The 124,393-nt window shown below is 38.7% G+C and overlaps 9 protein-coding genes, 4 long non-coding RNA genes and 4 pseudogenes across 35 annotated transcripts; 11 read left to right on the top strand and 6 right to left on the bottom strand.

Moving 5' to 3' along the window:
• Positions 1-13,579: 13,579 nt before the first annotated feature.
• On the bottom strand, positions 13,580-17,070 carry LOC125209090 (uncharacterized). 2 transcript variants are annotated; one of them, XM_089066283.1, is made up of 6 exons: positions 16,765-17,070; positions 16,330-16,385; positions 16,108-16,162; positions 15,555-15,644; positions 15,242-15,484; positions 13,580-14,000 (listed from the first exon to the last, which is right to left on the bottom strand). In XM_089066283.1, exons 1-5 carry the CDS (start codon positions 16,967-16,969, stop codon positions 15,249-15,251), a joined length of 642 nt encoding a protein of 213 aa, XP_088922409.1. In that variant the 5' UTR covers positions 16,970-17,070; the 3' UTR covers positions 13,580-14,000; positions 15,242-15,248. The 2 variants fall into 2 exon arrangements, with proteins under 2 accessions (XP_088922409.1, XP_047964648.2); XM_048108691.2 differs by having other exon boundaries at positions 15,555-15,635.
• Positions 17,071-21,466: 4,396 nt separating this feature from the next.
• On the top strand, positions 21,467-28,040 carry PGR3 (proton gradient regulation 3). 13 transcript variants are annotated; one of them, XM_089067866.1, is made up of 5 exons: positions 21,467-21,591; positions 21,691-25,081; positions 25,166-26,364; positions 26,442-26,796; positions 27,528-28,040. In XM_089067866.1, exons 1-2 carry the CDS (start codon positions 21,576-21,578, stop codon positions 25,023-25,025), a joined length of 3,351 nt encoding a protein of 1,116 aa, XP_088923992.1. In that variant the 5' UTR covers positions 21,467-21,575; the 3' UTR covers positions 25,026-25,081; positions 25,166-26,364; positions 26,442-26,796; positions 27,528-28,040. The 13 variants fall into 13 exon arrangements, with proteins under 13 accessions (XP_088923992.1, XP_088923993.1, XP_088923994.1 ...); XM_089067867.1 differs by having other exon boundaries at positions 27,060-28,040; XM_089067868.1 differs by having other exon boundaries at positions 27,050-28,040.
• A 98-nt stretch (positions 28,041-28,138) lies between these two features.
• Positions 28,139-30,871, top strand: LOC148930925 (uncharacterized; annotated as a pseudogene).
• Positions 30,872-34,637: 3,766 nt separating this feature from the next.
• LOC148930924 (uncharacterized) lies at positions 34,638-35,319 on the top strand. Its single transcript, XR_016136577.1, has 3 exons — positions 34,638-34,727; positions 34,832-34,898; positions 35,085-35,319. It is a non-coding gene; the product is annotated as an uncharacterized LOC148930924 (long non-coding RNA).
• A 3,511-nt stretch (positions 35,320-38,830) lies between these two features.
• LOC125210989 (plant-specific TFIIB-related protein PTF2-like) lies at positions 38,831-41,116 on the top strand. The gene is made up of 2 exons (XM_048110657.2): positions 38,831-38,968; positions 39,341-41,116. The coding sequence occupies exon 2, from the start codon at positions 39,349-39,351 to the stop codon at positions 40,900-40,902; it is 1,554 nt and encodes a 517-aa protein (XP_047966614.2). The 5' UTR covers positions 38,831-38,968; positions 39,341-39,348; the 3' UTR covers positions 40,903-41,116.
• A 4,810-nt stretch (positions 41,117-45,926) lies between these two features.
• On the top strand, positions 45,927-47,124 carry LOC125199564 (uncharacterized). Its single transcript, XR_016137449.1, has 3 exons — positions 45,927-46,076; positions 46,609-46,799; positions 46,893-47,124. It is a non-coding gene; the product is annotated as an uncharacterized LOC125199564 (long non-coding RNA).
• Positions 47,125-48,958: 1,834 nt separating this feature from the next.
• Positions 48,959-49,466, bottom strand: LOC125217956 (uncharacterized). The gene is given in 3 exon segments (XM_048119536.2): positions 48,959-49,316; positions 49,318-49,352; positions 49,355-49,466. Coding segments are annotated over 3 exon segments (369 nt in total). The 5' UTR covers positions 49,386-49,466; the 3' UTR covers positions 48,959-49,013.
• A 7,764-nt stretch (positions 49,467-57,230) lies between these two features.
• On the bottom strand, positions 57,231-58,079 carry LOC125210171 (putative CCR4-associated factor 1 homolog 11 pseudogene; annotated as a pseudogene).
• Positions 58,080-59,710: 1,631 nt separating this feature from the next.
• LOC125213313 (protein RRC1-like) lies at positions 59,711-68,557 on the top strand. Of its 5 annotated transcripts, none has more exons than XM_089069262.1 (18): positions 59,711-59,833; positions 60,384-60,450; positions 60,567-60,702; positions 60,853-60,898; positions 62,703-62,763; positions 62,847-62,996; positions 63,306-63,422; positions 63,554-63,719; positions 63,794-63,906; positions 64,019-64,090; positions 64,365-64,586; positions 64,967-65,025; positions 65,162-65,246; positions 65,336-65,473; positions 65,998-66,222; positions 66,306-67,093; positions 67,588-67,754; positions 67,997-68,557. In XM_089069262.1, the coding sequence occupies exons 2-18, from the start codon at positions 60,388-60,390 to the stop codon at positions 68,302-68,304; spliced, it is 2,916 nt and encodes a 971-aa protein (XP_088925388.1). In that variant the 5' UTR covers positions 59,711-59,833; positions 60,384-60,387; the 3' UTR covers positions 68,305-68,557. The 5 variants fall into 5 exon arrangements, with proteins under 5 accessions (XP_088925388.1, XP_088925387.1, XP_047969744.2 ...); XM_089069261.1 differs by having other exon boundaries at positions 62,838-62,996; XM_048113787.2 differs by having other exon boundaries at positions 59,728-59,833; positions 60,355-60,450; positions 62,838-62,996.
• A 63-nt stretch (positions 68,558-68,620) lies between these two features.
• Positions 68,621-71,874, bottom strand: LOC125213315 (putative folate-biopterin transporter 2). 2 transcript variants are annotated; one of them, XM_048113789.2, is made up of 5 exons: positions 71,122-71,874; positions 69,967-70,226; positions 69,781-69,876; positions 69,532-69,702; positions 68,621-69,405 (listed from the first exon to the last, which is right to left on the bottom strand). In XM_048113789.2, exons 1-5 carry the CDS (start codon positions 71,492-71,494, stop codon positions 68,800-68,802), a joined length of 1,506 nt encoding a protein of 501 aa, XP_047969746.2. In that variant the 5' UTR covers positions 71,495-71,874; the 3' UTR covers positions 68,621-68,799. The 2 variants fall into 2 exon arrangements, with proteins under 2 accessions (XP_047969746.2, XP_047969747.2); XM_048113790.2 differs by having other exon boundaries at positions 71,154-71,409.
• Positions 71,875-72,832: 958 nt separating this feature from the next.
• LOC125213317 (uncharacterized) lies at positions 72,833-76,169 on the top strand. 3 transcript variants are annotated; one of them, XR_016137111.1, is made up of 3 exons: positions 72,833-72,925; positions 73,835-73,988; positions 75,190-76,169. It is a non-coding gene; the product is annotated as an uncharacterized LOC125213317 (long non-coding RNA). The 3 variants fall into 3 exon arrangements; XR_016137112.1 differs by having other exon boundaries at positions 74,384-76,169; XR_016137113.1 differs by having other exon boundaries at positions 73,835-74,545.
• Positions 73,249-75,877, bottom strand: LOC125213314 (miltiradiene synthase KSL1, chloroplastic-like). 2 transcript variants are annotated; one of them, XM_048113788.2, is made up of 10 exons: positions 75,731-75,877; positions 75,477-75,649; positions 75,307-75,404; positions 75,025-75,227; positions 74,842-74,951; positions 74,654-74,752; positions 74,357-74,572; positions 74,143-74,278; positions 73,808-74,053; positions 73,249-73,688 (listed from the first exon to the last, which is right to left on the bottom strand). In XM_048113788.2, the coding sequence occupies exons 1-10, from the start codon at positions 75,875-75,877 to the stop codon at positions 73,353-73,355; spliced, it is 1,764 nt and encodes a 587-aa protein (XP_047969745.2). In that variant the 3' UTR covers positions 73,249-73,352. The 2 variants fall into 2 exon arrangements, with proteins under 2 accessions (XP_047969745.2, XP_088924559.1); XM_089068433.1 differs by having other exon boundaries at positions 75,307-75,649.
• Positions 76,170-87,939: 11,770 nt separating the features above from the next.
• On the bottom strand, positions 87,940-93,049 carry LOC125210170 (uncharacterized). Its single transcript, XR_016136741.1, has 2 exons — positions 92,822-93,049; positions 87,940-88,365 (listed from the first exon to the last, which is right to left on the bottom strand). It is a non-coding gene; the product is annotated as an uncharacterized LOC125210170 (long non-coding RNA).
• Positions 93,050-96,326: 3,277 nt separating this feature from the next.
• LOC125211802 (ferruginol synthase 1-like) lies at positions 96,327-99,528 on the top strand. Its single transcript, XM_048111737.2, has 3 exons — positions 96,327-97,233; positions 98,230-98,511; positions 99,112-99,528. The coding sequence occupies exons 1-3, from the start codon at positions 96,355-96,357 to the stop codon at positions 99,436-99,438; spliced, it is 1,488 nt and encodes a 495-aa protein (XP_047967694.1). The 5' UTR covers positions 96,327-96,354; the 3' UTR covers positions 99,439-99,528.
• Positions 99,529-101,067: 1,539 nt separating this feature from the next.
• Positions 101,068-103,420, top strand: LOC125210752 (ferruginol synthase-like; annotated as a pseudogene). The gene is made up of 3 exons (XR_016137395.1): positions 101,068-101,945; positions 102,630-102,911; positions 102,999-103,420. The product of XR_016137395.1 is annotated as a ferruginol synthase-like (transcript).
• Positions 103,421-109,931: 6,511 nt separating this feature from the next.
• Positions 109,932-111,329, top strand: LOC125210169 (sugiol synthase pseudogene; annotated as a pseudogene).
• A 2,741-nt stretch (positions 111,330-114,070) lies between these two features.
• Positions 114,071-115,864, top strand: LOC125212654 (sugiol synthase-like). Its single transcript, XM_048112878.2, has 3 exons — positions 114,071-114,959; positions 115,046-115,324; positions 115,405-115,864. Exons 1-3 carry the CDS (start codon positions 114,093-114,095, stop codon positions 115,726-115,728), a joined length of 1,470 nt encoding a protein of 489 aa, XP_047968835.2. The 5' UTR covers positions 114,071-114,092; the 3' UTR covers positions 115,729-115,864.
• The last annotated feature ends 8,529 nt before the right edge of the window (positions 115,865-124,393 follow it).

The following is a 124,393-nucleotide window of genomic DNA, read 5'->3' as shown; positions in this document are numbered from 1 at the left end:
GGTGGCTATCGTCCTTACCTGGACGACCTAAACGCCTCCGGGTTCGGGTGCGGTTCGGGTGGGCACCCGAACCCGGATCGGGAGGGAGCAGCAGCTCTGTTCCTACTCCTACTCCTCCTGTTCGTGGCACCCGCACCCCATACACTCCGGGTGAGATGATAGCGATGTTCAAAGCCTATTTGGCAGTCATCGAAGATACGAACGTCGGCACAAATCAAACCGGGGATACGTATTGGTGGCGCATCACTCGCCTCTACAATGAAACACGCCCAGATGGAACCATCTATCGCAATGATAGTATGGTGCGCAATTGCATCTTCAGATGCAACTTAGAGATTGGTAAGTTCCAGGGGTACTTCCAACAGGAAGAACGGGCGGCGGGGAGCGGCAAGAGCGAGCTCGACATCATCAGTGCCGCCTTGGCGACCTACCAAAGCTTGGAGTTTAAACCGTTCAAGTACCTCGCTTGTTGGCAGGAGGGGCGCCAACATCCGAAGTATAGGGGTGACGTAGTTGCATCCTCCTCCAGCTCCTCCAGCAAACGGTCCAGGTCGGTAGTGTTAACGTGGTGATCAAAACACCACCATGTAACAATCATACAACTGATGAAGTTAAGGAGAAAAGAATGAGCTGCAATGTGATGGAGCCACGTGTATCAGTTCCTACATGGAAAGATGTATTGTTGAGTGGCATGCCATCATTGGTCAAGAGCTGAAGAATCTCCAGCACGTGAGAATGTAGAGGACCACACAACAATTCTGTTGGAGAGCATTGTCGTCTAGTTTGACAGTGGTCAAACTCGGTTAGGCTATTAGGATTTATAGCTAAGTTCTAGGACCTTCTTAGCATCATATATAAATAGTGACAAAGTGTAATTGCAGCGATCACTTTTGAATTCAAGCAGAAACACTTGCATATGTTATTTCTATCCAAAAGCAGTTATGTTCTCCCTTAGCTTTTCAATGCTCAGTGTCTTTACTGCCATTTCCATTATGGTATCAGAGCCTAGGCTCTGATCCTAGGCATCTCTTCATTGATTTCTTTTCTTCATTTTTTTTGATTCAATGGCTGACTCTGATAGTGATCAAGAGCACCATGATTTTTCACAAAGCCACAACTTTCCACAAAATACTCCAGTATCAATCAAACTCACTGAGGATAATTTCCTCATTTGGAAACAACATGTTCTTTCAGCTGTGAGAGGATACGGTCTTGAAGGATTTCTTACCGGAGAGAAGATACCTCCTCCTCAAACCATTGTCTCCAGATCTACTTCTCAAGAAAGAGCAAATCCAGATTTCTCGGTCTGGTACATGCAGGACCAGCGAATAGCTGGTACATGCAGGACCAGCGAATAGCTCACTAGATCCAATCTTCTCTTTCAGAGAATATTGTGATTCTGGTTGTAGGCTTGAGCACTAGCCATGAAATATGGAGTGCATTGGAAACCAGCTTTGCACACCAATCTAAAGCGAAGGTGATGCAGTACAAGCTGCAGCTCCAAACTGCCAGAAAAGAGTCTCTGTCCATGAGAGCCTATTTAAACAAAGTTAAAGGCTGTTGTGATTTGTTGGGAGCCGCGGGATGCAGAGTGAGTGAAGAGGATCACATCATGCATATCCTTGCAGGTCTCGGAAAAGACTACAACTCAGCTGTGGTTACTATCACTTCAAGAACAGAAGGATGGACTGTTAAGGATGTTTCAGCTCTTCTAACAAGCTATGAGCAAAGGTTGGAGGATGTTGAGAAATCTAGTTCCATTAATTCAGATGGCTCTCTTCCTACAGCTAATTTGATGCAGACAGCAAATCAGAGAACTTTTCCAAGTAACAACAACACTTTTAGAGCTGATGGCAACACTAATTACAGAAGTGATGGATGAAGAAACAACAATTTCAGAGGTCGAGGTGGTAGATCAGGAGGAAGAGAAGGCAGATCTGGAAACAAAATCATCTGCCAGTTATGTCAGAAACCAGGCCACAGTGCTGATAAATGTTGGCATCTACCAAGCTTTGTGCCAAATGGTCCTCAAATGAGAAATCAGATTCAAATGGGGCAAGGAGGAGGACACCAGCTTAACCCCACTGCTAATGTTGTTCAAACCAGAAATCAGAATGATATCATTCTGTTCCATCCCAGCATGTTCCCTCAGAATATGGTGCTGATGCTTCTTCATCCACATCTTGGTACCCAGATTCAGGTGCTACAAATCATATCTCAAATGATTTTGGCAATTTCAATTCAGCCTCTGAATACAATGGAGGTAAACTTCTTCATCTTGGTGATAGTAATGGCATTGGGATAAAGCATGTTGGTAATTCTGTTTTTAAATCCACCTCTGATCCTTCCTCTAGATCTCTATTTTTGCATAATCTGCTTCATGTCCCTCAAATATCCAAAAATATTCTTAGTGTCTCCCAATTTGCTAAGGATAATGATGTCTACTTTGAATTTCATCCCACTTTTTGTTTTGTGAGGGATCAGGTAACCAAGGACATCATCCTCAAAGGCACCCTTGATCATGGTTTGTACCACTTCTTCTTGCACAAGTCAGCTCCTAACACCAAGACATCAAGATCTTTTGCTTCTGCCTCTTCTCATAAGGATAAGAGCAGTGTCCATGTCTCAAATCCAGAGTTATCAGTTCCAGCAACTCCTTCTGCATTTTCTTCTTCTAGTGCAGTTGTAGTTAGCCTAGACTTATGGCACAAACGCTTAGGCCATTGTGCTTTTGACACTGTCAAAAAGGCTTTGCTTCACTGTAATGTTCCTTTCAATTCAATAAAATCTGACGTTTTGTGCAAGTCCTGTTGTGTTGCTAAAGCCCACAGATTACCCTATGATCACTCATCTAGTGTGTATTCTGATCCCCTTGAACTTGTGCATAGTGATTTATGGGGTCCTTCACCTATCATCTCCAGAAATGGATTTAGATATTACATAACCTTCATTGATCACTATAGTCGTTTTACTTGGCTCTTTCTTCTGAAATCTAAAAGTAATGTTGAATCTGCATTCAAGAAGTTTAAATCTCTTGCTGAAAATCAACTCAATCATAAAATTAAGACATTGCAGAGTGATTGGGGTGGAGAGTTTCAAGGTCTTTCTTCGTTCTTACGGGAATCTGGTATAGCTCATAGAGTCTCTTGTCCCTATACTCCACAACAAAATGGTTTAGCTGAACGAAAGCATAGACATATCATTGAGATGGCTTTAGCTATGCTTTCTCAAGCTAGTTTAGCTACTAAATTCTGGGATGATGCAGTTGTTACTGCTTCTTTCCTTATCAATCGAATTCCGACACCTGTCTTGAATAACATCTCTCCTTTTGAAAGGTTGTTGAAAGCTAAACCCAATTATCATGAACTCAAGCCATTTGGATGTCTGTGCTATCCTTTTACCAGGCCTTATAGCAAACACAAACTCGAACCCAGATCTTCTCCTTCTACCTTTCTTGGATACAGTTCAACTCACAAAGGCTACAAAGCTTTATTACCCTCTGGAAAACTAATCATTACCCGTGACATTGTGTTTGATGAATCTGTATTCCCTCATCTTCCGGCATCAGTGGTTACTTCATCCAATACCACGGCTCAGCCAGCTTACACCTCTCCTGCTCCTTCAGTTTTATCTAGTCCTGTTCAGCTTGACCATTTTCAGCATACTCCCTCTCAGACTCCTAGCTCTTCTCCTATCCCTCAATCACCTCCTGCAATTTTCTCTTCTCCAATTAACTCCACTCCAGCTTTAGCTACTTCTCTTCAAAACCAATCTCATTCCCCTATATCATCTCCAACAGCTGATGCACCTACTGCTGACACTCCTGATACTGGTAATTTACCAACTGATGATGACATATCTGCAAAACCTACTCATCATATGGTCACTAGAAGTAAGGCAGGCATATGTAAGCCAAAGGTGTTTACAATCTCCCTTGATTGTCTTCCTAGATCCGCTCTTGAGGCTTTACTTATTCCTATTTGGAAGGCTGCAATGCTAGAAGAATTTTTGGCCTTGTTGAGAAACAGAACATGGATTCTCACTTCATTGCCTCCAGGAAAAAATCTGATTGGCAATACATGGATTTTCAGATTAAAAAGACATGCTGATGGTAGCATTGCTAGGCATAAAGCTAGATTAGTAGCTCAAGGGTTTTCTCAAGAGCCGGGTTTTGATTTTACAGAAACCTTTAGCCCTGTTGTCAAGCCAACTACTATTAGACTGATTCTATCCATTGCTGTCACTTGTGGTTGGGAAATTTCACATCTTGATGTTAACAATGCATTTCTTCATGGTGATCTTAACGAAGAAATATACATGAGACAACCTGTTGGCTTTGAGCAAGGAGATCCTTCTTTGGTTTGCAAGCTTAATAAGGCTCTGTATGGGCTGAAACAAGCTTCAAGGTCTTGGTTCTTGACTATACAATCTGTCCTTTTATCTCTTGGTTTTCATCAGTCCAGGGCAGACACGTCTTTATTTTTCAGAATTCGTGGGAAAGAAGTTATCTACTTACTTATTTACGTTGATGATATGCTAGTTACAGGTTCATCTTCCACTGCCATCAAGGAAATTATTTCTAAACTCAGTGATCACTTTTCGCTGAAGGATCTCGGGGAAGTGAAGCATTTTCTTGGAGTTGAGGTTACACATACAACACAAGGCCTTCACCTGTGCCAAGCAGCTTATATCAAAGAACTTCTCAACAAAGTGCAAATGCAAGACTGTAAGCCTTATCCCACTCCTATGCTTACTAACCTCAAATTATCTAAGAATGATGGAGATCCTTTTATGGATGGGAAGCTCTATAGGAGCACAGTAGGAGCTCTTCAATATGCTACTATAACTAGACCAGAGATAAGTTTCTGTGTGAACAAGGTGAGCCAATTTATGGCATCACCACTTGATACACACTGGAAAGCAGTGAAGAGGATTTTGAGATATTTGGCAGGTTCAATAGATTATGGTCTTCATGTTCAGAGGTCAGAATCTGTTCTCACAGCATTTTCAGACTCGGATTGGGCTGCCGATCTTGATGATCGAAGATCAGTGACAGGATATTGTGTTTACTTTGGGAAAAATTTGGTTTCCTGGTCTTCAAAGAAGCAAACAGTTGTCTCAAGGTCTAGTACGGAAGCTGAGTATAGAAGTCTTGCTCAAACTGTGTGTGAAGTAAGTTGGATAGCTTCTCTGCTTGATGAGCTGAAGGTCAATTATGCAAGAACTCCAGTTGTGTGGGTGGATAACATGAGTACCATTGCTCTAGCAAGTAATCCAGTCTTACATGCACGCACTAAACACATAGAGATCGATGTTCACTTTGTAAGAGACAAGGTGAGAGATAAAATGGTTGAACTAAGGTATGTGCCCACTACTGATCAGATTGCAGATCTTATGACAAAAGCTTTGGGATATCAATTCTTCTCTCGACTGCGAAACAAGTTGGGAATTTGCTCCTTGTCGGGGATCGAATTGCGGGGAAGTGTTAACGTGGTGATCAAAACACCACCATGTAACAATCATAAAACTGATGGAGTTAAGGAGAAAAGAATGAGCTGCAATGTGATGGAGCCACGTGTATCAGTTCCTACATGGAAAGATGTATTGTTGAGTGGCATGCCATCATTGGTCAAGAGCTGAAGAATCTCCAGCACGTGAGAATGTAGAGGACCACACAGCAATTCTGTTGGAGAGCATTGTCGTCTAGTTTGACAGTGGTCAAACTTGGTTAGGCTATTAGGGTTTATAGCTAAGTTCTAGGACCTTCTTAGCATCATATATAAATAGTGACAAAGTGTAATGGCAGCGATCACTTTTGAATTCAAGCAGAAACACTTGCATATGTTATTTCTATCCAAAAGCAGCTATGTTCTCCCTTAGCTTTTCAATGCTCAGTGTCTTTACTGCCATTTTCATTAGGTAGCCCTATCCGACGGCGCCTCCGATGATGTGACTACCCAGCTTGCCGGAACTAACTTGGGTAGCCCCGACGCTGGCCCGAGCAGTTCCCGCCCGCAAGGAAGGAAGAAGGCCGCCAACCGCCCCCGCCGTCGCGCCCCGACTCCATCCGCTCCCGCTCCCGTTCCCTTTGTGCCTCCTCCACCCCTCGAACAACTCGTTGTGGACCCTCTTGGGCCAACTCTATCTGAACGATACGTCTAAGATGACTCCAGAGCAACTTGCAACACATGAGCAAATGATCTGGGGTCTCAAGAGGCAATTGGGGTTAGAGGAGTAGTCTTCCACGTGTGTAATTTTTAATTTGTAGGATTTTAATTATGTATTTTTTTATTTTCTGGGATTTTAATTATGTATTTTTATTTTTAGTATTTTAATTATGTAATTTTTATTTTTTAGGATTTTAATTATGTAATTTTTATTTTTTAATATATTTTTATGATGTAGAAATGTTTTTAATAATTGGAGTATTTAAATTGAATAATAGAATGGTGGGACCCTTGAGCTTGTCCTTAGCTAAGAGCACGGATGTGGGTGGTGTGCTCTTAGCTAAGGACAAGGAGTAAAAGTAGGTCCGGACCCACCTCCATGCTCATGGGGATGCTCTAACTCATCATAAAACAACAAACAGTGTACATTTTTTATATTCCAGGACGCTTAAAATAAAAGAGTAATGGTTAATTATGATTCTAAACATATCGCGTTTTATGATTTTGGTCCTAGACATTACGTTTTGAATTATTACATCCTACACATTTAAACTGGGGTCAGAATCAATCCAAAATGGACGGGGCCGTTAAAAACAAACGGTCAAAGTCTTTTAAACCAATTTTGACCCAATTAATTATTATGTGCAATTATTAGCACCCTAATTATCTCATTAACTTTAATTAGCAAAATAGTGAAATTAAAATACATAAAAATAAGAGTAAAGACCAATTATGGTCCCCAAATATATGACCGTTTTACGAATTTGGTCTTGGACACTGTCTTTTTGATAAAATGTAAAATGCAAAACAAAAAAACCTTCGTCATCATCTTCTTTAGAGAAATAGAAAACTTCACAAAACAGGAATACAATATTTACAAACGAAAATTCTTGTTCTTCATCATAATGGTCCAAAAAAAACTTGTTGAAGATTGTTAGAGGAAGAAGTATTTTGAGCAACTTCTTGCTCCAATCTATGGAAACACACGAATGGTAGAGCACAAGGATAAAGGAAATTTAACTGAAGGAATGCATTAATTTTCTGATATCAACTACAATGAGCAAACCACTATTTATAGTGGAGAAATAACAACTTCAAAAGCAAATCCTATCCTATGAAACAAACCACGATAACATGAATAACAACTTGAGAAAAACTAGGAAATCCTAACAGAACAATAATTCAGACGTAATCCTTGAGATGCAGCGGTTTCTTGATGGAGCGAGTGGGGCGAGCTTTCAGGGTAGTTGGGAAAGTGGTGGCATCAGTAATGGCTGCTGAAACTGGAGTTGTGGAGCGAGTGGGAGATGTGCGCCGCTGCAGTGGAGAAGAGCTAGGAGCAGAGTTTGTAACATTCCCCCCCGGATCAGAATGCGCCTCGACCGCGAGGTGGAGATCAGGAAAGTTCTGCTTGAGTAATTGGGCAGGTTCCAGTAGGCATCGTCTAAGGAGCCGTCGGACCATTGGACGAGCCACTGAAGCTCGGGCACACCGTGCTGTAGTATAGTGCGTTGTTTAAGAGCAGCTACTGGTACCGAGCGTGGTCGGTCAGCAACAAAATCGGATGGTAGAGGAGACAGAGAAGCTGGTGGCAGTGACCCAACATATGGACGAAGTAGAGAGACATGGAAAACGAGATGAATCTTGGCATTGTCAGGCAGCTTCAAGCGGTATGCTACATTACCAATTTTGTCGAGGACTTGGAAGGGACCATAGTAACGCTGTCCTAGTTTCTTGGAGAGTCGCCGGGCAACGGAATGTTGCCGATATGGTTGCAACTTCAATAAGACCATATCTCCAACATTGAAGGAGGTGTCGCGGCGATGTCGGTCAGCAATAGATTTCATTCGCTGTTGGGCAACAAGCAAATTATTGCGTAACTGGAGTAGGAGTTCGCTGCGCTCTTGAAGAATGCTATCGACGGCTGAGAGCTTGCTTGCACGTGGTTGGTAAGGGATCAAGGAAGGAGGTAGGCGACCATACAAAGCTTGAAAAGGAGTCATCTTGATGCCAGAGTGGAAACTGGTATTCAGTGAGTATTCAGCCCACGGAAGTAAAACAGTCCAGCGAGTTGGGCGTTGATGGGTGAAGGCACGGAGGTATTGTTCAAGCCCACGATTCATCACCTCAGATTGACCATCAGTTTGGGGGTGATAGGCGGAGCTGCGCTTGAGAGTAGTGCCACTAAGTCGGAAAAGTTCGTCCCAGAATGTACTGACAAAAATAGGATCTCGGTCTGAAACGATGATGGAAGGAAATCCATGAAGCTTGACGACAATATCCACAAAAAGGGCAGCGACACGATGGGCGTCAAATGATGTTGGAAGAGCACCAAAATGGGCATACTTTGATAAACGATCGACCACCACCATGATTACCGAAGAGCCACGAGATGGAGGAAGTCCCGTGATGAAATCCATAGTGACTTCATCCCACACACAAGCAGGTACAGAAAGCGGCTGTAAGAGTCCCGCCGGAGGCTGGTGAGAAGCTTTAGTAATCTGACATGTGTAACAAGCCTTGACAAAACGACGGATGTCGGCGCGCATTCGCGGCCAGTAGAAGGAGGTTGCCACCCGATGAAAAGTTCTATCGATACCGGGATGGCCAGCTGTAAGTGTGGAATGACATTCCTGAATGATATTGGGAATAAGTGTGGAGGTCGCACCGATGCAGATCCTATGATTGAAGAAGAGCAGGCCATCGTGGATGGAGAAAGGAGCTGGCAAAGAACCGTCAGCGGCTAGCTTGTGATAATGTTGTAGATCTTGAAGGGACTGATTTTCTTGACGCATGAAAGCCACCATAGAAGGAGGAGGTTGGCAAAACGTTGCCAAGAAGTGTGCTGAAGCTGGATCGTCCTCTCGGCGAGACAATGCATCTGCCACACGATTGTTGGCTCCTTGCTTGTACTCAATCGTAAAACGAAATCCCATGAGTTTGCGCACATAAAAATGCTGGTCCGGTGTCTGAATAACTTGGTGAAGGAGCTCCCGGAGGCTGCGTTGATCTGTCCGGATGATGAAGTGGCGCCCAAGGAGGTATTGTCGCCATTTTTGCACCGATTCGACTATAGCATAGAGTTCTTTGTGATAGGTGGATGCAGCCCGACGGCGGGGGCCCAACTTTTTGCTAAAATAAGCAACAGGATGGTCATCTTGAAGGAGGACAGCACCTACACCTGTATCCGATGCATCAGTTTCCACAATGAAGGTTTTGGAGAAGTCGGGTAGCTTTAACACTGGGGCAGAAGACATGGCTTGCTTGAGTGCATTGAAAGCTATGGTTGACTCGTCTGACCAAAGAAAAGAGTCAGCACGGAGGAGATCCATGAGGGGGGCGGCCATGGTAGAGTAATCTTTGACAAAACGCCGGTAATATCCGGTAAGGCCAAGAAAACCGCGCAGCTGCGTGATGGTGGTGGGCACGGGCCAAGACACCATTGAGTGGATTTTGGTGGGATCAGCGACAAGGGAGCCGTTGGAGATCACATGACCAAGGTACTCGATGCTTGACCTGCAAAAAGAGCATTTTGAAGATTTAACAAAAAATTTGTTAGTCAGCAACAACTCCAGGGTGGTAGACAAGTGCTCCAAGTGTGTTTCCAAAGAGGGGCTATAGATAAGGATATCGTCAAAAAAAACGATAATGAATTTGCGGAGGTATGGGCGGAAAAGGTGGTTCATGCAGGCTTGAAAGGATGAAGGGGCATTGGTGAGGCCGAATGGCATGACTAGAAATTCAAAATGTCCTTCGTGGGTGCGGAAGGCTGTTTTATAAATATCACGATCGTGCATTCGGATTTGATGATAGCCGGAGCGGAGGTCAAGCTTGGTAAAAACACGAGCGGCACCTAATTCATCGAATAACTCATCTGCCGTGGGGATAGGAAAATGATCCGGAATTGTGGCAGCGTTGAGTGCCCGGTAATCAACGCAAAATCGGAAGGTGCCGTCTTTTTTCTTTACCAAAAGGACGGGAGAGGAGAATGGGCTGGTGCTGAGACGAATGATGCCTTGTGTCAACATCTCTTGGACCATTTTTTCAATTTCTGCCTTTTGAAAATGAGGATACCGATAAGGTCGCACGTTAATGGGTTTCGTGCCTGGCTGGAGAAAAATCCGATGGTCAAAAAGCCGATGCGGGGGAAGGCCATGTGGTGTTGAGAACACGGCATTGTGTCGCTGGAGAACAGAGCATACTGATAAGGGTAAGTCCGGTGGCAATTCCAGAGATTGAGGACCCTGTGATGGCATCTCATCGAGCATATATAATTCATAGTACTCTGATATTGCGGCGGCAGCTTGCAATGAGTGAAGAGTATGAAGAGAAATGGCCTTGGCTGCCACGGGATCTCCATGGAGGCACAGAGCATTGCCGTTGAAAGAAAACTCCATGGTGAGGTTGGCATAATCATGTGTCACTTTACCGAGAGTTTGGAGCCATTGAACTCCGAGAACCACATCCGGGCCATGGATGGAGAGCACATAGAGGTCGACAGGGAAGTGGTGTTCATGAAAAGTCAGGGGCACAGCTTTAGCTTGATGGCAGCAGGGTATGGAGTGGCCGGAGCCAACATAGACACGGAATGGAGAGATAGGGCTGAGGGGCAGTTGGAGCTGCTCAACGATTCGTGGATGCACGAAATTGTGTGTGCTTCCCCCATCGATGAGAACAGAGACAGAGTGGCTATTGATGGAGCCTTTGAGTCGTAAAGCTCGAGGGTGGGGCGAACCAGAGAGACTATGGAGAGAGGCAACATCTACTTCCGCCGTGTCACTCTCAAAGTCAGCGGATGGAGGATCAGAGTCTTCAATGATATCTTCTTCATCACCAATGAGTAACAATAAGCGTGACTGGCACTGGTGAGAACGAGACCATTTCTGATCGCAGTTGTAGCAAAGTCCCTCGGCGTCTTTGGCGAGTTTTTCGGCATAAGAAAGACGCCGAATAGGAATTTCTGGGCGAGCAGCTGGGGTTGATGGACGAAGAGTACCACCAGAGGATTGTGGAGCATTAGTGGTTGTTGGGGCTGGAGTGAGGGTGGTTGAGTTGGAGGAAGTTGGGGTAGACCACGAACGGCGCTGCTGGGTCGAATTAGTGGAACCAGCATCAACATGAAGAGCTGAAAGTTCGCGTGCCAAGGCGAACGTGACAGTAAGAGTAGATGGGCGACGGAGGTTAAGCTCACGTCGGAGCTGTGGCTTCAGCCCTGAAATGAACACTGAAATGAGAGTAGATTCGGAGACGCCGGTAACCTTGTTGAGAAGGCGCTCGAAATCTGATTGATAAGCCGAAACAGTAGTGGTGTGGCGAAGCTTCGAAAGTGCGCCAACATAATCTTCGAAATGGTCCGGGTCGAAGCGCACTTGAACTTGGCTAACGAAATCCTCCCAAGAATGGAGAAGACCGTTGTTCCGTGTCCATCTGAACCAGTCTGAAGCCTGACCTTCCATGCAAAGTCCCACCAAACGTAATCGGTCATTGTGAGGGGTGGCGTAGAAGTCAAAATATTCACTGATACGATAGAGCCACCCAGCGGGGTCCGTTCCATCAAATTTAGGAGTATCAAGACGGATTTGGGGGCCTCGGAAAGCACCAAATTCGGGATGAGGGATGGAGGTGTGGAAGAAAGGAGGGGGAGGAGGAGGAGGAGGAGGTGGGGGGATTGTAGTGTTGGGGATAGGAATTGTTGTAAGAGGTCGAGTGTGATGAGATGAAGAGGCATATGAAGTCGGAGGGGGGTGTGGTGAGGCATGATATAGAGAGATTAATTGATCGATGCGTTGTGCAAAAGACGACGCAAGCGATTCCATTTGCATGGCAGTTGAGAGTTGTAGGCGATCAAATTGCTGCTGTATTGGGAGGGGAAGAGCCGGGAAGTGATCGGGATGTGGAGGAGTAGGGGTATGGCTGGGAGGTGTGATAGGAGTGTGGCTGGATGGCGTGGTTGTGTGGCTGGGAGGAGTGGGATTGTGATTACGAGGTGGTGATGGATGTGGTATGGGAGGAGAGGAAGAAGAATTATGTTTAGGAGGAGTGGTAGTCATGGTGTAGTAGCAATGAAAGCACCAATGTTAGAGGAAGAAGTATTTTGAGCAACTTCTTGCTCCAATCTATGGAAACACACGAATGATAGAGCACAAGGATAAAGGAAATTTAACTGAAGGAATGCATTAATTTTCTGATATCAACTACAATGAGCAAACCACTATTTATAGTGGAGAAATAACAACTTCAAAAGCAAATCCTATCCTATGAAACAAACCACGATAACATGAATAACAACTTGAGAAAAACTAGGAAATCCTAACAGAACAATAATTCAGACGTAATCCTTGAGATGCAGCGGTTTCTTGATGGAGCGAGTGGGGCGAGCTTTCAGGGTAGTTGGGAAAGTGGTGGCATCAGTAATGGCTGCTGAAACTGGAGTTGTGGAGCGAGTGGGAGATGTGCGCCGCTGCAGTGGAGAAGAGCTAGGAGCAGAGTTTGTAACAAAGATCATCTGATTGAATCTCAGTAAGAGCTTGGAAGGTCACCGTACGTCGCAGACTCCACCTCTAGCTCTCACAGCTTCGCGAATCTCCCCTTGATTCTCGGCCTCGTCTCTGCGTACGCCTTCCTCTACTCACACCAAATCGTCTTCTCGAACCTCTGGTTCATCCTCTACTCCTGTACTTCATCACCCTCGCTTCTCTGTCCGTCCCACCGCTGCTGCCACCGCCACGCTCTAGCTCCCATCCGCCTCTGGCACCATCCCCACCTCCATCGACGACGGCGACACCGATCAATTAAAGTTCCAATTCGCATTAATTAATTTCCGCATTTCAACTGAATTTGGGTTTAAATTAGGGTTTGTCTTGTGCTAAATCCCCAATTACTCCACTGAATTAGGATTTGAAAGGAGCATACACTTGCCTGAATAGCACCGGAATGAAGAGGAGCAGAAAGGAAATGAAAAAACAATGTGAAAAAGCTTATTTATCTTTTTTTGTGCGTTCATGTTCTTGATTCTGAGCTTGGGACTTAGATCTGTGGTGGATTGATCCGTGTGGTGGTTGTAGGTGAGAGAGAGGAGTGAAGATTATATTTCTGTTCCGTAAGGATAAGCGGTGCCGGCCGGCGGCAGTTGAGTAGCCACTGCCACTGGGCTATGAATTTGGGGCGGGATGGCATGTGACAGGGGAAAAGGTTTTGAATTTGTAGTTTTAAATTTTTAGAATAATAATTTTTATTTTTTAAAATAATTAAAAAATCTATAAAAATGCTTAATCCGGTCAAAAATTGGCGAAATAGTTGTTGACCGTTACTTCTAACGGAGCCGTCCAAAATGGAGTAATGGACTGATTCTGGCCCGAGTGCAAATGTATGGGATGCAATATTTCAAAACATAATACTATTTAGGACCAAAATCATAAAAACGCCATATGTTTAGGACCACATTTTAGCTTTTACTCAACATAAAAATACAATCTTTCACAGCTCAATAGTCACACCTTTCTCAAATCAGAGTTTGATTGGGTTTGAAAAGGTGAAAAGAGATTCCAACACGTTCCAATAAAACAATGAACATTGAACTGGTGGAGGACTGACTGCAACTAAATACTGTACTTGCAAGCACAAATCGCAAGCAAACAGCTATAAAACAAAATGGACCTTGAACTGGAGGAGAGCGGCAACCTCATCAGACAGGCTGGTACGATGGATATTCATTCCAAACGGGGGCAGTAGCCATTTGCTGGAGTCACCTGACATCTGCATTCGGGTGAATATGTCCGACCTTCCTTGAATTTGGATTGAATTGAAAATGCTGGCCAACATGATCAATGGAACCTGCACAGCACAGGAAGAGAAAAGGAGAGAATGTCAAAGTTCGAGAAACACTGATACTACTTCATAGCTATGGATGAAGAATTGCACTAATTTTCTTATGGAATAATAAGAGCATTGGCATCATAGTTTAGCAAATCATGTCTCACAGTCACAGGTAGCCTTCATTAAGACTATACCCCGCAATTATGGTGAATGATTCTGACTGCAATATACAATAGTTTACTGGTAACATTATAATATTCGAACATATTCCAAGCACAATAATAAATATCACAGAAGTTGAAATATCATGCCACCTTCCCTCTATTTCCAATAGATTTAAATAATACACTACTATCAGTCAAGTATTTTCTAAATAATCTTCAACCTCATTTCACAAAGCATCATGCATATTCATGACAAAAGAACCACTGCATATATTACAATTAACGTCGTAAAAACAGTTTCCTCTTAGCAGAGTGTAACATAGAGCCTAGGATCTAATGAAGGCTTAAACAGACGCTAAGGAGGAAAAAAATACGGGCCGTCCAAAGGCCCATAGAGCTGGAGGCTTGGCGATAAAAAATTAACAATGACTAAAACCATATTATTATAGGAATAAAGACAAAAAAGCGCCAATTGTATTTACTAAGATTCTCATTGCACTAGAGCCTACCGCCTAATCAGGACCTACGCTGAGGCTAAGCTGGAAAAAAGTGGGCCAGCCAAGACTCATCAGCTAGGAGCTAGGCGGTAAGCAATGACTACAACCATATTGTAAATATAAACAAAACAGAATGTGCCAATGCATCTAAGATTCTCACAGAACCGTGTTAATTATTTCCTATACTGAAGTAAGCTTAAAATAAAATTTTCCACTACAGAAGATAATACTATAACTATGGACAGAAACTTTCCATAGCAATGGCCAGATTATCCCTGATGGTATAATTTGTTTCTTTTACTATTTGATTCTACTTCCATTTCCTGTCGTGGTGCATCATCTCTAAATGATATAATATTGCCCAACTAGCTCTGTCCAGATGTCATGTGGTCCTATTTTTAACTTGGCTACATTTATAAATGGATAAAACAAAAAAGACCTTACTATCTTGACTACTGTGATAGTTTGAGATTTTGTCTCTGTCCGACCATGTTTTTTTGGACCGAGTATTTGAATCAGTCAAACAACAACAGAAAAAGGTCAAGCAGACATTTAAGTGCAACAAAGAATAAAAATTGAATGTTGAAACAAAATCTACCATAGGATCAGTCCAGAAGTACGATATCAACATCTGAATCCACAGGTTGTAATGGTCCCTTAACACCATTTTTATTATCACCAAGTAGCTCATGTGCTGCTTTCTCAAGAAATCCCTGAGAAACAGAAGGAATAGATTGCTTCTCGGATGACTGATATTTTCTCTTCTTCTGCAGATTTCTGTTCACATACTTGAATCCATTACCCTCCCCACGACTAATTCCCCGCATGCTTTGCCTCTGTTCTGCAAACTAGGTAGTTAACAACCAAATGAAAGGTTAAGGTTTGCGACACAATAAATTAGAAAAACATACCAGAGGAAAGATCAGGAAGAGAATGCTCAATAAATCGTGCTGCTGCGGGGGTGTTAATGGTCGTCGAGGGTCGCAACGGAGCTACAAACACTAGTAACATTTTAGGAACTGATGGTAACGAAACCACTGGTCATAGTTGGTACCAGATATTATCATACTAATAAATATTTTGTGTGCCGATGTTTAGTGTTAAAGGTCCTCAATACCAAGAGCCTCGCAAATTGATTACTGTGAAGCAGACCACATTCACACTGTCTTATTCATCCCATCAAGATTAGCACGGATTATGGGTTTCAACTTTCAATTCAAAACCGATGACAGAAAAAATAGCGATGATGGAGTAGAGGTGCTAAAATGCAAGCAACTGAAAGTTGCTCCAAGGTATTGTTAGGACCCCTACAAAATCTCAACAAAAAGTCCATTCAACAGCAAAAGATATGTTTTGGCAAAAGGTTTTCTTACTTTGGATTTGACAAACAATCATGAAATGAACTCTAAATTCAACTGTATCTTATGCTTGTTCTTTGGGGGGTGAAAGGTGTGCTAATCATACCTTTGCTCAAGTCAATGCATCGCTGCAGTTTCTCTTGGTACAAGCTCAGTCTCTCCTGAAACCATAAAACAAAACCACATAAATTAAAATGGGTAAATACCACATTCAAGGTTTCAAATACTAAACACTTTCATTGGGGATAAAAACCAGCTGGATCATTAAGTAAGAAAACATAACGGAAGGTTGAGAAACACAGATAAAGTTAGTATTACAAACACTCACAAACTCTTTTTTAACAGGGTGATCATCTGGATCAACACCTCTGCATCTTAGCCTCACTGCAAAACCACAATGAACAGAGAAATTACACACAAACTGAAATTCAAGCAACTCCAACAAATTCACCATGACAAACATACCAAATAAAAGGTTAAGCATATTAGCTAATTGACGCAACACAAATTATCATCACAGAAAAGCATAAACCTTCACGTCTTCTCTACAACACTCGCACAACCAACAAAGGAATCTCATCAAAACAGAGCTCTCGCTTTGACAAATTTACGAGAGGGCTTAAGCAATTTCAAGGTTAACAGATATAATTAAGTATTAAAACTGGGCAATAATAAAATACTAACTGATGCATGCAACAAAAACTCAAAAAAATTAAACGAAACACACTCACAAACATGAAAGAGCAGAGAGAAATTGGCATACAAGCAAAGAGAGTAGTTGTTGTTTTGGCAATCAATAAGAGGGATCGGGCCCTATCGAGAGGCTCCATGGTTGAAAGGGTTTCTGTATCACAGTAAGATAACAGCTCCTCCAAATTGGCCTGCACTTCATCGATGTTGCTACGAGTTCTATTCACCGCCTCCATTACTGATTCCGGTACCACTTTACTGCCGCTGCCGTTTTCCATTTTTCTATAATGTAGCTGAATTTAGCTTTCTCACCTTCGTCTGTGTAGAACGGAAGGAGGGTTCAAATTATGCAGAATGAGATTTTGGGGTTTCTATGAATCTAAAATATGCCAGAGTTTTGGGCTTTTGGTTTTACCCCGAAAGTTTAGGTAATTGCTAATTGAGCCCCAAGTCCTCACTTCAATTCCATAATACTTCCCCGTTCCATAGAAATAGGTCATTTGGGTTTGACACGGATTTAATGTGTAATTGGTAAAGTAAGAGAGAATGCGAAAATGTAATTGAAATTGTGTAGTGAATAGTGAGCCCATATGGGACAGAAGGAGTAATTTTTTTTGTTGGATATTGAAATTTTATAAAAAGATTAAATAAAATACTCCTTTCGTTCCCCACTAATTGTCCACTTTGGTTCCGGCACAGGTTTTAAGAAATGTAAAGAAAGTGGATTGAAAAAATTTGTGAAATATGAACCTCACTTTTTTTGTATATTAGTTTATGATAAAAATGTGAGTGTAATGAATTAGTGTAATATAAGATCTACTTACTATTTATGGTAAAAAGTGAAAATGAACAATTAATGGGGACGAATGAAAATTATAAAAGTGGACAATTAATAGGGTACGGATAACTATTTTTCTTTGCTCTTTCATTCATCCCTCTTCTTGAGTTGCTCTAAGGTATAATGATGAAAAGTGAAAACATATACTTTCTCCGTCCACAAAAAATAGGACACATTAAAGACACAGGTTTTAATATGGAATTGATAAAGTAAGAGAGAAGAGAAAAAAAGTAAGAGAGAAGTAGGTGGAATATGAGGTCCATATAATTAATAAGAGAGAAAAGAATAAAGTAAGAGAGAAGTTGTTAAAAACTTTTCTTTTTAAGATGTGCTCTATTTTCATGGATAATAAAAAATGACAACTGTACTCTATTTTTCGTGGACGAAAAGAGTAAAATGCAAATGGATATGATTAAAATAAAAAATGAAAATACAAAAATAGTGCAAATAGTTTCCACTATGAGGGTTTATAATAGAATGATCTTGGAGGTTTGAAACCGAATCCAAAGACTTACTCCGCTTAAATGGTAAGGAGAGATGCTGAAATAGTGACGACTTGGTAGAATAGATAGGAAGTTGGGATTGAGGCCTAATGTTTACACCTTCACCATTTTCATTACAACCATTAATAACATTCCTCTTTGACCACTAACTAAAACGTCATAAATATGTGATTATTTATTTTTCATGCTCAAAACTATTATAAATAAATGAATAAATGTTTTTAAGCCAAGCATGGCTTTTAAATAAATTTAAAGATAATATTTAGTAGTAGTACTGTATATATATTTATATATTTATGTAATCGGATAAATTAAATGAAATTAAATATAAATGATGGATAATTGAATTAAAGTATATGCTTTTAAGCCAAGCATGGCTTTTAAATAAATTTTACAGATATATGGAGTACTAACAAATACGTATCTCAAGTCCTTAGAGCATCCGCAATGGTCGGCTAGCGACCGGCTAGCCGATTCGTCGCGCTAGCCGATCGGCTAGCCGAACCATTGCAACCGGCCAGTGCGAAATCGGCGAGCGCATCGGCGCGGGCTGGCCGATTGCTCGTCGCTAGCCGATCCGCTGGCCGATCGGCTAGCCGCCATTGCAGAGGCCCGATCGGCTAGCGATCGGCCAGCGGTATTTTCCGATTTTTTTTTTTTTTAAATCATATATAAACGCGATTTTCGTTTCATTTTCATTTGCACCACTTGTTTTAACGAGTTTTCTCTCTCTCTTACTTTCTGTTCAAGAGCATCATCGAGCGATGGATCACAACAACGAGTCCAGTCCGGCGACGAGCGGCTCTCAGACTCCCACAGTACCCGTGAGATCTGGATGGGGGCAGATGGGCCCGGGATTTAACATCCCTTGGAATCAGATGATGGGGATGATGGCTGGTGCGCCAGGGGGGGCGATGGGGGGGAACCAGGGGGGTATGCCGTGGGGGATGCCGGGCGGCGGGCAGGGGAGCGGCGGGCAGTCAGCGCCCGGGTGGGGGGGTATGCCCTAGATGCAGCAGCAGATGATGTTGCAGCAGATGATGGGGATGATGTGGCAGGGGGGGATGCCGGGGGGGGATGCTGCACGGCATGTATCCCGGGATGCCGGGGGGGGGTGCAGGGGTCACCGGGAGGGGACGCGGTATATCGGCCCTCGCTTGATTTTTTGACGGCTTCGTCTCACACGTCGACCCCGGTGGAGACGCAGTTCTCTGGCGATGACCTTCTGTCATTGCATGATATGGGGATCGATCTCGGGGACGATGATACTCCCGTTCGAGCGACGCCGGCCGCGCCGAGGAAGAAGACGAGGGGGAAGGGGAAGGGCAAGGCGGTCGGCGAGTCATCGCAGCCCACTGCCACCGGCCGGAGGAAGTGGACGGAGGATGAGTACGCCGCGGTGGCCAAGGGGTGGTTGGAGGTGTGCGACGATCCACTGGTTGCGAACAACCAGCGGGTCGTCAACATGTGGGCGAAGATCAGGGCTGCCTATAAGAACCACTGCCCGCACGGGAAGGACTTCAGCAACGAGGAGGTCCGGAAGGGGTGGGAGCGCATCAGGGCCGCAGTGGGCCGTTTTGCGAATTTGTACGCCAACGCCCTCCGTCAGCTCAAAAGTGGGCAGACTGAGGACGACGCCCGGAGGATAGCCGCGAGTCAGTTCCCCTTGGAGGGGAAGTATAAGGAGTTCACCTTCTGGGAGTGCTTCTTGTTGCTGAAGGGCTCGGAGAAGTTCCGGGCGGGGTGCGACGCTGGGTGGCCGAAGAAGCAGCGACTTAACTATAGCGGCGACTACAGCGGCAGCAGCGGCGGATCCCACGACCTCCCCCCGGATGCTGAGGAGTTTCCATCCCCTCCTTCATTTACTGGTCGCCCCCGCCCGGTTGGACAGAAGCGGGCGCAACGGGCTGCGAGGGGCGGATCCCCCTATCGCCCCGCGAGGTCCAGTCCTCCGCCCTCCCAGCCGCCCCACTCGAGTACACTCTCCATTCGCGTAACCAAACGCGGGCTCAGATGTTACAGGTCTTCCGAGAGTGGAAGAACGCCACTGACCCCACGGAGAAGAGGATTCTTTTCGAGATGCTCGAGAGCATGCGTGCTGATTTAGAGATCGCGACGAGAAGGCTGGGGGGTTCCGACGTGGGCTCAGATACCACGGGTGGCGGCAGCGGCGGCGGCGAGGCGGCGGCCACGAGGAGGGCGACGGCGACGGCGATGAGGAGTAGAGAGTGGCGGGGCTCGGGTGTTGAAGCCCTTTTTTTTAAAAAAAAAATCATGTACTTTTTTTTAAAAATCTTTGTACTTTTTTTTAATGGAATGGATTATTTTTCCCGTATATGTGTCGTAAATTTAATTCCGTATATCGCAATTTTAATTCCGTAAATGTAGTATATTTTGAATTGTTTTTATTGCGGCTGGCCTATGGCTGGCTTAAATCTGACGTGGCAGGTGGTTTTTTTAGTGTTGCTGACGTGGCAGAGGAGAGAATGGCTGGCCTATTAACCATTGCGGATGCTCTTAGTACTCCCTCCGTTTCAAGTAATAAAGTCATTTTACCATTTTGATACATTCCATAATAATAGAGTCATTTCCTTTTTTAAAAGTTAACACATTTTTTCACACCTACTTTACCCTCTCTTACTTTTTTCTCTCTTCATTTCTCTACCTTTTTCATTTTCCGCTTTATTCTCCTTTTACTTAACTAACCTAACACAATTTTTCTTAATCTCTGTGCCGAAAAGAAACGTTTTCATTACTATAAAATAGTGGCGAATCCAGGATTGATAAACGGAGGGGGCGAAATATATATTAGCAAGTTGGTTTAGGGCGAAAATAATAATTTTTTTCGATTTTTGAGGCGACGTCGGGACAAACAGAGGGGGCGGACATGGTAATTTTATGTTCGGAAAAGAAGAAATTAGTCGCACGGAAGGGACGACCGCCTCATCCTGCCCCCCTAGATCCGCCACTGCTATGGAACATAGGGAGTAGTACAAAATATTGCCTATTAAGTAATGGTTTAGGAAATGTAGGAATTAGTGTGTTAAAAAATATTTTGAATTGCGTAGATTTTATTAAGATAAAAAACAAAGTTGGTTTTGCGGTTTATATAATTAGAAGCATTAAAAAGAGAGACACAAAAATGGGAAAAGATATAAATAAAATAATAAAACGAAAAAAAGGAAAATGGATAAATGAGATTATAATCATCCATGAACCATACACTGGAACAAACGCTGTAACTACCAGCGGCTGTCCGGTCGATTTTGCCACCGCCGTTGCCAGGTTCCGGCATCTCTAGGAGTATGAAGTAACCTTCCCACACCTCTTATTTGTTCAATTTTATGGTCAATTTTAGATCAATTTTTCCTCCAAATTTGAATTTAAACAAATTAACAAAAGCAAAATAAAATATCGCTAATGTCGCGTTCCTTTCTGACATTGCGACTTCAGCTAAAACTGGCATAAAGTGGAGAGAGATATTTAAGGAGTGCAGCGCGACGCCATAGCCACAATTTTCATTAACTTCTACCGCAAATTTCGATGTCTTATCTCTTGGGTAATTTCACAAACATCTCACAGACAACCACCTCATCCCGTTATTTCATCATAATTGAGTTTATTGCATAGAATTTTACTCCCAATTCCTACATTTCAGCAACTTCATGCATGGCTGCCGTGATGCTGAGCTCTTCTACTTTGTGTAGCTGTAACTGTAGCCATGTATCTTTACCCAACGATATCAGCAGACCATGTCTATCCAGCTATACTGGTGCGACGGCGAATAGAAGAAAGATTAAATCTTTTGGGGTTTTGAGGTATGGATCAGTGATTTATTGGAAAAAATTTAAGAAAAAGAATGCTATTCTTTGTGGGTATGTGATGAGAGGTGAAGATGAAGTCTCGATGAAGGGCATCTCCTCGGAGGAAATCATGGCGCGTTTGAAGTCGATTCCTGACTTGGACCGTGCATTTTCTTTCTTCAACTCTATCACAGGTATGCCACATGTAATGCATACCACAGAGACTTGCAACTATATGCTCGAGCAGTTGAGGGTGCATGAGAGGATTAAGTGTATGGTTTTGGTGTTTGATATGATGCAAAGACAGATAATCTATAGAAGTTTAGATACTTACCTCATTATATTTAGGAGTGTAGGTGTAAGGGGAGGCATTCGACAGGCGCCATCTGCGCTTGAACGAATGAGGGAGTTTGGGTTTAAGTTGAATGCATATTCGTATAATGGATTCATCTACTTGCTTCTTCAGGCAGGGTTCTCTAGGGAGGCTCTGATGGTTTATAATAGAATGATCTCGGAAGGGTTGAAGCCGAGTTTGAAGACTTACTCTGCTTTAATGGTAGCTAGTGGGAAGCAAAGAGATACTGGGACAGTGATGGGCTTGCTAGAAGAGATGGAAAAGTTGGGATTGAGGCCGAATGTTTACACATTCACCATCTGCATTAGAGCGCTTGGGCGAGCAGGAAAGATCAATGAGGCGTATGATATATTGAAGAGGATGGAGGTGGAGGGATGTGCACCTGATGTAGTTACTTACACCGTTCTAATTGATGCTCTTTGTAATGCAGGAAAACTTGATTGTGCCAAAGACGTGTTTAAGAAGATGAAAGGTAGCAGCCAGAAACCTGATCGTGTGACTTACATTACTATGTTAGACAAGTTTGGGGACTCTGGAGATTTGGACTCGGTAAGAGAGCTTTGGACTCTAATGGAGGTTGATGGTCATAAAGCAGATGTGGTTACTTTCACAATACTTATTAATGCTTTATGCAAAGTAGGAAACATCGATAAAGCATTTTCAGTATTAGATGAAATGAAGGAAAAAGGGATATCGCCGAATCTGCATACTTACAATACTCTGATTTGTGGGCTTTTGAGGCTACAAAGATTAGATGAAGCATTGGAACTATGTAACAACATGGAATCTCGTGGCATTCACCCAGATGCATATACATACATCTTGTTCATTGACTGCTATGGAAAATTAGGAGAAACCGACAAAGCTATTGAAGCTTTTGAGAAGATGAAAGCTCGTGGTATTGCCCCAAATGTTGTTGCCTGCAATGCATCTTTGTATAGTCTTGCTGAATCTGGTCGGCTTAGTGAAGCAAAAAAGATCTTTGATGGAGTAAAGCTGAGTGGGCTCATCCCTGACTCTATTACTTATAATATGATGATGAAGTGCTATAGTGCTTCAGGGAAAATTGATGAAGCTATGCAACTACTCACTGAGATGATTGACAATGGTTGTGTTTTGGATGTGATTGTTATGAACTCTTTGATCGACACTCTTTACAAGGCTGGTCGGTCAAATGAGGCTTGGGACATGTTTTGCAAAATGAAAGAATTGAAACTTGTCCCTACTGTCGTGACTTATAACACACTATTGGCTGGACTTAGAAAAGAGGGAAAAGTTCAAGAGAGCTACAAATTAGTTGAAAGCATGAAAGCTTATGGTTGCCCTCCAAATACGATAACTTTCAATACTCTTCTGGATTGCCTCTGTAAAAATGACGAGGTTGATTTGGCCTTGAAGATGCTCTATGAAATGACAGAAGCAGATTGTCGCCCTGACCTTTTTACTTATAACACAGTTATCTACGGATTGGTGAAGGATGGTAGGATTACGGAAGCTTTTTGGCTCTTTCATCAGATGAGAAAAATGCTATATCCTGACTGCATAACAATGTATACTCTTCTTCCTGGAGTTGTGAAATCTGGTTCAATTGAGAATGCTATCAATCTTGTCAAGGAGTTTGTCTACCGGGCTAGAGTTTCACTTGATAGATCTTTCTGGAATGATCTCATGGCTGGAACGCTCAAGGAAGCAGAGCTGAATCATGCTATTTCCTTTGCAGAGGAATTAGTATCTGCCGGTCTTTGCAAAAATGGCTTAATAATGGAGCCTATTGTTAAGCTTCTGACAAAGCAAAAGAAATCCCTTGATGCGCACAAACTATTTCTGAAGTTCACCAAATCTTATGGGGTTCGGCCTACTGTTGAAACATATTATTATTTGATTGAAGGACTTCTTGATATTCATCTTAAGGAACTTGCATGGGATACTTACAGAGATATGAAGAGTGCTGGTTGTGCTGCAGATGTCCCCACCTACAATTTGTTACTCGATGATCTTGGGAAATCGGGGAAGGTAAATGAACTTTTTGAGCTTTACAATGAGATGCTTCATCGTGGTTGTAAGCCTGACACAATTACTCGCAATGTGCTCATTTCTGGTCTTGTTAAGTCGAACAAAGTAGAGGAAGCTTTAGATCTATTCTACGATCTTTTAAGTGGTGGCTTTTCTCCTACTCCATGTACATATGGTCCTCTTATAGATGGTCTTATGAAGCTCAAAAGACTAGTCGAGGCAAAGAATTTGTTTGAGGAAATGGTTGAGTATGAATGCAAACCTAACTGTGCCATCTATAATATTCTTATAAATGGATTTGGAAAAGCTGGTGAGGTTGATGTTGCTCGAGATTTTTTTAATAGAATGGTGGAAGAGGGGATCAGACCAGATTTGAAGTCGTATAGCATACTTGTAGATTGCTTTTGCTTGCTGGGTCGGGTGGATGATGCAATGTACTACTTTGAGGAGATAAAGGCTGCTGGACTTGATCCTGATTTGATTTGTTACAATATCATCATCAATGGCCTCGGGAAAGGAAGAAAATTCGAGGAAGCTCTTAATCTTCTTGATGAGATGAGAAGTAGAGGGATGAAGCCTAACCTTTATACTTTCAATTCTCTAATCTTTAATCTAGGAATTGCTGGAATGGCAGAGGAAGCAGGAAACATGTTCAAGGAACTCCAGCTTCTGGGTCTCAAACCAGATGTTTTTACATATAATGCTCTAATTCGAGCATATAGTATGTCTGGTAACCTGGATGATGCATATGCAGTATATGAAGAGATGATGGTTGGAGGTTGTGCTCCTAATTCTGGCACTTTTGCTCAACTTCCAAATTAACATTTTGTCTGCTCTTTGGGCCAAACCAGATTTTGTCATATACAAAAGAAATACAGGTAGAATCTCGTTTGTTACCATTTTGCGGAATGTGTTCATTATCATTTAAATTGTGTATGTCTCATGTCGGTGTGCATACACAGATTGATTGTTCAGTGCAACCTGAGTAGAGTATTGAAGAGTCTTGTTCTCCCTTTGTAGAGAGAGCTGGCATTTGCTTTGACTCTTGAACTACTGTACGAACTTGATGCTGCTTCGGAGCATTGCAGAAGTGATCTCTTTGTAAATATGTGATCAGGTAATATCATGTGGAGGTGCAATAGTCATACAAAACTATCGTCTGTGTCACATCTGTATAGATTTTTTACTGTAAGTCTGTAAAGTATAGAAGTTGTACTGTTTCCTGATCATGCAATTCTTGAGATAATATTTCTCTTCTCAATATAAAGATTATGAAAGAGCTGTTGTTCATCCAACTTTGTTTTTTCATGTTCCTGTTTTAAGGTTTGTTTCCCTGCATTTCCATGTCCATTTCATAACTCGATGAGTGTTGATATATATGTAAAAAGCAATGGGGCATTTGGGAACTGACATACATGTTATGCAGTTTTATAACGATGAATTGTCTAATGTCGGGCTAGTAGTATAGTGTGTTTTCTCTTGATTCTTCATCATCTCCCTTGATATCATTTGCAAGTAAATATGCAGTTTGTACTTTGTTTCTCTGCTGAACTTATGAGAGAATTTTAATTTTTTCATATGATCTTATCTTGTTTTACTTAATTAAATGGTTGTCTTGGATCAACGATAACTGTGGAATGAGAAGTATGTTTTTCCTATATGTGTGTTTTTGCTATCATTTATATTGATTTGCAGAGTACTTTGACCTCATGTGGTTAACTGGGAGAATATGGCCAAGTTTGGCATATTGATAATTTTTTAAAAAAATTATGCTATACTAAATTATACTGTATTTTTTTAGAATGATAAACTCATTCCGGTTTCATGCCAATCCGGTGAATTATACTACTGAGTGGGAATCATATTAGTTGCTCGCAAACCAAATTCTCCACTGCTTGCTGAGACCACTGGCTTGGTAGGAACTAGGAAGTTAATTGAATATGTTAAAACCAATGGACAGCTTCTGCCACATGTTTAGACAGCCATGTCCTTATCGAAATAAAGCTGCAAGGTCTAGAGCAGGCTACTGATAGCTTATCAACTAGTTGAAGGACTATGCCTAGTGCCCTTCAAGACATATCCCTTTTGCACCTAGCAACTATGGATATCTAAACATCTGTCTTGAATGATCAACCACTATTGCAATGAGCAGAAAGCAGAGGTAGATCACTTCTTCATTGTACTTTATATATGCTGTTTTCTGTTTTATGTATTTCATTTCTAACGTAATTTATACAGTGTTATGTGGTTTTATTGCAGGACATAATTGGATGGGAGTTGAAATCGGACACCTTATCAAGGCCACAATGAAGTGCAATGGAGCGGGTGATAAGCTTCAGATCGTAAACCTGAATCCCCAAATAGTGACGCAGTAGCACCATGAACACCTTCTGATGGTTGGGCAGCGCCTCCCTTGTCAAAATCCAGATCAAGAGCCCAAAGTCGTTGAGCCCGTGGAACGTAAACCAGGCCCTGCCAATTCCAAGCCCGGAATGTTGGAAGTAGGCAGCGAAGAATCGGGAGTTGATACCCCTACGCTTGTGCTTGGAGAAGTTGATGCCCTGAGCGCAGGAAGGGGATGGAGTCTGGAACGGTCTGTACATTGTTTCTCTGCTGAATTTATGTGAGAATTTTAATTTTTTTCATATGATCCTTGACTTGTTTTACTTAATTAAATGGTCATTCTGGATCAACGATAACTGTGGAATGAGAAGTATGTTTTACTTATCAGTGTGTTTTTGCTATCATTCATATTGGTTCATTCTAGTACACACTATTTCACCTACAACACTATCTGGATAAATATGCATGTAGCAGGAGTAAGGTTGGATAAATATGTGCTTCAGTATCTGTTAGGTACACAGCTGGAGTTGGAAAAAGAACTGGTTCCAAATGGGATGGGGAAGCATCTACAAGAGACGCGTGAAAGTTTCACGCTTGCTGTTATAATCTACTGGGATTATAACGTCCTGGTGCTTCTGGGTTGCTGTCATTGTATGAGTGACTTGTGTGTCACAGTGATCAGAACATAATGTTTTCTAGATGTTAGAGTGCTGAATGACCTCAATGGAAGGGCAATGTGACTTGGATATTGGTTTAGGGACGGTTATACTGTAGGGCCTTAGTTGAGGATTTCTTCTCTTATTTTTTAAATTTTTTCTGTTTAATTTATTTCTTTTATTCGTTTGTTTCTCTATCCTCTCGCCTTTTTACTCTATCAATTGGTGTGCTGATCGAGGGTGAATACCCGGAGCTATGGCACTCGTTTGGAGAATTTAGAGAAGGCGCTCAAGGAATTATCCAGCTGACTTTTGCACTTTCCAGGTGTCCGTGGGCGGAGTTTGACATGATCCAAGCCATGGCGGCACAGCTCGCCACTATCATGCAGCACCTTGTTCGCGTGGCCAGCAGCATGGGTTCAACTGAACTAGCAACTCTGAAACACGATGTGCCCCCTCCATCGACCGAGGAATCTATAAACATTCCTTCAACTAGTTTGTGGGCTACTCCATTGACAGTTCATGATACGCCATGGAGGGTTTTCACACGTGGAAGTAGGAAGGTGGTTTGGCCCAGCAAATCTAAGGAGTGAGAAGAGGAGATCGGTTGTTACATGAATATCTCGACTATAGTTAATCATTATTTCTAGATTAGTTTGTTGCACTTATTTCTCAATTCAGTTATTGTAAAGTCTATATATTGGGAAGTACCTAGACGGTGGAAATCATCTTGGGAAATCTGATATTGGACGATTTAGTTCGTAGGCCTCTGCGGGGGATTTCTATCATTGTTATTCTGCCCAGTTTCAGTAATAAAGTCGAGCTTTCCCTTCCTCTATATCTCTGTTTATTTACACTTAATAGTCGAGCACCTCTCGTGCTCTTCTTGTTGGCAGCCTTCACTCTATCAATTGGTGCGGTGAACGTGGGATAATCATGGTGAATACGCGGAACACGGATTCTCGTTTGGACGGGTTAGAGAAGGCAGCCGGGGAATTTGACAAGGGTATTGAGGCCTTGAAGGCAACGGTGGGCGATCTGAAGGCACAATTTCGAACGACGGACGAGCGCATCTCGACGATCGCTACTCAGTTGGAGTTATTTATGAAGGAGGTACGGACTGCTTGGTCGACCGGCACGACAGCCGGTGAAACGGGATCCAACAGTACCGGGTCCTCATCAAATGGAGAGACACCTGCGCCAAAATCAGGGGAGAACTCTTCCCTTACCATGCCCACATTTGACGGTACGGAGGCAGTCGCGTGGTTGGCTCGGGCCGAGCAATATTTCTTGGTGTCTACTACGCCTCCCGAGAAGCGAGTGGGGGTGGCTATGGTGGCGTTGGCAGGCCCAGCCCTGCCATGGTACCAGTTGTTGATCAAACGCTCCCCAACTCCGGGGTGGGAACAGTTTGTGCAGGAGTTGATGAAGCGGTTTGGAAATAATGGAGCGGTGGACGAATACGAGGCGTTTGCGGCGGTACGCCACACCGGCACCCTCGATGAGTTTGTGGCGGCTTTTGAAGCCTGCCTCGCCCTGGTTCCTGATTTGGCTTACCACCAGTATTTGGGATTCTTTATGGCGGGCCTTCGGCCAGAGGTTCGGATGCAGATGAAGGCGGCAAAAATTACCAACTACACTGATGCGGTTCAATTTGCGTTAGATGTCGATCAGGTGGCTGGGAACCCGCCCCCGACCCCCCAATATCTGATGGGCACGGGGTCAGCAACCCCACAGGCATCGAACCACAGCAGATCGTTTAAGAAGGGCCCTTTCCCTTCTTTCTCTGCCCAATCGGTGACTGGCCCTCAACGTAGCCAGCAGCGGAACTTTCGGCAGATATCCTCGGAGGAGTATAGGAGACACTTGGCGGTTGGGACTTGTTTCAAATGCGGTCTCAAGTTTGGACCAAGACATCGGTGCCCTCCTAAAACACTGAATGTGATGGTTGTTGGTGATGAGAAGGAGGACGGACTGACGGAGGCATCGCCGGAGGGGTCGGAAGTGGTGGATTCGGAAGTGGAGTTACGACTGTCGGAGTTGTCTTTCAATGGGCTGGATACTTCGCAGATGATGAAGATGTTCGGATTGCTCAAGGATAACAAACTTTTGGTGATGGTAGATAGCCGGGCCAGCCACTGTTTCATATCAGATCGGGTGGCTCAGGAGTTGCGGCTGCAAGTAACACCAACTAAACCTTATGCGGTGAGGTTAGGCGATGGCTCACAGGTGATGGCGGAAGGCATTTGCCGTAATATATCCCTGACTCTGGCTAGGGAGTTATTTCTCGTATCTTGTTATGTATTTCCTCTGCGAAATGTTGACATTATCCTTGGCATATCTTGGTTGCGATCTCTGGGAGATGTCATGGCAAATTGGGATAAGTTGTATATGAAATTCCCTATCCAAGGGCGTCCGGTCACGCTACAAGGAGACCCCACACTGACACGGCGGGCGTGTTCCGTCAGGGACATTCACGCTTTGGAGACGGGCGACGAAGGATGGATCCTATGCTCCATGTCAGGCTCTCCTAGTTCAGAATTCGAATTTGCAGAATCTCTGCCCGCCCAGGCCAGGTAGCAACTCCGGGACCTCACGGCAGCTTTCCCGACAGTTCTCTGCCCAACAGGCAGTCTTCCTCCCAGCCGGCGGACAGACCACAGGATTCCACTCCAACCGGGGTCAGCCCCGGTCTCCGTTCGGCCCTATAGGTACAATCACCTCCAGAAAGACGAGATGGAGCGCTTGGTTGCATAAATGCTTGCTTCAGGAGTGATTCAACCGAGCACAAGTCCATACTCCAGCCCGGTTCTTCTTGTTAGGAAGAAAGATGGGTCGTGGCGCTTCTGTGTTGATTACCGGGAACTTAACAAACGTACGGTTCCTGATAAATACCCAATCCCGGTGATCCAGGAGCTCCTCGACGAGCTGCACGGTGCGCAATGGTTTAGCAAGTTGGATTTGAAGGCCGGATATCACCAAATCCGTGTGGCTCCCTCTGATATTCACAAAACGGCTTTCCGAACTCATTCAGGCCACTATGAGTTCCTCGTCATGCCTTTCGGGTTGACCAACGCACCTGCCACATTTCAAAGTTTAATGAACGACATCTTTCGACCCTTTTTGAGGAAGCACGTCTTGGTATTTTTTGACGATATCCTGGTCTACAGCCGATCATGGGAAGCACATCTCCTCCATCTTCGACATGTACTCCACACTCTGCAGACCCATTCGCTGGTACTCAACACGAAGAAGTGTCTGTTGGGACGGCGGGATGTGGACTACCTCGGCCACATTGTCTCAGCCGAGGGAGTGAGGATGGATCCGTCAAAGGTCTCGGCGGTGATACGCTGGCCAACACCAACGACTTTGAAGGCAGTGCGCGGGTTTTTAGGCTTGACGGGCTACTACCGGCGGTTCATCCGCGATTACGGGAAGATCGCCGCCCCGTTGACTGCCCTCCTTAAGAAACCCGATATCCCTGCTCCGAAACGACAATGGGAGTGGCCCGCTGAAGCGAACAAGGCTTTTCATGAGCTCAAGGCAGCCCTTACACCTGCCCCACTTCTCCGGGTGCCCGATTTCTCCAAGGAGTTCGTTATTGAGTGTGATGCGTCGGGCCGGGGTCTAGGAGCTGTCTTAATGCAGGAGCAGCAACCGATAGCCTAATTCAGCAAGCCACTAGCCCCCCGTTGGCTGTCCAAATCAGCCTACGGGAAAGAGTTGATGGGCCTCGTGCTAGCCATCCACCATTGGCGGCCATATTTGCTGGGTCGCCGATTTGTGGTTCGCACGGATCAGCGAAGTTTGAAGCATCTACTCGCCCAACCTCTGTCCACCCCGGCTCAGCAGAATTGGGCAGCCAAACTCTTGGGCTATGAGTTTTCAGTGGTATATAAGGAGGGGAAGCTGAACCGAGCAGCGGATGCCTTGTCACGCCGCGATGACGACGTGGTTGAACTCACCGCCCTATCACGACCCTGGTGGATCGACTGGTCAGAGGCGCAGTTACAGTGGCGTCAGATGCCTCGTTGGCCAAAATCAAGGCTGCGTTGGAGGCGGGTCAGCCGGCGGCGCCGCATTATGAGCTCAACCATGGGGTCCTGTTCTATAAAGGTCGTTTTGTGATACCGGCGAAGTCCCCTTGGACGACAAAGTTGATAGCTGAGTTCCATGTTACCCCGAGTGGAGGACACGCCGGCGCGTTCCGCACCTACCGTCGTCTTGCGTCAAATGTTTACTGGCCTGGGATGGTCAAACACGTCACCAATTTTGTGGCAGCCTGCGCTACGTGTCAGAAAAATAAAGCAGCGACGCAGGCACCGGCAGGCCTTTTGGCTCCTCTCCCAATTCCGGAGCGCGTTTGGGAAGATGTGAGTATGGATTTTCTGTCCGGACTTCCAAAGGCCGGAGGTGTAGATTGTGTTTTTGTGGTGGTCGACAGGTTATCGAAATATGCCCACTTCATCGCGCTTCGCCACCCGTTTTCAGCAAGGCAAGTAGCAGATGTTTTCATTAAGGAGGTGGTCCGACTCCATGGGATACCGCGAACAATTGTGTCAGACCGCGATCCCATATTTATTAGCTCTTTTTGGCGTGAGCTCTTTCGGGCAACTGGGACTAAGCTGAACATGAGTTCCGCCTACCACCCCGAGACCGATGGACAGACGGAGGTACTAAATCGCTGCCTGCAAACATATCTGAGATGCTTCTCATCGGATCGCCCTCGGCAATGGAACAGGTGGCTGCCTTGGGCGGAATACTGTTACAATACCAGCACACACTCTGCCTCGGGAATGTCTCATTTTGAAGTAGTTTACGGCCGTCCACCCCCAACACTCCATGACTTCTTGCCTGGAGAGGTTCGGGCTCAGGCAGTACTGGACCATTTGCGTTCAAGGGATGAGGTCTTGTTACAGCTGCGCCGGCACTTGGAGCAGGCCCAACAACGGATGACCGCCGCAGCAAACAAGCACCGGCGTGACGTCGAGTTCGCGGCGGGGGATTTGGTGTACTTGAAATTTCGACCATATCGCCAGTCTTCTTTGTTTTCTGCCTAGAATAGGAAGCTTGCTCCTCGTTTCTTTGGGCCTTTCCGCATCGAGGCAAGGATCGAACGGACGGCCTACCGCCTAGAGCTTCCAGCAGGGTCGCGGATCCACCCGGTGTTCCATGTTTCACTATTGAAACGAGCTGTTGGAACGGAGGAGTCGGCCCCTACGCTGCCCGACTCAGTTGAGGAGGCCGAACCCCCCTTTCTTCCGGAGGAGGTGCTAGATACGCGGACGATGAACCGTGAGGGGGGGTCTGTAGACCAAGTTTTGGTCAAGTGGTAGGACCGGGGGTCTGACGAGGCAACATGGATGGACGTTGCCGACATGCACGGGCAGTTTCCTTACTTTAGCCTTGTGGGCAAGGCTGTTTCGACCGGCGGGGCAGTTGATACGCCATGGAGGGTTTTCACACGTGGAAGTAGGAGGGTGGTTTGGCCCAACAAATCTAAGGAGTGAGAAGAGGAGATCGGTTGTTACATGAATATCTCGACTATAGTTAATCATTATTTATAGATTAGTTTGTTGCACTTATTTCTCAATTCAGTCATTGTAAAGTCTATATATTTGGGAAGTACCTAGACGGTGGAAATCATCTTGGGAAATCTGATATTGGACGATTTAGTTCGTAGGCCTCTGCGGGGGATTTCTGTCATTGTTATTCTTCCCAGTTTCAGTAATAAAGTCGAGCTTTCCCTTCCTCTATATCTTGTTTATTTACACTTAATAGTCGAGCACCTCTCGTGCTCTTCTTGTTGGCAGCCTTCACTCTATCAGTTCAGCAGAAGATGGATCTTCCAAATTTGGCTTCACCTGCAACCTTCGTAGTATAGCGTGTCCTCTCTTGATTCTTCTTTCATCTCCATTGATATCATTTGCAAGAACATATGCAGTCTGTAGTCTGTACTTGGTTTCTCTGCTGAATTTATGTGAGATTTTTTTTTTTTCATACGATCCTTGTCTTGTTTTACTTAATTTAATTTAATGGTAGCTAGTATCTCACACAAACTTAAAAATTGTTCACTATGGAATTTACAGTTTGGCACGATTTAGATCTCCCCTAGGCCTGCTTATTCGGCCGGTTCCGGTTCTACCCGGTCCGGTTGACCGGATACCCGGTTGCAAAATCTCATGAATCTTGGAACCGGATCCGGAACCGTCCGGTTCCGGTTTGGAACCGACCGGGTAAGAACCGGCCGGTACCGGTTTCGAACCGTAACCGATTTGTAGTTTTAATTTTAATTTAAGTATACTAATTAACGAAAAGTTGTTTATTATTTATCTAATTTTAATCTGACACCAAACTAGATTTAACTTATATATAACAAAAATTACATTATCTCCACTTAGTATCAAGAAATATGATTCTCACGTTAGCCCACGAGTTGTCTATGATGTCAAACCAGAATTACGGTATATTCTTTCGCATGTTTCCTCAATTAGTAACCTCCACTTTGACTCCTCTAAGAGCTTTCATGATCTGTTAAAATTATTTTTGTTTAAAGCACTCAAAGTATAATGGTAAATAATGATCCAAACACATAAATTGAAAAATTATATTGTCAAACCAAGAGTAGCATTTATTTTAAGCAATATCAAAGTAGCAAAGGAATAAATTCAGTAATACTAAAGAATCAAAATCAACCTTGATAATAATAAATGAATTACCGTTAATTACTATACTTCAATTTTAGTAAAAAAAAATTAAATTTAATATATATTAGTCGGTTCCGGGTAAGAACCGGTCGGTTCCGGGTAGAACCGGAACCGGAATTTATGAAAACATTAGAACCGGTTCCGGAACCGGAACTGGATTCTTTGGTTCCGGTTCTTCGATTACCCGATTGGTTCCGGTTCCGATTCCGGGTACCCGAGAACCGAAGAACCGGTTAAGCAGGCCTAATCTCCCTAAATCAACAAAACTAACAATATTAAATCAAAATAAATAATAACTTTTTTTTACAGTAATATTACAATTGGAGAAAGACAAAAGGTAATTGTTCGAAGGAAATAAATTTGCGTATGATATACACTTATATAGTTTTCGTAAATTCCAACTATTAATCTATACAATATATAAAAGGGGAGTTTTGGGGGTATTTAAGGAAATAAAATGAGTTTTGGAGGTATTTAGGGAAATGCCCTTTTAAAATTGATATTATTATTAAATATAAATATGAATGTTGAAGACAACGTGTTTTGGTTTAGAGTCAATTATTTAGTTTCATAATTAGTGGATAAGAGTTGATTATTTAGTTTCCATAGTTAGTGGACATAATTAGTGGCATAATGTAGCACGTTTCTCATCAATTAGTTATTGCATATTGTTCTCTATAAATATTTGTAATCCTTTGGCATTAATGATTGCATTTACAAATCATAAGGTTTGTGAGATATGATCTGAACTCTGATGGTATGCCACCTTACGTTGGATGAGTCATTCTTGCTGGAAATCGGTTGACTTTAAGAGCCATGTATGTGTGTGTAGTTTTAAGTTCTTAGCTTTATAAATCCAGATTTGGAATGAGTTGGATTTAGTTTCTTTTGTTTATTCTCATGCTTTGGGTATCTTATGCAGGTTAGAGTTTGGTGCCATATTCTACTATTACATATGTGACCGAACAGATCTCCTTGGAGAATCAAAGGTGTGATTGGATTTTTCCTTACCTCACAATTGATGTATGCATTTCTTACATTTCTTACAGTACAATTTTAGTGTGGGAAGTGAGAACCAATAATAATCCACTATACTATTTTTATTATTGTCTAGATTTATTAATGTTTATACACTGACTCCTGATTATCATAATTCATAATATAATTAATTGCAGATTATTACAATAAGTGTCTCCGCGAACAAGCTGTCGAATATTCAGAAGCAAGCAGATGAATATACAAGATTGATTATGGAAGAATCAGACCCTAAGTATGTGGATTGAGTGGGAGGTTTAAGTTTTAGTTTATAATGATGAGATTGATTTTAATTTTAAAGTTAATGTAGTGTATAGAGAAGTTTTAAAAATGATGAATAATTATTCATTGTGTTTAATTCTTTATTGTAATAGATTTTTATCTTCCTACTCCATGATTTAATGTTTAAACATTATATTATGTGATTTGTTTCAAATTTATTATGCTTCAATTTGTATAGATTTTTTTTTTATTATAACTAAAATTGTACGTTCATTGTTAATATTGATTCTAATTTTGTTTAATTAATTTAAAATTAAAAATTAATATTTTAAAAATATATTAATTTGTGCATAGCATAGGCATGATACTAGTTTGAAGTATTAAAAAATACCTCAGATTGCCAAAATTGAAAAATCTATAAATATATAAAAGGGGAGTTTTGAGAATAATTACATGAATGACATTAATAATAATAAAAAGTTTTTTCTAATATATTTACTATAATAAAGATTAACTACCCACTACTGACATTCATTGCCACTTCCCCACTAACCTATTAACTTTGGAATTTATAAAGAGATTTTTCTTTTAATTTAATGGTTGATCATCAAAGAGTAGTACACCTCGTGAACTCAACTTCGTAAGCTGTTGTTTACTTTCAGTCTTTGTCACCTTTTCTGGTTTAATTTTTCTGTTACACATTTCTTCAATGTAACAATATAGTCTTGTGATAAATATGTTGTAAGGTAGTAGCATCTATTTGGTGAATGTCCTGTAAGAAATGTTGAACGATGATACTTCCATCTGGTGCGTTTAGTTTTTTATTTTTCTAATCAAATGTCTGAGAAAAAAAGTTTGTTCTAATATTGTGAAGTGTCAAATGTATAATTTTTTCATGTAGTGCTTTGTATGAATATTAGGTTGGTGGCACTCTTATTCTTTTGTCTTTCCTGAACGTAGTATGGGTGGTAAGTCTAGGGCTGGGGAAAAATGCCGAAATACCGAAATACCGGTCTTATCGTATCGAAAAAATACCGAAAATACCGAATTTTTGGTATACCGTGACTTTCGGCACGGTATGATACCTTACCGAAAGATTCCGGCAAGGTAACGGTATGAATTTTCAAATACTGCGGTATACCGGTATACCGCTGCATACCGAAATTCGGTATATACCGTAAATTAAGGTATATACTGTAAACTAATGTATATACCACAAAAATATAAACACAATCATATACTCCCTCTGTCCCACAAAAGATGTTATACTTTTCTTTTTAGTTTGTCCCATAAAAGATGTCACATTTCTCTTTTTGGAAAAAGTTCTCTCTCACATGAATATAAAAATTATATTTTCTCTCTCCATTTAACACACAAAACAAAACCTCTTAAAATCTTGTGCCGTCCCACAAGTGTGACATCTTTTGTGGGACGGAGGGAGTATAAAATATACTCCCTCCATCCGCCATTAGGAGTCTCATTTATAGGCGACACGAGTTTTAAGAAATGTTAAGAAAAGTGAGTATTTTATATATTTTTAAATTATAAAATCTATTGTGAAATATAAATATAATTATGAATAAATTATATTTAATTTATTTTTAAAATTATAAAATATAAATAATATTCTAAAAACTCTCATTTTTTATTTTAATTGATGTTGAAAGTCAGGTATACCGCAAAAGTAAGGTATACCGAACTTCGGTATAGTATACCGAAAATGAGGTACGGTATCGATATGGAAATTCGTCATACCAAAAATAAGGTATACCGAAGTTCAGTATACCGAAAACTTTGGTAAGGTAAATGTATGACTTTTTCGCATACCGTATTTACGGTAAGGTATACGGTATGATGGTTTCGGTAAGGTATACCGTACCTACTCACCCCTAGTGGTAACAACTACACGGGAAGTAGGCGATGCGGGATATACTATTAGGGTATGCAACCAGTTTTTTTCGGCTAAATGCGCATATTGATATCGATTGTATATTCCATGCTATTTTGCTATATTCTTGTTGATGATTTTGATCAATTTGACTATCTTCTAATATATATTTATACATTATTTTTATTGACATGTGTTTGTGATTGATCTTTTGTAGTATAGATCTAAAAGTGATTTAAATGATATGTGATTTGTGTGCAATTTTTGGTTTATAAACTTATTTGGTTATATAAGTTTTTATTGGTACAATAAATTGCTATTGTATGAATTTGTGATTTTAGAATATGAAATAATAATATTGTTTCTTATTCGATATATGTGTTTTTTTTTCTTTGTTTGATTTTATATTTTTTAATAATTATTTTATATATTTATGATTTCAGATTTCATAAAATGATATTTTTATGAATTTATAAAATTATTTTATAGTATAAAATAAATTTAAATAAAAGAAAATGGATCGTGCATCGCATATGGGTGATACTAGTATTTAATAACAAATGACTTAAATATAATTTTGACCACTCAATATAATATAATCAATTACTAAAACCTAATTAAAATATGAGTGAACTACATAAATGGTACCTGATCTTTTACTTTCGCACATAAATGGTACCTGATCTTTACTCCCTCCGTCCCAGAAAGATTGTCCCAATTCATTTTTTGCACTCGTTTTGCAAAAATAATAATAAATAGGTAAAATTGAAAGAGAGTAAAATAAGAGAAAGAATAATATAGGTAAGATTATTCTCTACATTATTCTCTTTTTTACTTTACTCTCTCTCTACTTTAACTATTTATTATTATTTTTGCAAAACTGGCGTGAAAACATAAATGGGACAATCTTTCTGGGACGGAGGGAGTATTTTATATCGTTTTTGGTACCCCATGACAAAAATAACCTTAGGTACCAAACATGTGATTTTTTTGTTATGGGGGATATTTTTGGAATTTCAATTAAATAGAACCAAATATGTGATTTTTTTTCTTCCTTTCTTATTTCTGTTTTTCTTGTTTAGTTTATTCTTCTCTTTTTTTTCATTTTCTTCTTTCCTTTTAGTATTTTATCTTCTTTTCTTCTTTTTTTTCCCTTAGTTTATGTTTCCTCTTTTTTCCTTTCTCTTTTTTTTTTTCTTCTTTTTTTTAGTGTTTTATACATTCATCTAATTGCATTGATAATATAAATCAATAAAAAACACCTAATTAAATTAATTATTTAAAATAATTAAATCAATTGAATATTTTTAATTATTATTTATACTCATTTTAAGGTTGAAACACCTAACTAAAAATGCTCAACTCTATCATTAGGAATACAATTCACAATTTTAAATTTTGATTAAAACTATATTGATTAGTTATTAATTTAATATAAAATAATAATAGTATAAAGAGTGGGGAGAATGAGAGAAGGTATTATAATATCATTGTTGGTACTAGTTTTGTCAATGCCCAAAATACCCTTTATGACACAAATGGAAAAATGAATTTGTTTAGAGGGTATTTTGGGGTGAAAATTGCATCAGATACCAAAAATGTGATTAATAGGTACCAAAAACGATATAAAATAAAGATTAGGTATCGTTTATGTGGGAAAGTGAAAGATCAAGTATCGTTTATGTAGTTCATTCTTAAAATATTTACTTACTGTATAAGAATAAACGAGAATACTTATTTAAACCTGAATTTAAAATCTAGAAACTAAACCCCAAAATCCTAAAATCTCTTCCGTTTCGCCCGCCTCGGAAAATCCTAATCTGCTTTCACACATCGAAGACAGTGGCGGCCAAATAGTCTGTGAGGTCAAAATCCACTCTTTCTTCCTCTACCGTCTTGCTCTGCCTCTCACTGGTAAGGCCACCGCCTGCTGATTTCCGTCGGCAGTCGTTTCTCTTAGCCTGTGATTGTTTTAATTGAAGTATGAATTTTATGTTTCATGATACTATTATCCTTTTTTGATCTGCATCCTTGGTGGAAAGTTTGCAATTTGGATGTGTATGTGATTAGTAGTACATGGTAATCATATAAGCAGTCTAGAATCAATTTGGATGTGTATGTGATTAGTTAATCGATGTCATTGATAAATCAATCGGTAATTTATCTGCGAAATATTCCAAATTATCAATACATTTTCTCCCTTAAGCTCCAGTAAATGCTTTCCAGCATAAAAAAAAGTCAGTAAGTGCTTGTACCTCACTGATTTTGATTGTTTCCTTGTTTCAGCAAAAAAGATGGAAAGTTCTCGCGCCTGCAAGCGCTGCAGGAAGAGGACGCTAGTCCCTGAAGCTGAAACAGGTAATATGGAATGCGCATCGTGCGGAACCATCCAACAATTCGATACTTTGCAAGCGCCTACTGGCGGCATTACTGGCACCAACGTCCACCTCGGAACCTCCGGCACCGGCACTGTCCATGTTTACAAGGAAACTAAAATCTATCATGCTCAAAACTTGATTGACGATTTTATGTACAAGTTGGACTTTTCACCCAAGAAATCGGAAGAGGTTAGGAATTTGATTGAGAAGGTCACTGATGGAGAATACGGCCAAGGGGATTGGTTTTCTGTTCTGATTGGGGCATGTTCTTATATTGTGATGAGAATGGATCAGAAGATGATGCCCATTGTTGAAGTTGCTGATACATTTTGTTGCGATGTGCATGAATTAGGGCGGATGATTGGCCGGGTGGTTGAATTTGTCGATTTGAAGTTGCCTGAGTTTGATATTGTGAATGCTTTTGAGCGAGCAATGACGAGCATCCCTAGTTTTACTCATGTGGCGGCGGATTTGGTTAAGAGGATGCGGCAGCAAGGGGTGTTTTTGGTGCAGTGTTTGATCAAGTGGTTTGTTACGACGGGAAGGAGACCAATGCCAGTGGTGGCTGCGGTCTTGGTTTTTGTTGCACAATTGAATCAAGTAGATAGTGTGAAGATCGAAGATGTGGCAATGGAGTTGCATGTGACAATAAGTACCTGCAGGCTAAGGTATAAGGAGCTTCTAGAGAGGCTTGTGGAGGTTGCGCAGGTGCTTCCTTGGGGGAAGGATGTGACGGTGAAGAATATTTTGAGGAACGCCCCATCTGTGATGCAATACATGGAGATGAAATCGTTCAGTCGAGGGGGAAAACAACGTTTCAGCTGTGATGTGGAAGAGATTGTGGGAGACTGCTTGAGTAAAGACATTGGATATGGATATGATACCTTCAATATGGAAGAAGATTGCAGCAGCAGCTCTAAATATTTTGAACCGAACTGTTTGCCTAGAGATTGCCCTGATAAATTTCAAATTTCTCATGAGTGTTTGACACTGATTTATTCAAATTACATAGAGGGGATTTCTGCCATTGATGTAGTGAATCCAAGGAAGAGGCAAAAAGGAACGTTTGATCTTCACGGATATACAGAGTGGTGGAGTGGGAAATCGGAGATGAGCAAGAAGATGATTCTGAAGGATATATTGCAGAAGGATGTGGGATTGGATGCTCGGCCGCCATCTTTCAATAGAGCGTGCTTGGCTAGGGCTGAGAGGCAAGAAAAGATCAAGGCTGCAAAGATGCGCATATTGAGGATTATGCGTCCTAAAAGTGGTGGGGGCAATGATCTTACTGTATTCGAGCCAGAGAAAGCGAGGAAAAAGACAAGGAAAAGGAAATGTGGTGTGGAGATTGAGTGGGAAGATCTCATAATTGAAACTCTGCTCCTTCATAGCGTGAAGGAAGAGGAGATAGAAAAAGGACATTACAATGCTCTGTTAGACTTGCACGTGTTTGCTCATGTTAATGAATGATGAAGGCTCCGTTAAGATTTATGGTTTTCGTCACCTAAACCAAAATAGTCCTTTCTGCATAACAAATGCATAAAGTTTTGTGGAACACCAAATTTTTGCATATGAGTGATTCAAGTAAGTAGTTTCAGCCATTAGAATTTTTATTCTGTTTTACTTAATTAAATGTTTATTTTGGATAAACGATAACTGAGCAATGAGAAGTATGTTTTGCTTATATGTGTGTTTTTGCTATTATTTTTATTGATTTGCAGAGTACTTCGTGCTCCTGTGGTTTAACTTAGAGAATATGGCCAAGTCTAGCATATTGATGATTTTAAGAGCATATTTTATGTTATTCAAAATATACTAGTACTTAGTACTCCAATCTGGCTTCACTTTGTACATTTAGACTGATAAAATCAATCTGGTTTCATGTAAATCCATGAATTATACTACTGATTGGGAATCATATTAGTCGCTCGCAAAACAAATTCTCCACTGCTTGCTGAGACCAACTAGCTTGGTAGGAACTAGGAAGTTAAATTGAATATGTTTAAACCAATGGACAGCTTCTGCCACATGTTTAGACAGCCATGTCCTTGTCGAATATGAAGCTCCAAGGTCTAGAGCAGGCTGCTGAGAACTTATCATTAGTTCAAAGTCCATGTCTAGTGTCCTACCAAGACATCCCTTTTGCACCTAGCAACTATGATATTCAAACATCTGTCCTGCAGATTATCTTTAATTAGCTTTATTAATAGTAGTTTATTGCTGTCTGGACTCTGGAGTCTAGTTATTACTTATAAGTAGAGTGTTAGAGAGTGAGGGTTGGATTATATATAGCTCCTCGATGGAAGGGCAATGTGTCTTGGATTCAACTTTATTTTATTATTTAACAAATTAAGGCAGAAATTTATAAATATTATAGATATAGCTTTAATTTTTATTTTTTATGACTCAAATTCAAATTCATATTCATATCTTTTTCATTTTCCAAAATCTTCAATTCCAATTTAATTTTATTAAAAATGAGCTAATATAAACATGTGATTCTCCCAATCAAAAGTTAATGGTTAATTAGTAAAAGTAACTGAAATTAATATTACTATATGATTATACCACTAACTTTATTTATATTTATTCAAATTAACCATAAAAATAATGTAAACTGTAAAATACATTATGATTTATAGTACTAGTAGCTAAAAACTTAAAATGATACAATGGAATGTTTGTCTTACTAGTGTCACATGGTGATAGGAGACACGTTAAAATTTTGTGAAAAAAAAGAACGTTAAAATTTTGTGAAAATGAAGATCGAAAATAGTTAAAAAAATCAAAAAAAATCATGTCAGTATCAACTATCAATAGGTCTTTAGATTATATAGAGAGATAATTAAATCAGTCTTTTGAAAGAAAATAGAATAATATATAAAACACCCATACTCGTAAGCAGTGTATATGGTATATAAGCAGTCTAATGTTTGGCTAGTAGTAGTGTAGTGAGTTCTCTCTTGATTCTTCATCTTCCTTGATATCATATGCAAATTAAATACATATGCGTACTTTGTTTGCCAACTGAATTTATGTGAGAATTTTAATTTTTCTCATATGATCTTGTTTACTTAATTAAATGGTTATTTTGGATCAACGATAACTATGGAATGATAAGTATTTTTTGCTTGCGTGCGTGTTTTTGGTTGCTTTGTAGAATTAACAAAACTTTGGTAAAACATATGAGTACTGAGAGAATATAACAAATTTAAGGGCATTTTTATGCTATTTATTAGGCCTGTCAAAATGGATATCGGGTATTGGATACCCGATATCCGAACCCGAAAATATCGGGTAATTGGATATCCGAAATCCGAAAAATCAGGTTTCGGATCGGGTTCGGATATTGAGAATTTTGGATTTTCGGGTATCGGGTACCCGATCGGGTATACCCGAATTATCCGATTTTTTATAAAAGAAATCACAAATTATAAATTTATTCGGAGGTTATATATCCTTTGATCTATTTAGTGCTTGCTTTTGCTAAATATGATAATTAGATAAACGTGTATGCCATTTAAATATTTTTAAAACTAAATGGCTTTTATGTATGCATATGCGCTTCAAGTTCAATTGTGAAAAATTAAGCCATATCAAATTAAGTTTAAGAGTTTTGATGTTTTGAGATGCCATATAGTTCTATAACACTAATCGTGGTATGATTCAATATACTTTTGCTTATATATGGTATGGTTATGGTTTTCAAGTTTTTTTATATTTGAATTAATTTTAATTTATAGTAAATTCAAGATCTATTTTTTAAAACAAAATATGATTTATTCGGTAATTACTATAGTTCAATAATAGTACTCCATTTGCATATATTAATAATCACATTCGAATAGCATCGCAACACAAAATTTGCAACCATCAAATTAAATACGTAAAATCTTACCAGTCCAGCCATATCATTATTGGGGAGTAATAAATTGTTACATATTCAATATAGTCTTACGGGAAATTATTGGCTGGAATAGTTATTTAATCAATAAGCATGTTCAGTGATTATAGTTAATTTAAAAAAAAAATTCAAAAACTAAAATCACAATCGGGACTGGATACCCGATTTTTCGGGACTGGATACCCGAATTGGGTATCCGGGTACCCGAAATCAAATTCGGGTCGGGTATTAGGTATTGGATTTTAGGAATCTCGGGATCGGATACCCGAAAATTTCGGATCGGGTATCCACGGATACCCGATTTGACAGGCCTACTATTTATATTAAGGAGTATATATATTATTAGCAACTAAAGTCACCATATTTTACCAAAAGAGTACGTGCCAAAATTGATCCTAAACATATGACCATTTTACCTTTTTGGCCCTAAACTTTATCTTTTCGATTTTTTTGTCCTGCACATATGGAAATTTGATCATTTTGGTCTTCCGTCAATAGTTCCATTAAAAACTAACGGTCAACCCGATTTTGATCAAATTAAACTCTTAATTTTAATTTTTAATTCACTAATTAATCTCCTAATTATTTTGACAAATATTCATTTAAAATTAAATATAGTACTCCATTTTCACTGGAGCAGCCATTGAACTGAGCTTCAACTCAGTGCTACCTTCAAAGAAAGCAACTATAATCCATTCACGATTCAAAAGAAGCTTAGCACCAAACAGAACGTGCGATTGATGAGTGTATCGACTGTAATATCCCAAAATTGGTCCTAGACGGAATTTGCAATTCTGATTAGGAAATTGGAGAATTAGGGTTTTTTGTGAATAATTTGATATCGAAAAATAGCAATAATTACTAAATATAGTTGATACTCCCTCCATTTCTTCATTGAGTCATTTTTCCATTTTGGAAAGTTTCTTCATAGTTGAGTCATTTCCATATGGTAATTTTTTTCTCTTTCTTACTTTACTCTATCTTACTTTATTCTCTCTACTTTATTCACTTTATATTTTATTCTCTTTACCTTTTCCCATCTCTTACTTTTTTATCTATTTATTTAACACACCCAATATTCATTTCTAAAAACTCCGTGCCGAAAAGTTCCGCCTCAACTATGAAGAAACGGAGGGAGTAGTTTTTATAAGTCTAAAAATATGATGAGATGTTAGAATTTCTAAGACATTGATAAGACGTTTTCTGCGATTAATTCGATATTGCAGAGGAATTAAATCAAATAGTATTAATCTTTGTGAATAATGAATATACAATGCTAGGAGAATTAAGTGTGTGAATTTAATGTAAGATTTAAACTGAAGAAATTAGAAGAATTTTTGTCAAGGTGTATAAAGTTTTAAGTTTAATTAAAGAGGATTGAAGTCTCAATATAATTAAGTATTACAAGCATGATGTGGGTAGAAGTAAAAAGAAATTTAGGATATTGTTAATATAAAAATTTAATGTTGAAGGGAAATTGGTAAAATCACATAAAATAAACCAATTTATGTACCTAAATTGTGAAGGGCCGAGACATTCAGCTTTGAGAGAGAGGGTCATTTAGCTTCTTTTTAAGTCTAGACAATAGTAGAGGATTCTAGATTATTTTTAAATGATTAATTTATTGCCAAATGGCACAATATTGTGGGAACAAATAAAATAATCATAAGACACCATATTAAAATAACTAAGAACACATTTTTTTTTCCCACCTCCGAGGAGACAAAGATCGACAGCCACCCCTTGAACTCCTTTTAGGCATTTTCTCCATTTTTCTTACTAGTTTTGCATCGTTCGGTCGAAGAAATCGTTCTATTGGAGGGTTAATCGAGGCAATTCTATAGTTCTTATATTTTAGGATTTTTGAAAATATTAAGAATGATTAAGCATGTGATTTGTCTCTTGATATGAATTATATGTGATTTTAGGATACTAAAAGTATGTTTTGTGGTTGTTTTAGGAACTGAAAATGTTTTAATTATATTACATGTTGACCGAAAATTAATCTTTATAAAGAACTATATGTTGTGAATTTCATTTGATGAATTTGAATACATATACGTGATTTAGGGGAGATATATAATGCTAAATGAAATTTTATTTTAATTATTGGTAATGATTTGGTATATTTTGGAAAACTAATAAAGAATTATACCGTATATTTATATAGCGGACGGGTTGAATTGTGAGAACTAACTATTGAAACGAATTCTAGACTTGCAATAATGTTTGTCATGATTTTTGTAAGAATTGATTAAATGAGAATAAGTTAAATTAGAAATTTAATTAGAATATTATTGGAAAGCACAAGTTAAATTAAGAAAATAAAAAACATGATTTAGAATGAATATGGATGTCAAGGTAGATTATTGAGAATTTAATTTACAAATGAATTGGAAATGAGATGGAATGACGAGTGAGCATTAGAACTTACATGATGCCTCGTGTTTGGTTGATTACATTCGGTATAATTGGCATGCCATAGGACATCAGTTCTTCATTATCTGTAATCACTCGTCTTCTGGATAATTGAAGTGAGGATCGTCTGATATCAGATATGTCTGATTCTCTGTCGCACCCTCAGGAGTGATCTAATTCTCTATATCCTCAGGGTGATCTGATTCTCTGTCTACACCCTCAGGGGTGATCTGATTCTCTGTCCGCACCCTAAGTGGGTTGTCTGTGCGGAGTCCTCTCGAGGATAAAATCTGCATCTCCATCTGATTCTATATCTGATCTGGTACGCATACTCTAGTCTTTTACTACGCTCTTAATGGGATTTTCTATGTGTTTGGATATGTGAAAATATGGTTGGTATGTATATGTGCTATGTGTGCTGACATATTCTGCGATTGATATTGTCTATCGTTGGATTCTGGGCATGTGTTGGTTATAGGGGAATGTATTTGGTTATAGGGGAGATGCTACCCAATTTATGTTAGAAATTAATAAGACGATAATAATATGATAGATATGATAATAATTGGTAAATAAAATGATAATAAGAATTTTAAGTTGCGTGACCACTGCTTGGAGAGAATTTTTGGTTGAAGTGTTGGGTATGCTGCATGTTAGTCGACATTGGAGTGTACGGGTTTTCCTTTCTTCATGTCTGACTTAGCGCTACATCCTTGGCGGGTCACTAAGCTCTGTCAGTGATAGATGTTTCGAATTTTTAGTCGTGACATGTTAGCACTAAATACTATACTAAGTTGCTTCCGCTCTAATTATAAATATTGACTAATGATTTAAATATTTGGTTTTGAATTCAGAAAATGAAAAATTTAAATTGTCATACTTTGGTATTGGAATTGTGACATCACCTATTCGGCGGGCGGATGATCGGTGGAGGGTGTTACATCGACGATTGTTTGCAATAGCAAAAGAGCATGTATCTGAAACAATTTGGGGGAATTAATTTTGGGTTCACAGCCTTCAAAATTCCGCCTCCGTCGCCATGTCTGTAAGTTTGATGCTCACCAAAGCTCTGCGAGATTGCATTTCCCTCTTTCCCTTTTTATTAATTTTTTTTGATTTTGTGTTTTCTGATTTTCAGAGTTGATTATCAATGGCGAACGCTAAGCCATGGCGAATTATCCCAAGGCCGCTGCTGAAAACAGTGCTCAACAATCACGTGCAGCACCACCACGTCCCTCAGCCTCTCATCCTCCATGCCCACCGGGGCGTCGGAAAAACCACCCTTATACTTGAACGTAAGCAAATAGAATCCCCTTTTGTGTTTGTGTGTAAGCTCAATTCTAATTTTATATGGATATTTGTTAAAATAATTAGGAGATTAATTAGTGAATTAAAAATCAGAATTAAGAGTTTAATTTGGTCAAAATCATGTTGACTGTTAGTTTTTAACGGAACTATTGACGGAGGACCAAAATGATCAAATTTCTATATGTGCATGACTAAAAAATCCAAAAGATAAAGTCTAGGACGAAAAAGGTAAAATGGTCATATGTTCAGGACCAATTGTGACTTTTACTATGATAGTATTATTTTGTACGAACTTACAGTTGGTCACAAACTCATGAAGTTTGACAATTTAACACGATTCCAAACTAAAACTGACATGACTAAGTTATAATTTGCGTTACAAATCAATGTCCTGTATCAAACCAAGTTTTTTAAAAGTTCAAGAAAAGCCACATGCATCACTGCCACGGCACCACTTCTCAATTCATTAGTCTTTTGTTCTAAGACCAAGATAGATAAATAAAATCTTCTCAATTCATTAGTCTTTTGCTCTAAGACCAAGACAAATAAATAAAAATCACTAAATAGAAATAAAATTATTAGCACAATGAAACTTGCAAGTAAACTACTACGGCGGAGTACTACATACTAATTATGATATTCGTAAGTGACCTTGCATGGTGTTTAAAAGATGATGCCTAAAGGTTAATTCTAACTATGGCGTTTCAAATGTCGAGTTTAGAATTTAGCTCTAGTTTTAAAACTTGATGATTGCTCAAAAAAATTTGTAATCTTGCTCAAAATGAAGTTATCATCGATCGAACCTTTTTGATTAATTTGTACTAAAAAGTAAAAATAATTTATAATCACAAGTTACATTGAAATGAATACTATCTTAACATGTGAGTCCTTGAAATGAATACTATCTTAACATGTAAGTCCATATAAGCGAGAGTAGTAAAGTTGTTTTATACTCATTCTTCCTATATTTTACTATTCCCTCCGTTCCATAGTAATAGAGACATTTCATTTTGCGCACTCGTTTTGAAAAAATAATTATAAATAGTTAAAGTGGAGAAAAAGTAAAATAAGAAAAAGAATAATGTAGAGAAAGTTTTATCTATAATATTCTTTCTTTTACTTTACTTTTTCTCTACTTTAACTATTTATAATTATTTTTTCAAAACGAGTGCGCAATATGAAATGCCTCTATTACTATGGAACGGAAGGAGTATTATAGAGTGTTCATGACGTATCAAGATGCATGAAGAAATACATGATGAACAAATGAGACCATGAAAGACTTCATAAACTTGAATCCCAAATATATATGTATAGGAATTCTTCCTATTTTCTACTCTATATGTCTAGATTTTTCTAGACTTATTACTACACATCTATATCTAAAGAATTAGATATAGTTATATATCCAGATAATTTTACTATAAATTTTCTAATATTCTACCACATAAATGTAGAAAATTTAACTATAAACTATCTTCACAAAAGTCAAGTTTATTTTATTATTTAACAAATTTTAAGGAAGAAATTTATAAATATTATAGATATAAACTTTAAATTTATTTTTATTTTCATTATTCAAATTCATATTTATATCTTTTTCATTTTTTCAAAATCTTCAATTCCAATTTAACTTTATTAAAATTAGAGGAAATACTAAAATTAGTCCTGAACATATGATCATTTTATGTTTTTGGTCCTAAATATTATATTTTGAATTTTTGGTCCTGAACATATAGAAATTTGATCATTTTAGTCCTGTAATAACTATTATGTTAAAAACTAACGGTCAACGAGTTTAGTCTCAATTTTGACCAAATTAAACTTTTAATTCTGACTTTTTACTCCTTAATTAATTTCCTAATTATTTTTATAAATATTCTTTTAAAATTAGAATTTAAAAAAAGAAAGAAAAAAAGGTAAACATTTGCACAGAAATCAGCCAACACGCTCAAGTCTGAGAAGCAACGGCCAAACTTTTATCCTTAAATCGATACCTAGGGTTTCTCGGAATAGCCTGGCTCGGCCCGAATCCGAACTACCTGGTGCCGTTCATCAACGGCGGGCCGGCGTCGTAGACGTAGCTGACGAGCTTCCCGCAGCTATTGCACTTGATCTTCACGCGCTTCCTCTGGATCCCCCAGTAATTGACCATCTCGAAAAAGGGGCGGATCTTGTCCTCCTTCTCGAATCGGAATTTGGACAGATCCACGGCGGCGAAGGACATGGTCTTCTTGTTGCCGGCCTCGAACAAAGTAGAAATCCGGCGCGAAGAGATCGGCCGGCTGGCGCCGCACTCTCTGCAGCTGTAGATCGTTGCCATTGAATCGGATTTTTTGCTTTTTGGTAGGTTTTTTGGTTGAATTTGGAGGTTGGGGTTTTTGTATTTGAGGAAGAAAAGAAGATTCAAGAGCGCGTCAGGTTGAAATTATAATTTTAAAAGAATGTTCATAAAAATAATTAAGGAATTAACTAGGGAGTAAAAAATTAGAATTAAAAGTTTAATTTGGTCAAATCAGAATTAAAGTCGTTGACCGTTAATTTTTAACGGAACAGTTAGTCCAGGACCAAAATGATCAAATTTTCATATGTTCAGGACCAAAAAATCCAAAAGATAATGTTTATGACAAAAACGTAAAATGATCATATGCATTCTTTCATTTTTAGTCTGTCCCACAATAATATACACTTTCCAATTTTGAAAACTCTTTCTCTCTCTAATGAGTGAGATTTATTTCCCACTAATAATACTTTAACTTACTTTTTTTCTCTCTACATCTCTCTTACTTTACTAATTTTGCATTAAAACTCGTGCCGAACCCAGAGTGCATATTTTTTGGAGATGGAAGGAGTATATGATTGTGTCACTAACTTTAATTATATTTAGTCAAATTAACCATAAAAATAATGTAAACTGTAAATACATTGTGATTTATAGTAGTAGTAGTAGTTAAAAAGTTAAAATGATTGTACAATAGATTGTTTGTCTTTCTATTCACACATATGGTGACAAGAGACACATTCAAATTTTGTGAAAAAAACATATTAAAATTTTGTGAAAATGAAATCGAAAATATATTTTTTTTAAAATAATCATGTCACTATCAATAGGTCTTTAGAGATGGTCTTTGAAAGGAAATAAAATAACATTTTCATATGATCTTGTTTTACTTAAATAAATGGTTATTTTGGATCAATGATACTATTTTTCGCGTATGTGCGTATTGTTGTTGATTTGCAAGATTAACAAAATTTTTGCAAAACATATGAATATATGAATAATGACAATAAAAGACAAATTTAAGAGCAATTTTATGCTATTTAATTATATTAAAGAGTACATATATTATTAGCAACTAAAGTAACCATATTTTACCAAAATATGATACTACTATTTCGTACGAACTTACAGTTGGTCGCAAAGTCATGAAGTTTGATAAAATTAATACGATTTAAGATTTTTCCGAATTGACGTGACTAAGTTATACTTGCATTACAAATCAATGTACTGTATCAGACTAAGTTTTTTAAAAATTTTAGAAAAAACCACATGCATCACCGCCTTGCCACCACTTCTCAGTTTATCCGTCTTATGCTCTAATACCACGACAAATAAATACTCCAAAATTCACTAATACCACAATGAATTCTTAATCAAAATAATATTATTAGCATAATGAGACTTGCAATTAAACTAGTACTCCATTAATTATGATCTTTCAAATTCTCGATGAAATAATGTTTATAAAGTTAGAAATGATATTCACAAGTGACCTTGGCATGGTTTTTACAAGATGATGCCCACATGTCAATTTTGGCATTTCAAATGTTGTGATTAGAAATTAGCTCTAGTTTTTAAAACTTAAGACAAGATGATAGCTCAAAAATATTATAATCTTGCTCAAAATAAAGATATCATTGATCGAAGAAATTCAAACAAATACTAGCAATTAAATAATCCGTTTTGAATTTATTCATATATAAAAGGGAAGTTTTGGTGATAGACCTGCTTATTCGGCTGGTTCCGATTCTATCCAGTCCGGTTGACAGGGTACATGGTTACAAATTTTCATGAATTCCAAAACCGGAACCGGAACCGAAACCGAAATCAAAACCGTTCGTAAACGGTCGGTTCCGATTTCGAACCGGAACCGGACTTTTGAATAATTCAACATCTAAAAATATAGCAATTAATACCTAAAAATTCAAAAAAAAAAAAATACAAATCAACAAGATAATAATATTCATCATCCAATATTGATAATAAATAACTTACCGTAAAATATTACTAGTATATGATTAATTTTCTTATTTCAGTTTCAATTTCAATTTCGGGGACATGATGCACTACTAACATTAAATCCATTATAATTTATATCCTTCCACAAATTATTGATAACACAACGTATTATGGAGTATCTTCCTCCACAGGAAATGTAAGGCAATAAACTTAGATCACCATCCAACGCGAAATGGTAGTTAACAATCTCTAACAATTAATTCATCATTAACTGGATTTTATAGGCAGACTGCGTTGGAGTGTAAATCGAACTTTATCCCTAAAAAAGTAATTTTGAATACAAAGTTGTACATTTATCTCTAATATTATTAGCATCCTGTAAACTATTTATATCAACAAGAAATTATTTGAATATAAAGTTATGTACTACTAGTATATTTAATGTCTCTTCGATCTGCATGATTGTATCTCGAAATTAAATATGTTTGGTGTTTGAATTATGAGATTGAATCTCACAGCTAAATTATAGATGGATAATCATCAGATAGTTAACCATAGCCAACCCCCTCCCACTAAAATAATCTAACAACTTAATTCTAGATTATATCTTGGAACCAAATACCAACTTAATAAATCGGAATATTAATAGCACTCCTAAATTAGTTAGTATATATACTTATAAGATAATTGGATACTACTTAATAGAGAAGTGATCAATGTATAACTATTTTTAAATTCATAACTAGAGAACAAATCTTACCCACACATTGTAATAATGTAAAGATTAAAATAAAGGTAAAAATATCTTACATATTTAATTAACAAATAAGTGTCAAAGGGCATTTATGGAAAGCAGATTTGTTTCCAAATTCCCGCTCCCCATCTCCACCATCCAGACATTAATCACTTCTGCAATTGAAGACTTGCGAATAAATTTCCCGTCTGTGATTGATACGATCTTCATCTAGAATCGAGCGCATTTTTTATCGAATCAACGAACAATCTTCTCTAGCTCTCTAAAACAGCACCTGCAAGTTGTTAGTTTCACGATCTGGATTAATCTGCTTAAGCTAGTTAGTTTCACGGTCTGGAATTCATCAATAATTTCCATATTCAAGATCGAGAATCTCATCTCTTACAATCTTCATTGTTATTTCTAGATTTCTCACCAGAAGTCGTCAATTAAACATTAGATTTCATATCATCTTACATCGGATTTTACTAGTTTAGATTTCACGCTAGAAATCGAGAATCACTCGTCATCACCCAAACACAAAATCTCAATTTATCGTCTGAAACCGAGATCAGGCCATCTTCATGCAATCTCCACATATTAATCATGGAATATGATATATAGAGTGAAGTAATATGATGTTTGATATTTTAATGAAGTATATTAAGCAAATAGTGAAGTATATTCAGGAAGCTTTAGAGTGTACTGTTTTTTCATTTCAATGAAGTATATTGAGCATATAGTGATGTATATTATACATATAGTGAAGTATATTCTGCATGCCTTGGAGTGTACGGTTTTTTTTAGTGAAGTATATTGGGCTTATAGTTATGTATATTGTACACATAGTGAAGTATGTTCTGCATGCCTTATAGTGTACTGTTTTTCCATTTTAGTGAAGTATATTGAGCATATAGTGATGTATATTGTGCATATAGTGAAGTATATTCTGCATGCCTCTTTTAGTGTACTGTTTTTTTTCAGTGAAGTATATTGATCATATAATGATGTATATTGTGCACAAAGTGAAGTACATTCTGCATGCCTCTTTCAAGATCATATATGATGTTTAGAGTGAAGTAAATGTTGTTTATAGTGAAGTAAATAATAATATGATGTTTGATATTTCAGTGAAGTGTATTAAGCAAATAGTGAAGTATATTCTGGATGCCTTATAGTGTACTGTTTTTTCATTTCAGTGAAGTATATTGAGCATATAGTGATGTATATCTTGCATATAGTTAAGTGTGTTCCGCATGCCTTATATTGTATTGTTTTTCCATTCTAGTGAAGTATATTGAGCATATAGTGAAGTATATTCCGGATGCCTTATACTGTACTGTTTTTTTCCGATTCTCCAACTATTGCTCAAAGAAAAAAAAATCAGAAACTTATAAGAGATTTTAATTTTACAATCTGGATTAGAAGAAAAGGCAATCGCAGCATCGTGAGGCAGTGAAGTTAAATGAATACAAACAACTAAGAAACACGATTGAGAAAATTAGCTAAAGATTAATCAATGAAAATGAGTAAATTTGCAGATAATATTCACTTCAGCGATTGGAGATTGAAGAAACGGTAGCTGGAGGCGGAGGAAACGACGAATGGAGGTGAAGGAAACGAGGTTGGAAACGACAAATGCAGGTGAAGGAAACAACGTTGGGTGAATTTCCAGAGAGTAGAGAAGAATAGAAGAAGGACAGACGAAGTTGAATTTTGAAAATGAATATAATAGAGTAATTGATTTTAACCTTAACTTAATTGTTACACGTCTATTATAGTGAGGTTATGAAATTATTGAATGTAAATGAACCGAATAGGTATTACAGTGAACTGAATCATGTTATGAACTATATCAGTTTCTACAATTGTTTCATTCTCCATACATGCATCAGCTTCCCCTACTCTTTATTTTTCTTTTCGTCTTTCGTCTTTCTTTACGTATATCAGCATTTTTCGAAAGATTCCCTGGTTATCCTATCATATAAAGAAAGTAAAAAATGATTAATAACAATATTCAAACCCAATATACTTGAACATAACAACATTCAAACACAAAAAGATCGCTAATAATATGCATCACAAACACTTCACTCTAACCATGAAATACTTCACTCTAAGCACATTTTACTTCATCGAGATGAAAAACAGATCATTAATAACATGCATCACAAACACTTCACTCTAACCAATGAATACTTCACTCTAAGCACATTTTACTTCACTAAGATGAAAAAACAGTGCACTATAAGCATGGATCACAAACACTACACTGTACCATGAAATACTTTACTTTAAGCACATTTTACTTTAGATGAAAAACAGATCACTAATAACATGCATCACAAACACTTCACTCTTACAATGGAATACTTCACTCTAAACACATTTTACTTCACTAAGATGAAAAAACAGTGCACTATAAGTATGGATCACAAGCACTTCACTCTAACCATGAAATACTTCACTTTAAGCACGTTTTACTTAACTGAGATGAAAAAATAGATCACTAATAACATGGATCACAAACACTTCACTCTGCCCATGGAATACTTCACTCTAAGCACGTTTTTACTTCACTGAGATGAAAACAAATCACTAATAACATACATCACAAACACTTCACTCTAACCATTGAATACTTCACTCTAAACACATTTTACTACACTGAGATGAAAAAACAGTGCACTATAAGCATGGATTACCAACACTTCACTTTAAGCACATTTTATTTCACTGAGTTGAAAAAACAGATCTTTTTTCCACCGAAATATCAAACATAATACAAAAAAATTTACTTCAATGTAGTGCATCACAAACACTTCACTCTAAAACTGGAATACTTCACTCTAACCATGTTTTACTTCACTTAAATGGAAAAACAAAGCACTACAAGAATAGATGACAAACACTTCACTCTAACACTGGAATACTTCACTCTAACCATGTTTTACTTCACTGAAATGGAAAAACAAAGCACTACAAGCATAGATGACAGACACTTCACTCTAACACTGGAATACTTCACTACATGAAAAACAGAGCAGGTAGTTGTTACTCACGATCGAAGTCTACGGTTGTTGTTTTTCTTTTCTGTCGATCAAAACCTACACAAAAAAATAGAAGTAATTAACTGTAGTAATTAACTGTAAGTAGATGTTCTTATGTTCAATTTGGATTCCATAATAAACTATTGCAGATCTCACTTATTAAAAACTGTCGATGTTTGAATTTGCAGAATTCTCAAAACTAACTTTTATTCTAAAACTAAATCTAAATCAGAATGAGAAATCTAAATAAAAAACTAGTAGAACAACTTACATTTTGAAAAATATTTCTGATTTGAATTCATTGTTCGACGATGGATGGAGGCGACGGCGATTGCAGCGACGGGAAGACGACGACGATGGATGGATGGAGGCGACGACAATTGCAGCGACGGGATGACGACGACGAAATTTCGAGAATAGGTGAAGAAGGAGAAGACGGGAAGCGGAGTGATGGCGGTGATAGATTGAATTCCGTAATGAGAAATTATTTCAATTGTTAACCCTAATTTTATTTGTGAAATGTCCATTATACCCCGCCTTGTATAGTGAAGTAAATCTGTGATAGAGTGAACCGATTTCTCCTTCAAATTTGAAAATCACATGTGTTAAAACTAGCCCTTGATTTTCTTGATCTTGTGACTGTAATTTGTTCTCTAGTTATGTACTTAATGGGCACTTGCCCCATATCACTACTCCTAATTAATATCCACATATTCTGTCAAGTTATTCAACTATCTTGAAATTGTATTAAATTATGAGTATTATGTATTTCTGGCGCATATTACTATATTATTATTTTAGTAAAAAGTTTAAATTCTATAAAATCTAAAATTGATATATTACTCTGTTTCTGGTAAGAACCAGTCGGTTCCGGGTAGAATCGAAACCGAAATTTTTGAGAACATTAGAATCGGTATGGGTTCCGGTTCTCTGGCCGGTTCCGGTTCCGGTTCCGATTCTGGGGCCTAGTGATATTTACAAAATTGCTATTTTAAATTAAAAATTACAATGTAAATTAAACTGATTTTTGTTGATTAATTTGTAATACTAGGGAGTACATTTTAACCGGCAATTTCTGTAGACTACTCCGTATTAAATAAAAAGGAATGCGGCCAGTAACAAATCCATCGCCTACACTTCTGAATAATTTTTAATGCGAATTCAAATACATTTATTAGTTAAAACATTTTTTTTATTATAACAACCATTAGGAATAAGAAAGGTCTAAAATTGAAGATCTGAATATAGAAAGGAAATTCATATGAATTGAGAGTCACTAAACAAAATTGAACCTCCAATTCCTACGGCAGCCTTCATGGATTGGTGAGCATGATGTTGTTGTTTATGGAGGTTTTTTGCAAATACAACGCAGGGATTGTCTGATAGATGAGAAGATAGATAAGGAGATGTCGAAGATGTTTGGTTTGATACGAAGGTCGTTGGATATGATTTTAAAACGATTGATGTCAACAATATTTTTAGTATAATAACAAATAAATTATTAGTGATCATGTAAAAATTCAATATGATAACTATATACATTTGTTTAGGAGTGTCTATAATCTATAAAAAAATCTATAACTATTCAAAGACAAAGGTATAAAACATAATCAACGTATGAAATGAAAACAACTAAATATATAATGACGAACATATACGAAGTGGAAACAAAGACAAAAAAAATAGAGTTATGGAACTTATGAATTTAAGATTTATATTTATGCAAACTAGCTTAGGGTGCATTAGATTTACATTTATTTACTTTTATGGCTTAGAACTAACTCAACTGTATTTAGTTTTAGATTTTCTCCATAGGTCACGTCAAGATTTAATCAACTTATCGAATACACAGTTTGATACTGTGAAGTTAGTATGAGAAAAATAAATGAGACCCATATTTCTTAATACTGTTATTTCACTATTGAATTATACGTGTTCTTGATTATACATGTTTGTGTTTGTACGTAGTTTTTGCATTAGATAATAAAAAGATTTTGATCAATATTTAGGCTAAACTTAATAAATGATTTTTTTTTATATTATGACTTTTATGCATAATAATTTGATAAGACAATTTAGAAGGAAATGCAGTTTATAAAGAAAAGGTGATTTATAATCACAAAGTTGTATAGAAATGAATGCTATTTAACAGGTGAGTCCGTACAATAGATAGTTGAATTGGCGAAGCATAGCAGAAGCGGGAGCGTAGTTGGAGTTGAGAACAAGTCGAGCGAAGACTTGCATAGTGAGCAGACTATCGGAGCCGGCATGATGGGTCTTCCCAGCAGCCCGCTGGACACTCAAACTCCGAGACACCGCGTCGAGCCCACCGTGAAGCGCAAAGGAGCGGGTGATGGGCTTCAAATCGTAGACCTGAATCCCCAAATAGCGACGCAGCAGCAGCATGAACTCTGGGAGATGGCCGGGCAGCGGCGCCCTCGTCAGAATCTTGATCAAGAAGCCCAAGTCGTAGAGCCCGTGGAAGGTGACCCAGGCCCGGCCCATTCCAAGGCCCGATCTGAGGAAGTAGGCAGCGAAGAAGCGGGAGTTGATGCCCCTGCGCTTGTGCTCCGCGAAGTTGATGCCCTGTTCGCGGAGGAACGCGATGGACTCCGGATTGTAGCGGTCGTAGTCGCAGTCGAAGTCGCGGAAGTTGAACTCCCACACGTAGAATGTGGCCGGTGTGCCGAGAGTCGGGAGGTTTCCGCGGTCGTCCGAGAGGGTGAGGCCGAGTTGGATGATGTTCAAAGCGTCCACGTTTTTCTTCATCAACGCATAAACATGGGCGGCTGAGAGAGTCGACACGCTCCCCTCCGGCTTGTAGATGGTGCCCGGGAATTCGGTGTCCATCGATGCGAACCGGAATTGCTTCAAACAGCCTGCGATCACACGAAATTCCGCATCCAGATTGCTCTGCCAAACCTTTCTCACCACCACCGCCATGATCGATTCTCTAATAATTTCTCTCTTAATTTTGCTTTCGATAATTCTGATTTCTCTCTTAAAGAGTATGATTTTGCTTTGTGATCGATTAATGGAACTGCACATCTATATATAAGAGATCATATCTAAACCCTTCTCCGCTGTCTAATAATCTGCAAAAACTTACCTTATTCAAACTAATGTATATAAGGAAATTTTAAGATCGTTTCTTTACTTACCTTATTCAAACTAACGGTATTAAATTTTGTGTTAGAAGATTATATCTTTCCTTTTAATCTGCTCCTTAATTTGTAATATAAGCAGTTTTGTTTATTAATTAACTCCTTTACTAACCGAACTGAAGCCTTTGACTTCAAAATATAAAGAAAGACCATTCCTTATTTATAGAGCAAAATTATTTCTGGGTATAATATCCCCAAAAAATGCATTCCGAATTTGAAAATAAATTATTAATTTTATTCATTACTAAACAACGATTTTTACGGATATACTCATATACATGACATTATGGATAACGGTTTATAAAACCACAATTTTTTGGTGAAATTTGATATTTTTATGAACTTAAAACTTGGTTGCTAATATCACAAAGTTATACTCCTACTTTGTAGCAAATTTTCCGTAGCTATGATTATAGTAAATTAAATTTGACATGGCACGTCAGATTATGTAGTTGAATGAAACGGGTCAACATAAGTAAACAACATAATTGGAGGAGTTTTAAAATCTCTCCCAAATTTCACAAAATTACAAATCGTGGGAAATAATTAAGGATTTGAAAAGTATAGAAAATAACAAGAAGTAATTAGCGATTTGTAAAACATTGTGAAAATATGTACTCCTACATCTTTTCAAATTGTGATTAACTAGAGATAATTAGAATTAGTCCTTATTTAATGAATTAACAATGATTTAGTTAAATTACTTGGCTGGGATTTCTGCCATTGATGAAGTGAATCCAAGGAAAAGGCAAAAATGAACGTTGATCTTCACGGATATACAGAGTGGTGGAATGGGAAATCGGAGATGAGCAAGAATACACCTTGCTCGTGTAAATTGGCTGGTCCACTTCAGTAAGAAACTTAATATTTCCCAAAAAGTAAGAATGATACTAATCTGATTACATTTTGTCACTTTCTTTAACAGAATCACACCAATTTACCTTCATGCCCATCATAGACACCAAAGGATGACGTGGAAGCATCCAAATCTGTAAAATTTGATGTTTACTCATTTGCTAATCCAGCTTTATTTCAAATATCATATTATACCATGGTTTATTTTATTAGTTGTGCATTCTACTCAAAGAATTGGATGATTTGGTCGATGAGCACGAAGTCTTCAATATGAAAGCATCCCCCATCTTCGATGAAACGAGAAGTCCAAAGTTGTGGCAATACTAGAAGCTGAAACCAACATGGGCCTATGGCCGAAACTACAACCATTTGCAGATAATGTCACATTGTCAACAATTTGCAAAAAAAGTTATGGTAAGCAATCAATCATGTATAGTTGGGATGAATTTCAATTATGTATTTTCTTGATTTTGCCAATGTAAACAAATAATAATAAAATTATGGTGAAAAGAAAAAGTTGAGCCTATTAAAAAATTAAATACACAATTCTATAAAATAATTGTACTAGATAAACCAAATAAAAAACAGAGAGACTATATAAATTCAGAAAAACCAAAGTGTAGAGGTAAATAGGAAAACAAGAGTGCGTCTCTCCCTTCAACTTCAGCATACTCTTTGAACTTTCTGAATCAGAAATTATTTCTAATCAGACAGATCCATTAACCTCCAGTAAGCTATCTCTCTCTCTCGCTCTATTTTTTTTTTGGATTTTGCAGAAGTTTTGTGTTTACTCTAATGCTAAACGAAAATTCTATGATATGAGGGTTTTTCAATAAGGTGAACCAAGTACCAAGCTTGTAGCTTCTGTGACATGTAAAAATCCCTATTTTTTTAATTCATCGATCGTGTCTGATTGCTGCTGCAATATCACTCTACGCAGCGCCAATATCGAATGGTCACGATAAATTGGCAATTGTGGATATGGCTCAATCACTCCACGCTGTATTTATTTTCTGCGTTTATATGAATTTATTAACGATTATTTGGATCGATGGTTATTATTTGTAAGGGCTTATTGTTGTATGCTTGCTGGAGCCTGTTTGCATTATTGAACTTATGGGACTGTTTAATGTGTTTCTCGACTCTTTATGGCTCAATATGTGTACCTTCCTTCGTGACAGTTTTTATGGTTACTGGATGATTTTGTGGTTCAGTATTTGTTCCTTTTATATTTTTACAACACGTGTAAGGTAATTATACTGCACTACTGCTCATTAAGGATAATGAGTGCTCGGAAGAAGACGCCATTTCAAAAGCACAGAGAAGAGGAAGAGGCGAAGAAAAAGGTATCTTCTTTGCTCACTGACTCCTTTCAATTGAACTGAAGATAAGTAAATTTATTTCTTCTTATCGAGCTTCCGTGAATCTTCTTATATTCTTTCTTGTATGTTGATATTTGCAGAGAGCGGAGGATGAAACTGCACGGTTGTATCAGGAATTTGTAGAATCATTTCAAGCAGATAATACGCCTGGGTCAAAGGCTTTCGTGAGAGGTGGAACTATCAACCCTAACGAGAAGCTGAAGAATGATTCAGTAGGTTAGTTGCAAGTATAGAACATATCTATATTGTCCATACAATGTAAAGTTTAGTTTGTTATTTTGCAATGTGGATAAAAAATGATTTCTTCTTTCTTCCATGGACACATTAATAAAAATATGGACCTTTTCTATCATTCGCGGATGGCAGGTGGAAATTCCAAAGATGAGGGTTCTGGTATAAAGAAAGGGAGTAGGTAAACAAATGCTTTTGATCAACTATGTTGCTGAGTGCTATTACAGTTAGGAACTTGAGTACAACTATTTGTGACATGAAGACTATGATATTTTCGTGTTTCCAACTTGTAGAAAACTGACTGACTAACTCTATGCCATTCTCTGAGCTAGTATTTTTGCTCTAAGCTTTGGTTACAATTTTGATTTGTCCAATGCAACTAGAAAAAATCTCAGTATTGTGGAGGATTTCTTGTCCATTTATCATATTAGCAGAAGATGCTTCTCGTGTTCAAACTTCAAAAATGCTGGAAATTTCCAGGGTAGTGGGTACTAATGTATAGACTATATAGTAATTTTAAGTTGGACTTTTATCTCTTTTGAATGCACATTCAGCACATTGATAGTATTTGTTAAATGGTTTGAGAATGTAGAATCCGGTCATTGAAATTCTCAGCTGCATTTATAAAGAGCATGCATTTCAAATCTTACCTATGCTGAATTGCATATAAACAAATCACTTAATTGCGTCAGATGCCTCAAATATTTGACAAGTACAAAAAACAGCAAATATAGTCTATGATATGGTATGAAACTGTGAATTATGAAATACTCCCACTACATGTGTGTTCATACTGAGCTGACCTCATATGTCTATAATATCATTATCCTTCAAAATTTTCACCTATTAGGATTGCCAATGGGGGAAGACCGCCTTCAGGTTGTCCGACCTCACTAGCATAGCATATGGTTTGAACTCTTAATTCTTGCTTTATAAAAACATGTGTCCTTGCCTTTAGGGATACCTCTCAAGTCTCACCTGGAGAACTAGTTATTTGGTTTATCTAACACTTAGTTGATTATTTGGCAGCAGATAATGTAGTTTGTGGGTTTTATATGTAAATAATCATATATTCTGGATTCTGAATTCTGGAATAAGTCTAGGACTCAGCATAATTTGTATAATTGAATTTATAATATCAAATTTTTTGTTTTCCTAGCTTCTTGAAAAAATTTACTCTTGGGGTTAGATGTAATAAACTGCAGCTATTGGATGTAATGGTTTCTATCTACAAGATAGAATATCCTAATTCTTACATTCAGCTATCCTTACAGTTGCATCATAAAGATTTTGATTTAAACTGTATGGCTAAAAAGGATAATGTATTGTTAAATTGGAGGAAAATACTCCCTCCATTCCATAGTAATGGAGGCGTTTCTTTTCGGCACGGAGATTAAGAAAAATTGTGTTTGGTGAGTTAAGTAAAGGGAGAATAAAGTGGAAAATGAAAAAGATAGAGAGATGAAGAGAGAAAAAAGTAAGAGAGAGTAAAGTAGGTGTGGAAAAATGTGTTGACTTTTACTAAAAAGGGAAATGACTCTATTACTATGGAACGTACCAAAATGACAAAATGACTCTATTACTATGGAACGGAGGGAGTAGTAAACAATGTGAAAGAAAATATTTTAATGAGGGTATTTGACAATTTACATGGAATGTAATGTTGTCAAAGTACCCACCCAATCTGAGAACAATGTTCACATGATATAGAGTCATCTTTTTGTTCCTTGGATGGGTGTCGATGTTGTATACTATAAAGCTCAGTTTAGTTTGGGATTTATGCGCCATAAGAGCTGAGATCTGTGAAAAACTAAGGGCGGGCCTCTTCTTTCCTGGGGAAAATGGTCCAGAGTTGTTTTTGGTTGCCTTTTTTCTCACTTGTGTTGTGCATGGTTTATTTATACCTGTACTGTTTTTACTTTTTTGTGCCTTCAAGCTGTCTTATCATCGGAGTAGGTATTAGATTATAGTCAAACTTTATGCAGGTATGTTCCATCTTTCATCCCACCACCCATGGCAACAAAGGGTAAAGATTATGAAAAGAAAGTAAGCATCATTTTTCCTTTTTTTCACTCCTTATAATTTCTTGTATTTGAATCATTTTTACTATGCTCTGTTAGAGCATCCAGAAAGAGGACAAGCCAAAGGAGAGAGATAAAGGGAAGTCGAGGAATATTGATCATTTTATGGAGGAACTGAAGCATGAACAGGAATTGAGGGAGAGAAGGAATCAAGATCGTGAATATGGCCGTGATACACGTCTTGGGGACAATTCTGTGGTTAGTCTTATGAATCTCAAATATGTTGGCTAAAGCATGGCAATCTACTGCTAGTCTTGTGCAGCCTTATTTGTTGCTTTCTTGACATTGTTTATTTCTCTTTACGAAAGGTAGTTATATTACCCTGTAAATTAGTAGTCACCAGGTGCAATCTTCCAAGTTGGCTTCCTCTTCTTTATGGTGATAGGGTGTTTTTTGTTTATTAACTCATGTCTTGGGAGTCTTCCACAAATTATCTGAGTTAATATCATCATCTTAGTCTAGGCCAGCTTAAAATACTTCTAAGTTACATGGATTTCTTTGTGCCAGCTATCTAGCAGGTTCGATGAACTGCCAGATGATTTTGATCCAATGGGTAGACCTGGATCATTTGATGATGGAGATCCACAGACTACAAATCTTTATGTGGGAAACTTGTCACCCCAGGTTGATATGTGTTGTTTCCCACACCTATTTTTGAACGTTCACTTTCCTTGTTTCTCTGCACTTCAAGAACTGCCTTCTAAATAGCAACATCTGACCTAATATTTTTTACTGTTTACTTTCTTCCCATTTAGGTTGATGAGAATTTCCTTTTGCGTACTTTTGGAAGATTTGGTCCAATTGCTAGTGTAAAAATCATGTGGCCAAGGACAGAAGAGGAACGGAGACGGCAAAGGAATTGTGGATTTGTGGCTTTCATGAATAGAACTGAGGCGCAAGCTGCGAAGGATGAGATGCAAGGTTTGAACTGAATGCTCTCGGGCTAAATTATGTAATGCATGGAGTACTGATCGTCTCCTTTTCTTTTAATCCAGGGGTGGTGGTATATGAATATGAATTGAAAATTGGGTGGGGTAAATCTGTATCTCTTCCATCACAGGCACTTCCTGCACCACCTCCTGGACATATGGCCATCAGGAGCAAGGAGGTGAGTTTGGAATGACTGCTGTATAGGCTCTTCCGCTCATATGGGAGCTAATGCTACTTTTTTTTAATCTATCTTCTAATCTTATGATAATCCATTATTGTTTTGTTTCCAGGGGGCAACTGTCATTTTGTCTGGTCCTTCAGGTCCTCCAGTAACTGCTGTTCCAAGTCAGAACTCAGAATTGGTAGGTAATTTCATGTTTAAAGTGTGCATTCTGGTTTATATTGCAAACACATGTTGGTGGCAGTTTATAGGGGCCAAAGCCCCCCTCCCAATGGGAATTGCGAAGCAATTGAGTTAGGCTCTTCTATTGAACATAAATGTGAGAGGAGAGGATAGGCATTTCAGCTACGAAAAGCGAGGCTCTCTGCATCTCAAGATGGGAGTTTTGATTTTCTTTATTCACTCTATATCATGTAGGCTAATACTTGAGAACAATTTCTTTCTTGGATGTGTAGGTACTTACACCAAATGTACCTGACATAAATGTTGTTCCTCCTGATGATGATCATCTCCAACATGTTATTGATACAATGGCCCTCTATGTTCTGGATGGGGGCTGTGCTTTTGAACAAGCAATAATGGAGCGAGGCCGTGGAAATCCTCTATTCAGTTTTTTGTTTGAGCTTGGTTCAAAGGAACATACTTACTATGTGTGGAGGCTCTATTCATTTGCTCAGGTGAGCTTTCTATTAATGTGAAGTTGATGCATTATCATATAGCACCTTTTATCTGGACATAAGAGGCTGCTTAGGGCCTGCCTAACTATGGAAAAGTTCAATATTTTGTCAGTTAGCATGTGTGGGAGTCATATGGTTACCTAAGTAACCCATTCATATAAATTTGAAGTAATAAAAGAGATGTGGTATAGTTTCTATTTTCTTTGTCCTGCAATTTAAATATTTATGAAGAACAGTTATTCCCATATCCCTTCTGTGGTATAGTTTCTATTTTCTTTGTTCTGCAATTTAAATATTTATGAAGAACAGTTATTCCCATATCCCTTCATATCAAGAAAGGAATGTCAGCATTGATATCAAATTGCATCTGTTTAATGCAGGGTGATACACTTCAGCGATGGCGAACGGAACCTTTTATCATGATAACTGGTAGTGGAAGGTAAATAGAAATTCTTTATTGCTTTCATGCATGAAAAGTGGTTGGTGACTGAAATTTTGTATAATGCCCTTTTTTGTTGAACTTTTGAGTTTAGACAATGTAATTTTCTTCACAACCCTGCTATTTTCATGTAAAGATGGATACCGCCTTCATTACCAACAGCAAAAGGCCTGGAGCATGAAAAGGAAGCTGGGAGCACTTATGCTGCTGGGAAAAGCAAAGTACTTACTACCCCAGTCTTTCATGCTGTTTTCTGATGGTCATATTTATATTGAATTATGTATATGGTCCATATTGTGATTTTGTACAGCGTGTGGAGATGGAACGGACACTGACAGATACCCAAAGAGATGAATTTGAGGACATGCTACGTGCATTGACATTGGAGAGAAGCCAGATAAAAGAAGCCATGGGATTTTCTCTAGATAATGCTGATGCTGCAGGAGAGGTGATTGTTGAAGCTTATGTTGATAGAATAAGTTTACTTGGCTTGAAAAATTGTCACATTAGGAAGTGGAACTCATGCATGCCATGATCACAGTACAAAGATAGGTTGCCTAGTGTATTAAATTGTGATAAAATAGTTTCTGCATGAGTTTTTTTAGTTAAAGATGATCAATAATGGTTCCCCATTTGCCCCCATTACCTATTGGATGGAGGGGAAGCGTCTTACCAACTAAGCCGCACTTCATTGTCTAGTTTATGCCTGAGTTGACTGTCACAGTTATTACCTTTCCGCTACATTTTAAATCTATTATATTTGAGAAAGCAACCAGTATCAACTTTGGTCTATTGTCATGATCCATTGGAGCAATATATCTGAAGTGAAGCAGTATAATTGAACTTCAGCTATACGGTTCTACTTTTGTCAGCTGGGTTCAGTTTGATGTGTATGTGGGGGTGGGAGTGTTGGACTCTCCCTGCCAACTTGACTAATGTCTTTATATAAATATGTGCATTATTGCTTTTCAGGTGGTTGAAGTATTAACTGAGTCTTTGACTCTCAAAGAAACTCCAATTCCCACAAAAGTTGCTAGACTCATGCTAGTCTCAGACATCCTGCACAATAGCAGCGCTCCCATGAAAAATGCATCTGCTTATCGCACCAAATTTGAAGGAACTCTACCAGACATTGTGGAAAGCTTTAATGACTTGTATCGTAGTGTAACTGGACGAATTACAGCTGAAGCCCTTAAGGTAATGCTTAACTTGTTCAATATCTTAAAATTTTGTGTGATTTACCTTGTCAGAAATTGATGTTTCTCTTCTGACATTTTCAGGAGCGTGTCATGAAAGTTCTTCAAGTATGGGCTGATTGGTTTCTGTTCTCGGATGCATATGTCAATGGATTGCGAGCTACCTTTCTTCGATCTAGTAACTCAGGTGTAATCCCTTTCCATTCTATATGTGGTGATGCCCCTGAGCTAGAGAGGAAGGCTGGTTCTGCAGAAGCAGGTGATGGGGAAAAGTTCAACCAAGATGCTGCTTTAGCAATTGGTAAAGGAGCTGCCATGAGAGAGTTGTTGAGTTTGCCCCTTACCGAATTGGAAAGACGTTGCAGACACAATGGGTTATCTCTGGTTGGTGGAAGAGAAATGATAGTTGCTCGACTGCTTTATCTGGAAGAGGCGGAAAAGCAAAGGGGCTATGAATTAGATGATGAGTTAAAGTCTGCTCATAGCCAGTCAAGCTCTGGAAGATACCCAAGCGGACAGAAGGAACTAAACTCGGAAATGGATCTGGGGAAATTATCAGGAAGGGGTGGTAAAATGGATGATAATATGCAGCCAATGGGGAGAGGACAAATTCTTTCCTCCCCAAATTCACAACCTGACATTAACAATAGTGAAGGAAAAAATGAATCAATTCTCCCATCCTCTAAGTGGGCTAGAGAGGACGAGGAAAGTGATGAGGAGCGTGATAGAAGCACTAGAGACCTGGGGTTGACTTATTCATCTTCTGGTAGTGAGAATACTGGTGATGCTGTCTACAAAACAGAGGAGCCTGAGCTTATTACTGATGCCACTAATTCAACACAACTAGATAGTGGGATGAATGAAGGGCAGAGGTACCATGCACTTCTCTCTGTAATTAACTTTACAAAATATGTAACTCCTTTTGGTTTGTGCTGAATTAGTTATGCATTCAATCAATTTTTTTTTTCTGAAGTTAGCACGATGTCTTAATCTCTTAAATTGTCATTAGAGAAATGGAGTTCAGGGGTCTTTAGTCTTCCCATTTCCCCCAATTTCTGTGATCTATCCTCACCAATATTTGCCCTTTGCTAGAGTGATTTTTATTTTAATTTGGAATGTGCTTTTGGGTTGACATGATGATGCTTGTACTTGAAGAATACTAAAATGTAGATGATAGGTGTGAGTTATGATTCAAGTTCAACTCATGTTCGATTGTTTCAAACTAATAAATTATAGTAGGGAGTAGTAGTTTTATTTTTTGGAACATCATGTGTTCTGTGTAGAAGTTCAGATTTACTTGATTTGATTTTGTTCAATTTCTGAGTCTAATGTGAATAATGTTTTATGATACATGATTCTGTTGCAGACAAAAAATGAGGCGTCTTGAGGTTGCTTTGATGGAATACCGTGAATCCCTTGAAGAGCAGGGGATAAAGAATCCTGAGGAAATCGAGAGAAAAGTTGCTGTGCACAGGAGTCGGCTGCAGGCTGAATATGGTCTAGTCAACTCAAATGCTCATGCGTCAGGCAAAAGTAAGTACTAATGTTTAGAAGAGATTTTGTAATGCTAAACAATCCAACCTCAAATTTCCTGCCACTATCATTTAATCATGTAAAATGTATTGTGTATGTGATCTAGAGTGAGGAAGCCATTGTCTTGACAGTTCTATAATATTTTGCTTCCTCAAAAGCTTTCAATGTATCTATTGCTGAAATCCCAAACTTCGTAGTAGCATTCATGTGAAATCTGACCACTTAACACTGTCAAACTGCAGAGATATTGTCTGAGAGGAGGGAGCCACGAGATGACTCACGTGAGCCATCAAAAAAGCGTCGCCGTAGCCAAAGCAGAAGCCAAAGCCCTCAATGGAAATCATCCATCCGAGACAGAGATAGGGAGAATGATGTGAACAGAGACCGGGACAGACGGCGTGAACGGGACAGACCACACGAGATGGATAGTGAGAGAGGAAGGGAGCGGGATAGGGACCATGACAAGAGTGGCAGCAAGGAGAGGGATGATCACGATAGAGAAAGGACCCGCGAGAGAGAGAGAGATAGGGAAAGGAGGAGGGTAAAATGAAGTCGCTGACAAATGAGAGATCATGCGAAGATTACTTGGAAGAATACTCGAATACGGTGAAGTTTGAACTAATTTTTAGATTGTCAAATGAAAGTTAAAGGACTTTTGCTTGATCAGCTTTGAAACCTTCCTTGTAAATATGTAGCAAAGTGCTTTTCATTTCAAGCACAACATTTATTGTTTTTATTGATCGCATTACCAGGTTAGTAGTTTTGCTGTTGGATCTACGGATTATTTGAATTTTTTTGGGGCATTTTGCGTTGTTAAATGGTACAGTACTTTTTTGGTCAAATGCAAATTTATTAAACTAACCATGTAGTAAAAATTCAGCAGTACATATATTACACTGATCTCAACAAAATTCAGTGATAAGTCCCAAAAAATATATAAGAAGATGAAAGCATACAATGACCTAACAAAAGGGTAATTTTGCTTAGTAGACTCAGGTGAGATGTTAGGCCTTGTGGTATTTGAACACCTGCATCTTCTTCGGTCCTATCTACCACCATCCGTGCGGTCTACAAGTGCTACGAGCTCGATGTTTTCAGACTCTTCTCGGGCTTCATTAGCCTCTTTCATGTTGACAACATCATCAGGAAGGATAGAGGAGTTTGGATCTGCTCTAGGAACCAAGAACAGCAGGAAGAGCGGGGTGATCCTCAGCACGTTCCTAATCAGAATGGCAAGCCACATGTTGTCGAACTCTGTACGTGTAATGTTCAAGATGTGGAGCAGGATACCCCCCAACCACGAGGAAGTGAGGAGCCCGGCATTGTCTATCGACATGAGCAGGGCAAAGAAGGTGCCCTCAATTCCAGGTGGGCACAACTTGGAGCTCAGAACAAGAAGTGGCATCCATTTCAAGCGTCCGATCATTTGGCTCACACTTGCATCAACCACTACGAAGACGAAGTCTGGCACACCGAGCTTTAAGTTCCAGCGCAACACTAGCGCCAGATCCAGCATCCCAGAGAGGCAGTATAGGATTTGGACCCAGAAGAGCAGATCCCGGAAGGGATAGTCTTTTAGGCCGTATTGATATAGTATAGCTCCGAGGAGCGAGCCCACGGAGCCTATTGCCATGATGTAACCAATTATTTCCTGCATAAACATCAAAGTTTAGTATCACATTGTATCATCTGCAGACCTAATATGAGTATTCTCATAAGAAAATAAGCATGTCTTTTATATGTGGATATGCTGTTAATGAGATCAGTTCAAATGTACCTTAGAAAACGAAGGACCGGCTGGTGAATCTGTCGCCCAATAGAACATCCCCTCGGAGACGCTTAGGCCCAATGAAAAGGATAAGTACATGTACAAACATGGCCTCCACACGTCTGGACATTTAAATGTGTTCCACATAGCTTTGCCAGCATTGGCTAAGTTCTGGCTTATCTGATTTCAGAAATTGAAGATTAAGATTAAGCAGTGTTCAAGTTTGAATCTTGATCCACCCCAGTTATGCATTAGTACCTGTTCATAAGCAAAGCTGGATATGCGTTGTTCCTTCAGCAGTACACCAACTACGAAGACGAGCCCAGCTGGTATAGTTAACAGACCATATACCCCCTTAAATTAAAAAAGAACATGAAAGGTTTAGTTTAGTAATCAGATTTTCAGTAGCTTGAAATCTCTTCAATAAAACCGGAGAAAGCTCACCTGGGGACCGATTAGGTGAACAAATAAACCACTCAGAGAAAATCCCACGAGAGCCCCAATTGAGGAGCTCAAGGAGCATAAGCTTTGCATGTCAGCTGCCAGGGAATGATGAAGGCCACTTTTCTGTGCCACACATGCATCGACAGTAACATCCGCAATCGCAACACTGGCGCTTGCTGCTGTCAATGAAAGCAATGCTAATACTATGTGTAGTCCTGGGTGCAGTGACAAGAACAGCATGGAAACAATTCCCAGAGCGCCTGGAAAAGGAAAGTTTGACAGCATAATGAAATACACGCGCATTACTTACAAACTATATTTGAGAAATTAAAGTTCGAGTAGAGAGAGAGGATGCCTCTAAAGTTTTTATGCAACTAAAGAATGCAACAAAGGTCAAAGAACAAGAAAAACATAATTTCTTTAAGTTCTTATAATCCATAAAAAGTATAGTATTTTCTGGTTGGCTCAATAAACATGCTCCATTTCTGGCTAAAAATGCACACTAATTCAGAATCACATTTAAGCTTTGTAAACAATGAAATATCTTTTGAACACCAGAAGGTTCATCTTTTGTTTCAGAGCCATATCAATATAGACGCGAAATATATGAAGAGCACTACAACAGAGATCTGAGACAGTGTTAGCCTTAACTAGCTTCCTTTATTCTCTCATTTCACATAGCTGAAATTTCACGGATCATTGCAACCTAACTCTTGGTGTTCCAAATTATCAGACGAGCATTACTGAATCAATCTCCGCAGAAAACCTTTACCCCACGAGTTCACTCTTTATCCGGTAGCAACTACATGGTGCTGGTAAAATGTGAAATCAATAGCTCTAGTACCAAAAATTCACCACTCCTCACAATCATTCGTCCAACTTAAGGGCATCGACAATGACACGATCACACGAACATACAACTAGGCTAGCATCAACACAAACCTACTTTAAGAAACTAAACCAAAAGGCTTATCACACTAACATCTAACATCTAACAAACACAGACACAGCATGAACAACGGAAACCAGCCTTGCACATTAAACAGAACTCAATTTCCAACAACCTAGGCATCTTAAAGAGGAAATAGCAAGAACACCACAATCACCAAAATCACAACCACAAACGATGCAACTAAACAAGAACTCAACAGTTACCAGCCAAAACGAAATAAGGTCTCCGTTGATACCCCGAAATCGGAAAGACGTCGGTGAGGATACCCCAGAGCGGCTTGACAATCCAAGGAAGAGAAGTGATGCCGGCGTAAACCTGCGCCTCAGATGGCTGCACCTTCTGCACATCCTTCATGTAAAACTGCGTCCCAACTCTCGCAAGAGCTCCGCCTAAGCCTTGGCTCACGCCATACACAATCACCACTCCAAACACAAAGCTCCAGTGCAATTCTCTTGCAAGCATCTTCAACCAATCAACAGGGCTGTACAAAATTCTCCTTATCTCTATCCCCTGCGGCGGCGGCGGAAGCTCCCGCGCTTCATCGCCGTGAACTGGGAGCCTCTCTTCCTCCCCCATTACTCGAAATCTAGAACAAAAATGTTTCTGGGGCTGGAAAAATCTAATCTTTTTTACAAGATTTTGTTGAGGGAGCTTGGAAAAGTTAACTTGGATCTTGATTTGACATAGAAACGATGCAGGAAATGGAAAGGATCGGAATCCCAAATGGGGTTTAGGTTTCTGGTTGGAAAATCTTGGAATCAAGTATCGTGAATCTTGTCGGAAACCGTAGATTTCTTCATTGACTACGCATTTGAGCAGAGCATAACTGCTGCTTTTACTTGACAAATAACAACGGTGCAGATCTTAACAGAGGCGTGCTAGTTTGCCCGAGTTTTTTCGTTTTCTTTTGTGTGAAAGATAATGTCAATTTTCAAAATAAGATTGCAAGAAAGATCCAAGTTCCAAGTCACAGGTAGGTATCTGATTGGCAGCGGTTTAAAAGTAGTTTTCCACAATAATTACATTTCATAAAGTAATACTCCTATTATACATAATCCACTATGACTAAGTGACATAAATTGACTTGCTCGAATTTTAAAATTAACAACGTGTAAAAATAATTAAGGAAGTGTGAATTCTATTTTTTGAGTAAAGCAAAATTCACTTATATTGGCTGATGAGTGTTTTGATTTCACTTCATCATTAAAACATACATACCACATGGAATATTTTTTTTCCCTTAAGAAGGAAATAGGAAACGAAAAGTTTTGGACTCTGGAGGTTGTTGACCAAATTAGTGAAATTATTGGACAAATCAAGGAACTTAAGCAATGAATACCAGTATGGTTTTGTAATATACTTATAAACTTAGGTGAAAAAAATGCCAGTATTAGATTAAGCTCTAATTTAATAAAGTAAGTAGGAATATACTACAACTACATTTACAACATTAAATACAGTAGTAGTACTTAATTTTACAACAATAGTAGACGATCCATAAAAAATTTCTGTAAATTAATTTGTGAATGAATTAAAAAAATATTTATACTACATCCTACGATGAAGTGATACGGGTTTGAAAAAGAATAGTACTCTCTAACATCTGTGAATAGAAGTCTTGTTTTTTCTCATTTTAGTCTTTTTCCACTAACTTTTTTGTATTCATTTTTTTTAATATTTTTTAAAACTCGTATAGAAAAATTAATGGACCTTTATTCACGAATGAATGGAGCACTAGTTAAGAGACGTAGAGAATAAGAAAATAAAGTAATAGAGTAAAAAAGAAAAAAAATATAAGAAAAAAGAGAAACCATAAGAAAAAATGAAAATAAAATAGAAAAAAGGTTTTATTTTTAAATGAGAATATTTTTTTTGAATAAAAATAAAATTATTTTAAAAATTGAGACTTTTTTTTTTTTATCCTTAACTACTGTAAATTAATTTGTGAGTTTTCGGTGTCAGCAGCTCCGGCATCGGCGGTGTTGGTGCTCTGCCTTTATCGCACAGGTATATTTCGCCAGTAATTTTAGGTCGTAAAATCGTAAAATTTTCAGTGTTTTGTGCGAATTGTCGTGAAGCACCCATACATCAGACTGAATTAAGGAAAACTAGTTTATTGAAATCTCAAATTATTAGTCCTGTTTTTTAGGTTGCTTGAAACCAGTATGCTAATTTTGTTCTGGAGTAGATTTATGGCACTCTAATTTTGTTTGAACAGTTCTGTTTGAGTATGAAACTGATGACAGTAACATAGCAAGGGCATTTGTTAGCTCATGATTGTTTCCTAATCACAGTGTTGGATGCTAGTAAGTGAAAATGCTTGAATAATGTTGAAATCAAAGTAACATCTTATTGTGACATTCAATGAATTTGAGTCAGTATAGTTTTACAAGAATGTGTAATCTGGCTTAAATAGTTGCTGACAGAATTCATTTCATTTGCCACTCACATTATTAGCTTCAAGAGGATGAATTGGTAGGGGTTCGTAAACCAAGGATTTCACGTCTTCCATCATTTGTTGTGGAGATGTAAACTCATCGCCGCTTGCATACAAATAACACCCAATCCTGCATACCTTCAAAAACATATCTTTGCATTTTCTTGGGAAGATGGTTCCTGTTTTGTAGACAATCTGCATCAATTTTCTCCGGTTAACTTCTGCCATTTCTTTTATCTTCGTAATAGCTTCCTCTTCAGTGAAGGCGCTGTTGTCTTTATTAGCTGCCAGTAGAAGAGTCACACTGTTTCCCGTATTTTCCTTGCGTTCCTTCTGTCAAAATACATTCAATTTTATGTTTCAGCCATAAACATCTACTCCTGTATTTGTTGATGCGAGATGCTGATATTTCATATTGAGTACTATTTTAATTTATTGTTTTCTAATCTTACCTCAAACGTCTGTACATCGTTGAGCAGCCGGTCAACCATGGAGACATGCCTACAGAGATCAACGCACTCTTCGCTCTGAAGCATTTCATCGGATAGTTTAATTCCAATGAATTGCATTGACATGAGAATGCAGATTCTGCAGCCAATTGACACCCATGACGAAGACAAGTAACCATCCAAGGTTAGTTCAGTGTCATCGCTCCATGTGTCTAATTCTACCTTAAAACATGATAGTATTTGAACCCACTGCACTTGTAGAAAACATAAAACTAGTTGAGGAAAACACATATAAGATGCTATGCAGTCGTTTGAAGCATCTTGTTAACACGACGTACCAGCCCAATTAGAAATTCTTTACGTTCTTGTGTGACATGAGCCATCTCTGCCAACTCATTAACTGTGTTGTATACTGCTGTGAAAAGAATTTCAACTTCCTCGCAACCATAATCTTCAGTTGGCTTCTCTTTCCATCTGTTTTTTTCATAAAGTTACTAACCCCTTTCACATGAATAAAAAGGAAAAGAGAATAAACAGATGAATGAAGCTTACTCTTTTACTAATTCAAGGATCTTGTAGGAGTCTTCTCTCGACCCACCATGATCGAAAAAATCATCAATACGTGTCACAAGAATAATGTGTTTGGCAAAGACTAAACGAACATCATCCAATTCAGGATCAACGAGAATTGCAGAAGTTAGAAAATTAGCAACGCGCACTACATCTCTTCCATACTTCAAGGTGTCCAGCCTACAATCTGCATACCACCTGCATTTACATAGGATCAATGCATATTTTTTCCTTATTTAGATGAAGCCTTACGCTTAAGATATCACATTGTCATCATACCTTTGTAATTGCTGAAGTTCTTTTTGGTGTTGGGCTTGGCAAATGTTAAAATCTTTCCTCGCAAATGCTAGAAAATCTTCATTGCGTAGATTAGAGAATCTGAATCAGAGGATAAAACATGTTTCTGCTTAGTATAGATCGGCACAAACAGTTTATCAGATATGATGCAGATATGCTAAGCTCTTTACCTATCTGAAGCTTTTAGAGTTTGATAATGACTTATGTCATATAGGTCGAGGTTTTGTCTAACTCCCATTCTGTCCAATATCCCGTGATAGTTCTTCAAGTAGATTTCCACCTTGATGAAAGAAAAAATCGATTAATGTAAAATTTAATCTTGAAAATGTGACCAATTAGTAAGTACTAAGTACCAGTTTCTGCAACTTCTTGTCGGGAATGGAATTCGTGAGCAGCTGCTGCTTGAGAAAGGTTGTGGTCCAAGCATGTAGTTTCTTAAGACTGCTTTCTTCTTCGTCTAATCTCTCCTCTGTAGCTCTGTAAAGCTCGATTACTGTAGCCACATCAATTTTTTGCAGGTCAATGCGCTCTTGGTCAGCATATGGGGCCAGCTCCTCTAAACAACGACAAAAAGGTTCGTTCACATTTGAGCATATCTTGTATTCTTGCATAATTCAAACGGTTTTTCCAAGTACCTGATGAAACTTCGTATCCTTTGACTCGCAAGAGTCTAAATGCCATTGCATGAATAAAAATATCCGAAAATATCTCTCTCTCTTTCTGTTGCCATAACCTGTTGATGATCAAAGCAGATGTTAAAGCTTCAACTTCTGATTCTATTCGTAAAAGCAATGTGGATACATACCTGTATGTGTCCTTTAGGATAGTGTCGATTTCAGATTGGAAGTATTGGTCGACTCCCAACCTTTGGAGGGTGTCGATTATACACAGATAAGAGGGTATATCCGCCCCATGTTCAAAAGCCGGAAAATTGCTGTCTTCTCCCATGAACTTCTCTGCTATCTTCCCCATCAAATCCTGTAAGAAGGGCATTCATTCAAATTGAGTATATTTCATCCGATGTAGCACCGAAATCAAGATTTGGAGGTTTGAACTTACTGCTGTAGCAAGATTGCATTTCGAGGCGAAAGATGACTTATTGGTGATCACCGGAGATCCTTGCACTGTAGCATGCTTCACCGGAAAAACCTCTCTGACTCTGCGGCCGGAGAAAGCCATAACTGCCGGGTTGAAGGTGACCGACATGTTTAGGTTCAGGTCCGGAGCTGTGGCAGTTGATGACGGACGGAGCAGCAGCAGCGGCGATGGAAGTGAGGAGGGAGTTTTTTTGACAACAGAAGGCTGACTGAAATATGCTATTGCAATGACTTATTCAAATTCATGATCTTATAATAATGCAAATGATATATATTTTGCGTTATTATATGATTATTAACGTCTGTTGTTCTGTCATGTAGTTGTATATAGAGAAGCGACAATATTGCAGACAAGTTTGAAAAAAATAGTCTTCCACAAGAAAAATATTTAAGATTGGTTATTGTATGCAGCCACAAATGACCGCTACTAATATTATATTCAGATCGGTTGGTGGTTTCAGTCAACAAATGAATGCTGTAATTTATATTGTGGATTCCTTGAAAACGCCCTCTCTCTCACCCCTCTTTCAATAATTGTGAGGGATACGTTTATACTCCATATCTGAAACGATAACTCTGTTTCAAACTAAAATCACGTTTAATGTTATCACTACATTTGAGTCATTTGACCAATCTAATAATTTTAGGAATAATTAGCGCAGGCTATTTGGTCGAGATAACCGAGCCGAATACCCGGTTAACCAAAATCAAAAGGAACCGAAATTGAAGTACCAAACTGAAACCGAATTGGCCTCGGTTCGGTTCGGTTCCTAACCGAACAAAGTCGGTTCGGTCCCGGTTAACCGAATCGGAACCGAATTTTTTTTAAAAAAAGTTGCAGTTCATAAACATGATCGGTTCTCTCGGGTTTTAATAAAAATAATTATATAAACATGAAATTAATCGGTTCTCTCGGTTCTAACCGATCGGAACCAAACCGAACCGATAACCGATTGACGCCTTGCTACCGGAATCGAACTGAACTGATAACTGAAAATTTTCGGTTATCAGTTAACCGAGATTCAACATTTTCGGTTCGGTCATCGGTTAACCGACTAACTGATGACCGAATACTCTGCGCTAGACCAAATAATCAAATACATCATAATTTTAATATTTTTGTAATTATTGATGTGGAGTGTGCCGTGTAAATTAAAGATATGAATGACTAAGTGTATATATGTTACTCCCGCCGTCCCATATAATTTGAGACACTTTGACTCGGCACGAATTTTAAGAAATCTAATGAAAGATGAGTTGAAAAAGTTGGTGGGATGTGAGTCCTACTTTTAAAGTATTAGTTTTTTAATAAAATGTGAGTAGGAATGAGTTAGTGAAATATGAGGTCCACTACAAAAAATGGTAAAAGTGAAGTGGGACAAATTATGTGGGATGGCTCGAAATGAAATAATGGGTCGAATTATCTGGGACGGAGGGGGTAAATCATAAGTAATAATTGAAAAATGCCAACATGAGACTATGGAATAACATGAGACTATGGAATAATTTATAATTTTTTCAACAATTTATTCTTATTTAAAACCTTTTTCTCGAATTGTTTCTTCAATCCATATTCACAACGGTTTTTTAGTCTTTTAACTCTTTATTTTTGCGGAAAACATTCATCGAAGACGATGTATAAACTCTGATATATACTACTTCTATAGAAGTAGTTATTAGAAATACTACTAGTCAACTATGGTTGCCGCTACAATAGTCAAAAATTCAAAATAGAAAAATTATTATTAGTCAGAAAGGAATAGTGTATTAAGTATTAACCATTTTCGTTTCCTATTTACTACTATTATGGCCTTCCTTTAAAAATATAAACTATATTTCATTTTTGTCCGTACTTTAATAATAAAAATTTTCTAATTTTAAAATCTTTTTTTCTTTTAATGAAAGTGAAATTCATTCTCTTTTCACTTATAATATAGTACTTATCAATCACTTTTTCTTTTCTTTTTATCTCTTTTTTAGTTTACTAATTATATAGTATTAAAATATGCATTATTTTAAAAGTTTCTATTTTTAATAGATGGAGAAAACACTTAATATATTAAAAAGGTTGGCAATTCATAAACGTGGTGCCTACTTTCTGTGCTGTATTTTATACTACCCGTCCTTGGTAATTTGAGTTGGACTTTATATAGTGCTGTCACACGTTAGTTAAGTAATTTTCTTTTATGATTAACACATTTAATCTATTTTATCCTCTTCCTCTTATACTTTATTTTCACTAACTTAATTAATACTAATAGATATTCCCTCCGTCTCGCTTAAGATGATACGTTTTCCTTTTTAGATTGTCCCAATTAAGATGACATATTTCATTTTTTGGTAACTTTCTCTCTCCAATTAATAAACTCAACCACTTTTTCTCTCTCCTATTAAAATATCAATCTTTCTTTATCTCTCTACTTTAATACATACATCCACCTTCTTTCTCTCCAATTAAACACTTTAACCAATAACTCCTAAAATCCCGTGCCGGTTAAGCAATGTGTCATCTTAGCCGGGACGGAAGGAGTAGTATTGTATTCAAAAGGAACAAACTCAAAGTAACATGTGGATAGTATTTGATAACAATTTTAATTAATTATTATCAAATTAAGCGATAAATATTCTAGATTTTTAGTCCATATGATTGAATTTTCAATATTTATATATAAAAAAAGTCGAAAAATAATTCAAACAACTATGTTCTCCATAATACAACAAAAATAAAAATAGGGAAATAAAATGCACGTAATTCCGCCCCAATTTACAAGTTCAAGTCCATTGAACAAATTACAAGTGAGCCATTTTAATACTACACATCTGATTTGACTTAAAAAAAAAATGTATTGAGCCTCATATTAAACATTAGTGGAGTAATAATTATAGAAAGGATATTTATTTTAATTGAGTAGAGCAGAATAAATATCATGTGAATGTGTAATAAGTGTTAGGGTTTATAAACCAATGGTTTCATATCTTCCATCATTTGTTGTGGAGATGTGAATTCATCAGTCATCATCGCCGCTTGCATACAAATAACACCCAATTCTGCATACCTTCAAAAAACATTTCTTTGCATTTTCTTGGGAAAATGGTTCCATTTTTATACACAATCTGCATCAGTTGTCTTCTGTTACTTCTGCCATTTGTTTTGCTTTTTTAATGTCTTCTTCATCAGTAAAGCTGCTATCATCTTTGTTATCCGCAGGCAGAAGACTCAACAGTGTTTCCAGTATTTTCCTTGCGTTCCTCCTGAAAAAATATAAATATTATAATTGTTGGAATCTATGCCCGGTCAATGGACTTTGACCAATTATAATTTCAACGAGACATTTAATTTAGTAAAATTAAATGATATAGCGTCGATCTACGTTCGGAGTAGATGACCGTGGTATATTTATTTTCTCAAATCCGATTCCCGGTGAGTGAGAAATAATTATTTAAAGTTGTGCAAAAATTGCAAACTTAATGAGCTATGAGAGGAGATTAGGGAATAATTAAGAGAGTTAATTATCCCACATTGAAAGTTTCAACCTTATTAAACTAGTATTTAATAAGAAGGATTATTACATGTAATAATTATAGTGGACTAAGATGGGCTGTAAGAGCCCACACGCGCGCACACGCGCGCGCCGCCCGCCCCGCCGCGAGCCGCGTGCCGCGAGCCTCGTGCCCTTGTCCTTGTCCTTGTCCTTGTCCTTGTCCTTGTCAATTGGTCTTTGGGTGTTCTTTGGGCCTGGTGCTTGGGCCTAGTTGCGGGCTTGGCCCAAGTCTAGTGGGTCCCTGCAGTGGACCGAGCCTATAAATAGGCTAGCCATTCCATGCATTCTACACACTAAAAACACTAGATAGCATTCTACATCATAAGCTCTCTCTCTCTGCATTGTTCTTCTGTCGAAGCTCTGCCCTCTCCTCCATCCAGTTCGCCGGAGCGGTGCTGCTTCACCAGAGACGTAGCCGTTTTATCTTTGGGGACGAAACGCCAATCCGAAGAGCACTACCGGGGCGTATCTCGTCTTGCGGAAAGAGGACTCCTCGACTCGGCTCTGCCCTCTCCTCCATCCAGTTCGCCGGAGCGGTGCTGCTTCACCAGAGACGTAGCCGTTTTATCTTTGGGGACGAAACGCCAATCCGAAGAGCACTACCGGGGCGTATCTCGTCTTGCGGAAAGAGGACTCCTCGACTCGGCTTTTCCAGTTTATTTGTTTCGAACTTTGTAATTTCGATTCAGTTACTTAGCTCTTGTATTCCTTCTTGTAATCCCTAAATCTCCAACAATCGCAAGACGAGATATAACTTGCTTTTGAAGGAATTTGGACATAACTGAACCTAAAACTTTCGAAACCTTTAATCACCTTTGCTGGAGATGTCGACCGAATCAAACTCTGCCGCTTCCACCACTCCGGCCACCACCGCCGCCATCATTTCCTCCACCCTGGCATCCATCACTATGATGCCAACTCCCGGGCTCTATCCATCTTCATCAACAACCCCTTGGGTGCATACTACTACCCAGGGGCTCACTGGTGGATCCACCTCGAGTGGGTCGGTTGGTTCCACATTTAGTGGTTCCTTCGGATCCTTTAATGGATCGAGTGTTGGGGCCTTCGGGTCTCACACGAATGCGGGGACCTTCGAGTCTCACGCGACTGCTGGGGCCTTCGGGTCTCATGCGAGTGTTGGAACCTTCGGGTTCAACACGGGCTTTGGTTCCTTAGGGACCAATGCGACCATGGCGGGCTCTACGCCCAACATGAATGGTGGGGGCTCTATGCCCAACCATGTTGTTGGCTCCTTCGGGGGCAACGGAATTGGTTCCTTCCAAGGACCAAGTGCGGCACCTTTGGCACCAAGAATGATGCCACCCGCCGAAAAACCACCTAAGTTTGGAGGAGCTGACTTCAAGAGGTGGTACCAAAAGATGTTGTTCTACTTGACAACATTGGGCATCGCCAACTTCCTCACGGAGAACGAGCCGCCCGCGCCAAGTGATCAAGAGACAAGTGTTGAGGTCATGGCGGACTATGAAGCATGGCGCAAAGGAGATTATCTTTGTAAAATTTTTATTCTAAGTGCATTAGATGATAGTTTGTACAATGTATACTCCCTTGTAACCACATCAAAAGAGATGTGGGAAAGCCTAGAAAAGAAGTATAGTGTAGACAATGCTGCCGGTACGGAACATGTTGTAGTATCCAAGTTCATGGACTACAAAATGGTCGACTCTAGACCGGTCATGGAACAAGTTCAAGAGTTCCAAATGATCATCCACGGACTCGTGGCTGAAGGGATGAATTTGCCCGACAACTTTGTGCGGTGCATACTCATTGAGAAGCTTCCTCCTAGTTGGAAGGACTTCAAGCACTATCTCAAGCACAAGCGAAAGAAGATGAGTCTTGAAGACTTGATCGTGAAGCTGCGCATTGAAGCGGATGTACGCAAGATCGATCAAAAGGCTAAGGGCTTTAGCCCACTTGACGCCAAAGCCAACTTGTTGGAGCGGGGCGGACCCTCCAACAAACGCCCCCGCCCAAATCAGAAAGACAAAGGGAAGGGAAAGCAGCCTGCAAAGAAATTTGAAGGCGAGTGCTACAAGTGTGGCAAAGTTGGCCACTTTGCCAAAGACTGCCGCAGCAAGAAGAAGAAGCCGGCAGCCCACGTCGTTGAGAAAGACTTCAAGGACTGGAATGAAGATGACCTCGTTGCCGTGGTCACTGAAGAAGTCAACATTGTTGACAACAAGGGCGGTTGGTACATCGACACCGGCGCTACTGCTCATGTCTGCTCCGATAGGAGCAAGTTTGCCTCCTACACTGCTGTTGAAGGGAGGAAGATCAACATGGGGAATCAAGCATCGTCCGAGGTCCTCGGCATTGGCAATGTGATACTCATGATGACATCTGGAGTCACGATCACTTTGAAGGATGTGCTACATGTCCCGGACATCCGCAAGAACCTAGTGTCAGGATCAATACTAGTTAATAAGGGGTTTAAACTTGTATTCGAGTCTGATAGGTTTGTCTTGTACAAGTTTGGGAAGTCCCTCGGAAAAGGTTATGTAACCGACGGACTTTTCAAGCTTAGTGTGGCTACGCGCCTTGTTCCAAAGCCTTTGGCTAACAATAATAATAAAGCATCTACTTCCTCTTATTTGACCGAGTCTTCAAATTTGTGGCATTGTAGATTGGGACATGTAAATTCAAAAGCCGTAAAAAGATTAGTAAATTTAGATTTACTAAAGGCAATTGAAGTAGATACCCAAGACAAATGTGAAATATGTCTTGAGGCAAAAATGACTAAGTTACCGTTTCACTCAGTTGAACGAAAAACAAAACCCCTTGAATTAATTCACACGGATGTATGTGATTTAAAGATGGTGCAAACTAGAGGTGGTAAAAAGTACTTTATCACTTTTATAGATGATTGCACAAAATATTGCTATATTTATCTTTTAAGAAGTAAAGATGAAGCAATCGAAGCGTTCAAAAATTATAAGAACGAAGTTGAGAATCAACTTGGTTGTAAAATCAAAGCGATTCGAAGTGATAGAGGAGGCGAGTATGTAGCCCCGTTTGAGGAGTTATGCAGCGCAAGTGGTATAATTCATCAAACAACTGCTCCATACTCACCACAATCTAATGGTGTAGCGGAACGCAAAAATCGAACTCTAAAAGAGATGATGAATGCGTTACTACTAAGTTCAGGAATACCCCAAAACATGTGGGGGAGGCTATTTTGACAGCCAACTATATTCTAAACAAAATTTCACTCAAAGGAAAAGACATCACTCCTTATGAATTGTGGAAAGGTAGGAAACCATCCTACAAATACCTCAAAGTGTGGGGGTGTTTGGCCAAGGTGATGGTTCCCCCGCCCAAAGAAGTTACAATTGGCCCTAAAACAGTCGATTGTATCTTCATTGGATATACACTTAACAGTAGTGCATATAGATTTGTTGTTCACAAGTCTGAAATATCGACTATTACAGTAGGAACAACAATCGAGTCAAGGAATGCCGTATTTCTCGAAAACACATTTCCTTGCAAGGACAAAGAAGAAGTCCCAATCAATTCCGAGACAAGAATTGAAGATGAGGCCACTAGCTCTAAAACAGTGGATGAAGCCACTAGTTCTAAATCCGCGGATGAAGAGCCTAAATCGCGCAAACGAGTGAGGCACGATCCAAGTGATGCAGTACTAAGACGTGGTAGTAGGGTCAGAACACCAAAAACATTTGGTCCTGACTACATTGCTTTTATGTTGGATGAAGAGCCAACGTCAATAAAAGTAGCATTCGATGGCCCAGACGGGTTACATTGGAGAGAAGCTGTTCAAAGCGAAATTGACTCAATTTTGCTAAACCACACATGGGTGTTGGTTGATTTGCCCGAAGGTGCCAAACCTTTAGGGTGCAAATGAGTGCTTAAAAGAAAGTTTAAGGCCAATGGAACAGTGGATAAGTATAAAGCCCGATTGGTAGTAAAGGGTTTTAAACAAAAGGAAGGACATGACTTCTTCGATACCTATTCACCTGTAACGAGGATTACATCTATCCGAGTGCTTCTCGCGATTGCTGCATTGCACAATCTTGAGATTCATCAAATGGATGTTAAGACTGCGTTTCTAAATGGTGAACTAGAGGATGAAATCTATATGGAACAACCCGAAGGGTTTGTAGTGCCCGGACAAGAGAAGAAGGTATGCAAACTGGTTAAGTCCCTCTATGGATTAAAACAAGCGCCGTTGCAATGACACTTAAAGTTTGATAATGTGATGTTATCAAATGGGTTTAAAATCAACGAGTGTGACAAATGTGTCTATATTAAGAGCACTAATAATGGGTACGTTATAGTGTGTCTCTACGTTGATGACATGTTAATCATGGGGAGTACCACTCAAGTGATTAACGAGACAAAAGCCATGTTAAAGAGAAACTTTGACATGAAAGACATGGGTCTAGCCGATGTAATTCTTGGAATGAAAATTCTAAATACATCCGATGGAATCATCTTAACCCAATCTCATTATGTTGAGAAGATATTGAAGAAATTCAATGCCTATGATGGCGCGCCGGTTAAGACTCCAATTGAACTCAATGTTCACTTGAGCAAAAACAAGGGCGAACCCGTTGCACAAGAAGAATATGCACGGGTCATTGGGTGCATTATGTACTTAACTAATTGCACTCGGCCGGACATTGCTTGTGCCGTGAACAAGTTGAGTCGCTACACGAGTAATCCAAGCAAAGAGCATTGGAGAGCTCTTGTAAGGGTTTTGAGATATCTAAAATATACTCAAAATCATGGGCTACACTTTTCGAGATACCCCCCGGTACTTGAAGGGTACTGTGATGCGAATTGGATATCCGACAATAAGGACTCACTTTCAACAAGTGGATACGTCTTTACTATTGGGGGTGGTGCTGTCTCGTGGAAATCCACGAAACAGACATGTATAGCCCGTTCAACTATGGAATCAGAATTCATAGCTTTAGATAAAGCTGGGGAAGAAGCCGAATGGCTTAAGAACTTCCTTGAGGATATTCCAGGTTGGTGTAAGCCAGTGCCTCCAGTGTTGATTCACTGTGATAGCCAAGCCGCTATCGGGAGGGCGAACAATGGCTTCTATAACGGCAAGTCTCGACATATTCGACGACGACATAATACTGTGAGACATTTGATCACAACAGGCGTGATTACAATTGACTATGTGAAGTCAATAGATAATCTAGCGGATCCGCTAACCAAAGGGTTAAATCGTGATCAAATGAATAAGTTGCTAGAGGGAATGGGTTTGAAATCCACAAACTAAAGAATTGTCATAGTGGTAACCCAACCATGATGACTGGAGATCCTAAGAACTTGGTTCAATGGGAAAACTAAGCTATGAGAGTTCGTGAGAAACACTTATCGACATCTATTCCCTAGAGAGCAATAGAGTGTTTGAAAACTTGCCTTGTGGTGAGGATAAGTCTATGACTTTTAATGATTTCTAAGGATCTCAAGGAGATTGAGTTCTCAAAGAGACCGAGTAGGGCAAGATACTCGAGTAGGAATCACCTATGTAAGTGTGAAGTGTGGCCGCTTCAAATTACACACTTATGAATCCAAAGTGGTGTCCAAGGCCGCAAAGGACACAAAACGTGAGAACGGATGAGGTTGAGGTGTTTAAGTGTTAACACCATTGTCTCGGTGCACGCCGTGGGGGGCTAGTTCAAAGCATCGCGCTACTAGGCCGCCTGTGTATCCGATGGCGTTGACTATGGAAGGTTCAAAGCTAAAAGCTACCTATCCTTATGCTTATATACCTCTCGAGGGTTGAGCTTGTGTCTGCATGCATTTGCATTTGGCTATTTCCACTCATGTGGGGGATTGTTGGAATCTATGCCCGGTCAATGGACTTTGACCAATTATAATTTCAACGAGACATTTAATTTAGTAAAATTAAATGATATAGCGTCGATCTACGTTCGGAGTAGATGACCGTGGTATATTTATTTTCTCAAATCCGATTCCCGGTGAGTGAGAAATAATTATTTAAAGTTGTGCAAAAATTGCAAACTTAATGAGCTATGAGAGGAGATTAGGGAATAATTAAGAGAGTTAATTATCCCACATTGAAAGTTTCAACCTTATTAAACTAGTATTTAATAAGAAGGATTATTACATGTAATAATTATAGTGGACTAAGATGGGCTGTAAGAGCCCACACGCGCGCACACGCGCGCGCCGCCCGCCCCGCCGCGAGCCGCGTGCCGCGAGCCTCGAGCCCGCGCCCGTGCTCGTGCTCGTGCCCGTGCCCGTGCCCGTGCCCTTGTCCTTGTCCTTGGACTTGGATCTTGGCAATTGGTCTGTTCTTTGGGCCTGGTCGTGGGCTTGGTGCTTGGGCCTAGTTGCGGGCTTGGCCCAAGTCTAGTGGGTCTAGTTCTTTTTAGACCACCACCGTTTCCACGTCAGCGAGCCAAGCGGGATGCCACCTCGTCAGTATGACGCGGTAAGCCAACGTGGCTGACACGTGAGAGTCCACGTCTTGAACGAATCTAGAAGCTTCTAGACTCAGCCTCTCTAGCTCTGAGCGCGTAACGGCTTGTAACGCCCGAACGTTACAGCTCGTAACCGACGACCGTTACGGTCTAGCTTTAATGACGGCCATTATGGCCGTTGACCCCCTGCAGTGGACCGAGCCTATAAATAGGCTAGCCATTCCATGCATTCTACACACTAAAAACACTAGATAGCATTCTACATCATAAGCTCTCTCTCTCTGCATTGTTCTTCTGTCGAAGCTCTGCCCTCTCCTCCATCCAGTTCGCCGGAGCTCTGCTGATAGCGGTGCTGCTTCACCAGAGACGTAGCCGTTTTATCTTTGGGGACGAAACGCCAATCCGAAGAGCACTACCGGGGCGTATCTCGTCTTGCGGAAAGAGGACTCTTCGACTCGGCTTTTCCAGTTTATTTGTTTCGAACTTTGTAATTTCGATTCAGTTACTTAGCTCTTGTATTCCTTCTTGTAATCCCTAAATCTCCAACAATAATTTCCTACTACAAAAAGTTTTGAATTACTTAAATTTCACTATAATTCACAATTAGTACTTATTATGCTGCTATCACAACTTAGAATACTCTAGTGAAGTAATGATTTTCTGTATAATTGATCACAATAACTAAGAATATTCCTAAATTGTAAATTACATGATTTTGGCTATAATTTAAAGCTTATAGGCTTCTTAGGTATGAGTCAAATATAGTCAAGTGGTAAGTGTTGAAACAACTTTTTTTATACTACTACTATTGACCAGATTGTCCTTCTATTATGTGATAATGGAGTATTTTTGTCTTTTGTCCAAAAATGCACAAATTACATATCTTACATTTTCAACACGATATTTTTAATGCCACAATATTGCTAGATTGTACTTCTATCATGTTATAATGACTATTTTTGTGTTTCACTCTAAGATTTATTGTCAATAATGCACAAATTTGACCATTTTTTTGCATATTTGAAATATCACAATTAGCGCCCCCATTATTTAACTTTAGCTTCACGCCTTCACCAGTCCGTTTACTCATCCAATTTTCGAAACATGTGTGTTAACAAAATGGAGGTGTTAAATTGTTAATTTTGTGACAAATGAAAAGGTCATGTCATTATCATAATGAAATAACATAGTAATAAGATCTCACACAAGAATTGTCACATACCTCAAAGGTTTGCGCACGTCGTTGAGCAGCCGATCAACCATGGAAACATGCCTACACAAATCAGAAGCATTTCATCGGACAACTTGATTCTGATGAATTGCATCGACATGAGAATGCAGATTCTGCAGCCAATCGACACCCACGACGAAGGCAAGTACTCATCTAAGGTCAGTGCCGTATCATCTGCCCATGTATCCAATTCTATCTTGAACATCGATAGTATTTGAACCCACACTGCACTAAAAAATACAAAAATACATTAATTTACCAAGAAAAGCAATACGGTATATACTATGTCACATAGTCATCAAAACATCTTGTTAGTCAGAAAATGTCTTTAATTACCAGTTCAATTAGATTTAACACTACGACCTTGTTCAACAAGCCCTCTCTGTCAACTCATTTACTGTATTCCAACTTCCTCGGAACCGTATTCGGCATCGCTCTTCTCTTTCCATGTACATTCGTTGCAACAAAGTCACCACCAAGACACGAAGTTTTGGTTGTCTCATTGTTTAAGGCATTTACCCCAAATATCTCATCATTTAGGTAATTACAATTTAGTACCAATCTTTTCATTTTTGGAAATAATTTGTCCCCCTAAAAATTTCTGGCTATCAGAATATCGACCTGTTAAATGGTAATAAGAATTACATACTGAAATTGCTCATCAATTAATCAATCGAAGTGTAATTTCAGCTACCATGTTGATATTTCGATCAATACAAATATTTTGCAGGACAATTTATTCCATAAATGAAACGATGGGTACTAAATGATAGTAGTTACCTAAAGAGTGAGATATTTTTGGATAAACATCCCAAATGATGGACAAAATCGACCTTTTATCTAAGGTGCAAAAGTAACAAAGAATCTTACCTGTCACTAATTCAAGGACCTTGTAAGACTCTTGTCTAGATCCACCATGATCGAATAAATCATCAACAAGTGTAACAAGCACAATATGTTTGGCAAAAACTAGCCGAACTTCAGATAATTCAGGATCACCAAATATTGCTGAAATCAGAAAATTAGGTACACGCACTACATTTCTTCCAAACTTCAATGTGTCCAACTTATGATCACTATACCACCTGCATTTATGCATATATTTTTTTGGCTTAGTTTAATGCACTGCAGTTAATACGCAACCACTATTAGTACGAGGCCTTTTGAGAAGTGTCACAGGACAAAACCGTGATTACTTAGCCCAAAACTGAGGTGGTCCGAGCATGCAGTTTCTCAAGAATGCTATCTTCTTCACATGTTCTGTCTTGTGCTGCTCTGTAAAGCTCGATGGCTGTGGCCACATCGATATCTTGCTTGGCATATAGACCAAGATCCTCTAAATTGCTACAATGGTTACTTAACCCGAGCCAATTGCTACAACAAACTGTGGAAACATTTGAATATGTTCCATGTTTAAACGTTGCAAATATTTTTTTACTATAAGTGATGATGTACTAAGTTAGCATAACTTTCGGGATTATCTATATTGTGAGGGAGATTGAAATTGTAACAAAACATCATGCCAATTAGTAGTATATTAAAACTAGTAGCACAATACATTGAATTTTTTTCTTTTATTTTCTATTTCTTTTGATGCTTTCTTATTTCTTTCTTAAAACAATTTTCTGCAGTAATTTTTCTTCAATTTTTACTCTAATTTCAGCCCATCCTAACCTTTCAATCTCTAATAATTGGTCTTCATTTAGATGGCTATAGATGATTTCGGACAATTTCGATAAACTTAAAAGTAGAAAAGAGAGGAAAAATTGTATGGTAATCCCCTCCAACCTTACAGAATGCGTCTATCACAGGTAGGGCAGGTAATTCGGTCGGTTCGGTTAGAACCGAACCGACAACCCGGTTAACCGAGCACAAAAGTAACCGAGATTGAAGCACCGAAACCGAAACCGAATTGGCCTCGGTTCGGTTCGGTTCCTAACCGAATAGGGTCGGTTCGATTCCGGTTAACCGAACCGGAACCGAATTATTAAAAAAATATATATATGCAGTTCATAGGTATCAATCTGCATACGAAAAATTCCCACCCTAGCCACCACCATTTGAGCTGTATTGAGTTTTTGGTATTTAAATTTGTAGAAAAAATTATGTAGGCGCTTTGTATTAGAAATTTAAAAAATAAAAACAACCTATTTAGAATATACTTAATAAAAATAAATATTAAATGTGTAATTCGGTTCTAATCGGTTCCAATCGGTTAGAACCGATTGGAACCGAACCGAACCGATAACCGAAAGACACCTTTCTTTTGGAACCGAACCGAACCGATAACCGAATTTTTCGGTTATCGGTTAACCGAGAAATGTGATAAACGGTTCGGTCATCGGTTAACCGACTAACCGATGACCGAACTACCTACCCTAATCACAGGTTGCAGTATGCAGTGCAACGTAAATATATCAATAGAATCTCATTCTTATCAATGATACATGCCAAATTGAAATAAACATCCTTTCTAGCATTGTCATTTTGAAGATATTTGTCCACTTCAAATTTTCCAAACCACAACATAAATTCAAGTAATGCTTATAAATCAAATTCAACATGCATGTCTTATTATAAATCATCATTTTATGATTCCAACACATATATATCTATATCACCTGATGAAACTTCATATCCTTCCACTCTTAAAAGTCCAAGGGGCTTCTTGGTATGATGAAATGGAATGGAATGGTGGAATGGAATGTGATTCCTACTTCCATTCTATTCATTTGCTTGGTATGATGAAATGAATGAGTGAATGGATGAAAATGCAAAGGAAATCCAAGAAAATTGACATTCCATTCCTATCTTCATTCCATTCCACCCTCCATTCCATTCCACCCTCATTCCATTCCATCATACTAAGCATGCCCTAAGTGCTTGGCATTTGAGATTAGTTTTTGACATAAAAAACGATCTGACATTAATTAGTAATCATTTATAAGCAACAAAAGGAGAATATTAATCTATTAAGCTGAGGACTTTTCAGGTTATAAAAACAGTTGATCTCTGCAGATGCAAATTGCTCATCATTGAGACTACCACAGTTTGTTATATACGGAGTACATATTTTTTAATTCCTTTTAAACTCTTCCGAATTAGTAGTATTATATTCTTTTCTTCTCATTTTTCTCTTAAATAATAGTAGTACTAATAACTTTTACCCCTTTGAAACATATGCCAAACCTGTGAATTCATTTCCCGTCATACCATATGATCTCCTGATAATTTTAAATACTCAAATTTTAAACCCCTTAATTCTAAATATTATAATTTTGTGGAGGAGCTATCTGTTAAAATAAAATGGGCAAATTGCTATTTCAAAAAAGGTGTAGCCATACAAACAAATCGTAATTAGAGTTAAATGGGCCCTTAATAGTCCAAAGCCAAAACACAAACCATGAAACCCGGAATAAATCTTATTTAATGATGTCATTTGTTTCTTTGTTTGTCTTTTTTGGCCAAGACATATTGTTAATGATGGGAAAATGGACATGTCACATAGTTAATAAATTAATAAGACAAAAATTGTTAGGGATGGAAAGTCTATGTATGAACAACATAAACTAGAGAATTGTATAAATCATTGAGAAACTATGTCGCATCCACACTTAATATGAAAATCATAGTATATCCAATAATGAGCACCAATTTTATTATCAGATATGAATTGTGAAACATAATATTCAGTATTTATTTTTCGGGTATCCATATATACTAATCAGAAATTAATGTAAGAATGGAATATAATAATACTATAGAAAAATATTAAATAATTACAATGAGGTAGATTATAGTGGACAACACCACTCCGGAATTTGTTACGAGGCCCCACCAAAGCCTAGTCCCATTTGGATTTGCAATCTAATTAATCAATTAATTAGCAATGGAACACGAATCAATATTGTACCACCAACTCATGTAATTCTGAATTATCCCAATCCAAATCATGATCAAATTAAAAAAAGAAAAAAGAGTTACAACTATGTAGCTACAAAAGTTGTTTAACAGTAAAGCGCACTTGATCATAATCACAATGCAACAAAAGAAATTCAGTTACCCATGCAATGTTGTAATGATGAGTAAACCATAACTGGTTATATACTCCCTATATCCCAGACATAATATTTTGAATATGATATATGATGCCCTAATTTAGGGATAGATTTGATTTGGCTGGTATCCCATTTTGCGCAGCATCCTTAATATCATAAATTTTGCTGATTAATCTTTCCATCTGTTGAAAGTTTATGAATTGAGAGAGATTATATTGGGCCGCCTAATACTAGCACTTGGGCAAGCTTAAGAGATTATATTGAGAGTTTAAGAAGAAATTGTTAGATATTTTAGTGTAATTGGATTAACATGAATGATCGGTTATTGTTATAATGATACATCATTTAAGTATGGAAGTGCGGAGTGCACGCTTATTTGAATTCGTTATAATATTAGGAGCGAAGCTCCTAGATAGATGAACGGGGGTCCGGGGGCAGCGCCCCCGGGTAGCGGGGTGCCAGGGGCGGCAGCCCCTGGCGGGGTCCAAGGGGCAGAGCCCCTGGCTGGGGTCCGACAAAGTTACTGTATCGGAAATTCATCCGAAAATATTATTTCCGAAAGTCGAAGGACTAAATGGCAATTTAGGAAACCTTTGAAATTCGGTTATTTTCGGTTTCATCTCCCAACAGTTGCAATGTTTCATTGCACTGTTTCATCTTCTTCTTCTACTGATCATTTTTCCTGGTTCATGATCATCGAAAAATAGATACATATGATCTTCGAATACTCTGAATTTTATCCGATCAAACATTTTGGTTGAACCCCGAAATTGATTTGATCTGAAAGTGATAAACACGACTTTCAGATATCCAGTTTTTGTTTCTCTGTTTTTATATCTCCCTAACAGAAATTAGTCCTTAATAAAATGACATATTTTAACTTATAAAATAAATCACAAAATATAGTGGTTTAAGTAAAATTACATCATTTACATCGTCAGACGTTTTGCCCAATGTAGGCTTTTCTATCCTTCAATTTCACCGTAACTAGAGGGAAAAAAAAATTACTCCATTCGTCCCCGATTAAGAGTCACACTTTGATCGAATACGAGTTTTTAGAAATGTAAAAAAAAAAAATTGGTTGAAAAAGTTAATGAAATGTGGGACCCATTTTTTTATATTGGTTTTATAATAAAATGTGAGTGAATTGAGTTAGTGGAATGTGAAACCTACTTACTATTTATGGTAAAAATGAAGTGTAATTCTTAATTGGAGACGGATCGAAATGAAAAAGTGTAACGCTTAATTGGGGACGGAGGGAATAAAACTTTGTGAATTTTCATTTTAGTTTTAAAAATTACTCCGTACGGAAAAAAATTGACCCAAATAAGGGCAGTTACCCATATTTTTAATGCAATAATTTATTTTGTAAAAGAGAATCTAAAGGCTCAATCATTGGGTCAGATATTATTTAATAAAATATATTGAAAATATATGATGTACGCAGTATTGTTAGTAGTACTATTTTAATGCGATGTAAGTCTCCAATTGAGAAATTAAGCTGTCCAATTATGCCAATTAAAACTTAATTAATTAGTTAATCACAAGGGACTTCTTGATATGATGAAATGAAATGTGATTCCTACTTTCATTCTATTCATTTGCTTAGTGTGATGAAATGAATGAGTAAATGGATAAAAATACAAAGGAAATCCAAGGAAATTGACATTTCATTCCTATCTTCATTCTATTCCACCCTCATCCTATTCCATCATACAAAGCATGCCCTAAATGACATTGCCTGAATAATAAGGGCTAAAAAACATACATGTGGTCTCTTACCTGTATGGTTCCTCTAGAATTTTGTCGATATCGGATTGGAAGTAGCGGTCGACACCCAACTTGTGGAGTGTGTCAACTATACATAGGCTCGAGGCTATATCCGCCATGGGCTGAATAGCGCGCCGCGACTGCCGTCCTTTGCCTTGAACAATTGTCTTTTATTTTTCCCATCAAGTATTGTGAGAAAAACTAGTACTAAGAGAAAGTATATTTCACCAGATGTAGCATCAGTACATCCGAAAACAAGATATGGTCTTACCGTTGGCATAGCGAGGCTGCAAACGGCATTAGCAGATGACTTACAAGCAGCGATTGCCGGAGATTTGTAGACTGTAACAAATAATATAGGAATAATTATCATCATAAATATTGGAAATTGGTCGAAAATAAGTGTGACAATTTCAGGTGTATTAACATGGATGACGTGGAATATGTTCTCTCTCATGCTCAAAACTACTCTATTAATTGGTTGAGAAAGTTGTCAATGCTGGTGTGTGAAAATTCTAGCTAGTACAATTTTCAATTGTTTTCCTAATAGTATCAAAGAAAATGTGCAGTATAAATATACACTACGTTTATAGGGGTAAAATAGTCAAATCTATTGCGAGCTAGCGCCGTTTTTTTCTTTCTAAATTCTCTTTAAATTTGATAAATTTATCATTTACCAGATGTTGCCGAACCTTGAAATTCAGTAAGGATGGTCGTGACAATATAACTTATTAAACCTTCAACTACCCAAAAATTTGGAATTCATTGGTATTTATGGTTTGAATAATAATAATTGAGCAAAATTAATGTATAGAACTGGAAAAATGATTATAATATTCGAGTATCCAATCTTTGTTTAGCTACTAATTTACAGGATAGGTATTAGGGCGGCTCTATATATAAATAAGAATGGATTAAAATAAATAGAATGAAAAATAGAAGTAGGCGAATATTAAATGTAGTGCTCGATGTCTTAGCGTTTAAGGGTTGCGGATGATATATCTCGTATCCGAAAACTAGTAGTTCACCCCGTTAGTCATTCAAATTTTAAATAACTCAATTTTCTCCAATGAATTATTGGGTTCAATGGATTAATTCCACCAAAATTTAAAGATGGGTACAAACCAAAAAAATTCGTGAGTAAATGGAGTTGAAATTACCAAATTACGATGAGTTGCCGAATTGCCCCACCTATTAATACCAGATTCTATAACTATAAATACACGTTTTAATAGTAATAAACTAATGTACCCAACCCCAAAATGCAATTAGATACTAGTACTCTAAGGTAGGCCAGCGGATCAGCCTAGTTAGGAGAAAATTAGTGAGTGTTTGGACCGAATTATAGGGATAATAATTATGATACTACTACTACTTAACATGAATTGACTTAAAATTTGTGTCCTAACCCTATAAAATAGAATAAAACGATAAATCTACCATTCAATATAATAATACTATTATTCTTGTATAGACAAAATTTGTCAAAGTATCGGTAAAAGAAAAATATGAATAAAAAATTGTGAATTTTTCCAAATTAATTGCAACCTCCTTTTATATGTCACATGAAGCCTTCTGAAATCACATTTCGAAAGCCATTATGATGATGAAATGATGCCATAGAGGTCATAAATTGATGGCTATGACGGTGAAGATGGTTTGTAATGTTAAAAACTGCCACTTTTGGTGCCAACGTTTTCTCTAGCCATATTTTCTTTTTATGAAGTGTATATGCATACGACATTTTTAACGTAAAATATTTTTCTCTTTGTTTTTATTTAATCATAAAATAATCTTACTATGCTAGGGACCAAAAAAATTTAATCTTAGCTCGAAATAATATGTTACTTGTGCCATTCCCTCATTATTAATGATATCAAATATCCGTTAGTTAATTAAACAGGTTGCGAATTTAATTTAACTTATTTATTTACCAAGAGTTTTGGAGTTAACGATATTTACTTATTATACTACAACAATGACAGCTATTCTTATCATATTATTATTAAGTATCGACCCCAACAAAGAGTTATTCTCAGCATGTACCAGAACTGCTTCAACATAGTAAGACTAATTCCAAAATTAATTCTATCCAATTAATAAATTAATGTGTTTGTTTTACGCCCGTTCTTCGCTAAATGAGAAAATTATAGAAATATATGAATAGAAAATTGTGAGGTTTTTTGGATAAAATACTCAGAAATTATTATCATACCAAACAATTTTTTCCAACTGAATTACGACCTTCTTTTATAGGTCAAATGAAGTCTTCTGAAATCACTTCGTGTGCTACGGTTTTTCTAACTATATTTTTTTTATGAAATGTATTTGCACACCTCATTTTTTACGTAAAATATTTTTTTCTTTCCTTATTTAGTTATAAAATAATCTTATTATGTTAGGGACCAAATGAGCTTCAGCACCAATCAAATCTTAGCTCGAAGGAATATATTAACTTGTGCAATTACTTCGTATTAAAGATATCAATTGTTCATTAGTTAATTAAATTGGTTGCTTATTTCATTTAAACTTTTTTATTTACCAAGAGTTTGGAGTTAAAAGACAATTACTCCATTCGTCCGTCACTAAATGTCTCATCTTTCCTTTTTCATCATTCCGTCAATAAATGTCTCATTTCATTTTTACTACTACCTCTGTTTTTTAAAAATAGAGAGATTTGAAACGGCACGAGTTTTAATGCACAATTTGGTAAAGTAAGAGAGAGAGAATTTTTTTTTTGTTAAAGTAAGAGAGAGATAAAAAAGTAATGAAATTAATGTTAGTGGATGATGAGGTCCACTTTATTAAGAGTGTAAAAATTTCTTAAAATAGAAAGTTTGAAAGTTGCTACTGAATAAAAAGGAAAGAGTTGCTATTTTAAAAAAACAGAGGTAGTATATTTTTAGTAAATGGACCTTACATTCCACTCACATTTTATTACAAAACCAATATATAAAATTAGGTTCCACGTTCAACTAATCTTTTCCACCCACTTACTTTCTAAAGTCAATAATTTCTTAAAACTCGTATCAATAAATATGAGACATTTCACAATAGATGGAGAGAGTATTTATTACTCCCTCCGTCTCTCTTTGGGTTGTTCCTTTCTTATTTGGGCAAAAAACAACAACTTTTCTTTTCTCTTATTTACTCTCTCTTACTTTATTCTCTTTCCATCTCTCTATCTTTTTCCTTTCCTACTTTATTATTCATTTACTTAACTCACATGACACAATTTTTCTTAAATCTCGTGCCGAAAAGAATCGCCTCTACTACAAAGGGATGAGAGAGTAATATTTTTTCCAGAAATACATGCCGAAAACAAGTCAACTACATAGCCACCAATTAACCCACTCTATATCCCTCCTATAGATGCCTTTTCAATAACGAATTTCTAGCTAGGGATGAGCCGCAAAATATATTAAATCAAATCAAATTTGTTAGGCACATAGGTGGTACCAAGTACCAACATAACATAAGTAGTTATAAAAACGAAGGCAAACTCCAACCAAGTTGGTAGACATAAAAAAAGAGAGAAAAACAAAATGGATTCCTTCCCTTTACTGGCGGCTCTATTCCTCATCACCGCCGCAACATGGTTGATCTCCTTCTGGCGCCGGAAGAGCCTCCCGCCCGGGCCAACGCCCCTCCCCATCATCGGAAACATTCTGCAGGTGGGGTCCCAACCCCACGAGGCATTCGCGGAATTATCGAAGCAATACGGCTCTCTGATGTCCATCCACCTCGGCAGCCTGTACACCGTTGTCGTCTCCTCCCCGGAGATGGCCAAGGAAATCCTGCTAAAACACGGGCAGGTTTTCTCCGGCCGAACCACGGTGGAAGCGCTGGCGGCGTGCGGCCACAACAAGTACTCCATTGGGCTGATGCCCGTGGGGGACGATTGGCGCGACATGAGGAAGATATGCAAGGAGCAGATGTTCTCGAGCCAGTGCTTGGAGAGAAGCCAACAACTCCGCAGGCAGAATCTGCAGCAACTGCTCGGCCACGTCCAGAAATGCGCGGAGGATGGCAGGGCCATTAATATCAACGAGGCCGCATTCATCACCACGCTCAACCTCATGTCGGCCACTCTCTTCTCGATCAAGGCCACTGAGTTCGACTCCTCAACCACCATGGAGTTCAAGGAGATCATGGAAGGCGTCGCCAGCATCGCCAGCGTGCCTAACTTGGCCGACTTCTTCCCCATCTTGAGGCCTTTCGACCTGCAGGGGGTCAAGCGCCTGGCCGAGGTTAACATCGGCAGATTGCTGCGTTTAATCGAGGGCTATATCAATGAGAGGATCAGCGTCCGAAGAGAGAATCCTAATGCTCCGAAGAAGGATGACTTCTTGGATGTCATTGTGGATTCTCTTCAGGCCAAAGATAACAAGTTGACGCCTAAACACTTTAACCATCTCTTGCTGGTAAACTATATCACACTTTCTTTAATTTCGTCTGTCAACTCTAAAAAAAAACTCTCTATTTACTAACGGATTATTCTTAATCTGTGAAATTCTGTTACTGAACAGGGTTAGTGACAGATTAGTGTCGGGTATGGCAGTGATTAAAAAGCTTCTCACTAGAATATTTTCGTGAGGAAAAACGTCCATCACTAAAGTTACTATCCCACCTAATTACGAAAATCTTAGGCGGCTACCATGTTAAGTTCTTATTAGTGAAGACTAATATGATACTACTAATTAGTGACTGACACTTTTTGGTCACTTTACCGCCACAAATTACTAAGCTATCGGCCGCCGTCACTTCATCACTAATTAGCATTTTATTTGTGAAATTTCTTATTTTATTTTTATTATATTTTCACAAATAATGTGGATTTGGTAGCTATTAGGTCAACCTGATATCTTTCTAACTCAATAAGGTTAAACCTAAACCTAACTAAAAATCATCGGGTTTTTATAGGGTCCCAATCCCAATAACTTCGTATGTGATCTTGCGGGTTATCTTGACATGCAAAATAATAATTCAACCTATCGTTAATGATTGTAAGTTAATATACAATTTAGCTTGACACAATAACGACCAAAATATGATATTTCATGATTAAATCATGATATTTCATGATAAACTATGGTATTACAACTGTTAATATGATTAACATTTTATCATGGTTAAAATTTAAATAATAGAATTAATGTATTATATTTTTTATTAATAAAATAAATAAATAATTATTTTACTTTTTAACTGATAACCCGAACCCGACCCTAATCCAACCCTTACCCAACACGAAAACATCGAGTTCTTATTTGGTTGGCCCTCTGATGATCTAAACCCAAAAATTATGTGTTTGTGCCAGGTTAACTTTGTGCATATTCATATCGGGTTATCGCACCGTGTAAAAAATTGTCAGTCATAATCTTACATTCCACTAGCTTAAATTGTGATGGATGGATCAGGAATTGTTGGTTGGAGGAGCAGAGACGAACATGACTGTGATTGAGTGGATAATGCAAGAGTTAGTATCGCACCCGGACAAAATAGCGAAGGTGAAGGCAGAGCTGAAAAGCGTGATGGGGGACGAGAAGGTGTTGGACGAATCAAAGATATCGAAGCTTCCGTATTTGCAGGCAGTGGTGAAGGAGTCGTTACGACTCCACCCTCCGGCCGCTATGCTCGTTCCCCGTAAAGCAGAGAGCGACCAAGTGGTGAACGGGTACCTGATCCCCAAGGGAACACAGGTCGATACGAATAGCTATTCTACTTTATCTAATTTTCTCTATAAATCAATACTCTCTCCGTCCCTTAAAAGTAGACTACATTTGCCAGTTTGGGATGTCCTTTAAAAAGAGACCAATTCTATTTAAAAAAAAACTTTTTTCTCTCTTATGAGGTAGGTCTTATTCTCCACTAACAATATTCTAATCACTTTTTCTTTCTATCTCTTTTTTACTTTAAATTGTGCATTAAAATCCGTGACATTTCAAATGTTATTTATTTTTTAGGGATGGAGGTAGTAATATACTCCATCCGTCCTCGAAATTCGTCACATATTTCCACTTTCGTCCCTCCCACAAAATTGATCACATATCACTTTTTACCATATTTGATAGTGAACTCCACATTCCATTAACTCATTCCCACTCACATTTTATTATAAAACTACCCCCTCCCAAATTTCAGGGACGGAGAAAGTAATATTTAAAAGTAGAACCCAAATTTCACTAACTTTTTAAACCAACTTTCCATTACATTTCTTAAACCCCGTGCCCGATCAATATGTGACAAAATTTAAGGGATAAACAGAGTATTATTTTAACTATTTTTATAACATATCACAGGTGCTGGTCAACGAGTGGGGTATGGGTAGGGACCCCAAAATTTGGAAGAATCCGCTTTCATTTGAGCCGGAACGATTTCTTGATCAGAAGATAGACTTTAAAGGCCAGGATTTCGAGCTGATTCCGTTCGGGTCTGGTAGAAGGGTCTGCCCGGGTATGCCGTTGGCCAACCGGATTCTGCATACAGTGCCGGCAACTCTGGTTCACAACTATGATTGGAAACTGGAGCGGCCGAACGCGAGCGATGATGAAGCGAAGGGTGTGTTTTTAGGGTTTTCGGTCCGCCGAGCTGTTCCGCTGAAGATCATCCCATACAAGAAGGCATGATGTTCCCAGTTTGATGTCTAAATAAAATTGTACTCTTGTATTGTTACTGCCACAGTTGCGTTATAATTCTAACTTTTCTTAAATTGCTAACTTGCTAACCTATCAACGTAGTGTATTAAATAATGTCAACACGATCACATTAAAATGCCATCACAAAATTTTTGTTGACTCTGTTGACATTTTAAATATCAATGTCAATCCAATGTATTAAAATATCAATTAAGTTTATGTTGACATTTCAACATGACCATGTTGACAATTTTAATACACGGTGTTGATGAGCTAGCTGAGTTAGCAACTTAAGAAAGTTAGCAATGGATCACACCTCGTTACTGCCAAAAACTCGATTTATATTCAACCACAATATGTGCATTTACTATTTACCCTCATGTTTTGTATCCAATATAATAGTACTCTCTCTGTTCGCCAATAAACGTCTCAATTTTGATCATTACGGGTTTTATGAAATCGTTTGTATTAAGAATGAAAATGTAAAAAATGTTAGTGGAAGGTGTGGGTCATTTTGTATATTGGTTTTATAATGAAATGTGAGTGGAATGTGGGTCTACTTAACAAAAAGAGTAATTATGAAATGAGACATTTATTGGTGGATGAATGAAAAAGAAAAATGGAACATTTAATGGCGGACGTAGAGATTGAATTTCAATTTTATGTAATATACGATGCAATGTCATGGGAGTGTAAGGCATAAACTCGAACCCGACATGTTAAGGAAACTATCAACCCGAACATGAACTTGACCGGCACCTGAGATCTAATATTACACGATTAAACTTGATTTTTAAACCTTATTTACGCTATAAAATCCATTTTACACGATTCAAACCTGATTTATAAGAATTTTAAGAACTAAAATAAAGCATAATATTTTTAAAATAATAAAAAAATAATACTCCCTCCGTTCCACTTTAGGAGTTCCGGTTGAGTTTGACACGAGTTTTAAGAAATATAAAGGAAAGTTGGTGAAAAAAGATAGTGGAATATGAGTCCTACTTTTATATATTAGTTTTATAATAAAATGTGAGCGGAAAAAGGTAAGTGGAATGTGGGGCATATTACCAATTATGGAATATTCCAACCGGGACTCCTAAAGTGGGACATCCAAAAATAGTAAGCCGGGACTTCTAAAGTGGGACGGAGGGAGTAATATTATTTCTTAACATGTTATACGTATCCAATCCAAACTTATTTGGTTTCTAAAATGTCAATCTGATAAGAACACGAATCCAATAAAATTTGATTTCACGACTTTATATTAGGTAATTGTGTCATATCAAAGATTACACGATTGAGAATTACTTTTAGAATAGCATCTTGCTCTATATATACCACAATTAATTAGAATGAACGTATAGCTAAATTAATAAATACAGTGAGTCTACTTTTAAAAATTTCGAACTACTAATTAGCTCCATAGCCACCAATCAACCCACCCTATATCCCCCCTTGTAGCACCTTTTCGGTAATTAATTTCTAGCTAGGGATGAGGTGTAAAAGTAAATTAGATCAAATCATATTTGTTAGATTCTTATAAGTTGTACCAACATAACTTATAAATTAGTTTAAATAATAAGACAAACTCCCACCAAGTTGGAAGACAAAAACAAAATGGATTTCTTCCCTTTCTTGGCTGCTCTATTCCTCATCACCGCCGCAACATTGTTAATCTCCTTCCGGCGCCGGAAGAGCCTCCCGCCTGGGCCAACGCCCCTCCCCATCATCGGAAACGTGCTGCAGCTCGGGTCCCAACCCCACGAGGCATTCGCGGAATTATCGAAGCGATACGGCTCTCTGATGTCCATCCACCTCGGCAGCCTGTACACAGTTGTCGTTTCCTCCCCGGATATGGCCAAGGAAATCCTGCTCAAACACGGGCAGGTTTTCTCCGGGCGAATCGCAGTGCAGGCACTGGAGGCGTGCGGCTATAGCGAGATCTCCATGTGGTTCATTCCCGTGGGAGACGAGTGGCGCGACATGCGGAAGATATGCAAGGAGCAGATGTTTTCGAGCCAGAGCTTGGAGAGAAGCCAGGATCTCCGCAGGCAGAAGCTGCAGCAACTGCTCAGCCACGCCCAGAAATGCTCGGAGGAAGGCAGGGCGGTTGATATCAACGAGGCCGCATTCGTCACTACGCTCAACCTCATGTCAGCCACTCTTTTCTCGATGCAGGCCACTGAGTTCGACTCCTCAGTCACAATGGAGTTCAAGGAGATCATAGAGGGCGTCGCCAGCATCGCCAGCGTGCCTAACTATGCCGACTACTTCCCCATCTTGAGGCCGTTCGACCTGCAGGGTGTCAAGCGCCTGGCGAGGTTAATTTCGGAAGATTGCTGGGTTTAATCGATGGCTATCTCCAAGAGAGGATCCAATTCCGAAGAGAGAATCCCAATGCTTTAAAGAAGGATGACTTCTTGGATGTCATTGTGGATTCACTTCAGGCTAAAGATAACAAGTTGACGGCTGCACACTTCAACCATCTAGTGCTGGTAAATGACATCACACTTCTCTTTTTGTTCGTTCGTCAATAAATGCCTTATTTTATTTTTATTATTTTCTGACAAATTGTGAGGATTTGGTAATTATCAAGTCAATCCGATTATGTAAAATCCTAACCTAACCTAAGTATCGGATTCTTATCGACTCCCGACTAGTAACTTTGTACGTGATCGTGCGGGTTATCATGGCATGCAAAAAAAAGTAATCCTACTGTTAATAATAGTAAGTTACTATACAATTTAGTTTGACATGATAACGACCAAAATGTAATATTACGTTATTGAAACATGATGTAGCACGAAAAAATATGATATTACACAATAAAACTTGTTACAATAGGATTAAAATTTAAATAATAAAAATAAAGTATGTTATTTTTTAATAATTAATAAATATAAACAATTTTATTTTATAATGTTATTTTTTAATAATTAATAAATATAAACAATTTTATTTTATAACAGATAACCAAACCCGACTTTAATCCAACCCTAACCCAACCCCAAATCATCGGGTTCTTATTTGGTCGGTCCTCTAAGGACCCAAACCTAAAAATTGCATGTTCATGTCGGGCTAACTTCGTGCGTATTCTTATCGGGTTATCACGTCGTATCAAAAATTGTCAAATCGTAATACTACATTCTACTAGCTTAAATTGTGGATGGATGGATCAGGAACTATTAGTTGGAGGAGTAGAGACGAACATGACCGTAATTGAGTGGATAATGCATGAGCTAGTATCGCACCCGGACAAAATGGCGAAGGTGAAGGCAGAGTTGAAGAGCATAATGGGGGAAGAGAAGGTGGTGGACGAATCAAAGATACCGAAGCTTCTATATATGCAAGCAGTGGTGAAGGAGTCGTTGCGGCTCCACCCTCCGGCCGCTCTGCTTGTTCCCCGCAAAGCAGAGAGCGACCAAGTGGTGAACGGGTACATGATCCCCAAGGGAACCCAGGTTGGTATGAATATCTATTCTACTTCGTCTAATTTCTCCATAATTCAATTATATTTTATTTAGTCTATTTTTTATTATGTATCACAGGTGCTAGTCAACGCGTGGGGTATGGGGAGGGATTCTAGAATCTGGAACAATCCGCTTTCATTTGAGCCAGAACGATTTCTTGATCAGAAGATAGACTTTAAAGGCCAGAATTTCGAACTGATTCCGTTCGGGTCAGGTAGAAGGGTCTGCCCGGGCATGCCGTTGGCCAACCGGATTATGCATACAGTGCCATCAACTCTGGTTCACAACTTTGATTGGAAATTGGAGCTGCCGGACGCGAGCGATTGGGAAGCGAAGGGTGTGTTTTGTGGGTTTTCGGTGCGCCGAGCAGTTCCGCTCAAGATCATCCCATATAAGAATGCATGATGTTTCCATTTCGATGTCTAAATAAATTTGCACTCTTGTATTGTTACCATCAATAACTCTATTCATATTCAACCATAATATGTACATTTACTATTTACCCTCATGTTTTGTATCCAATATTATAATATTATACATGTTGAAATTCAATTTGATGTAAACAGTTATAATAAGTAAAATCATCCACAACATCAACATATTAGAATATTTGTAATGGAAAAACTTCTTTCAGTGCACCTGATCGAGAACGTCTCATTAAATGTGTTAAATTTATTTTGAATGGATAGATGGCCATCTCAGATCCCTACAGTGGTATCAAAGCCACAGAGGGATCAACGTGGCACGCTGGGTCGCTAAATAAGGAGGTGGGCTCATCAGAGTAAAGCTCAGCCTCCGGTGTAGGCTCTGAGGTAAGACGGATACGTCTTAACGAAGGGTATCCGCTCTGATAAATTGGCTTAACCTCTCATTCTGCTTTCCTATATTTAGGCTTGGGTTTTGCTACTGTAGTAACTGCTGGCCGCGGTCTAGGATTCAGTGCTCTTGTATGATTTCATGTTCTTGGTGCTTTACTTTACTGTTTTTCTTGCTTCTGCTTAATGCTTTCTGCTTGGCTCTGCTTTTCCAAAGTGTGTATTCCTGAGAGGATTTCTTATGTCTAAGTGTGAATTACCTATCCTGCCTGTGCCTTAACTGCCTTGAGTGACCCCCTGCGCACCCATACATCGGGTGATTGCGCACTGGGAAATCCTCCTGTCAGGGTACACGTGACAGATAGGGAAGAACTACTATTTGTCTTGAATTCTGAGTCTGGGATCACTTTGGTGTTGTACCTGTGTGTGTATGCTTGTTTTAATTTGCATCTGTGAGCTTCTTGCATGAAAAATCCCCGCATATCTGTTTCTGGTGGACTCTTTGACTGTTCTTTGTTTAATTCTACTATTTGAGAAAGCAGGTTTGCTTGCTAAGTCTTCTGTGTGTTGGGTTCTTTAGTGTGTGTAAAACTTCTTTTCATAATGACTCAACCTGTTGGCATCATTCCCTTCAATGGAAAAAATGATTTTATTATTTGGAAACAAAAGGTAAAATGTATTTTAATTCAATAGAAGGTTTTCAAAGCTGTAGAGGGGACTATCCCTGATACTGAGTCTGCTGAGAAAGTGGCTGAGATGAATGAATTAGCTAGGTCCACTATAATTCTCAACCTTTCTAATTCTGTGATCAGGAAAGTTAGTTCCATTGAATTTTCCTCTGAGATGTGGAGCTGGATACTCTGTTTACTGAAACCTTTATGTCATCCAAGATGTATCTTCTTGAAAAATTCTTTAAATTCAGACTGGATCTTTCAAAGGACATAGATGATAATATTGACATATTTCAAAAACTTGTCCAAGACATTAAAAGGTCTGGCGACAAAACTATTGATGAGTATACTAGCATAGCCCTCATGAATGAACTGTAGGTTGAATGTGAGAGGGAGGTCTAAATCTAGAGGGGATGGCAACAATTCTTATGGAAATGGTAAAAAGCAAGGCATGGGTAGATCTAGGTCATAAAGCAAAGACCCTAAGTCTAAAAGGAAGTGTTTTAATTATGGTGAAGTGGGTCATTATAAAGCTGAATGTGCTAAGCCTAAGAAAGGTAAAATCACAATAATAACAACTAGTTAGAGTCTGTTTATAATGTGGCCAAAGATGATGGTTCTGATGGAGTCTGTTTCATGAACTACGATGTTTTTTCTGTTAACTCTGCCTCGGAGTGCTTCTTTACCAAATATGACTGACTAATTGATTTAGGATGCACCTTTCACATATTTCCTTTCAAAGATGCTCTCACTTTTCTCAAACCTATTGAAAATGCTTTTGTGTCAAAGGCTAATGACAAGAAGTGTAAGATTCTTAGCATTGGTACTGTGCTTTTAAAGTTTGAGAATGGTTTCTTGCTGACTTTGAACAATGTGAGATATGTGTCTGATCTTAGTTATAACTTACGTACCTGCTCTTGTCTTGAATCTGAAGGTTTTGAGGGTAAGTGGGGGCAGGATGTTATGAAGATCTGTAAAGGTGTGCTGTATTTGTTTAAAGCTGTGAAAAAGTGTAATCTGTATGTGTGTACTGCTAAGCCTCTGACTAGTTATGATCACAGTGTAAATCTGGTTAAAATGGATAAAACTTTATTGTGGCATAATAGACTTGGGTATATGAGGCAAAAGGGGTTAAAACTTTTGAAAAACTCTGAATTTTTCAGTGAGTTGGATTTAAAAAATGAATTGCCCTTTTGTGAAACTTGTGTGATGAGAAAGCAACACAGGGTTTCTGTCCCTACCCCTGTGACTGAAAATATTAGTCACTCTATCTTAGAGTACGTTCATATGGATGTTTGGGGCCCTGCCTCTGTAACTACCCTCTCTGGGGCAGTCTACTTCTTGTCCATTGTGGATGATATTTCAAGGAAAGTTTGGTGTTTTCTTTTAAAACACAAGTCTGATGTCTTCCAAACCTCTTCAAACTGGAGTGTTTTAATTGAAAATTAAAATAGAAAAAATATCAAGACTATTAGGACAGATAATGGTCTTGAGTTTTGCAATGCTCAAATGGATTCTTTGTGCCAAAAGTCTGGGATTAAGAGGCATAAAACTACTCCTTACACCCCTCAGCAAAATGGTGTTGCTGAGAGAATGAATAGGACGTTACTTGAAAAAGTGAGATGTCTCTTATCCTAAAGTGGTTTATCAAAAAAGTTTTAGGATGAAGCTCTTTACACTGCATGTTTTTTACTCCCTCCGTCTGCCATTAGGAGTCCCATTCCTTGGCGGCACGGGTTTTAAGAAATGTTAAGAAAAGTGGGTGGAAAAAAGTTAGTGGAATATGAGTTCCACTTTTATATATTAGTTTTAAATGAAATGTGAGTGGAATAAGTTAGTGGAATGTGGAACCCTATTACTATTTATGATAAAAATAAACCCGGACTCCTATTCGCGGACATACTATAATGGAAAAACGAGAATCTTATTCCCGGACAGAGGGAGTAATAAATAGATCCCCTTCTGTCCCACTCAAGGGCAAGTGCCCTGAGCAAGTGTTTACCGGAAGAAAACCCAAGCTCACACCTTATGGTGTTTGGGAGCAGTGCCTTTATTCATTCAAAAAGTGATAAGCTAGACCCAAGGTCTAAAAAGGGTGTTTTTCTTGGGTATCCTGAGTGTGTTAAGGGTTATAGAGTCTGGGTTAGGGATGACCCTGGTTTCAAGGTTGTTGTCAGTAAGGATGTCATCTTCAATGAAGAAGATTTTCCATGTGTGATTTGTTATAGGTCCCCTGCTTCTCCATCCTCAGATGGTGAACCTCTTAGTGAGGTGGAGCCATATGAGGAGGGGCCCTCAAGTGAGGTGGAGTCTCAAGGCAGTGATGCTTCCACTAAGGTGGAACAGGTGTGGAATTCTTACCCTGTAAACCCAGATACTATCCCCCTAATTTGCAAGATGCTCTAGTGCCTAAAAATGTTATTGACAATGAGCCACAATCCAATAATAATCCAGATTTACATGATTATCAGTTAACTAGGGATAAAACTACCCTATCTCTTGGTCTAGACATTGCAAAAGAACAAGGACAACCTATTTGGATTGAAGTGGAGGAAATGGAGGTGGTCAATCTTTTCATATAAAATAGATACGGGTCGGCTGACATCCGACACCAAGTCATTGCTGTCCGAAATAAACTAAGACAAACGGAAGTTAAGGTCACACATATTCCGCACCAAGGTAACAAGGTTGCAAACTTTTTGGCTCAGCGAGGTTGCGGTGGGAGAGAATATTCAAATTTTGGGCAGAATTCGGCTCCGGCGATGGCTGTCGCTTTAGCAAGGATGGATCAGCTGGGCCTTCCGAGCTTCTGGCTTTGCAGAAACAACCACAATCGTTTTTAAATGCTGAAGGTTTATTTGTACTTTTCGGTCGGAGAGTAGAATGGTGTCTCTCCCATGGATGTGGAGGAGTCCTCATGTTACTCTCTATAGTTTGTTAAGGATCTTTGTTGTACTCGGTTGACGGAAATTTGGAAATATAGGGATAAGGGACCCACGAACCCTCCACCGATGGGTGTGATTAAAAAAAAAAAAAACTAGGGACAGAACTAGAAGTGTTGTGAACCCTCCTGACACGATATGGTCAATGCATGAATTTAATTTCTCTAGATTTTAATGTGTATGAATATGATGGTAATGAGCCCCAGTCCTATAAGCAGGCTCTGAAATCCAAGTTCTAGAATATGTGGTTTAAAGATATGAGAGAGGAAATTCATTCTTTGTTTGTCAATAAAACTTGGATCCTTGTGCCTTTGCCTCCTAGTGCCTCTGTGCTTGATTGCAGATGGTTGTTTAAATTGTGATATGCTCATCATGGGTCCTTGTATAAAGTCTATTAAGCATGTGCAATCTGCTTTATGTGAAAATTTTGATATGAAAGATCTTGGTGATGCTAAAAAGATTTTGGAAATCAATATCCACATGAATGAGAAGTCCTTTACTCTGGTTCTTCACTAGGAACATTATGTGCAAAAAATTCTTGAAAAGTTTAGTATGCTTGGTGCTAAAATTTCTTATGTTCTTCTAGTTGGACATTTCATGCTGAGTAAGGACCTTTGTCCTAAGACTGGGTCTGAAATTAAAGCTATGAAAAATATTCCTTATTCTTATGGTATTGACTCTGTGATGTAACTCATGGTAAGTACTAGGTCTGAAATTGCCTATGCTATTTCTTGTTTAGGTAGATACATGTCTAATCATGGTCAATTGCATTGGGAAGCTCTTTAATGGTTGCTTATATACTTGAAAAATACTTCTAAGTATGGTCTTTGTTTGTCTAAGCATGATCCAGGTGTTGAGCTTTGTGGTTTTGTGGATTCTAACCATGCTAATGACAATGATAAGAGGAAGTCTAGCACTTCCTCTTAAATTGGAAATCCCAACTCCAACAAATTTTAGCCCTATCTACAACAGAGTCAGAATATATAGCCATTACAGAGCCTATGAAGGATGCAATCTGGTTAAAGGGGGTTCCCTCTGAACTCAAGTTTCATGAGACTGCTTCCATTTCATTAGAGATGTTGTGAGAAAAAGGTGAAGTTCTTTTACAAAGGTGCGTACTGATATGCTGATATGGATACTAAATGTCTTTCTGTGGATAAATTGCTCTCATGCATCAAAAAGTTGCATTTTAATTTTGGTTGAGAATATGCATGTCCCGGGGTTATATGTCCTTCTAGACTAATTGGCTTTGGCTATATGGTGTCTAAAGGCAAATGAAGTCCTACATAATCTAGAGGTGTAAGCCTCTTGTATTGTGAGACAACTTGGTATTCTAAATATAATGAACTTTGTGTTCTTTGGTGATTAAGAATGCCTTGTAGGCTATGATGAAGCAGCAGTAGACCAAGATTCTACCCGGTATCTCCTGATGTGGCCCAAGGTGAAGATTTGTAGAATTAATGTGGGCCGAAATAAGTATGGGGCTGCTTGTGTGCAGCCCAAAGTGAAATATTAATTGAGGCCCAATATTTTTCTCAAGCCCGGTTACTATATGCTTACCTGTGATGCTCTGGATTGCTGCCACCTAGCAACTTCATGCGGATCACAATGTTGGGCCGTTGGATTGAGGGTTTGTATGTTTGTTGGAGTTAAGTAACTCCGCCCCTTCTCATTCATTCTATTCCAAGCATTTTTTGAGTTCTCTCTCTGTCTCTGCCTTCTCTCTACTCTCACTCATCTTCTCCGGCGGTTATAGCTAGCCATTTCGTTTGATCTTTCGGTTTCACCGATGAATCCCAACTTTAGATAGATGCACCAGTTTAAATCTTGTGTTAGGCCACTGCTTCAGTTTCCTTCCTAAGATCTGGGTTACGATCTGACCTGATGGTTAGATCTGAGGGCGATTAAAGGGGTTCTTGTGAGATCTTGTGTTGTGAGGCAGAACTCTGAGAGTTTTGTGATTGTGCGCGTGTTGAGATGGCCTTGGCGGGCGGCAGTCAGTGAGAACTAGGGTTTTACTGGTTTCTGACGGTCCGGTTCGTTCTACGGTTGAAAACCTAAGGCATTCAGTGAAGATTTGGGGAGGTCCAAGGCCTAGTGCAGTCACTGCTGTGACCTGAGCCATTCCGTTCAAATCTCTGATTCTTTTCTTAACTGTGCTAATCAGTTTTGATCCTTATGGATCTGTTTCTTGTGTGACTAATTCCTTTATTTAGTGTGCAGGTGACTCGGTGAAGCTGAAGTCTCAAGTCCTGAGATGGTCTTCAGATTGCTTAGGGTTCCTATTGTCTAATACTTAGTCAGCTTATAATCTTGATATTACTTTTGTACTTTGCTTGTGATCACTGAGTCGAGCCAACTCTGTAGCGGTGTAATAAATAAAGAGGTCACAGTAATTAGTGTCATGGTGGTCTGATCCCTACAATACGGACATGTATTCTCAGGCCGACCCGTGGCGGAGGCGCTGGATGTGTATGACCACGTTGAGAGCTCCGTGGGGCTTCTTCCTATGGGGGACGAGTGGCACGGCGCATATGTTCTTGAGCCAGAGCATGAATATAAGGCAGGACCCACGCAAAACAGATGTTGCAGCAGCTACCCGACCACGCCCAGAGATGCTCGGGGGAAAATAGAGCTGTTAATTTCACCGAGGCCACTTTCATCACCACAACCAACGTCATGTCGGACATTCTGTTCTTGAAGCAGGACGTCAGTTTCAACTCCCCGGTCTCCACGGAATTCAAGGAGATCATATATAGCCCCTCCAATATTGTCGCCGTGCCTAACTATGCCGACTACTTCCTCATCTTGAGGCCGTTCGACCCTCGTGTCGAAAGTTTACTACGACAGAGTGTTGGGTATAATGGAGGGGCGTCTCGATGAGAGAATCCAATTCAAAAAAGAGAATCCCAATGCCCCTAAGAAGAATGACTTCTTGGAGATGATTGTGGATTCTCTTCAGGCCAAACATAACAAGTTGACGCTTAAAAACTACACCCATCCCTTTATGGTAAATTGCAAAAAAATAAAAATAAAATATCAAATAGATAGTCAAATTCTAATCTTTCTCATACTATTCAAAACCTAAAAATTAAATTAGGAAATATGAAATTTTGCAATTATCTTGTGGTAGATTGAGCCCCTTCCCTTCGAGCATTAGGTATCTTGGAGCATCGGGGATGAACACAGAAGAGATGGATTGGATAATGCAAAAGTTGATATCGCACCCGGCCAAAATGGCGGGGGTGAAGGAGGAGCTCAAGAGCGTGATGGGGGACGAGAAGGTGGTGGATGATTCAAAGATGTCGAAGCTTCCGTATCTGCGAGCAGTGGTGAAGGAGGTGATGCAGCTCTGGTTGTCCGCAAAGCAGAGAGCGACCAAATGGTGAATGGGTACCTCATTCCAAGGGAACACGGGTTGATACAGATATCTACTTTATCTAATTTTCTCAATTCCCATTCAAGATGTCCACATTCTTGAGTGACATGAGATTTTTAGGAGAACTTGTTAAGTGGAGTTAATAGAGAGAAAAAATGTAGTTGAATATTTAAATGAGGAGGGAATTATTTCCAAATTTAGAAAGTAGACAGAGTATGACAAACTAAAAAGGAAAGATTGACATCTTGTGTGGGACAAAGAGAGTACATTATTTACTCTATTTTTATTACGTATCACAGGTGAAGATCAACGCGTGAAGTATGGGAAGGGACTCCACTATCTAGAAGAATCCTCTTTCATTTAAGCCGAAACGCTTCCTCAATCTGAATGTAGACTACAAAGGCCAGGATTACGAGCTGATTCCATTCATGTCGGGTAGAAGGGTCTGCTTGGGTAAGTCGTTGCCCAACTGGATTATGCATACACTACCGGCCACTCTGATTCACAACTTCAATTGGAAACTAGAGTGGCCGGATGCGAGTAAGGAAGCAAAGGGTGTGTTGAATGGGTTTTCGATTTCCACTCAAGATTGTCCTATATAAGGCATGTTATTTCTACATCGATGGCTAAATAAATTTGCACTCCGCGCTTTGTGTATTTATTATTTGCCCTCAAGTTTATTTGTTCCATGCCATCATTATATATGTTGAATTTCAATTTTACGGAACATATACTTCCTTTGTCCCAGTTTAAGTGACACATCATCCTTTTTGAGATGTTTCATATGAATAACACATTTACAAAATAAAAACATCACTCTCTCTACTTTTTCTCTTTCTCTTACTTTATTCTCTTCACTTAACTTATAAAAGTGTTAGAAAAAAGGAAAGATTGAATTTGAAATCAATTACCTTAATCACGTAATTGACATAATAAGTTTCATAGAATAGAATTATTCTTCTCCCTTGTACAAGACTTACCATGTATATTGTGTTCGAAACCATATATAAAGGGAGCTATATTCAATGGAATAATCATCCTTTTCATACAAATCATCTTCTATGTCTTTTTTAGTACCGTTTAACATGGTATCAGAGCAGGACTCAAAAACATATCATCACCGTCCCTAACCTCTCTCGACCCCTATAGCCAAAATCTGCAGAAAACCACCCAAATAAACCATGTCAGAAACTGATAAAACAGTATCCTCATCCCAGTCGGATGAGATTGCCCGGCAAATCGCCGAAATCATGAGCAAGAGTTTTGCCATGATGACACCATCAACAATCAAACCAGAAGACACAAATAACCCACCAGAACCACCAACCACCTGCAAGATCGATACTCAACCTCTCGACATCGGAGGAAACAAATTATATGGGGAGAATTACTCTACATGGCCCGTACTGATACAAACGGCGATAAGCGGCAGAGGGATAGTTTCTCACATAACCGGAGTGCCGCTTCCCCCGCCACGGACAGATCCAACCTTCCCGCAATGGTAGCAAGCGGACCATTGCATGTTTACATGGCTCATACAAAACATTGAACCACAGTTAGTCAACCGAGTTTCGAAGCAGCCGACGACCAAACATATATGGGATGCATTGGCTGTCACGTATGGGAGTTGAGGAGACAAGCTCCAAGTATACGACCAGTACACGAGAGCAAGTTTGGTGAAACAGGGGAACCAATCGTTGGAGGAAACTTGGAGTACCCTGCAAGATCTGTGGTTATCAATAGATCAGAAACAAACATCAGATGAAGTATCCCGAAGATATCGAGTTACATGAGCAATTCATCCAAGAGCTGAGATTTTATCAATTCTTAACTGCAATTGACAGTTAGTATGAAACTACAAAGAGAGAGATAGTGAAGATGGAACCTATGAATTTCTATCATGGTATCAGAGTGGGTCGCCGACTATGGATCAAATTAGACTGACCCAGCAGTTTATTTGGGCCGAAATCGAAAAAATGACTGACCCAGCAGTATATCTTGACTTAAAAATTTGGGCCAAGTGGTCGACCGATCGAAAAAAAATTGTGCCAGTTGTCCAATCGATTAGTTCTCTTTGTACACCCGATGTGGGATAGTTGTAATATATTTTTTTAGTTTCAATTGCCAACACCCTCCCTCAAGTAACTTGGGACAGAGGGAGTATTAAATTTTGGCGAGTCTTGCGAATCTAGTTTTATACTACTACGATATTTATGTTGTACCGAACTTAAGCTCTATACATATAGATGCACTAGTGATCAAGGCCTTTGAAATTAGAATAAGCATCGTGGTAAAACAAGAATTGTTTATTCCCAAGTTCCTATATTTATTCCACAATTAGTTATGATGATCAAATACATGCACTAATATTGGTACTAATATACTTGTAGACAATTTGAGCTACAAATTAGCTCCATGGCCACTAATCAACCTACCCTATCTATAGCAGTAACAAATTCATAGCTAGAAGTGACTTAGAGCATCCGCAATAGCGGACGTCCCGGACGGACGACCGAGCCGTTCTTCCGCCCGGGACGTCTGCTATTGCGACGAATGAGGTGGACGTGGACGAGCGTGGCGGACGAGAGGTCATCTGCGGGTGAGTGCGGACGTCCGTTGGGTCGTCCGTCGTGACGTCCGCTATTGGGGTGACACGGCGGACGTCCAATTTCCAATTTTTTTAAAAAAAACTCTATATATACGGTTCGTTGCAAACTCTATATATACAGCTCGTTGCAAACTATACAGATTCAAGGCATAACATGTACTTTGTTTGAATCGTGTTTTGGTTTGGGATGTTTTTTTTTTGTGAACTATGTATTTTTTTTAATTTAAATATGTATGCTTTTTTTTTACAAATAAAATGGTTGCATTTTTTCCATATTTGTGTCGAAATTTTAATTCCGTAATTGTTAATTTGTGAATTTTTATCTTTGTGCTTGTCCGTCGGGATGTCCTACGGAATGTCTACTATTGTGTAGTGGGACGTCCTTATGACGTGACAGTGCTGTGGGAAGTCTTATGACGTGGTAGGAGGTGCTTTTGGAATATCCCTTTCACGGATGCTCTTAACATTAACAAAATTGTAGCTAGAGGTGATCCTTAAGTCAAATTTGTTGGGCACATAAGTGGTAGAATTTGAAATAAAATAAGAATTGTTTGTTCCCAATCTCCTATATAGGTACTAATATACAGTAGAAAATTTGAGCTACAAATTAGCTCCATGGCCACTAATGAACCTACCCTACAGTAACGAATTTGTAGGTAGAAGTGATCCTTAAGTCAAATTTGTTGGGCACATAAGTGGTAGCAACATAACATAATCAGCTATAAAAAAATTAAAAAATTAAAAAAAGGAAAACAAAATGGATTTCTCCCCTTTCCAGGCTGCTATATTACTCGCCATCGCCGCAACATGGTTGATCTCCTTCCGGCGCCGGAAGAGCCTCCCACCGGGGCCAACGCCCCTCCCCATCATCGGAAACATGCTGCAGGTGGGGTCCCAACCCCACGAGACATTCGCCGAATTATCGAAGCAATACGGCTCTCTGATGTCCATCCACCTTGGCAGCCTGTACACTGTGGTCGTCTCCTCCCCGGAGATGGCCAAGGAAATCCTGCAGCTATTCAACGGCAGAGAGAATCCGCAGGCGACGGAAGCGCACGACTACCGCCACAACTCCGTGGGGCTTCTGCCCATGGGGGACACGTGGCGCGAAATGCGGAAAATAAGCATGGAGCATATTTTCTCGAAGCAGAGCATGGAAAGAAGCCTGGACCTCCGCAAGGAGAAGCTGCGGCAGCTGCTCGACCACGCCCAGAAATGCTCGGAGGAAGGCAGGGCCGTTGATTTCAGCGAGGCCACTTTCGTCACCACAACCAACGCCATGTCAGAAATTATGTTCTCGGAGCAGGACGTCGAGTTCGACTCCCCGGCCTCCACGCAAGTCAAGGAGATGATGCATAGCGCCGTAACTATCGCCAGCGTGCCTAACTATGCCGACTACTTCCCCATGTTGAGGCCGTTCGACCTGCAGGGGGTCAAGCGCCGGGCAAGAGTTTACTACGGCAGAATGTTGGGTATAATGGAGGGGCGTCTCGATGAGAGGATCCAATTCAGAAAAGAGAATCCTAATGCCCCTAAGAAGAATGACTTGTTGGAGATGATTGTGGATTCTCTTCTGGCCAAAGATAACAAGTTGACGCGTAAAAGCTACACCCATCTCTTGATGGTAAATTGCATACTAATACTACCTTTTCAAAACCTATAAATTAAATAGTACTACACAAGTTTTTAATTGTGGATGTATTGGATAAGGATATGTACATTGGAACATTAGTGGTAAACACGAACGGGATAGAGTGGATGATGAAAGAGCTAGTATCGCACCCGGACAAAATGGCAAAGTTGAAGGCGGAGCTAAAGAGCGTGATGGGGGACGAGAAGGTGGTGGATGATTCAAAGATGTCGAAGCTTCCGTATCTGCAAGCAGTGGTGAAGGAGTCGATGCGGCTCCACCCACCGAGCATTGTGCTTAACCGCCAAGCAGAGAGCGACCAAGTAGTGAATGGGTACCTCATCCCCAAGGGAACACGGGTTGATACAGATATTTACTTTACTTCATCTAATTTTCTCCGTGAATCAATAAAATATATATTGTTTATTACGTACCACAGGTGCTAATCAACTTGTGGGGTATGGGAAGGGACTCCACTATATGGGACAATCCGCTTTCATTTGAGCCGGAACGCTTCCTTGATCAAAAGATAGACTTCAAAGGCCAGGATTACGAGCTGATTCCATTCGGGTCGGGCAAAAGGATCTGCCCGGGTATGTCGTTCTCCAGCTGGGTTATGCATACAATGCCGGCCACTCTGATTCACAACTTCAATTGGAAACTAGAGCGGCAGGATGCGAGCGATAAGGAAGCTAAGCGTACGTTGAATGGGTTTCCGATGGGCCTGGCGGCACCGCTCAAGATCCTCCCATATAAGGAATGATATGTCCACTTCGATGACTAAATAACTCTATATAAGTCGTGATATTTCTACCACGATTTGTGTATTTTGTGTCCCATTCTATTATTATATATTTTAAATTTCTATATTTACGCAATATATATAAAAAATTTCAGTACTCCGTATTTGCCCTCATTATTTGTAGATATACGGATATGGAGTATGAGTCTCATTGTCCACAAATCCACTCTTAAAGATCGAACTAGAGACCAAATTAGGGCCATCCATTTTCATAATTATGTGGTTATGATTAATTTACAATTAATTAAATATTTTAATCAATAAATACCTTTGTTTATTTTTCTAAAAAAGTTTTAAAATATTTTTAATTTTTTTTAAAAAAATTGTAATTTTTTTATTTAATAAAAACTTGTTGGAGTAAATAATGAACTAAATGAACGTATGTTATGAAGTGATTTTCGCATTCATTACATACCGAATTTACTTTAATTGAAAAATAATTATGTCATAACACATTATGAAGTAATAAACTAATGGAATGAAGTAATAAACTAATGTAATGAAGTAATCACATGACTGAATGAAGTAAGTTAACATTGTATTTCAATAAAATGTCATATTTACTTCATTACTAACGTTCATTTGGTTCATTATTTATTGAATATAATTCATTACTACCGCTTAACGTTTAACACTAAAATTTGTTGTATCATTAATGTATTTCAATAACATGTCAAAATTACTTCGTAACATACTTAATTTAGTTCATTATTTAATGAATATAGTTCATTACTATCCAATATCCAATAATGATGTCAAAAGAGATGTCAATAATGTACATTTTTAAATGCTCTTTCCGCACTACGATATAATCAATGGCGAATAAAGAAATTCCAGATACAAGGAAGTGAAACACACACAAGGGTAGTAGTTCATACTTCATACTAAACTCCTCTTCCCAATGAATTAGTTCATACCCGAACCCAACTCCTATCATTAAAGAAATAGCTTACACCCAAAACAAACTAATCGAGTCCACCCACACTGCATCTAGGATAATGTAACAGTTCAAACTAGATGATGGCGGTCTACAGCGTGACTCCAACAGCGATGATGGCGACATGGTTTCATACAGGTCGGGGCAGCGATAAAAGGCGCTCACCGGAGAGGACAGCAGCAGCGCTGCGTGCGGCTGCGCAGAGAAAATGGAGGCAAGAATGAGTTCGAGAATTAGTAGACGGCGCTGAATCCCGCCGTGAAAAGGAGAAGAGAAAGGGGAGAATTTTTGCTAGAGTTATTTCACGTTGAGGTGTCAATTTGAGAAGCAAGACGGAGAGAGCAGACAACATAAACAACGACGGAAAGGCGAGAAGGGGACAACGGTGCAGCGGCGGACAGCAGCAGCGGCTGTTGAAACTCCGAGGAGGCAGCGGCGGTGGCAGTAGCAATGTCGCAGCGAGGGGCTGGCGGATCAAAGAGGAGAGGGATCGAGCACAGCGGCGTTGTGACCGAGAAGAGAGAAAGAAGAGATAAAGAAAGGGGTCGTGGCTAAAAATTAATGGATGAGATTTGGTCTCTAGTTCGTCTTTAAAATTGGTTCCACATTGATCACAACTCTATATATATATATATAGAGTAGTGATAAAATGCAAACTCATATATTATACAAACTCCAAACTTTTTCAACACAATATCAACATAATGTCAACACAGTATAAAATTTCAAGATTCTGATATCAACACAATATCAATACAATGTCAACACAATTTCAACACAACATCAACCGTTGACATTGTGTTGACATTTTTTGTTGCTATTATTTCATGATCTGTTGATATTTTCTAACGGTCCAGATTATAGTTTGGAGTTTGTACAATATTTAGAGTTTGCATTTGATCACATTCCTATATATATATATATATATACATATATATATATATATATATATATTAATTGGTGTCATCGGCGGATCTAGGTAGGGTCGAGCCGTCCCCGGAGAATCACCGGATAATACCCTCCCTCAATTGCCGACCCCACTTCGCCAACACTTCTGCCCCGGTCGCCGCTGTGCGCTGTTTCTGCGGAGAATAGAAACAGTTTAATTATTACTCTTGAACTTAACAAAATGGGCCTGCCTTTCACTAATTTAATTAGCCCAAGTTCCAAATGGCATAGAATACAAAAGGTTTTGTGCGTCGGCGAATATTTATGAGAGTTTCTTAACTAAAGTTAATCGATAATAGAGGTATGTGTAATCTATATTTCTTTTTTTACAACAGTAATGAATTGATCAATAATTATTACTATATTTTATTATAATTTAAGTAGATATACTAATAATTATTGCCTTTGCATTTAAGTATTGATTTTATTATTTTGTTGGTCTTGTCCTTACTCAGGCTAATGAACAATTTCTTTTGAAAAATATCTCGAGTTTCTGTCGATGCTTCTAGTGCTAATGTCGAATAAGAAATGGAGAATCATTTCTCTAGATCTAACACAGAATCACTTGAATGTGTGGCATGTCTTAATCCAAAAAGTTATTTCTCCAATTTCAATGTTGATAACATAAAATTGTAATTACTCATATCTCGCATGAAAAAATTTGAATCATTTCCAAAATATAGATACTTGTAGAGATCAACTATCATGCAATAAACAACGAGAGAGAGATATTCGCAGCTATTTTTAATATAATAATTTTTAATTGTTTTAAAATATTACTCCCCATAAAAGTCAACCATCACACACTATAAAGCTATTTAAATAATAATATATTTTTTAAAATAATTATTTAAATATTATATTTGATTTACTGCTTTGTTCGACCCCACGATTATCATTTTCTGGATACGCCGTTGATCGGTGTTTTCCTTTGAAAAGGAGTTTTTGTCTAGTTGATCCATTTTGTTTCAAACCTTTAAATAATTTATAATTGATTGGGGTTGTTCCTTTTAATTGTAAGGGAGTATACATGTGGTTCAAATGGGAGTATATGCTAACCTCTTTCCTTCCCTCTTGATTTACTGCTTGTTTAATTCCTTCTGTCTCGGTTTTTATCTTTGGCCAATTAGGCGAAGGAGCTGTTGTTTTTATTGACCAAGTTTCTAAAACGGGAAAATTGTAACCTTATTGATAAAAATAATCCAAGCTTTAGGACATATGCATCTTATTTAATTACTTAATTCCTTGTGTTGATTTATGTTATATTTTAAATTCCAAAGGTGATATCTTGAAAGTGAATCATGATCGCAAGGGAAGGAATATATTTCGGATTAAGCACTCGAGGTGGGCTCTCTGCCTCTCTTCTTAAATAAGGACAATGTCCTAACTATTTTATCGATGGGAATGAAATGCAAATTGTTTATCATGCCATAATTTTTGTTTTAACGTGTCTATCTGAAATGACTTTGCCATTTATTATTTAAATCGAATTCGGGTCCTTGTAGGGCCGCAAACCCTACTTGGATTAGCGTACACCTATGGTAGACCGTGTGTCAGCGTACGGGTTGGCCGGTCTAGTGACTTGGTTTGTGGCCACATTCCGAGTCATGTATGAGCAGATATGGTAAACGTCTATGGGAAAATGGCTGCGCAGCCGCGATTTTTGAACAATGGAATATTTTGGTGCCTCGGGCTTTTCAAAAGCTAAAACCCCGATGGTTACCTAACAATGGCATGATAAATATAAATATTTTGATAAACTGTTTTCGGCATGAGTCCACTGGGTATCTTATAGTACTCAGCCCTGCATATGTTTTCCTTATGTGCAGGTTGAGCGGCGACGAGCTTGAGGTGGTGTTGAGTCGAACCTGAATTATTGTTGGATTTTAGTTTGAACTCTGAGGGTCATCGTGTCTTCATACACGGCGTTACTCTTACTCTTGAATGCTTCCGCTATGATAATACTATTTTTCACAACTATGTTTTGAACCCTTTTACTCTTGAATTATAAAGGATGATAATTGTTGACCTTGGATTTAAAACCTAAGCATTTACTCTGATTTTCCCTCGTTATTGAATATTAATTATCTTTGTCAAACTCTTTATTGAAACCCTAGAAAAATTATCCTTTCTTAAAGTCTCATTAGTCGCGATCACCCCGCATTTATTAACACTGAAAAGGGCGGTCGTGACAGTTAGGGTTGAAATTTTATAACCCGAAAAAATCACAGCCCGATTAGCCCGCACCCGATTGACCCGCAACCCGAATAGGGTTGGCCCGAAACCCGGTGGGCTGGCCCGATTGACATCCCTAGGTAGACGCATTAAAATAGAGAGAGAAAGAAAGATGAATAGTTTAATATAGGTGGAAAAAAGTGGTTGTGTGTATTGATTGGAGAAAGAAAGTTTCCGAAAACGGAAATGTATCATCTTAGTTGGGACAAACTAAAAAGGAAAATGTGTAATTTTAAGGGGGACGGAGGGAGTAATAAATTAATGTATATGGATAATGAAAAAGTTTATATGAATAAAAATGAGCTATTTCTATTAGGCGAAAAAATAAATCCTTATTTTAGTGAGATAAAAGCATAGTCAACTATTTAAATAATAATTAATTATATATTTCATCTTAGATTTGAATACGTACTAACTAATGCATCATTAGGCCAGATGATCGACACCTAGCTCTATCTCTATCCTCAACATCAATTTAAAATAAGAGGTCCCTCTCCAAAATTCAAATTTGACTGTGGAAAAATCTTCCATTATCGTTTGCGTGAATAAATAATGTTATGTGGCGTCACAGTTTTATTAATTCTTAAATACTTATTTTCTAAGCACTAATAAAATTGTGCCGTCGCAATTTTATTACTCCCTCCGTCCATGAATAAGAGTCTCGTTCATTTTTTTGCACTTGTTTTGTAAAAATAATAATAAATAGTTAAAGTGGAAAAATGATAAAGTAAGATAGAGAATATGTAGACAAGATTCTTATTTACATTATTCTCTATCTTACTTTATCATTTCTCCACTTTAACTATTTATAATCATTTTCACAAAATAAGTGCAAAAAAGTGAACGGGACTCTTATTCGTGGACAGAGGAAGTAGTATTTAAATATTAATTTAAATATTACTTTTTATTATTCTATTGAAAAAATTTCTATCTGTAAATATTATTTTTCATCCTCTGTGTATATATATAATACCAAATTTGCTATAATTTTACACAAAAATATCTTGTTTAATTCACATAATTTTTCTTCTTTGTGAAAAACTCTTCCTTTTTTTGTGTTTTTAAAATTTTTTGTAATAAAAGATGGAGGAGTATACCCTCTCCGTCCTTAAAAAGCAGGCAAATTTGTATATGACACGAATTTTATTGTGAGTCCATATTATAAATGATGTGTAGATTTAGAGCATCTACTATAGAAGGACACTTTTTGGTGGACATTTTTTATTTTTTTGTCCATAGCCACTTTTCATTTGTCCACGGCCACAAAAAAAAGTTTCTGCAGCAATAGTGGATACTTTTGTTAGCCACATTTCACTTTATTTTTATTCTTTGTATATTTTAATTCAATTAGAATTAAAATTATCGGACTAAAAATAATTAGAAAACGAGATAATAATAAAATTAAAAAGTGCGATGACCAAATATTAGTTGTATTAATGGATACCGGAAAATTATACAACGAACATTTTATAAAAAAAAACATATAAAAACAAATAAAAACATCGTTACCATCTACTCGGTGGCGGAGTCGGAATCCTCTGCCTCTTCTTCGTCGCCCACTCCCGCCGCCCCTGCCCCTGCCGCCCCCGGCGTCACACCTGCCCCCGGCGTCACACCTGCCCCCGGCGTACCCGGCGCCGCTGAACCAGTCATCCCCAGGTCCTCTCTGATCTTACACATGAGCTCATAGTATATCGCCTGGGTGACCGGGTCGATGGCGGACTCGTAGAAACAGCAGTTCTCTTGCAGTTGTTTCATCAACTGCACATTCAGGTTCCTGTTCAAGACCACATGGGGCCCAGGGCCCACGGACTGAGCTCCAGAAGGCGCCTGCTCGCTGCGCGATCCAGACGCGGGCGCCGAGTAGCGGGAGGAACCTGCAGACATTCGGGCGCTGCGGATACTGGCCTTTTGCCCCGGAGGGCGTGAGCGCCTAGTGTGTGTATCAGAGGGCTCCTCCGTTTGGGCGTCGTTGAGGTCGATTGATTGTGAGCCGCTGCTGCTGTTGTAGTTCCCGGCTCTGTTGCGTCTATTGCGCTTCGCCCCTTGAGCTTCAGTCTCCTCTGCACAGATGGACTTGAATTCCGGGCAGTTCTCGAGAACGAGAAACTCCTCCCAGTGGGTGAACTTAGGCTTCCATAGCGCGTTGTATTGGGACACAGACAGAGCCTTCACGTCGGCTTCGTTGCGGCCACTCTCAGCGTTGAGAAGGTTGTTGCCGTAGATGCCCGCGAACTTCCTGGTGGGTGTCAGAATCCTCCCAAACTTTTTCGGGATCTGTTCCGCGTCACGCGGTTTGGCGCCTCTCGGCTTGAACTCATTGTAGGTCAACAAAATGCGCTTCCAAAAGCCCATCTCGGTCTGATCGGTGCCAACACAGGGGTCTGATGTGACGGCATCCCATGCCCTCGCCACAACAATCGACTCGTCTTTGGTGTAGTGTCCGCCCCGACTTGTTACCGCCGACTCGCTACCGCCGCTGCCGCTGCCATCCCCGTCGCCGTCGCCGCCGCCACTCCCCCCACCGCCGTCGCCGCCGCCCCTCCCACCACCGCCGTTGCCGCTGCCTCTCCCACCACCGCCGTCGCCGGAACTAGGGGTGGGTAGGTACGGTATACCTTACCGAAATCATCATACCGTATACCTTATCGTAAATACGGTATGCGTAAAAGTCATACCTTTACCTTACCAAAGTTTTCGGCATACCAAACTTCGGTATACCTTATTTTCGATATAACGAATTTTCATACCGATACCGTACCTCATTTTCGATATACCGTACTGAAGTTCGGTATACCTTACTTTTGCGGTATACCTCACTTTCAACATCAATTAAAATAGAAAATTAGAGTTTTTAGAATATTATTTATATTTTATAATTTTAAAAATAAATTAAATATAATTTATTCATAATTATATTTATATTTCACAATAGATTTTATAATTTAAAAATATATAAAATATATTTTATATATAATTGTGTTTATATTTTTGTGGTATATACCTTAATTTACGGTATATACCGAATTTCGGTATGCAGCGGTATACCGCGATATTTGAAAATTCATACCGTTACCTTACCGGAATTTTTCGGTAAGGTATCATACCGTACCGTAAGTCACGGTATACCGAAAATTCGGTATTTTCGGTATTTTTTCGGTACGATAAGGCCGGTATTTCGATATTTCGATATTTTTCCCCAGCCCTAGCCGGAACATCTCGTCGGCGGAGTCTCCGGTAGGCCCGACTCATCAGCCCCATCATCTGCTCCAATGTGAACCTATCGAAATTAGACAAAGGAGACTGGGTGCGCTGGAAAGAGTGAGAAGGGGTATCTGGACGCGGATGGTTGGACGAGTCCATAGTGGGTCGATAATCTCCGAATGCCAAACGACCCAAATTCCTCTGATGAGATGACTGACCCCGATATTGGGTTTGTTGCCACGGCGGGGATGTTGGTGACCACGACTGGAATGGAGGGGGACTGAGACTTGATCCCCGGGGGGTGGGACTCGATACCCACACCTGAGATGGCTGGGAAGAAGGATAGTATCCGTATCCCGATTCTTCCGTGCCGGGTGAATCTTCGTCTCTCCCGTGCATTTGGTATAAAATTATGTAGAGTGAAATCGGAGGTGGAGTGAAAATGGGTGTGGAGTGAAAAACAAATTGGTGGGGTATTTATTAAAATAAGCCAAAAAAATAATTACAAATTCGAAATTAAAAAAAATAAATAAATAAATGAAAAAAATAATTACAAATTCGCAATAGATAGGCGCGGCGGCCGCCGCGCTTCTCTCTCCTCCGGCTCGTCCACGCCGCATTCGGGGCGAATGCCCTTCCGCCCCAACAAATTCGTCCGCCTCCGGGGCGAACGCGTCCTCCGCAGTAGCCCGCCGCGGCTAAGCCGCGATCGGGGCGGCCGGCGCGCCACCCCTATAGTGGATGCTCTTATAATTTGTTGAAAACTTTTTATATTTAGACTTTGTCTAATTTTGAGGGATGACTCAAAATGGTAAAATTAGTCTATTTATTTGGGGACATAGGGATACAATATTATGATTGGATGGTAATTAATAAATCAAATAAAAAAATATGGTTGGATTGAAACAATTTTTGGAATGTAGAAGATAATTAAATATTGAAATAATATGATTAGTCGCTGATAAACTGGTCTTAGGAATTAAGCATCGCCGGTCCAATATAATCTTGTCACTGTCAAGAAATGAAAATAATGGGTTGCAAACATGCAACTATCAAAACCTCCGGATCTGGGCCGCTTATAAAAATGAAAATGAGATGAATTATTTCTAATAAAGATTATTAGTGGACGAATTAATGTGAAAAGGTAAAAATTATTTTTGTGTATGAAGGTAGTATATTTTTTGCGAATTTATATGTGATTTATGTTTGAAAAAAAAATATGATTGAAAAAAAATATGAATATATATGTTTGTGAAGCTCAAACCAAAAGATGGTGAGTGAAAGTTCAACAACACACCAATA

Source organism: Salvia hispanica, chromosome 3 (assembly GCF_029641045.1).
Source record: "Salvia hispanica isolate PSC_SH4W2 chromosome 3, Shi_PSC_v1, whole genome shotgun sequence".
Lineage (NCBI taxonomy): Eukaryota > Viridiplantae > Streptophyta > Magnoliopsida > Lamiales > Lamiaceae > Salvia > Salvia hispanica.
The sequence above is the reverse complement of the archived record's forward strand: the minus strand, read 5'-3'. Positions and strand labels throughout refer to the sequence as shown.

Excerpts from the sequence above, each read along its gene's own strand:
- LOC125209090 (XM_089066283.1), bottom strand. The coding sequence starts at position 16,969 with ATGGAAAACGGCAGCGGCAGTAAAGTGGTACCGGAATCAGTAATGGAG. Across the intron at positions 16,386-16,764 it reads AACAACTACTCTCTTTGCTT|TGAGGCTAAGATGCAGAGGT; the intron begins GTATGCCAATTT and ends GTGGTTTTGCAG. Across the intron at positions 15,485-15,554 it reads TCTTCCTGATCTTTCCTCTG|AACAGAGGCAAAGCATGCGG; the intron begins GTATGTTTTTCT and ends CCTAGTTTGCAG.
- LOC125210989 (XM_048110657.2), top strand. The coding sequence starts at position 39,349 with ATGGAAAGTTCTCGCGCCTGCAAGCGCTGCAGGAAGAGGACGCTAGTC.
- LOC125213313 (XM_089069261.1), top strand. The coding sequence starts at position 60,388 with ATGAGTGCTCGGAAGAAGACGCCATTTCAAAAGCACAGAGAAGAGGAA. Across the intron at positions 60,899-62,702 it reads GGTATAAAGAAAGGGAGTAG|GTATGTTCCATCTTTCATCC; the intron begins GTAAACAAATGC and ends AACTTTATGCAG. Across the intron at positions 62,764-62,837 it reads GTAAAGATTATGAAAAGAAA|AGCATCCAGAAAGAGGACAA; the intron begins GTAAGCATCATT and ends ATGCTCTGTTAG.
- LOC125213315 (XM_048113789.2), bottom strand. The coding sequence starts at position 71,494 with ATGGGGGAGGAAGAGAGGCTCCCAGTTCACGGCGATGAAGCGCGGGAG. Across the intron at positions 70,227-71,121 it reads ACCTTATTTCGTTTTGGCTG|GCGCTCTGGGAATTGTTTCC; the intron begins GTAACTGTTGAG and ends TTCCTTTTCCAG. Across the intron at positions 69,406-69,531 it reads CCGGTCCTTCGTTTTCTAAG|GAAATAATTGGTTACATCAT; the intron begins GTACATTTGAAC and ends ATGTTTATGCAG.
- LOC125213314 (XM_089068433.1), bottom strand. The coding sequence starts at position 75,877 with ATGTCGGTCACCTTCAACCCGGCAGTTATGGCTTTCTCCGGCCGCAGA. Across the intron at positions 75,228-75,306 it reads AGGATACGAAGTTTCATCAG|AGGAGCTGGCCCCATATGCT; the intron begins GTACTTGGAAAA and ends GTCGTTGTTTAG. Across the intron at positions 74,952-75,024 it reads ACAAGAAGTTGCAGAAACTG|GTGGAAATCTACTTGAAGAA; the intron begins GTACTTAGTACT and ends TCTTTCATCAAG.
- LOC125211802 (XM_048111737.2), top strand. The coding sequence starts at position 96,355 with ATGGATTCCTTCCCTTTACTGGCGGCTCTATTCCTCATCACCGCCGCA. Across the intron at positions 97,234-98,229 it reads ACTTTAACCATCTCTTGCTG|GAATTGTTGGTTGGAGGAGC; the intron begins GTAAACTATATC and ends TGGATGGATCAG. Across the intron at positions 98,512-99,111 it reads TGATCCCCAAGGGAACACAG|GTGCTGGTCAACGAGTGGGG; the intron begins GTCGATACGAAT and ends AACATATCACAG.
- LOC125212654 (XM_048112878.2), top strand. The coding sequence starts at position 114,093 with ATGGATTTCTCCCCTTTCCAGGCTGCTATATTACTCGCCATCGCCGCA. Across the intron at positions 114,960-115,045 it reads GCTACACCCATCTCTTGATG|GATATGTACATTGGAACATT; the intron begins GTAAATTGCATA and ends GTATTGGATAAG. Across the intron at positions 115,325-115,404 it reads TCATCCCCAAGGGAACACGG|GTGCTAATCAACTTGTGGGG; the intron begins GTTGATACAGAT and ends TACGTACCACAG.